Source organism: Symphalangus syndactylus, chromosome 1 (assembly GCF_028878055.3).
Source record: "Symphalangus syndactylus isolate Jambi chromosome 1, NHGRI_mSymSyn1-v2.1_pri, whole genome shotgun sequence".
Classification (NCBI taxonomy): Eukaryota; Metazoa; Chordata; class Mammalia; order Primates; family Hylobatidae; genus Symphalangus; species Symphalangus syndactylus.
In genome coordinates, this window is record NC_072423.2 from 22,954,930 (window position 1) to 23,099,108 (window position 144,179).

A 144,179-nucleotide genomic window follows, 5' to 3' on the forward strand; every position below is an offset into this window, starting at 1 on the left:
AGAGATTCTTTTGAAAACTATTACCAAAGAAGGCTAGGCACGATGGCTCAAGCCTGCAATCCTAGCACTTTGGGTGGATCACAAGGTCAAGAGATCGAGACCATCCTGGCCAACATGGTGAAACCCCGTCTCTACTAAAAATACAAAAAATTAGCTGGGCTTGGTGGTGTGCCCCTGTAGTCCCAGCTACTTGGGAGGCTGAGGCAGGAGAATCACTTGAACCCAGGAGGCAGAGGTTGCAATGAGCTGAGATTGTGCCACTGCACTCCAGCCTAGTGACAGAGCAAGACTCCATCTCCAAGAAAAAAGGTAAGAAAACTATTACCAAAGTTGAAACAAAATTTTAAGGTTTAACTCTGAGATTTACTTTTCTTATTCTCCCTGTAATAAATGGTTTTCTATCTAGGCAAACTATAAGGCAAAATTTATATTCTCTAAAAATATGCTAGCTTTGCCATTGGCACCCACCCCCCCATACATAAAACAAGTGAAAATCTTTTCAGTCAGTTCCCCAAAATAACTAGGACTCCAGCCATGCCCCAGAAACAGATTCCAACCTGGCTGCTATTAATAAGTTTTCATCTAAAGATGCTGTGTATTCCTCAGGCTTCTTCAGGTACCCAGAATTGAAGCCTAGCTTTAACTAGCTTAACCAACTACAGACATTTGCTGGCTGGTAGAACTGTGAAACAGGGTGGATCAGGTTTCGTGTGCGTGTGTGTGTGTGTGCGCATGTGCGTATGTGTCAGCGGGTGGAGAAGATGAGATTCATCCCTTGGCATTGTTTCTCAGTATTGGTCTCATCTTCTACTGTATAAGGGAAAGCTTCCTGCACCATGAGAAGAACAGTATATGACTTCAGGAAATACCTAGATTACTTTATGTCATCTAGTAACCTCAAGGAAAGAGGGCTTCAGTCTCATCATGTTGATATGAAGTCCAAGGCCACATTCTCATCCCTTAGACAGAATACTGTGGCTGAACAGGGACAGTGATTGGCCAGGACTGAGCCATGTGACCAGTCGAGGTCCTTTGCAACTGATTAGCAACCTTACCAGATTAGTGCCAAGTGGCACCAAGAGAGGGTTTAAACAGCTGTTCCTCTGCTGTTTGCCAGATAGGATACTGCTCAACTATATCACCTGACAGTTTCCTGATATCCTCCTTTTACCACTTATGGACATGCCCAGCTCCATTGTGGGCATTTGTAAACCCAAAGAAAGAGACCTTGAATATTTGGTCAAGAGAGTGTGGAATGAAGGGGACCCATATCTGTAGCTGGTGGGGGAAGCACTGATGAAGGCCCTGAACTGTACTTGTGGTTAGTAACACTCCTGCTCTATCTGTTTACCTGTTGGCCCATCCTTACTGCATTTTCATTCACTGCACCTGCTAAAGGCTTATTACTCACAACTCAGATGAATCACCCCCACTGCTTCATTACTGCCTTTTTTAATAGACTGAGAAGGGGGTGGCCACCTAACTGGTCAGAAGCAGAAGAGCTGGTTTGGCCTTTTCATCCTAAGCCTGAGGTGTCTTGTCGCAATACTCAGGGGTTTTATGAATGTAGGGCACTTAAAGCCTCTTTGTTCCAGCTTTGAGCCTCACTTTCCAGTTCTTGAGCATCAGAGATGTCACTCAACAAAATGCCCATGAAAATTAATACTTCCCCACTTTTTAAATTTCCTTAAAACATTTTGTATTGAGGCTTTTTTATTATTTTAACTCCTTTTTGTTTAAATGTCCTCTTTTGAACATCATTTTAAACACACAATCTTTTTTTACTTTTTTATTGTATATCTCTGTATACAACCTGATATTTTGATATACATGTACATAGTGAAATGGTTGCTCTAGTGAAGTAAATTAACATATATCCATCATCTCACATAGTTATCCTTTTTGTATGTGTGGCAAGAGCACCTAAAATCTACTATTTTCACAAAAATCTTATATATAATACATTATTATTAACCATCATCCTTGTCTTGTGCGTTAGAGCTCTGGACTCATTCATCCTACATATCTTCAACTTTGGATCCTTTGACCTATATCTCTCTATTTTCTCTCCCTCTCCCTGCATCTCCCCAATCCCTGATAGTTACCATTTTATTCTCTTTCTCTATGTATTTGACTTTTTTAGTTACACATTCAAGAGAGATCTTACAGTACTTTTCTTTTTGTGTATTACATTTCACTTAGCGTAATGTCCTCCAGCTTCATCATGTTGTGACAAATGCCAGGACCTCCTTCTTTATTAATGACAGCCATAAAAAAGAAGGAGATCCTTCATAGATAGATAGATAGATATCATCATATCTTTATCTACTCATCCACAGATGAACACTTCAGTTGTGTCCATATCTTGGCTATTGTAAATAATGCTACAAAGAACATGGAAGTGCAGATATATTTACAAGGTAGTAACTTCATTTCCTTTGGGTACTTACCCAGAAGAGTGATTGCTGTGTCTTACGGTTGTATTATTTTTAATTTCTTTAGGAACCTCCACACTATTTTCCACAATGACTACACCAGTCTACATTCACACCAATAATAAATATAGGGTCTCTAAAGATGCAACCAGTTTCAACTAACTGTAGATATTTTGCCAAAATTAAACATGACCAGGCTGTCACAACTTAGCCATGAGAGCCTCCTAACCTGGCTCCTTCATCCTTTTAGCATCACCAATTTTTCTTACAACAACACAGATTACAAATCCCTTCTAAATTTTTCCTGCCCAATACATGGAAGAGCTATCTTCCAAAAGATCCTCATTCCTTTTAGTGAATAATGCTGTGTGAGACTAAAGTCTAGGTGCTGGAAATCATAAATGATACTGCTGTGGTATTGAGTGGTTGTGATAGTAACAGACCTGGAGAAGGTGCTCAGTACTCACCTTGCACACAGCTTTCAGCAAATTACAAATATTTAGCCCACAAGCAGCTAAAAACTTAATAATAAAAATGATCAACAAAGTGCTGGAATTAACCATAATATACAATTCATTCTTCAGTTAACTGTACATGATTCAAAGGATGGACCTATTTTACATCACACTATAAGGAACACATTAAGGTACTTGTAGGTTTATTTGTCCATTCTATGAGGAAATGCCATATAACAATTAAGCTAAATTTCTATTTGTCAATGTGGTGAAATCTGAAATAAACATTCAAATAACTTAGGCAAAATGCAGAAGAAAAGATACATATAAAATTTTAAAACACAAAATTATATATTTTTCTATAAGTACATGTAGATATATTCTAGAAGTAATGCAGGGAAGGTGAGCCCCATAATTGGGGCTTACCCTGGGAGAGTTCTTGACTTCACCCAGGAAGGAATTCAAGGATGAGCCAGTAGTGTCAGCAAATTTTCTTCAAGTGGCAGTGTACAGTAGCAGCAGAGGTACTGCTGCTTGTGGAGCAGGGCTACCCCATAGGCAGTATACGCAGAGTTAGCCCCTCAGAGGCAGTTCTGCAGTCATTTTACACCCACTTTTAGTTATATGCAAATTAACAGCTGGATTATGCAGAAGTTTCTAGAAAAAGGGTCGTAACTTCTGGATTGTCAGGTTGTTGCTATGGAAAGGGGTGATAACTTCTGGGTGTAGCCATGGCAAGGGTAAACTGATATGGCACACTGGCGGGCATGTCTTATGCAGAGGTTCTTCCAACTCTTCCCTGTTTTAGCTAGTCCTCAATTTGGTCTGATGTCTGAGCCCCACTGCCAGAGTTAAGTCTTGCCTGCTGAGTCATGTCCAGCCTCCTACCTCAGAAGTGTGAAGCATAACTGGTGTTACAAACACCATCTTCAGAACAGCGATTAACTTTCAATATTGAGGAATAGAAAAAGTACAGAATTGGATTTAGCTGTATATGTAACATTTCCTGTCTTTGAAAAGAGAAATTGAAGCAAATATGCAAAATGTAATTATCTGTTGAATCTGCTGATTATACTGTTTTCTATTTGTTTCTGTTTTCCTGAAATATTTATAGCTAAAAATAATTTTAAAATTGTTACCAGGCAGAAGAAAATGTTTTAAATAAACAGCATATAAAAATATTCCAAAAATAATATTCAAGGAGCTGATGTTGTGCAATGTTAAAAGGAACTGAGAAGAGCAATTTTCATTACGCTAAAATACTGTAAATAACATATGTGCACTAATTAGGGATTAGGCAGGAAAAAAAGGACTCACACCAGGTATTGCAACAGAATGAATTTAACATGAGGAATTCATAAACAGGTGTTAGGGAACCCTGAAGCAACAAAACAAAGTAACTGTAGACAAGAATGACCACTCTAAAGGTGAGGGAACAAACTCTAATGTTGGGAATATCAGAGCCTAGAAATTTGGTAGAGGATCTCTATGGATCTGGAACTCAGATTTTGGAGGAAAGGGCACTACATAGTTAATGCTGATGTATCTAAAAGGTCATAATAAGGTTAGGAGGACTAAAACCAAGCTAGAGATTAGAACTACCTACACTTCCAGGAGAGAAGAACCCTTGCTGGAGTAAGGTTAGAGATAGAGATAGGAGCAGGAAGAAAACAAATAGAATATAGCTGGGCACAGTGGCTCATGGCTGTAATCCTAGCATTTTGGGAGGCCGAGGTGGGCAGATCACTTGAGCCCAGAAGTTTGAGACCAGCCTGGGTGACACAGTGAGACCTCATCTCTACAAAAAGTACAAAAATTAGCCAGGCATGGTGGAACACACTTGTAGTCCCAGTTTCTTAAGAGGCTGAGGCAGGAGGATCGCTTAAGCCTGGGAGGTTGAGGCTGCAGTGAGCCAAGATCATGCCACTGCACTCCAGCCTGGGCAACAGAGCAAGACCCTGTCTCAAAAAAAAAAAAAAAAAAGAAAGAAAGAATAAAGTATCTCCTCCTACCTTACAGTATCCCTATACTGCCCTCTGAGATTTTAACAACAGTACTCAGTCGGAACATGAAAAGTGAGAACTGATGGCTTCAAGTTAGTTTTATTATTCAAAATAGTTTGGGAACTTCTTGGGGATTTTCTTAGAGCCATAGCTTGGAATTTGTACTATCCTGAATGGAAACAAACTGAAGAATTTCATTTTCTGAAAATCAACGGTGATAACTCACAAGCATTTTAGGATAAAAAATTGAATGATATAAACTAGAAAATAATGTTCACATGTTCTCTTAAAAAGGTAAATTTAAAAATTTTGCCATCTTAAAAACTCTTTCAGAGAAGAGATGGAGATATAAAAAAATCAAACAAACTGATTACCAAAAAAATACATTATGAAAATGAACAATGGCCACATGTGTGCATACAATCTTTGCTTTAAAATCAATGCATTATTGGAAAGTTCTATAATATTAATTATAAGTCTTTAGAATAAAAAATGTCAGAAAAGCCTGGGCAAAAACCAACAAACAAACAGGAAGTTTACAAAATGTAGGTACAATTTTAGATGAAATTATGTGGAAGGGGATTTTCCAAATTAATGCCAATGCAAACTGAATATTCAAGATAGTCAGAAGTTAAATAGAATTTTAAATGGACTCAACAAAACAAATATACATATTAATGAGCCAAAGAGAATATGTGATCATTTATTTAGATGCACAATAGGCATTTTAAAAAAATCAATTCCCATTAATGTTAAAAAACACATGTATCATGAGTTCATGGATACTTTCAGAACTTAAGAGAACATTTTATATACTCAGCCTGACAGCCAGCATATTTTTTTAATTTAATGGGGAAATATGAGAGGCAGTACCATTAATTCAGAATATAGACAAGAATGCCCACTATCTTTACTACTATTTACCATATTATTAGAGGTATTAGCTGTGCAATCAGAGAAGAGGAAGAAAGTAGAGCCTTAGAAAGGAAGAGATAAAAATCAATTTGAAAATTATGTATTCTATATTTGATATAGTGTGATATAATTAAATATCTGGAAAACACAAAATAATTGATGAAAACACTACACAAGCAATAAAATAATTTTGTAAGATAATAGCTTATAAAACTATAACTACAACAATTAATAACCTTTATATATACAAACAAAAAATTGGAAAATTAAATGTAAGTCATGATAGCAAAAAAATTACTTAGGCATAAGCTTAATAAGAAAAATCTTTGTATTTATTGTCAACTGATTTTTGATAAAGATACAAAGACAATTCAAGGCAGAAAGAATCATCTTTTTGAGAAATGGTTCTGTGAGTGTGAAGAGACAACCTCTGGATTGGGAGAAAATACTTGTAAGTCATATATCTAATTAAAGGTTAGAAGAAACTATCATCAGAGGCTACAGACAGACAGCCTACAGAACGGGAGAAAATTTTTGCAATCTATCGATCTGACAAAGCTCAATATCCACAGCCTACACAGAACTTAAACAAATTTACAAGAAAAAAAAACAACCCCATTAAAAAGTGGGCAAAGGACATGAACAGACACTTCTCAAAAGAAGACACACAGGTGGCCAACAAACATGAAAGAAAGCTCAACATCACTGATCATTAGAGAAATGCAAATCAAAACCACAATGAGATACCACCTCATACCAGTCAGAATGGCTATTATTCAAAAGTCAAAAAACAACAGATGCTGGCAAAGTTGTGGAGAAAAAGGAACACTTATATACCGTTGGAGGGAGTGTAAATTAGTTCAACCATTGTGGAAGACAGTGTGGCAATTCCTCAAAGACCTAGAGGCAGAAATACCATTTGACCCAGCAATCCCATTACTGGGTATATACCCAAAGGAATATAAATCATTCCATTATAAAGATACATGAACATGTATGTTCATTGCTGCACTATTTACAATAGCAAAGACATGAAATCCACCTAAATATCCATCAATGATAAACAGGATAAAGAAAATGTGGTACATATACACCATAGAATACCATGCAGCCATTTAAAGGAACAAGATCATGTCCTTTGCAGGGACGTGGATGTATCTGGAAGCTGTTATCCTCAGCAAACTAATGCAGGAACAGAAAACCAAATACCACATGTTCTCACTTCTAACAGGGAGAAAGAATAGGTAATGGATGCTGGGCTCAGTATCTAGGTTATAGGATGGTCTGTGGGGTAAACCACCATGGCACATGCTTTACCTATGTAACAAACCTGCACATCCTGCACATGTATCCTTGAACTTAAAATAAAAGTTGAAGGGAAAAAAAAGGTTAATATCCAAAATATAAAAACAACAAACAATAGGAAAACAAAAAACCCAATTTTAAAAATGGGCAAGGAATGTGTATAGACATTTCTCAAAAGAAGACATACAAAATGGCCAATAGATACAGTAAAAAATGTTCAACATGACTAATCATTAGGGAAGTATTCTCAGATTTGATACCAAAAGCCTGAACCTTAGAAGATATTAATGGGCTGGGTGCAGTGGCTCACGCCTGTTATCCCAGCACTTTGGGAGGCCGAGGTGGGCGGATCATGAGGTCAGGAGATTGAGACCATCCTGGCCAACATGGTGAAACCCCATTTATACTTAAAAAAAAAAAAAATACAAAAACACAAAAATTATCTGGGCTTGGTGGCACATGCCTGTAATCCCAGCTACTCAGGAGGCTGAGGCAGGAGAATCACTTGAACCAAGGACTCAGAGGTTGCAGTGAGCCAAGTTCACGCCACTGCACTCCAGCCTGGTGACAGAGATTGACCTGTCTCAAAAAAAAGAAAAAAAAGATATTAATGATAAGCTGAACTCCAGTCACCCTATGAAAGATCCCACAAAATTATTGAGATACTAATTCACATCCACTAGGATAGCAAAAATCTAAAAAGAGTAGAATACGTATTAGCTGAGATGTAGAGAATTGGAACCCTCATGCATTGCTGTGGTATTGTAATATGGTACAGTTGATTTGGAAAACAATTTAGTATTTCCTCAAAATGATAAACACAAAGGTACTAGTAATACATGACCCAGCAATTCCATTCCTCGGTATATACCCAAAAGAAATGAAGATATATATCCACACAAAAACTTGTTCCACACAAAATGTTCATAGTAACATTATTCATAAGAGCCAAAAAGTCAAATACAAATATTTGTTAACTAATTAATGAATAAACAAAGTCTAATGTATCCATACAATGGAATGTTACTTAGCCAAAAATGGAATGAAGTATTGATTCATACTACAAATTGAATGTAACTTAAAATTGTTAGGCAAAGTGAAAGAATCATGTTTCAAAAGGCCACATGTTATATGATGCCATTTATATGAAATGTCCAGAATCGGCAAGTTCATAGAGACTGACAATACAATATTAATTTCTACGAGTTGGGGAAGAGAGGAATGGGGAGTGATTGTTAATGAGTATAGGATTTTTTGGGGGGTGTTATAAATGTTCTAAACTTAGACAGTGGATGTGTCTACACAACTCTGTGAATACACTAAAACCAATGAATTGTACTTTAAATATGCAGATTTTATGGTATTAAATTATATCTTTTAAAAATTATTATATGTGTTCTAAAAGACTAATAACAAAATTAAAAGAAACCACAGACTATGAGGAAATGTCCACGCATCATGTATTTGATAAATTAAGGACTTGTAAGCCAGAGTTTATTAAGAACTCTTTTAACTCAATAAAATGAGAAGACAAGACAGACAACCCAAATTAAAAATGAGCAAATGATTTGTATACATTTCACCAGACAAAGTCAAACGAATGGCCAATAAGCACATAAAAAAATGCTCAACCTAATTAGATATTATGGAAATGCAAATTAAAACCACCATGAGACGCCACTTTGTACATACAAAAATGGCTGTAATCATAAAGACACAATCCTGGATGTTGGTGAGGATTTGAAGACATTAGTTTTAAACATTCCTGGTGGGAATATGAAATGTCATGTTGGAAAACAGTTTGACAGTTTCTTACAAAGCTAACTATTGATTTGTCATATGGCCCAGCAATTTCTTGCCTAGGAATCTCCCCAACAGAAATGAAAACATATGTGAACACAAAGATCTTTATTTACATGTTCAGAGCAACATTATTCCTAACAGCCAAGAAGTGGGAACAATCCAAATGTCCCTCAACTGGTGAACCTATAAATAAAATAGGTCTTTTCCATGCAATGGAATAGTGTTCGGCAATAAAAAATTAAGTATCAATACGTACTACAACAGATGAACCTCAAGAACATCATGCTAAGTGCAAGATGCCAGACACAAAATACTACATGTAGTATGATTCCATTTATATAAGATGTAGAAAGAAAAACTTATAAAGACAGAAAACAACTCAGTGGTGCCTAGGATTGGGAATATTAATAGGCATGAGGAAACTTCTTAGGGTCATGGAAATATTCTAAAACTGGATTGTGGTGATGCATAACTCTAGAAATTTACTAAAAGTTAATGAATTATAAACTTACGGTGTGTACATTTTATGGCATGCAAATTGTAGTTTGACAAAGCTGTTAAAAAATAAGCCAGTTATGTGATCTTGTTAAAAACTGGAGGAAAAAAGTGAAACAAGCCAATAATTAAGAGCATTAGGAATAGATTCAGAGCTTTACAAAAAAGCATCTTCAGAAAATATCATTTGGTAATGCTCCTACCTTACTCAAAAAAAAACCCAGAAAAATGTAAATGGAGAAAAAAAAGGGAAACTTTTCTAAAAGTTATTCCAAATATTTACCTTATAAAGTCTAAAAAGGTGATAGAGGAGGAATACTGATCAACTACATCATTTATCTTCTCAAATACCACATTTATTACACAATATCAAAATGCTTATGCATCTAACAATGGATAATGTTAGAATGGAAGATGAAAATACGGGCATCCTCTCCATCTGGTATATTGTTTTATTTTGTCCTGGCATTGGAGGTTTAATTAATGTTTTGCTACTGTATTCCTAAATTCTCTTTCCTATGTGCGATTTGCCACAATATCTGTTGGGGAATAGTAACATGAGCTGAGTAAACTATTGTTTTATTTTACTTGTGTATTATAACATGTCAAAATACTAGAATTAGAGAGACCCCCCAAAATTACTAGTTCATACTGTTTACTGGAGAGACTTTCTCTCCTTTCGTGTGCACAAAACTACAAGATACGATTTACTTTCAAAGGAAACCAAGGGGAGATTATCAGTGAGGTTTGGTTTGACTCACCTTACGCATGGCACAAAGAAAAGGACATTTCACTTTCAAGGATGGTTATAAACACACACATTATTGGAGTCATTAAATCATTGATTTGATGGCCAAGACTGGAAATGCAAGTGAGACAACATTTAAAAGAATGGACGATTTTCATAATCATATGAGTAACACTGGCAGTTGTTTTTCACTAAAAGCAGCAATGCCATGGCAACGATCAACTTAAGGAGAAGAAAATCTGCCGAAGAAGAGGATGCTGTTGGATTCATTGTGCCTGATGAAGAACAGGAAGGGATGATTGCAGTGAACATTTTCATGACCTGGGGCGGATGTGACAGTAAAGCCTATGCCGGTGGCAGCTGCAGCCTCGGTGCCTTCCTCAGTCACCGCCACAAAGGAACTGTGCAGGAACTTCTGGGCGTGCAACCCGGAGCCTGACGACATTCCCGAGTAGTCGGCTTTGTGCTCACTGAAGGCATCGCCCATCCCCATGGCAGCCAGGACCGCCTCTAGGTCATAACTGTCCTCCACCTCAAACCGGGGCAAGTGCAGATTCACCCTTCTTTCTTCCATATGCCCTGGACTAGTCCACTCTACCAATTTCTCAGGACTTATTTTATCTATTATCTATTTTCAAAAAAAGAAGAGTAGAATGGTATGATTATCAATAAAAATCTAAAACAGTGTAACACTGATTTGCACCAGTCAGAAGTTATTAATTTTAGTAATATTAAAGTGGAAATTTTATTTCACTAGACTGTTGTCTTTATACTGCAGGCGGTTGTCTTATATTTCTCCATTTAAATTATCTGTGTACATGTGGAAATCCAATAGCATTGAATACATTTTTAAAGATTAAAAATAAGTCATTTCTTATTTTATCAACCTAGTATATATTTCATTTTAACTACCTCTCCTAGTCTTTGAATGCATATATATTTACATAGTTGCAATCACAGTGAATGTCCATTTTATTTGATAAAAAGTAAACTTTTTCACACTACTGCATATCTCTCCTATCTTCAAACAGCTAGATAATATTCTTATGAAGTTGATAAATTTTTCCCAATATTTAGCTATTCATTCACTTTACAAACATTTAGTCTGTATCAGGCATTGTGATAGATTTGATAGTTACTAAAGATACAAAAATAATAATTATGATGAATTTCAAACTGGGCATTCCAGTGTATTTAATACCAAAATAACTGATTTGACTCAGAAAGGCAATTTTTTTCTTCTGCATTATTTCTTTGGAGTAATTCCCACAACTGGGCTTTTTGAATCAGAAATACTCCTAAAGCTCTCAGACATATTGCCATTTTGCTGTCCCAAAATATTTTCCAACTTAAAATGCTACTAGCAACATTTCACAGAAGTAGCACAGCACCTGGTAGTATAAGAAGATAGCAGTTATCATTTGTTGAGTGCTTTCTATGTCCTGGACCCCTTCTAAGCTATGTTTCTCTAATCATTCCAACACTGCTGCACATTAAGCACCATGGAGCCGTCTTCAGAGATGGGAGACTATTGAAGTTCAAGGAAGTTAAGAAGCTTCAAGGGTCAAAAAGCCACTAGAGAAACAGGATTTGAAACAAAACTCTCCTGATTTTCAAAATACAGGACATTAGTCACAATTTATTTATTTATTTATTTATTTATTTATTTATTTTTGAGACGGAGTCTCGCTCTGTTGCCCAGGCTGGAGTGCAGTGGCGCGATCTTGGCTCACTGCAAGCTCCGCCTCCCAGGTTCAAGCTATTCTCCCACCTCAGCCTCCTGAGTAGCTGGGACTACAAGCGGCCGCCACCTCACCCAGCTAATTTTTTGTATTTTTAGTAGAGACAGGGTTTCACCATGTTAGCCAGGATGGTCTCGATCTCCTGACCTCGTGATCCGCCCACCTCGGCCTCCCAAAGTGGTGGGATTACAGGCGTGAGCCACCGCACCTGGACCTCACATAATTTTTTTAACCACAAAATGGGTGAGACTAAATCAATGGTGTAAGGGTGTAAGAAAGAAATTCAAAAGCTCCAAGAGCCTACTGAACACTGTGCAGAATTGGTTGTATATATGCATATGTGATTTTTTTTTCCAGGAAAGGGGTCCGTAAATATCAACTGTTTCTCAGAATGGTGGGTGATCTTTAAGACTCCCATATAATCTTAAATGTTCATTTTAGTTCATCCCAAACATTCTAGGATTAGTTGTTCTCAATAAACCTGACCCATACTATTTAATGCTCCCCAGTACACATCCATCTGTAGCTGCTGGAGAGTGAGAAACACTTTCTATTTGACACCGCTGGCCAACAGCTCCTACTCAGAAGCCCTGAGACAAAAAGCCTTAGGAAATGAAAGCAAGAATAAGGAGATGTAAGCGTTTACCTTCTCCAGGCCATCGATGTCGTTGGGCAGAAGCACAAACATGCTTAGGTCATTGTTTTTATATGGAATCCCTAGAATTTTGGCCTGCAAGTCCTCCAGGAAAGTGAAGCTAAAGGAATGGCTCTGTGTCATCATCTGTACAGATTTACTTGTGCTCTGCAACAAATTAACAGAGCACACAATATCAAAGGACATAAGACCAAAGGCATTAAGGCAACCAAGTTAGTTCATCAAAATAATTAGCTCAATCTAAAATAAAACCCAATATCAGAGTCTCAGAATGAGCATTTACTATCTACCAGTATGCATTTGCTCAAATATAACTTTAGTTTTTTTGGGGGGGTGGGGGATGGAGTCTCACTCTGTTGCCAGGCTGGAGTGCAGTGGCGTGATCTTGGCTCACTGCAACCTCCGCCTCCTGGGTTCAAGCAATTGTCCTGCCTCAGCCTCCCAAGTAGCTGGGACTACCTGCGTGCACCACCATACCCAGCTAATTTTTATATTTTTAGTAGATACGGTGTTTCACCATGTTGGCAAGGATAGTCTTGATCCCTTGATCTCGTGATCCACCCACCTCGGCCTCCCAAAGTGCTGGGATTACAGGTGTCAGCCACCACGCCCAGCCATGAATTTAGACTTTACATTCCATGTGTAAGCACATCACGAAAATAAATTAAGGGCCATACCTTATTCATCCAAAATTTCTCTTCCTTAGTATTTTCTTTCTTAAACTCCCTGTCCCATTGCCCTTTAAAATAAACCGTGTTCACCAGCACCAGCTTGGTAGAGCTACTAATAGAGCCATCTGGGAACAAGTCCTTGATTTTTTCTGCAAATGAAGAAACAGAAAAAGGTTGGCCCATCTTCCAAATGGCAAGTAATATGTATGACAGATATGATGCAGATGGACTTGACTGATCATTAAAAACCCAGCCAGGTCAGCACCTGAGGGCCTTGCTGACAAAGGGTTCGCTGGCAGAATTGACGGGGAGGTTCTCATTTTGCCCATTGCCTATTTATCCCACTGGATAAATTGAGGTTCATGGTTAAGAGTCCGGACTCTGGGGTCAGATGCCTCTGTTAGCATCCAGTTTGCCTCTTATCAGCTGAGGAATCTTGGGCAAGTTATTTAAACTCTCTGTGCCTCAGTTTCCACATCTGTAAAATAGGAATAAAATCTGCCTCATAGGGTTGTTGAAAGGAGCAAATGATTTAACACATGTAAAGTTCTTAGAACACCATCTCGCACATAAGCACTCTGTGTTAGCTATTATGCTTACCATTCAATATAGTTACCACCTGAGATTGAGGGATTACTTATTATATTGGAGAAGGAGTTGATATTTTTGTCTCTGAGTTCAGTCCATCCCACAATAAATTCTAAAAAATTACTGTTCAACCAACTTTTTGAAAGATCCTATTTTTTCTGCTTCTTTCATTTCCTTTCTTCAGACCAAGCATGAGGGCAAAAAAAAACACATTCTGAATAACGAAAGTCTCTCTAATAATTGGTATAAAAATGGAATCTGAAACTCTATCACTAAATTATCAGCTATTGCTCCCCAAGGTGAATTTCCACATTAACATTTCTCTGTAGATTTCTCATACCAGGGGATGAGAAAGGAAGAATGGGATAAGAAACTTGTCAAATCCTCTGCTGTGGGGAGGGCTGTAGGTTGTCATTATCCCTGCACGATGCTCAAGTGAAGATGAAGACTAGGTGGCCCCAGCTGTGGATGGGAACGACAAATCTTGATGGGAGAGCTGCGTGTTTCTCATTTAACACAGACAGAGAAAAACTCAGGAAGAAAGGCTCTGATATAAAGGAAAGAATGAAACCCAAGACAGGCATCATTCCATTTTCAGGACCCCCAATATATGGTGATCCAAGGCTATGTGTAAACAGTTCTCCAGCAAGTGTTTCCATGCATTTGGCTTCATGCAGTCCCCCCGCTGGCTCCCCTTGGCCGCTCCACATTTGCTGAAATTGCTCCACCATCTGCAGTGCCCTCCCTACCTCCTAGGCCTAGGCTTGCCCTTCCAACCCTGCAAAACCTATCTCAAGTCCCTTCCCAAAGCTTTGCACCTCACGCAGTGACAAGTCCAGGGCTTCACTCACAGCAGGTTGTTAAGAAGTATTTTTTGTTTGTTTGTTTGTTTGTTTGTTTTTGTGTTTTTGCAATGAATGACCCACCCATACTCTACCATTTGTTTTGCTTTCAACCCAGGAATTAATCTTCTTTCGACTTTCATCTGCTGCGTTTACAAAATCAACAGGTTCCAGAGATGCATGATAATATTTTTCAACATAATCTAAGTATTTCTTTAGGAGAAACAAGGAAGGAATAAAAAGAGGTTAAAACTCAATTTATCAATTGCCAACATCTCTAAATAAATTTATGTATACATTAGGATAACTAATACAGTAAGAGAAATTTTAAGGCCCTGGGCATCTCACATTGAGTTCCTGCATGCACATTTTTATGCAGCTATTCTGGGGATGAGGCAAAAATCAGGTTCAGATTGCCAGGACTGAAAAGAAGCTCCTTGCAGTTCTGAATGTCTGTAGATCAGGATGGAAAAGTACTGCAGGGATGTGGCCAGAGCCAGGCAGCACGACTTCAGGACCCACAGTCCTACCAGGGCCATTTGGCCATTCCAGAATACCACTCACAGATATGGTAGGCACAGCAAACTTACTTGAAGGAAGAGGTATGTTTTCTCTCCAAACAGCCTGTTGGTTATGTTCAGTTCATAATCATTAGCGAGTTTGCTTATTTCAGTCAAAAACTTTTGGAATTGTTGATGTACTGCTTCTGTGTTCTCAATCTTGAAAATTAAAACAAAATATCAACAGGTTATCTTGGCAGAAGCAATCCTAGATTCTCCCCTAAGAGGACGTGGCTGCTGGGTCTCTCCCTCAGTTTGTCAGCCTCAGGGGTGATCCCTGTGTTTGATGTGGCCCCTGGATATCAGGTGGCCTTTACCCAAGTCATATGATAATGTGAATCATGACCAATCTCAGCTCCGGAGAGAAGCCTTCTCTGCCAGCCCAACACCACAGATCTTGCTTTTATAACTCAAGTTGTGGGGTTTTTTGGTCTCAAATAAAAGTACTCACTAAATGTTCAATAAGCTTGTTTTTAGCTCCCCACAAGATTCTAAGCATCTAAGGAAAGTAAATGATTTCCCCAGACAATTCTCATCTATTGAAGTTTGGAAATTTTTCCAGATAGTGAATAAGAAGAGTGATTCCTAATGGTATGAGTCACTACACATTGGGCTGAAGTGAGATTTTTCCTTGTCTCCAGGGGGAAAAAAAACTTTTCTGAATATTTTATGTAGGGCCCATCAGTTTTCTGATTGAAGGTTTCATATTCTATGTTACCTGAACAGCATATCTAGAATGTCATTATCTCAACATATAAATATAATAAATATTAATTAATATTAATTATATATTATATATAAGATACATATTTCAGCAAAAATAATATATTAAAATAAATATTTTGTATTCTTTTCTCATACTAAGTTCTTGAAATATAATATGTATTTTATACCTGTAGCACATCTCAATTCAAACTAGATATATTTCAAGTGTTCACTAGCCACTTGAGTAGCTACTATACTGGATAGCTTGGGACTAGATAAACTCTCTCCCAGGCAAATTAGGAGGCTTGTATTAAAAAGGCCATTTTTGCATTGTTTGTGGAAGGAAGGAAGGAAGGAAGGAAGGAAGGAAGGAAGGAAGGAAGGAAGAAAGGAAAGAGGGAAGGAAGGAAAGAGGGAAAGAAAGAAGGAAGGAAGGAAGGAAGGAAGGAAGGAAGGAAGGAAGGAAGGAAGGAAGGAAAGAAAGAAAGAAGGAAGGCCTGCCCCATCAACAGAATAAATGAGGAAATAGCTATAAAAATTAATCAAATAGGGCTATAAGTATCCCCTTAAAACAGATGAATCTTATAAACACAATGCTAAGCCAAAAATAATCAAGTTCCAAAGAATAATGACAAAAATATGTGGTATGTAATGAAATAATAAATACGTGGGAATAATGAACACCTAACCCACAATAGTGGGACTTCCTCTCTCAGGAGAGGATGCGGGTGTGCTCAAGGAAGGTGTTATACATCAGCCTAAGGGGCATCAGCTGATTTGGTAATGGTTTATTTCGTACACTGAAAAGAGGGGTTAAAGTGTGTTTATGCATTTTTCCCTATACCTTTTGCACATATGTCTTGAGATTTTATCAGCATTTTTTAAAAGCAAGATTGAGAATACTCTGAATTTAAATAATAATCAAATGGGTACATGCCAAGCCAGTCTCTGGACAAATTATTAAATGAGGATATTGGAGTAGATGACCTCTAAGATGTATTCTAGTCCTAATATCCTTTCAGTCAGTAATTCTATTCTCTTCATACCTCTGTGGCTCCCAGGAAAATTCTGGGGAATGGGCAAAACTGCTAGACAATGTGTACGTGTAAGCTGTGCCTTACACGAAGCTGAAATTCAATTCCCACCCCAGTCATCTAGCCCTTCACATTGGAATAGGGCAGCTATCCAAAAGAATGAGCCATTTTCTAATTTGCACAAAGATTCTACATGGGCTATCATGGCTGAGAAAGAATGTGCTCTGAAGACAACTGCACTCCTCAGTTGAGGGGACGTTGCAGTGGCCATATGACCCAACTTGGTTGCGCAAACCCTGAAAGGAAGCCTGACTCTCCACAGGTGCAAATGAGCCACCCACAGGACCTAGCCTTTTGGGGTTGTGAAATGAGCAGCTCATATTGCTGGGTGATCTGAGCCATGGTTTTATGAGGGTCTGGAATTGCACTATGACTATTGTCAGAGCAGCTGTGCCCTTCCCGAGAGTGCTAACATCTGATCCTAGCCCCGACCTAATGGGCTTATTCCTTTCCCGTGTTTGAGTAGACTCTCCTTTGGGTGGCGAATACAGGAACACTGGAGCTGGAAAAGACCTCAGGAAGTCATTGTGCCTGTACTAATTTTTTAAATACAACATCAGCAGGGGGTTAAAAATATGAGTGGAGTTTAGCAATAATATCACCTACTGCTACTACTGCCGCCACCACTGGCTCAGTTACCAGATGCCTCTGTTGGGCACTTTACAGAGGCTGAAAGAAGATAAATAACTTGCCCAAAGTAGCATCACTCTTAAGCGACTGAGCCAGGACTTGAACCTAAGTCTATTTAACTCCTAAACCCGTCCCCTCTGCTATGGGAACTTTTCCATCTATTAGCCTTTACCAGTTCTATCATAGCGGTATTGTCCATTACACCTAAGGTCTCTTCTCGATACTAAGGGGTTATTATTATTATATAATCCTTACTACATTATTTGTCCACAGTGATTGCTATTGCTTAATAATAAAGCAACAATATTGCTTTCATGCCTTTCTCAGTCCTTTTCCCCAGAGAACCCACACCTAAAATGCAACTCTATTGAAGTTTGTAAAACACATCTCCCCACCTCTTTTCCTTCAGCCTTTATTCTTACCACCTCTTTTTCTTCAGCCTTTATTCTTGAACTCTTCATGTCTTTTTCAGAGTGAAACACCTGGAAGAGATAGAAAATATTACCGTGGTGCTCAGAGAAGAGAAAACCTCACACAGAGTCAGAGGAGAGTGGACGCTTGTGAAAGAAACCTCGGTGGTATACGAGGTGACATTCTCTCCTTGCAAAATCATGAAAAGGTCTGTGTTTACCTCTGATTTTTCTTTTTTTTTTTTGTGATGGAGTTTCGCTCTTTTGCCCAGGCTAGAGTGAAGTGGCATGAACTTGGCTCACTGAAACCTCTGCTCCTGGGTTCAAGTGATTCTTCTGCTTCAGCCTCCCGAGTAGCTGGGATTATAAGCACCTGCCACCACGCCCGGCTAAGCTCATGCCTGTAATCCCAGCACTTTGGGAGGCCAAGGCATGTGGATCACCTGAGGTCAGGAGTTCCAGACTAGCCTGGCCAACATGGTGAATGCCCATCTCTACTAAAAATACTTCTGATTTTTTTCTAAGGAGCTCGTATTGGCTTATGTGTTCCTCTGTTCATCTTGGATGTGTCATTTTTACCCTTGTGGGGATTATGTCACTTTTTCCATAAGTACTTTTCATGCTCTGTCTTAATTATGAGTGCAATGGCTTTGGACAAGGTTACTCAACCAGTCCCTTCTCAAAAAAATTTCAAGCATCTGGGAGCAGTTGGGGAGATGGTATTTGGAAAGGGAAGAGGGCTTTCCTGATAGATCTGAAATTGCTCCCTGTCTTGAAAGTCTTTGTTTCCTGGTCCACAGGTCAAGATGAGCATATTTTTAAGACAATGCAAGAGGGCTGACCAACCCCCCAAATGAATTTGTGCATAGAAAACAAGGAAGCCCCCGACTACACCCAACCTCCTCCAACTGGGAAGCGGTGGCTCCTCGGGTCCCCAGGAGGAGCATGCCAATGGCAGTCAAGATGCCCACAGGGGAAAAGAAGATGTTGCCATCATTTGTTTTCTTCAGCTCTTTGAAAAGATCAAACCCAAGTCGAGTGCTGATGGCGCCGAGTGAATCCATGATGATTTTAGCAAGATCTAGAACAGCAAGAACAACAATCAAAGCTGAACATTTGAATTACTCTGTGTCAGGGGAACCCTTCCTGCTTCTATTCCTCTTTTTGCATCGATCCGGAATATAGTGATTTCCACCCTCTTGGTGAAAGGTCGCTGCTGCCTGCTTCTCACATCCTCTCTTGGCCTTCTCTTGCCGGGAGACATCAATCAGTCCACTGGAGTCTTCCAGCATCCGGTGGTGCTCAGTTCTTATTTCCCAGGGGAGCAGAGTTAATGTTTTAATAGCTTTATTCTCTTGTTCTCTGTCTGAACCTGCCTGCCTCTGCCTCCGCACAGCCTCCTCTTCATGGAAGCTTCCCCACGTACACCCAGCCCTTGTCCAGGCAACACCAGTTTGTCCAGATGTGGGGCCCAAGCTAAGGCAGGTGGGTAGGCACAAGAATCTCCATGGGCCTCAAGTTCAAGCAGTGCTCTCAGATCCAACCTTAGCAATAATAAAGCCAAGACTTGAATCCTTATCTGATACTATTTCTCAATTGATTCAGAATTCAGCCCAGAGAGTGACAGGATTGATTACATCTCTTAAACCCCTTTCCCTAACTGCATAAAAACTTGACTCTGGGTTGAATTTTTTTGAAGCAGAAACCACATATCTCTGGTCATGAATTATTAGGTGGAGATAAAAGGATTTTCTTTTTTTATGCTTTTCTGTATTGTTTTAGGCTTGTACATGAGCTTGCATTACTTTTGTCCTTTCACAAAAATAATTTTTAAACAACAATTAATATTTGCCAAAAATAAATAGGTAGAACTGTTTTTATGTTTGCTTCATTATCAACTACTTTATAACTAGTAAGTAAAGGCTTTAGGAGGAATCCTAAAACAAGAATAAGACTAATGAAAAATAAAGTTTTTTAAAGCCCAATACTTTTGGGGCCTTTTGCCTTCAAGGGCTCATCCCTGCTAACGCATCCCACATCTGATATCAAAGCTTCCATTTCAACCTCAGGTTCCCTTGTAGAGATCCTTTACAGGTTAACTCAGAAATAACATGGATTAATTTACTGTCAAAGAAGTTACACTGTCATGGCCATTAGGAACTAAATTAAATAAAACTACCTCCAGAAAGTCTATGCACAATAAAAGTAATTCTTTCAAACAACAAACATCATCATTCTCAAAATACAGAGGTCTTAAATTGGAGTCAAAATAAGAACTTACCTCGGGTTTTTGGAGAGATGGTGGTGGCTGGGCAAGGAACTAGGAAGCATAAGTCAATTATGTAGCTGGGATTCTTAATTTATAGTTCTCCACATCTGCTTCAGCAGTGGTTTTCCACCTTGTGTGCACCTTAAAATCTCCTCGGAACTTTAAAAAAAATCTATGCCCAAGCCCCACCCCAGACGAACTGAGTCAGCATCTCTCAGGTGGAAACCAGGCATCAGAATTTTTATCACCCCAGGTGATTACAATGTGCAGCCAACGCTGGGAACCAAAGGTATATAGCCTGATGAAGACATACATTAAATGCATACTTTACTTACTACAGATGGACAGAGCTGTGTCCTGACAAGTCATTCTCTGTAACAGAGTTATTTTTGCAGTTGCATTATTTAGGAGTGCCAAATGCCAGGAAGAAAATGAAAGAAAACTATCTTGCTACAAAAGAACAAGAAAAAGGAACAAGAAAAGTTTGGGTAGGCAGCCACACACAAGCGAGCATGCGCGTGTACGCACACACACACACACGCACACACCTATTATTCTCAAGTATTCCATCCATTAATTGTAAAATATCTCATTTTAATTCATTCAATAAACATTTATCAAGTCTATTATGTACTAGGTACTGCGTCTAATGCCAATAACTCATAAGCACTCAATACCCTCCTGATTTCAGGAGAACAACACCACCAAAAAAACTCAATAGGAAATTACACCCCCCAGATTCCAGTTTTTCCTGCCAACCCTGGAGCATTTCTACTGGCCCTACCAGTTCATTAAAAGAAACAGTGCTTGGATTAGTCTTAGCTTTAATCTTCAGTAAAGGGCGTGGAGATTTGCCATCGTTGCTGGGCAGCAGCTCCTAGAAGGGCGTCTTAGCTCTTCCTTCTGCCTAGAGGAATACCTCCCTAGATACACAGGCTCGAAGGGCATATGGGTCATGTGTGTTCCAATCTCCATACTCACAATTTACTTTTTTCAAAATATTTTGATTGTTACTCTTTAAGCAAACTCAAAGCCACATTTAATTGATTTGCTTTTTAATAGGCACGGAGAATCTTGCAAATTGAGAAAGGTTTAGAAAGAATTAACACTTAGTTAACCCTGGATGCCAGTGAAATGGAAATTTTTTTTTTTTAAATGGCATAAAATCTCTGAGTCGGCCATAATGCTTTATGTTTTAATATCCATATCAGTTTATATCTTCTTATTTCTTTCTCTGTGGCCCCTAGACTTCCTATTCTATTACCCAGCTATTTCCACAGGCCTTCTGCTTTTTGCTAAAGCTTTTTCTCTACCACCTGCTTTCAACGGGAAACCTGGCATGTCCTGAGGACTACTACATCCAATAGTCTTTTCTGGGAACAGCCACTCATATCTTGGGAAAGCAAAGTCACCATTCCTATTCTCCCTCGCACTCCCTCTTCTTCCAAGTCTTTCTTCCTTCAGTCACCTTCAATGCTCCCCTTTGGAAACTTAGACCATCATGCTGTGCTGCTCTGTCTCCAACCACGGGCCCCTACGGGACTCTGCATATGGTCTTCCTGTCCACCCCGGCTGCTACCGCCACCCTGTACAACTTCACCATTCCTGTTGGCAGCGCCTCTCACTTCTCGGACCTTCACCTTCCCTCTCTTATAGTAGCCCACTCACACCAGGAACTGCTCTTGTTTAACACTCAAGCACCTCCATCTGGTGACAGATTTTCATCCTTATTCTCTCTAAACCTAATTTTCAATGCCTTCCCAACCTCTTATCACAGGACTCCTCCCTGTTCTGTTTTATCCGTCTCTTCTTTCTAGGATCAAAACTGCCCCAGAGGTGGAATATACGTTGATGATTAAGAACCATTTAAAAAATGATTTCTATGCTAACAGGTGAGGAGAAGAAATAGTTATCCCCTGAAGCAGAGTACTGATAGGTTCCCAATCCTGTTCCATAGCTCACAGTTTTGTTCCAACCTCTGTGTATCTGTTACTGATACTGACTTGTAATATTTTTCTTCTCCAAGCATATAATCTTGTAGTGGATGCTGTCGATGTTCCCACCAGATTTCCTTAAGCTACCAGCACGCCTGTTACCCAGTTGTTGTTTTCCCTTATAATTCACAGATGCCCTTTTCCCAGCTAAAGGAGAGCTGCCTACGTGGGAAGCCAGGTACCACTCCATCCCCTGCGCCAGGGCACACCTCCAGCATGACTCACTGGCATAAGGGCATAAAAAGACAGCCCCTGGCTGGGCGCAGTGGCTCACGTCTGTAATCCCAGCACTTAAGGAGGCCAAGGCGGGTGGATCACCTAAGGTCAAGAGTTCGAGACCAGCCTGACCAACATGGTGAAACCTTATCTCTACTAAAAATACAAAAATTAGCCAGGCGTGGTGGCACATGTCTGTAATCCCAGTTACTCAGGAGGGTGAGGCAAGAGAATCGCTTGAACCCAGGAGGTGGGGTTTGGAGTGAGCTGAGATCACGCCATTGCACTCCAACCTGGGCAACAAGAGTGAAACTCCACCTCAAAAAAAAAAAAAAAAAAAGTCGCCTGGGTAAGACTAACTTTATAGTGCCACTTCTCCACTAAATTTATAGTGCCACTTCCCCTCCAGACCTCCCCCACGAGATTAGACTGAAGCCAGTCTCTAGCAGAAACCACATGATTAATTAACATTTCCCCTTGCCTTGTTCTGCTTCTTTCAAACAAGCACGCTCCCCATCACACTCTTCACAAAAATTACCTGAAAAATCCCTGTCTTTGGCTCTGCGCCTGCGGTGCTTCACCTATGACAAAAGTGTTTTGAGATCTATCCAAAGCCTTCGTTATTTTTGCTTTCCAAAAATTTATTTGCAACCTTGCATATATTCTCTTTAGATAAAATTTTTAGTTAGTTTATCAAGACCTATGAAAAACACTTTTTGGGCTTAGATCAGGACTCTTTAGAATTAATATGTTAAGTGGGAAAATTTTTCATCTTTACATAATGAGCAAGTAGTATGATCATCTTACATGTCCTTCAATAGTTAATAGAAAGAAATCACGGGGAGAGTGACCAAGGAGAGAGAGACAACCAGTTTTCTCTTTGTGATGAGAAACAAAACAAGTATGCTCACCGCCACTGCTTCCACTCAGAATTGAACCAGAGACCCTGGCAAGTGTAATAAAGCAATTAATTAACTGATTAATTGGATAATTATTTAGAAGGTAAGATAATTTAAAAACAAAAATAGAATCATTCACAGAGGAATTGAGGCAAATGTTATGAGAATTAAAAAGTGAGTTTAGCAAGATTGCTGAATACAAGGTCAATATAAAAACTCAAGTGTTTTTAATATACTAGCAACACACAGTTAGAAACATTTTAAATATATAATTTAAAAGAGCATAAAAAACTTATGTGAGGCTGGGCGTGGTGGCTTATACCTGTAATCCAGCACTTTGGGAGGCCGAGGCAGGCAGATCACCTGGGGTCAGGAGTTAGAGACCAGTCTGGCCAACATAGCAAAACTCCGTCTCTACTGAAAATACAAAAATTAGCTGGATGTGATGGCATGCACCTGTAATCCCAGCTACTCGGGAGGCTGAGGCAGGAGAATTGCACGAACCAAAGAGGCGGAGGTTGCAGTGAGCCGAGATAGCACCATTGCACTCCAGCCAGGGCGACAGAGCCAGACTCCATCTCAAAAATAATACTAATAATAAGCTATGTGAGGTAATACTATGTTAATTAGCTAGATTTGGTCATTATGCAATGTTCTATACTTCAAAACACCTTGTATGTGATAAATACATATAATTGTATGTCAATTTTTTTAAATAATGAAAAAAGCATCACATAACTAGTAAATATGAAAGATGTTTAAGACTCCATATAGAAAAAGATTAAACATAATTTAGAGAAATTAAGAAGACTGAGTAAATAGAGAGGTATATTTTATTTGTGATTTAACAGACTCAATATTGTAAGGATGCCAATTTTCTCAAAATTAATCACTGCAATCTCAATCAAAATCTCAGGAACTTCATTTTCCAAAAAATTGGCCAGCTGATTCCAAATTTATATGAAATAGCCAAGGGCTAACAACAGCCATGACACTGCTGAAAGAGAAGGAGGAAGAGGTAATACCTGCTCTGTCAGATAGCAAGATTTATTATTAATTGTCAGCATGGTTTTTGGCAAAGGATAGATCAGAACAGAAGCCCAGAAAATTACTGATGCATGTGTGCACCTTGATTTTGTTCAAGTTTGTTGCAGAGCAGTGGAGAAAGAATGGTCTCTTCAATAAATTATGTTGAGTTCTTTGGATAATTACATGGGGGAGAAAGGAATCTTAACTACTACGTCACACCATATACAGATTTCCATTCTAAATGGATCACGGAGCTAATTGAACCACAAAAAAGCATTTACAATAATAGTAAAAATTAACAAACTGGACAACACAAAATTTAAAAGCTTTTATTAATCAAAAAACACTGTCAAAGTTGGATATATATATATATATCCAAAGTTGGATATATATATATAGATACACCCCGTGACCTAATAATTTCACCTCAGATATTTATCCAATATAAATATGTGCTTATGGGCACCAAGAGACATGTGCCCATAGCAACATTCATAATAGCCAAATACTGGAAACCCAAACGTACATTAACAGCATAACACGTAAACAATGATATGTTCACACAACGAAATCCTATACAGCAACAACAATGAGTGAACTAAAGGTACAGGCAAAAAAAAAAAAAACAAGATAAATGTCTCAAACAATATTTTGAACAAAGGAGCCAAGTGTAAAAGAATGCATACTGTATGATTCTTTTTATATAAAGTACAAAAGCAGACAAAACTAAACTTCAGTTGACCCCTGAACAACACGGGGTTAGCAATGCCAACCCCCCTTGCAGTTGAAAATCCAGGTATAATTTTTTTATTTTTATAATTTTCTTTTTAGAGATGTGGTCTCACTATGTTGTCCAGGTTGGATTCTGGATTTGGGCACCTGGCTTCCAGCAATCCTTCCACCTCAGCCTCCTGAATAGCTGGGACTATGTGCATGCATCACCGTGCCCAGCTTGTGTGTGTGTATATATATATACATACACACACACAATAATACTTTAATAAATAATATTTTAATAATATATATTTTTATTTTATTTATTTATATTATTAAAATAATATATATTTTATATATTAAATAAATATTTTAATAAAGCTATTAAATATTCACAATACTGTTTTAATAAAGCTATTAAATGTTTGTCCTTGATTACAAGAATCACGTTGGTGATATACAAAACTTGTAGAAAACAAAGGAAGCATAAAGAGGGCGAAAAATCACCCCTAGTTTACAACCAAAGACAAAGATTACCAATGTATAATTTTTCACTCCACAAAAACTTAACTACCGATAGCCTACTGTTGAACAGAAAACTTACCGATAACATAGTCTATTAACTCATATTTTGTATCTTCTATGTATTACATACCATATTCTTACAACAAAGTAAGCTAGAGAAAAGGGAATGTTATTAAGAAAATAAAAAAAAGAGAAAATATATTTACTATTCATTAAGTGGAAGTGGATCATCAATAAAGTCCATTCCCGTCATCTTCACATTGAGTAGGCTGAGGCAGAGGAGAAAGAAGAGCAGTTGGCCTGGCTGTTTCAAGAGTGGCAGAGGCAGAAGGAGTGGAGAAGGCAGAATGGGAGACAGCAGATGCATAGACTTGGTGCAACTTTATAGAAATACATCATCACGAGGTCAGGAGATCGAGACCACAGTGAAACCCCGTCTCTACTAAAAATACAAAGAAATACATCATCATTTCTGACTTTCTTTTTCACTTCTCTAGAGACGTTTCCACATGGTACCAATCCTGCTTCCATAATTTGCTTTAGCTTCAGTGCCTGTGTCGTCAAAGGGTCCATGTCAAAAAAGAATTTAAAAGCAGCCTTGAGTAATCAGAACCTTTCTGCCGGATTGTCTAATGTCAATTTGTTTTCTGACTTTTATGTCTTCTTTCTCACCATCTGGAGCTGGTTCAGAAGCACTCATCTCCATAAAATTGTCTTCTGTTAATTCCTGTGGTGTGGAATCTATTTACTCTTGAATTTCCCCAAGATCCATATCTTGAAATCCTTCATCCCCTACCTTTTTTGTGTGTGTGTGTCATATCCACAATCTTTTTCATAGTTTCCTTGATTGGTTCTGTCGTAAATCCTTTGAAGTCATGCACAACATCTGGACGCAGTTTTCTCCAGCAGGAATTTATTGTTTCAGGCTTGACAGCTGTCATGGCTTTTTCTATAATAATGATGGCATCTTCAGTGGTATAATCCTTCCAGATTTCCAGAGCGTTCTTTCTACTGGGGTTCTCTTCTATAGCGTTGGCAATACTTTCCATAGAGTACTGTGCGTGATCATTTAGAGGCTGAATTAGAGACACTGTGTTTCAAGGCAAGGAGATAACTTCAACGTCTTTGATGTTGAGCTAATGGGGATCTAGGTGACCAGGGGCATAGTTCAATAGCAAAAGAATTTTAAAAGTCAGTCCCTTTCTGGCAAAGCACTTCCTGATTTCAGGGGCAAAGCATTGATGAATCAATCCAGAAAAAGAATTCTCATATTCCAGGCCTTCTTTTTGTACAACCAAAAGACTGGCAGCTGATATTTGTCTTTTCCTTTCAAGTGTTGGGGGTTAGTGCTATCAATAAAGACAATTTTTATTATAAACCCAACTGTATTTGTACAAAACAGTAGCATTAGCTTATCCCTTCCTGCCTTAGGTCCTGATGCCTGCTTCTCTTTCTTACTAATACATGTTATTTATGGTCTTTTTTTCCAGAATAGGGCACTTTGATATGCTTCAAAAACATGGTCAAGTAGATATCCTTCCTCCTCAATTATTTTATTAATGGCATCTGGGAATTTGCTGCCTCTTGGTCATAAAAAATGTTATCTTGACATTTTTAAGCCAAATCTTTTTCTAAAATAATCAAACCATCCTTTACTGACATTAAATTCTCCAACTTTAGATCCTGCACCTTCCTCTTGCTTTAAGTTGTCATACAATGACTTTGGTTTTTCTCTAATCATATTAGAGTCTATAGGTATGCCTTTCTTATAGTAATTCTGCCCCCATATAAAAGCTGCATTTTCAATATAAAATGAAAACCTGTTCTCAAAAAGTGTAAAATTTTCATATCTCCTGGTGTAGCTGCAAAGACAGCTTTACGCATTTCCTTTTCTTTTTTTACAATGGTCCTGATACTGGGTTCATCTATCTTGAAATGGTGGGAAAATGCAACTGCAGACCTCAATCTATGGTAGATATCAAGGAATTCAACTTTCTCTTGTAATGTTTTTGCTTTTCTCTGTTTCTTGGGCACACTTTCAGCATCACTGGTGGCACTTCGTACAGGTCCCATGATGTTATTCAAGCTGTATGGTATTGCACTAAACATGATGAAAAATACACAAGAACTGTGAAAGATCACTTTTTATTGTGATACACAACTTACTGGACAGATGAGCTGCTCATGCAGAGATCATTGTCCTCACACTGTGCTTCAAACAGATACTTGCAACACTTGAGCTCACTGTAATAGCAATAGGAATTGGCTACAAAATTATTACAGTAATACACTATGTACTACAGTTAATTTATGCAATTATGACTTAACACTGCATCTTTACTTCTGTTCACATTTCTCTTAACTGCAAATAGCACCATGTATGACCATCTGTAAGTGTTTGTGCACATAAGTTTTGACACATTTTAATTTTTTATAATGGATTTGTACATATTTTATGGGAGTAAATTATAAAATAGGCTAGTACCTACATATACTTTATGCCTTCGTGACGTACCTAACTTTTTCTTAATATTTTTGATATTTCTAGACTACAGCAATTTGAAAAATCTGTGATTTGAAAAACCTGCAAGTTTTTTCAAATTGTTCCAAATCTCCAAAATATTTTCCAGTATATTTATTGAGAAAACTCTGAGTACAAGCGGATCCATGCAGCTCAGACCTGTGTTGTTTGAGGGTCAAACCTATAGTGCTGCAAGTTAGCATATTGGTTACATATTGAAGAGGATGAAGAAAGTCATAACTAAAAAGGGATGTGGGGGAATTTTGGAGCAATGGTAATGTTCTATTCTTTTAATCTGGGTGGTGGTTCCATGGTTGCTCACTTTACAATAATTCATTGAGCTATATGTATACATTTTAATATTTCCATATTTGTGTTATTCATCACAAGAAAAATAAATTTGTTCAATTTATTTATAGATATTTTATCATTTTGATATTCTTGTGAATACAGTCTTTGGGTTTTCCATTCATTCATTCATTCAGTCAGTGAGTCAACAAGTATTTCCTGAGCATCTACTATTTGCCAGATATTGCTTTAGGTACTGAGGTAAAGCAATGAGTAAGATGTAGATTAAAAGGTCCATTCTCTCATTAAATTCACATTCTTTTGGGGTGACACAAACAATAAATAAACAAAAACAAGATAATCTCAAATAGAATTAAGTGCTATGAACTGAATAAGGCATTGTGTTGGTGAATAGTTATTATTGGTGTATAAGAAAAAAAATTTGGATATCTAACAAACCATCTTGAAGAATATTCTTTTATGGTAAATTATAAGCTTATTCGCTTAAATTTTGTAGAAAGATGATCATAAAATCTCTGCATAATGGTTTGGCCTCTTTTTGCCAATATTTATTCCTCTGATGGAACTATTCTTCAGTATAACGGAGGATACCTACTTTCAAATCTCTCTACAAAACTCAGGTGAACAAGCATAGCAGTTGACACCATTTTAAAACTGCACTTCACTGTATCGACAGAAGAGGGCACTCTTGCACCAAGAAAACAGTATGGCACCCACCTCACCTTCATAAAGTTGCCTGTCCTTTTTAGTCCCAAAATCCTGCACATTTAAGTATGAACAAAAAAAACTACCCAACAAATATGTAAAATTACTATACAAAGGAAACAGTGAAAATTAAAACTTTTAGCTCATGGAGATACTACCCAAGAAATCAATCATGAGGGAGAATAAAGCTGCAGTGTAACACTAGCTTATGAACTAAATATTGTTTGGAAAGAGATTGTGAACGTGAAGAATGTTTCAAGTCATAATTTTAAAAACTCAAAGTATATATGAATAACAAAACAACCACAGAAAGAAAGTACTGTAATGAGATATGTCTGAATTAAATAGAAATGATAGAAATAACAAAATCATCTCAGAAATGTCGACTACCAGTTGCCTAAAGAAGAAAGTACAATAAAGAACATACAGAGGAGAAATAAAAATAGCCTAGAGAACAAAAACAAAATAAAGAAGAGTAAAAGCATAAAAGAATGAAATAAAGACAGGCAAAGAAATCTAAAATATGTGTAACCATAGTCTCTGAAGTACAGAAATAAAACAGTGGAGTAGAAATTGTATTTAAAGCTATAATCCAAGAAAACATTTCAAAAATAAAATAAATGCCAAATCTGTATATTGAAATGGCCTACAATGTACCTAGGAAAACTGACCCTGAAAGATAAAGTCTAAAACATATTCTGGAAAATCAGTCTTAACATCTGTAGAGAAGAGAAAAAGAGGGAGAGAGAAGAGAGAAAGAGAATGAGAGAGAATCAAGTCAATATAAAGAAAGCAAGTTAACATCAGACTTCTTGAGAACAACATAAAGACCAGTGGAACAATAAAGAGATTCCAAGCCCAAACCAAGAATTTTATATACCAAAAAGTACTCTTTCATGAATGGTCTTTCAAGACCATAAAGAAACTATGTTAAACAGTCAAGAACTTAGAGAATATTGTACTTGTTAGCCCTTCTTGAGAAATCTACCAGAGGATGAGCTTCATCCAGTAACCAAAAAAAAAAAAAAAAAAGATTGAAGAAACTTTAGCAAAAGACTGATAGCATAAATATATTTTATTATAGCTCTAAGACTAAAGCAAACATGTGAATAAGAGTAGGAAAGTAATATATAAATATTCTATGTTTTATATGGGCTCCCAAAGTAAAAAAATGACCAAAAATGAGAGGAAATGCTAGAAAGAAATTAGAAGGTAGAATATAAATCTGTTGATTATTACTCAGGCAGTAGATGGGTGTCAAAAGATACCCCTTAAAAATGATAAAAGCCTAAGTAAATAAAAGAGTACCTACCGTGAGGCCATTAGGTCATAATAGAGTATAAAAATAATGTCCAGAACAAAAATACAAACTGTCCTAAATATCACAAGGAAAAATTAAAAAGAGAAAAAATAGTAAAATCGCAAGACAATATGATTCTAAAGTTCATATGGAAAAATAAACAACAAGAATAAATAGGAAACCATTGCAAAGGAAAAGTAACAAAGCTCCATAATTAAAACACTGATGTTGGTACATGAATAAACAGACCAAAGGAAGAGGCTAGTAAATCCATCAACAGACCTAACCACATATGCAAATTGAGTATAGGATAAATGTGGCAACTCAAATCCCAAAGGGAAAGATAGATGTTGTTGTCGTTGTTGTTTAAGATGGAGTTTTACTCTTGTCACCCAGGCTGGAGTGCAATAGCGTGATCTCGGCTCACTGCAACCTCCGCCTCCTGGGTTCAAGTGATTCTCCTGTTTCAGTCTCCCGAGTAGCTGGGAAACAGGCACCTGCCACTATGCCCAGCTAATTTTTGTGTTTTTAGTAGAAATGGGGTTTCACCACGTTGGCCAGGCTGGTCTCTAACTCCTGACCTCAAGTAATCTGCCTGCCTCAGCCTCCCAAAGTGCCGGGATTACAGGCGTGAGCCACCGCACCTGACCGATAATTTTTTTTAATGGAGCTTATCACCCCCAAGACTAGGGAGTGTCTCCTTCAAGAACTAACCCAAGAAGATTAATTCACAATCCTGGCTGGAGATAAGAGATAGATGTTTTAGTAAGTAGTATTGGACCAACTGAATAGCCATTTGAAAAAAGATTAAAATAGTATTCATATTTATCTCATGCCAAGTAAGCTTCAATTGAATCAGAGATCTAAATTTTTAAAATGAAACTCTACAGGTAATTGAAAAAAGTATGGGTAAATACCTTAAAACCTGGAAGTGGGGAAAACCTGATTTTAAAAATTTAGAAGCAATAGAAGAAAAGATTGGTATATTCAGCTTACAAAAAAATTTTAAAGCCGAGTTAATAAGCAAAGTCAAAGAGAACTGACAAACCGAGGAAAGGTTTATGCTAATTCTAATACAAAGGGTTAATCTTCCTAACACATAAAAATCTCTTAAAAATCAAGAAGAAATGCACCTACATAAATGTCAAAAAAAAAAGAACAGACATGACACAGGGAAAGATATATAAATGACTGAACATGTGATTGCATGCTCATAAATTCACTCAAAACAGAGAAATTTAAATTAAATATATACTACTATAGTATTTTTTAATCTATCAGTTTGGCAGACACCCAAAGCCTTTATGACATTCTGTGGGTGTGGATGTGAAGAAATAGGCAGATACATATTATTGCTAATAGGAGTGCTATGGTGTAATCCTCATAACCAGAATTTAGCAATAGCTAAGAAAATTACATATGCAATTGTACTTTAGCTCAGCAATGCAACTCCTAAGAATTTACCCTAAAGGTATACCTCCATAAATACAAAATAGCATATATCCCTCCCTTGTTCCTAAATTGTTGATTAGTGTCATTATTCTTTTTGTCATAACTCTAATTTTTTTAAGCTTTTGTCTTTCCCTTTTTACATTTCTGCGTTTGTCTTTATTATTTTTACCTTTATTTAGGTTTGTGAAGCATGTTGTTCTTTTTTCAAAATTCTGGGGAAAAAACAATTTATGTATTTTAATTATTTTCTGTTTTCTAATAAATGAAATAAAAGTTTAATTTTTTCTCTGTGTAATTTTTTCTACTTAAATTATTGATCACTAGAAAAGGTGTGTTAAAGTTATTCACTATTTTTGTAGATGTTTCAATTTCTTCTTTTACTTATATCTCCTAGTATTTTCGAATTATGCTATTAGGTGATATTATTTTTTAGTTTTAACACATGGCATCTTTTATCAAACTGAAATATTTATCTTTGTTCTTAGTACTGTTTTGGACTTTGGGTAGAATTTTTTCGATGTTACTTTTGTTATTTCTGCTTTTCTCTTTTTAATACTTCTCTAGTGTCTCCTTTTCTCTATCATTATTTTAATCCTCTTTCTACTGTTTTAGAATTGTGTCCTATAAATTGTCTATAAGTAGATCTTTGTCTTTTTAATGCAGTCTTTCTTTAAACTGGCCAATTTAAGACATCCACATTTCTTGAGACTAGTCATATTTGGACTTACTTGCTGTCTTGTTTTATGCTTTGTACACGCTATGCTTTCTTGCTTTCTTTTTTTTTTACATTCCTTTGATTTGTTTTTCAAGCATTTTTCATTCTTTTTCCCTCTACTCTTTTGGAGACTGTGCATTCTATTTCAATCTTCAGCTGCTTATAGTTTAGTTTAACACAAATATTGTACATAATTTTTAAATTAATGTCCAGGGTTAGACTATTTTCCCCATCACCCCCTGAAAAGAACAAGAACCCCAGAGGTTTTATTTCCTTCCTTCCATTCTCTCTATAATTCCCTTTGCACTCCTCAAGCCTACTGTCTTCTACCTCTCAATGTGAGATCATCTAAGTTTTAATTCTTAAGTTATTATTTCTAATTTAATCTTCAATCATGTTTTACTCTCTTTTTTGCATCACTGCTACTCATATTCCATACTTTTTGCCAATTCATTTTAAAAAAATTTTTTGGAGCAGAACTTCTGGTCATTCCTTTAGGTTAAAGTTTTCAGATAGTAAACTTAGAGTGCTTGCTCATGCATCTTGCCCTCACACTTGAATAAAACTTTTTATGGGTAAATATTTCAGTTGACAGTATTTTTTGCTCCCAGAACTTCAAAATATTGTTCTGTGTCTTCTTGTAGGACAAAGAGAAGCTAAACTCTATATGATTCTCATTCCAGTTTATAAATTTGACCTTTTAACACAAAAGCCTTTTAGAATATATTATTTTTGAATTTATCTTCTTTAATTTTGGACAGTGTGGAAGTGTGGGTTCTGAATGGGTCCTTTCAAAATGAGAATGCATGACTGTTTTCAATTCTCTACGTTTTTTTCTTATTTCTTTGAGTATTTCTATTCTTCAGTTATCTCTCTGTTCTTTTTTCCTGAAATGCCCCTTAATGAATGTTGAAACCCTTTAAACGACCTTACATGATTTTAACATTTTAAGTACTTTTTTTTTTTTTTTTTTTGAGACACAGTCTCACTCTGTCACCCTGGCTGGAGTGCAGTGGTGCAATCTCGGCTCATTGCGATCTCCACCTCCCAGGTTCAAGTGATTCTCATGCCTCAGCCTCCCAAGCAGCTGAGATTACAGGCATGCCACCACGCCCAGCTAATTTTTGTATTTTTAGTAGAGACAAGGTTTCACCATGTTGCCCAGACTGCTCTCGAACTCCTGGCCTCAGGCAATCCACCTGCCTCGACCTCCCAAAGTACATGAACCACCACACCTGGCCAACATTTTTAAGTACTTTTGATCCCTTTATCCTTTTATTTTACATTTTGTACAATTCCACGGCTCTATCTACCAGCTAACTCTTCAGCCATTTTAATTCTATTATTCAATCTACTTAATTGCAATAATCAAATTTATTTCCAGAAACTCTAAATGAATATTTTTTAATAATTCTCTGTTCTTGTTTTATGGATGCTATCAAGTATATTACTTATGTATTTTTAAAAATCTCGTTTGACCTGTCAACTCTGTTGAGGCTGATACCCTTTTTTCATGTGATTATTTTCTACAGTCATGTGGTAGATCTGAGTTGTAGGTTTCTCTTTGTATTTGAGATTCTTCATTAGACTATGAATACTGCTTTGGGGTTTACCACAACTTGCCTTGGCAATTTCAGGGTGGTAGGGCCTGGATGTGCTTTGGGGCAAGTGTGTTAGTGGCTTACAAACCTTGTTGGGAACTTCTACTTCTTGACACTTTCATTGAGTAGTGGTGATACATCTTCTGTATAACATCCAGCCAGACAGCCTGGTTAAAAATCCTAGTTCAATCATTTGCTATCTGAGGGATGTTATGCAAATTACTTAATCTCTTTGTCCCTCGGTTTCCTCATTTGTTAAGGGCGGATAAGAATAATAATCCACCTCTTAGGATGAGTGAGAGTGTTAAGTGGGCACATAAAGGTCTTCGACCAAAGCTGGCACACAATAAGCACAAGAAGTATTAGTGTTATTACTGTCCCAGTTCAGATATTTCATGGTTGCAGTCTTATTCTGGATATTGAAACTCATTCCATGCCTGAACCCAACATTGTAAAAAAAAAAAAAAACCAGTGCTAAGGGGAAAAACAATTTATTAGGTATAGTGAGAATTCTAAATGAGGAATTTCTCTTCTTCCATTGATTATCAATTGAGGTCTTAGTTTTACTGAAGGAATTTTTTTACTGGCTGATACGGTTTGGCTCTGTATCCCCACTCAAATTTCACCTTGAATTATAATAATCCCCAGGTGTCATGGGAGGGACCTGGTGGGAAGTAACTGAATCATAGGAGCAGATCTTTCCTGTGATGTTCTCATGATAGTGAACAAGTCTCATGAGATCTGATGGCTTTATAAAGGGGAGTTCCCCTGCACATACTCTCTTGCCCACCGCCATGTAAGACATGAGTTTGCTCCTCCTTTGCCTTCCTTTCTACCTCCTTCGACATGATTGTGAGGCCTCCCCAGCCATGTGGAATTGTGAGTCCATTAAACTTCTTTTTCTTTATAAATTACCCAGTCTTGGGTATGTCTTTATTAGCAGTATGAAATGGATTAATCCACTAGCTTTTTGAGTCTTTGACTGCATTGGATGCCACTCAAAACAACATGCATTTAATTTTAATTCCTGTGATGTTTGCAGCATGGTGTCAGGAGCTAAAGATAAAATGTATCTGCACTTGTATACACCGAAATAGATCTGAGAATGGTTTTCTGTTCCACGCGTACACAAAAGCCAACCTGCCTAGATATGAAATTCATTAATCAAATATTTTCCCTCAGACTTGTGCACTAAGTTTCACTATCTTCAGAAATTTTGTACAAAACAAAATTTGATGCTCATCTGATTTTTTTTATCCTTTATACATTATAACTATTTCTTTTTTTGCCCAAATGCTGACAGGATTACTTTCTTAATCTTTTAAAGTTTCTTAGCATGTCTGTTTTTGCTCTGCAGGGGAAGGGGGAATCATTCAGTATGATCCTGTGACTATCCGAATTAAAAAGGTTTTCTTCCATCATGTCTTGGATTGTTGACTTTATGCCAATTAGTCTTCTTTTTTCCTGAGAAGCACCATAGTTGTTGGGTTTACTTTCTATTCTCTCTTTATATCTACCAACTTCTCTCTTATTATTTCCTATACATTCTAAGAGACACACTCAAATACACCCTATTCATCACTAACTAAAGTTTCCAGCATGTCAGTTTTGCTTCTTTATTGCCTTTAAAGTCTATTTAAATTCTTCTATGGCATCTATTGCATTTTTTTGTTCCCTAGTGGTCTGTTTTTATCTCATTTAGCTTTTTCACATCTTATCAGAGTTTATCTTCATGGCATTGCACTCCAGTTCCATAGATTTTGTGTCTCCTTAAATCCTATTAATTATGCCCAAAAGTTTTCTAAAAGCTTCTTCCTGTTCTTGATGTAAATCATTTTATGAAGTCAGTCTCTCTCTCTCTCTCTCTCTCATTTATAACATGATATATCTCTTCTTATTTGGCACTTATTTTTTTCATACCTTATACTTTTGTTTCTACTTATTTAATCTTGAACATGGAATGATCTGTTCAGGACCTATGTGTGTCAACAAGAGGTGTGCAAGTTTCTCAGCCCCACTGTTGTGCACTAGATTGCTTTTTAAATCCTTTTCACCTATCTGTAGCTAAAACTTTGTTGGGGCACATGAAGGAAAACAGTATTTAAATGGGAAATTTATTACATTAGAATATGAGCATTTATAAATTAAATATTAAGTATATATTATACTTAATATAAATACTATGAATATATTATTATTTAATATGCTTAATAAGTATATTAATATGCTTAATATACTTAAGTATGCACATTTGGGGATATTTGCTGTTTTCATTGGGTAAAAAAAGGATTTGGATTCTTTTCATTGAGTAAGAAGAAAATAAAATGGATTTGGGAAACTAAGAATGCAAGATGAGTGGTGTGGATAAAGAACACATCTGGAATTGGCATTCAACTGTGGAGCAAAGAAATCCATCAAGACAACTGCACAAGCTTCCTCACCCTGTTGCTTCAATTGGATCTCCACCTCGGGTTAATGACAGTGTAATTTTTAAAAATACCAGCATGCAAAAGCTGTAAACAGCAATTAGGAATGAAGCAACACATGTTCTGGCTTGTCCCAGCTCAAGGAAAAAAACTGCAGAAGAGTTTGAGGAATATGCACTAGACAATGTATGAAGTTATAAGGAGGACTTGAATTGAAACGCAATTGAACATACAGATTCTGTATGTATTAGGGAGCCTGTTGAGTACTATATGTCAATGTTTCTCTTACCAGAATATTTACAGTCAGCATAAGTGAAACAATTGTTTTTGAATCTACATTACCTCATCTTATTACCTCATATAGCAATGTTGGCATACCTGTCAACATTGCTATATGGAGGAAACCTTAAACTAAGGAAGTGGGGAGCTCGTTCTCTTGTTGATTTAAAATCATGCTCTGGTTGGCTTTCCAGCAATTATATCGGCCTACTGACTTGTATGTTCTTTCTACCCCTGGGCACCATATTGCTGGGTCAATCTTGCTGGTGCAAGAAAAATGAAGAATCAAGATCTCGCTGTTTGGAGCATAATTTCCAGTGTCTGAAAGGCTTCCATCTGGTGTAGTTCTGCTGGGCTCAGGTAAATATTCTCCTCTTTGTATAGCCTGGGTCTGGGACACTTTAAACAGACAGTGTAGATAAAATATCCAAGAACACTGCCACCAAGGCTCTTCCTGTCCTTGGCTTCACCAAAAGTATTTTATTTCTGATGACTAAACTGCCTAGGATGGAAGGAACAAATGCCTGTCCTCACCTTCTTCCAAGTCATAATTGAGAAGTCATTCAGTCTTCAAATGGCTGCAGAAAAAAAGAAACTAACTAATAAGAAAGACAGAGGGTGAAGGACAGCAGCAAGTACAAAGTAAAGAGATAGACGTCCAAAATTCAAGTTGAGAGAGAGTGTGTGTTTCTGAACTCAGAGGAAGGCAGCAATAGGAGAAAACAGGCAGACTGACTCACTGGCAATGAGATGCAGGTGACCCCTCAATGATGCCTCACTGCCCAGCCTCGTGAACTTGTAGTCAGCAGGGACCAGGCACAGTGGCTCAAGCCTGTAATCTCAGCACTTTGGGAGGCCAAGGCAGGTGGATCACTTGAGGTCAGGAGTTCAAGACCAGCCTGGCCAACATGGTGAAACCCCATCTCTACTAAAAATACAAAAATTAGCTGGGCATAGTGGGAGGTGCCTGTAATCCCAGCTACTCAGGAGGCTGAGGCTTGAGAATCGCTTGAACCCAGGAGGCAGAGGTTGCAGTGAGCCAAGATTTCACCACTGCACTCCAGCCTGGGCAACAATGCAAGACTCCATCTCAAAGAAAAAAAAAAAGAAAAACTTGTAGTCGGCAGAAATTTCTTCTATATTCTGATGATCAGCTGGCTATCACTCCGGTTTCAGCATTGTCAGTTTTCTTCTTTTTTATATACCTTCATATGTAATTATGATGGAAAGCTGGGAGAAACTATTACTGGGGCAAGATGTATTTTTCCTGTGTAACTGAGATGAATTGTTAGTTTCATAGATTATGTATTTTTATATTTTTGGATGACAGTTTGAAGTTAAATTTATATCCCTAAAAAAATCATTTGGCAACATATCGTATATATTTTAACTAATAACAAAAGTGGTTTATTCATTCAGAAGAAACTTGTTAATAAATCAAAGGTTAGTAAAGAATGTTTACTGATTTACATAAAGATTTAAGATTCTTAATTTTCCTCATTAGTGTAAATAGATACATTCTCCCTCTCATGCTTCAAAATCTGAGAAATCCCGATGTAAATGAAAAAAAAAAAATGTGTTTACCAAGTAAAAGAATAAGAACAAAAGAAATGCCGGGCAATGCAGGCCTATATACAGGTCATGGTTTCCAGCTCAGTGTCTGGCAGTGATGCCAAGTCAGACATGGAAACAGCCCCCAAAACGTCAACCCCAAAAGGAACCACAGGGGACATGAAGTTTTTGGTTATCTGAGATTAATTTGACCCATGGGACATGCATTCTGGAAAAGGCACTGCCTCAAACTGCCTCACGTTATCAACGACAAATTGTTTTAGGTCGTAAGTGAGCTTCAACAATGAGGTTGTATGGAGAATGTGGAACTTGTCTCTCAGAGCACAAAGAAATCACTGGGGTAGGTGAGAAAAGGGAGAGGAGGCTAGCATGGGAGCAGGTGTGGTTCACCTGCCTTCTCCAGCAAAAAACTGCTGCGGTCACACTGAACGACTTGGTGGCAGCTGGGAGAAGGAGAGCCACAAGGTGGGCCAAGGAAACTGAGCCACAAGCAAGACCTGAAACCCACCTCGATAGGAAAGAGACTGACTCCAAAGAGATGTGAGTCGGACATTCAGCTAAGACAGAAATTAGGAACCCAGATTACCACACCAGAGAACAGAGGCCCTGAGTCCGTGAGTAGGAAAACTCAGGGGTCAGGCCTTCAGTAGACTAGAGCTTGAGATGAGCCAAATGGCCTTCTTGACAAGGGTTTCAGGTTTTGTTTTGGCTTTTGGGGTTTTTTTGTTTGTTTGTTTGTTTTTTGAGGCAGGGTCTTGCTCTGTCACCCAGGCTGGAATGCAGTGGCGCCATCTCAGCTTACTGCAGCCTCCACCCTCTGGGTTCAAGTGACCTTCCCACCTCAGCCTCCTGAGTAGCCGGGACTACAGGTGCATGCCACCACGCCCGGCTAATTTCTGTATTTTTTGTAGAGTCAGGGTCTCAATATGTTGCCCAGGCTGATCTCGAACTCCTGGACTCAAGTGATCCACCTGACTCGGCCTCCCAAGAAGTGCTGGGATTACAGGCATGAGCCATCATGCCCAGCCAACAAGCATTTCTATGGACACCATGCCCAGGCTCAAGCCTGTTCTCACCATATGGACTGGCATGAGACCTCTCAGAAGACACAAAAGTCCATGTGGCCAGAAAGCAGAGAGAGGGGCACACGGAGGCCAGCCGTCCACAATGCCAGCAGCACTCCTCTCCACACCTGCCTGTGCTGGGTGCATAAGAGGAACTAGCCATAGGTGGGAATTCTTGGAGCTAGGGGGAGGAGAGACAGAGGAAAGTGTTTGATGATAATGTTGGGGGACTCAATAAGGAAAACTGAGATAAACCTCCTCTAAATCCACTAGCCACTTTCCTGGGGCAGTGTCAAAATCACAAGACAAATATCATTCCTCTGCTCTGTGCAAAATGAGTGCTGGTTGGGGCATTCATACGTCTTTGAGCTACCACTTAAATACACCCAAGCCCTACCTTCTCCTGGGTGAAAAGACCTCACGGGACATCTTCCATGCAGTAGCTGTCAAAGGAAGAAACAGGGCATCTTGCCCAGTGATGACCACAATCATAACTACCCCAGAAACAGAGCTGAGTTTCCAAACACGTTCCAGTCAGATATGTTCTCTTGCCGCCCATGTTAAAGTGGCCATCTCTTAGAAATGGTCTAATGACCTGAACTTTTAGGATTCCTTCAAAAGGAGGTAGGTACTGTTCTGAATTGTGTTGACCTTCAGGTCACAGAGGGTGAATTTTCATGCTTGAAAGTTTAGGGTAGAGAACAACAGCCCTTCAATACTAACAGATTCAGATGAAAATAAGCTACAGGGTGACAGAAAGATCAAGATAAGCATACGCTGATGGCTAGAGGATGAAGGGAATGCTTTAGATATTACCAAAAACTCAAATGCCCATCGTATGCCAGGGGAAGATTGTAATTGATATTTTCCTCCAGCTCCAAAGTACTAGACAGTGCTCGCCTTTTAAGGAGAGCAGACTCTGCCATAAAAGAGAATGGTTTGGGTTTTGTTGTGTCTAATGAAAAAGAGAAAAGGGTGGTTGGCATTAAACTCCACCCAAGATGGTAATGACCTTTCCGAGACAACAGCCCCAGTGGCTGCAGCTGCCTGGGTGCCATTTTCATTCACCTCCACAAAGGTTTTGTGGATAATTTTTGACAAGTACAAATTGGGACTTGGAGAGATTCCAGTAAGATCAGCCCTCGTTTCATCAAAGATATCTGTAATGCCCATGTGTTGTAAAATGGAATTGAGATCATAGCTGTCTTCCAGGGTGAACTGGGGGAAGGACAGGACCACTGATTCTTCTGACATGTTTTCTGAGCTGCTCCAAGCCTCTATTTTTTCATAGGTGATTTTTCTTTCAAGCTACAAGAGGAAGGAAATAATATTTAGCATCAGATTATGGGACCGCAAAGAATGCCCCCAGTAACTTCAAGGTGCCTGAGTCCATTTCAGTGGGCAGTGACGACCTTCAAGCCCTTTCCCTAAGCTAGAGAATAGTCTGATTTCATCTAAAACTTCGAGCAAATATCTTTCCTCTTTAGAAGAAGTTAGGGGGCAACTCAGGTTCCAGTGTGTTCTGGTGTTTGACAGACAAGTGTTCAAAGCACAGCAAAGCTCAGTCAATTAGTTGGGTGCTGTGGCCAAGCCCTAATTTTCTGAAGTTAAATTTCCTCTTCCATAAAACAGATAATATAATTAAGTTCTTGCAAGCATTAATAAAATCATGTATATAAAGTACTTAACACAGTGATAGCACATAGAAAATTCTGAATAATGGTTGTTATTGATGTTGTAACTACTATATCTGCTATATTAGTATTTCTCTCTCATTTTCTCTCTCCTTCTGTCCTTATCTCTTTACCTCCTTGGACAATCTGTAGCTGAGCTTCTCCAGCCTTTATTAATTCCTACCTCGCAAGCAATCAATTCTGTTGTCACCCTCTACACTTCTTTCAAGGTACATATTCCCCAAAACAGGATTCAGTTAATTCTTTAATTAACTGAGCTATAGAAAAATGGTATGAGTAAGAGGCCGGAAGTCAGGATATTCAGAGAAAAGGAAAAACTTAAAAACTTCTCAAGTTACTCAGAACCCAGATTCCTTGATTTGCTGAAACAGTGGCAGAGAGCTATGAGATTAAAGAAGAAACTCTAATCCCAATATTTTTGGCATTTGTTGTTAAATTCTAAACAAATGAGGAATAAATATCTAATCTAATTCTGATTCTTATACATTCCTTAATGTCTCTGACAGCTGAGGTACTGTATTTCCTCGAGATGGTAGATAGTAGACAGTGTTGTTCTCTAAAGATCTATCATTAAATATTTTGTAGAGATGCGGAAATGAAGATTTACCTCTTCCAGACCCTTCAGGTTATCTTTAGATTGAGATGGCAGCAGCACGAACATGCTGAGCTTCCCCTTGGTGTACCTCATTTCCAGGATCTGTGCCTTCACCTCCTCTATGAAGCCAATTCTGTAGAGGCCTTTTTGCGTCATCATCTTCACACTCTTGTTTTCATTCTGTAGTAGTCAAGATAGGAGGTCACAGGATGGCTATGGGAAGCTCCCAAATTCATATGGCCCCAGCTTCACTGAGGACAGGGGTTCCTAAAGATGAGAAGGTTCTGCAGGAGAAGTCCTGAGCCACACCAGGGATCCAGCCTACAAGAGTCTGCCCACTCATCAGTGGCCCTTACTTTGCCAACACTTTATCTTTCCGTGTCTTTTTTTGTTGTGGCATGACGGGGATGGGGGCCGGGTGTTTGCTTGTTTGTTTCTGAGACAGGGTCTTGCTCTGTCACCTAGGCTGGAGTGCAATGGTGCCATCACAGCTCACTGCAGCCTCACCCTCCCGGGCTCAGGCAATGCTCCCACCTCAGCTTCCTGAGTAGCTGGGGCCACAAGCATGGACCACCACACCTGGTCTCCCTGTGTTGCCCAGGCCAGTCTCAAACTCCTAGTCTCAAGTGATCCTCCCTCCTCAGCCTCCAAAAATGCTAGGTAAGCCACCTCATCTGGCCCTTTCCATGTTTTTTAATCAGTTCTTCAGCTCCCAAGATGACCATTGGTAAACTTACTATCAAAGCATCTCCACTGTTAAGTCAGCAGAAACACGCCCTGCCAAGCTGTCCCACCATAAGGCCTACCCCAGCCCAGCCTCTTGGCCTCACACCACCCCATGCCAGCTGGCCTGGATGACCCCACCACAGCACCAAGGGCAGACATCGTTAAGTGAGAATCATCTCCATATTAAATAACAACACCTGCTCCTTCAGAGGGAAGGCACAACCCCAGGCACCTTAAATCTCATAATAACCTCAAGGTGGTGGGTGAGGGGTCATCAACCTGCAGATGGGGATATTCGGTGCTTGAGAGAAAAATGCATCTCCAGTAATAAGCTAGCTGGCCAACAAGTGGATGGCTGGGACCCAACCCTTTCCGTTTCCTCCCATTCTAAATCTACTAGCTTAGAACACAAGTTTCTGGGGCAAACGATCACAGATTGAATCCTAATGAATGAATCTGGCTAACTAACTTAGCCTTTCCATTTTTTGCCTCACATCCTAAGTAGAAATCATAATGACACCCATCTCATAATGCTCTTTGGGGGAACAAATCAAATAACAAATGGAAAAATACTCACGCAGGAAGCACTTGGCACAAAAATACTCAGTGAAATTCAGGTACTGGTTCTTATCAACGAAAAATGTTCTTATTGTAAATGTAAGCTGTAACTTTTTGAGTATACATATTGCAAATCATTCCTAGTGGAAATTATGAGTTGGCCAGCTAGAAAACCATGAGTTCTGATACAGTACCGCATTTAGACAGAAAGGTGCATCCACTGTGTTTTCATGGTCAAAATATGTTTCCCATTTGGCCTTGAAGTAAACAGCATTCACCAGTACCAGCACAGTGTCAGCATTAATAGCGTCCTCGCTGAAGAGTTCCTTGATTTTACCTAAAAGAAGATCCCAGAGAATATCCTGAGTATGAATTGTATCAAAAGCATTTGTGTAGATAATTTTTTTTTTTTGAGAGTTTCACTTTTGTCTCCCAGGCTGGAGTGCAATGGCGTGATCCTTGCTCACTGCAACCTCTGCCTTCTGGGTTCAAGTGATTCTCCTGCCTCAGCCTCCAGAGTAGCTGGGATTACAGGTACCCGCCACCATGCCTGGCTAATTTTTTTATTTTTAGTAGAGACAGGGTTTTGCCATGTTGGCCAGACTGGTCTTGAACTCCTGACCTCAGGTGATCTGCCCACCTCGGCCTCCCAAAGTGCTGGGATTACAGGCGTGAGCCACCGTGCCAGGCCAATAATTCTTTTTAATGCAGCTTATCACCCCCAAGACTAGGGAGCGTCTCATTCAAGAACTAATCCAAGAAGATTAATTCACAGTCCCGGCTGGAGGTAAGAGAGGGGGTGATGGGGCAGGGGAGAAACTCTCTCACTCCACCTCGCAGGGTGTCCAATCACAGCACTGTAACAGAAGGAATCTCCTTTGATTCCCTGTATTGCTTGTGTTTGCAACTTGTCAATAGACATCTTATACTATGGTTTATCTTTCAAATTATATAGTTAGTCATCTGACAATATGATAAGCTCCCCTGAGAACAAAGAACTACAATATAAACTTCCTGTCTCAAGCACTCAACATAGCGTAAGATATATGCTTACATATAAACAAAAATACACATAAATATGCTAGACCATGATATAAAACCTATTTTATAGATACTTTTATATGCTCTTTCTCATTCCATCCCACCTTAATCAATTAATTGATCCATCCCACGATAAGGAGGTATTGTTATCCCTTCTTCATAGAAGAATCAATTGCATCCAGGGAGAGCTGAAGTCACACAGCCAAGAAGCAGTAAGACTGGCGGGAATGGGTCCTCAGGCCTTCCACCTTTGGGCTCAGCTCTGGGGCTCCTTCCACAATAACACAGCCCTAAGCCCCACTTGAAAAGCCCCAGGCTAGAAGGCAATATCCTATCTTTGGGTTACACCCTTTTCTACCTTGAACTACCAGATCACCAGTTACTTGAATGTTTGCAGATGTCTTAAGAAGAAAAGATCTTCCATCTCAAGAAGAGCTCTGCTTAAATCCCATAATAATAGATTAGGTTGACATCATCTACAAAAATACTCTGGAGGAGTTAGGTTAACTCACTAAGGGGAAAGTACATATCCAGGCCTTAATATGAACTTCGTTAAGGAATTGCTTTCCTTCTGACATCTGAGTAGAGCCTTGAAAGAATGGTCATTTTTGTGGCCTATGAAAGAAGGAAGAAGCAATAATTTTGGAATTTAGAGACTTCTCCCAAGGAAAGGCAGGCAGGCGCATCCCATCCCTAAGACAGTGTGAGAAAAAGAGGAGACAGGGAGAGAAAGTCACGAAATGGAAGGGAGGAACCAAAAGTGTCGCTCTGGTACCAAGGACAGCCTAAAGTAAGTCAACTATCATTTCCCAGCCTCCAGCCACTTAAAATGTACGCAAATGCCTGAGGTCATGGTCTCACTCTGAAGGCAGGAGACGTAATGCACTACCTGTGCTCTCTCACGCACTCCAAACTTTTCACTGTACACGAACATCCTCGCCAGCCCCACACAATAATCAAAAAGGGGCCTAGTCTGTGTCCAGCAGCCTGACCTGACCCTTCGATTCACTAACTTTGGTCCTAGAGGGAAGAGTTTATTCTGTTTTTCAAATTCACACAGGCACCGGCAGAAGGGAGCATTCTCTAAGCCCCACCTAGATCAGCACTAACGAGGCTGGTGTCCTCCTTTCCCGCCCAGAGCCAGCAAGACCAGAGACCAAAACTGCAATAATAAATAACAGCAATATCTAAGCAGTTTAACTGTTTGATGCTGTTCAGACCATGCTTTTTTGTTTTGTTTTTTTAAATTTCAACTTTTATTTTAGATACAGGGAGTACATGCGCAGGTTTGTTACATGGCATGTTGCTCACAGACAGTCGACATAGTACCCAATAGGTAGTTTTTCAACCCATTCCTCTCTCCCTCCTTGCCCCCAGTTAGTATCTGGAGGGTGCATTGTTCCTTGCCATATTTATGCCTGTGTGTCCTCAATGTTTAGCTCCCACTTATAAGTGAGAACAATGTTTGCATTCCTGTTCCTGTGTTAATTCATAGGATTATGGCCTCCATTTCCATCATGTTACTGCAAAGGACATGATTTCATTCTTTTTTATGGCTGTGTAGTATTCCATGATGTATATGTACCACATTTTCTTTATCCAACCCACTATTGATGGACACTTAGGTTAATTCCATGTGTTTGCTATTGTGAATAGTGTGGTGATGAACATGAGTGCATATGTCTTTTTGGTAGAATGATCTCTATTTCTTCGGATATATACCCAGTATCGGGATTGCTGGGTCGAATGATAGCTCTGTTTTAACTTCTTTGAGAAATTTCCAAACCGCTTTCCACAATGGCCAATTTACATTCCCACCAATAGTGTATAAGTGTTCCCCTTTATCTGAAGCCTTGACAGAATCTGTCATTTTTTAACTTTTTAATAATAGTCATTCTGACTGGTGTGAGATGGTATCTCATTCTGCAAACCAAGCTTTGAACACAGTCCATATATGTGAACTTCTGGCCCCCAGTAGACCAGCAATCTGCAAAGCTAAGCAGACCAATTTTCTTTAAAATGGAAACCAATACCAGCTCCCATGCTTTTGGGCTTTCTTACCTTCAGATTGACATTCAACCCAGAAGTTAATCTCTTGTCTGGATTTTTCAGGGTTTTTTTGGAAATCAACACTTTCAATCGTCGTGTGGTAAAATTGAATCACACCATCTGAGTATTCCTGTTCCATTGGAATAAAAGGGAAATCGTGCAATAAAGTCAGGCAGTGATGCTCGTAGTTAGGTGTGAGGCTCTCCTGAGAAGTGTCCCAAGAAAGATGAGCCTGGTCATTTCGCATTGCAGGGAGAGGCCTGACAGTTTATAGCCATCCCCAGTCTTAAACTAGCCAGAGACATTTCGGTTTTTGTAGTGACAAATGAGGTTATCGAACATTATTCGTGAACAGTCTATAGTTACAATGGGACAAGCCTTTCCTACTGGATATCCTTTTATTTCAACAACCCATCTGTGGAGCCATCCCAAGGTAAATACCAAGTAACTTGAGAGACTTGGCTGGAAAATGCTTCTGTTTTTAAGAATTAAACTCCCACTTAATGGTTGCAGAGTTTCTGTTTAGAGTGATGAAAAAAAAGTTTTAGAAATAGATAAGGTGATGGTTACACAACGTTGTGAATGTAAGTAATGCTACTGAAATATACACATAAACATGGTTAAAATGGTAAATTTTATATGTATTTTACTACAATTTAAGAAAAAATCAGTCATGTAATATACCAAACCCATTGGTTTGTGTACTTTTAACAGGTGAATTGTTTAATATATGAATTTATAGCTCATAAAAAGGCTAGTTTTAAAAAATCCAGCGTGAAAAATCTTACTTTCATTGCAAGGGAACACACTTATTTTGGCCAAAGGAGGCCACCCGACCCCTGGCTGGTCCCACGCTAACCAGCCATGTCATGTCTTTGCCATTGGTCATATACCCCACATTTATTGTTTAGCACGTGGCTCCTTCCAGTGATTCGAAAGGAAACTGAAGCCCAGATGGAGACACAGCTTGCTCTAGGTACAAAGCTGTTTAGCCACAGAGACAAGTCCTGTGCCTTTCAGCTCCAAACACCAAAATGCAGTCTCCTCCTGCTACCCCACTCTCAAAACAGCATAGTGAACACAATTGCATTGCAGGGGTAGCCTGATCCTGGCACAAAAGGAGATTCCACAGAAATGTCTTGGGGGCACCTAACAGATAAGGGAGAGAGAAGTGCAGCAACCAGGCACCTTGACTGGGGAAGACAGTCAGGAGAGGATGCCATTACCAAGCCCACACGTGCTCCAAAGTCTCCATTACTCACACAACCCTTTTCCACCCACTCTATTCCACCCACAATGGGCCCCGTAAACTGCTCACATTGAACACTTGGAAGAGAAGAAAAGTGTGGGACTGAAAGAGGGAGGTCCCGGACACCTCACCAGTCCACAGCGCATCATCCTGTCAAAGAGGTTTGTGTTCTAGATGGCAGGTAAGTAACCCAGCTACTCCCTGATTTTTAAATAGTACACTACCTGGTAGCTTTAGTCACCATTCGTGTGCAACTCACCTGACGGATTGGGAATTCCTGCTCTTCATAAAGCCTGTTGGCAATACTCAGTGTGTAATCAGTCTTGATCCTGTCTAATTTGGAGAGAAGCTGCCCAAAGTAGCAGCTGACCAGTCCGCTCTCATTGTTTAAGGACTCAGCCTAAGGAAAGAAGAAACAAAATGTGACCTTCACTGTGTCTATCGGAAGAGCTAAACACAACTAAAGGATACATGTTTTGTACGGAAGCAAGATGGAGCTTCTTAGTAAGATGTCAGTTGTCTCTGTTACCATGCGGGGGGAAGTGAGCTGGGAAGAACAGAGGAATAGAGGGTGAGAAGTGGTCCCAGTGGAAGATTATGGCTCCCGCATCTATATCAAGATCATCCAGGACAAATATGTCTGGGGAACTCAGCAACGCTCACTATATTTCAGACTCACACACCCTGATTTTCTTCATACTTAAAAGAGGCCAGGCGCGGTGGCTCATGCCTGTAATCCCAGCTACTCTGGAGGCTGAGGCAGGAGAATCGCTTGAACCCAGGAGGCAGAGGTTGCAGTGAGCCGAGATCGGCCCACTGCACTACAGCCTGGCGACACAGTGAAACTCCATCTCAGAAAAAAAGTAAGAAATAAAGAGAGAGAGAGAGAGAAAGAGAGAGAGAGAAAGACGAAAGAAGAAAGAAAGAAAGAAAGAAAGAAAGAAAGAAAGAAAGAAAGAAAGAAAGAAAGAAAGAAGAAGGAAGGAAGGAAGGAAGGAAGGAAGGAAGGAAGGAAGGAAGGAAGGAAGAAAGAAAGAAAGAAAGAAAGAAAGAAAGAAAGAAAGAAAGAAAGAAAGAAAGAAAGAAAGAAAAAGAAAGAAAGAAAGAAAGAGAAAATCATCTCTCCACCCTCCTCTTAAACTTTCTAAGCTAGGGGGATGCATACCCTGGAGAATATCTTTCCTCCTCCTGGCATGAGGCAACCAATAAAAGTTTTGTCTGTCAGCACAGATTTCAGCACGAAATGGAACAAGCAGAGGTGGAGGGAGACAGTAAGAATTCCACAGCTGACCCTACCCCTTACCACCTTTATCTTTGACCATGCTCTATGTTGGGGCTCTGTGGCCTGTAGAAGCAGATGAGTGACAGAGTGATGATCTAGGTTTCTTTCTCATAAGCAGAAGATACCAGATCCTACTCTTTAGGAAACTAGCTCATAGCCAAGGACATCTGAGATCCATACTCAGAAAGGAATCACAGATCACATGAGGTTATTGCTGTTGATGGTATCCAGAGTCTAATATTTGGGGATAAGCAACTATCACCAAATATCCTACAGCCAGAATAAGTAGTTTGTAAAAAAGAAGGGCAAGAGTTTCTTATGGTGGTGACTCACCTGCTGATCCAGAGACTCTGTCATTTTTTTCTGCCCCTCCAGAGAGCTGTCACCTAGCACTTTTTGTTTGTTGCTTTTCAGACAAGGGTCAGGTTCTTTGCTTTCATTCTGGGAAAATTCGTTGAAGTGTAGTATCTGCGTGATAATGGGATGGGGTCTTTCAGATAGTATGAACACAGGGAAGCCTGAATAACTTCAGAAACGTTTTCATAATGAGACAAAGACAATGATTACATAGTCAAACAAAACAATCAACAACAGTTTAAAGGAAAGTGGGTGCTTCTGTCCTTGGGTTGGGAGGTGGAATGGAGGAGAAGAACCAACTGCTACCCTGGGAGAGCATTTATGAATCAATATAACCAAACTAAAAGAATATAGAGGTATCCACAAGCTAAATGTAGCTATGGAGCATTTCATAGATACCCAATCTGAATTGACTGTAAGTGCAAAATACACACCAGATCTTGAAAATAGTATAAAAAATAAAATAAAATAGCTCATTAAAATTTTTATATTGATGATATGTGGATATGATATTTTGCATATACTAGGTTAAAAAATTATTATTAAAATTAGTCCCACCTGTTTCTTTTTACTTTTGTAATACAGTTACTAAAAATTTTTAAATTACTATGTGGTTCTCATTATGTTTGTGTCAGACAGTGCTGATCTAGAGTTTCACATGAATCAAGGGAGTGAGGACAGCAAAAGACAAGTTATCCAGAGCCTGGTAGAAAGGTAGGAGACAGGTGTCATATCCTGCACTACTCAGACCCATTTGGTCAGCAGGTGCCCCCAACTGCCTAAGAAAGAACATCTGAATTCTGCCCTGCAAGATGCAAACCACACTCTAAAGCTAAGTTTTGCTAATGGAATAAGAAAATAATACACCAAATCTTAAGAGATGAATAAAGCAGAATGACCCCAGAAACACATTCTGTCTTAATCCATAAATTCTACTGCTCCATATTCAGGGGAAGCAGCCTGATTTGTGCATAACCCCTGCACTATGTGCTATGTCCAAGGAAGTATAAGGCCAACCATGGGAACTTGTAGTTTATTTGGGGATTTATTCTTATCACCTTCATTTATTTATTCCAGAAATGTTTATCAGGTGCCTACTGTAAGCCAAGCACTGTTCTAGGACAAAAATCCCTGCCCTCTAGGAGATTATATTCTAGTGGAGGAGGCATACAAAAATCAAGACACATAGTAATTAATTTCTGTATGCAGTATGTTAGACAGTGGAAAATGCCACATGAAAAAAAGGTATCCCTTATGGGTTGGAGGTCAGGATGCAGCACTAGATTAGGAGGTCAAAGTAGGCCCCGTATAGGAGATAAACACTGATCAAAGTCTTGAAGAAGAAAATGAGCTGAGGTCACTTACCAGGGGAAAGAGCCATCAGGCAAAGGGACCCAGAGCAAAGGCCCCAAGATAGGATGGGCATGGCTTACCCAAGGAAGCCAGGAGGCCGGTGTGACAGGTACAGTGAGGAGGGATGAAAGTGAGAGATGGAGTCACAGGGCTTAGCTGGGATTCAGATCTCCAGATCCTTGTGGGCCATTGTAAAGACTTGAACTGCTATCATGAGTGAAATGAGAAATCCAGGTTTTTGAACAGATGAGAAATAGAATCTGGCTCAGGTTTTAAAGGGTCTCTTGGGCTGCTGTGCAAAGGATAGATTGCCAGTGAGAGCAGGAAAGCCCATCAGGAAGTTGCTGCAGTATCCAGGTGAGAAAAGATGGTGGTGGTTCAGACCTCAAGGAGACTGGGAGAAGTGCCTGGATTATGGATATCTTTCAAAAGAAAAGCCAACGGAATTTTCGAACAAACGTGGTGTAAAGTGAAAGAGAAAGAGTCCAGGAGGACACCAAGCTGTCTAGCCACTGGAACCATATATGGTACTTAATGAATATTTATTTAATGAAATGAGTGAGAGAGAAGACATATACACATACTAAAAATCCCTAGCAATATTGGTATTAGTGATCATAGAGTAAAAGAGTGACAGACATGCATACAGAGATAAAGATAGAGATGAATGAGAAAAGCTGCCAGACGTGAAGTTGGGGAGCACCCTAAAGAAGGTAGAAGTGGCCGGGCGCAGTGGCTCATGCCTGTAATCTCAGCACTTTGGGAGGCTGAGACGGGTGGATCACAAGGTCATGAGATCGAGACCATCCTGGCTAACACCGTGAAACCCCGTCTCTACTAAAAATACAAAAAATTAGCCGGGAGTGGTGGCGGGCGCCTGTAGTCCCAGCTACTCGGGAGGCTGAGGCAGGAGAATGGCATGAACCTGGGAGGCGGAGCTTGCAGTGAGCCGAGATAGCGCCACTGCATTCCAGCCTGGAAGATAGAGCAAGACTCCTTCTCACAAAAAAAAAAAAAAAATTGGTAGAAGTTTAAGTGAGACTTTAAGAATGATAGGAACGAAGAGGAAGTAAGGTGGGGAAAATACAAATAAAGACTCAGAGACAGGGATGGGTTCTGACCAAGCCCAGGGTGCAATAAGCCCCTTGGCTTGCCTGAGTGGGATTAGCATCTGACTTTGAGTGTGGACCCTGAGTTTAGGACCCTGTGTAGCACCCTAGTGGACACGTACCTCATCAATCTGACGTGCACTGTCATTTCTAGCACCCAAGCGGACCATACCAAGGGCAGCTGAGAGGCTCAGGGGAGAGAAAAATATGTTTTTATGACGATCATCTTTGCTTATTTCTTGAAAAAGATCAAAGCAAAATTTGGTATTTGCTGCAACAAGAGAGTCCATTGTAAAACTTATAACAATCTAAAACCAAAAAAAAGGAGAAGGAGAAAATGGTGATTGGAAGAAAATAAGTGAACAAACAATTTTATTTTACATACCTGAAATACAATCATGCACAATTATTCAGTATGCTATTAAGAACTGGAAAACTAAGGTCATTATCATCCCTGTGTATAAATATTGGTGTTGATATTGATATTGATAGACAGAGATCTATTTTCATTTAGTAGTGTCAATTCGTTTCCTGGGTCTGCCATAAGAAATTACCACAGACTGAGTGGTTTAAATAGCAGGAGTTTATTCTCCCATGGTTCTGGGGGACAGACATCCAAAATCAAGATGTCAGAAGATTTGGTTCATTTCAAGACTCTCAGGAAAAATCTGTTTCATGCCTCTCTCTCAGCTTCTGGTGGTTGCCAGCAAACTGACATTCCTTGACCTGTAGACAAATCACTCAAGTCTCTGCTTCCATCTTCACATTCTTCTCTTTATCGTCCATGTATGTATCCAAATTTCCCTCTTCTTTTAAAGACAGGGAAGGAGACCAGGATAAGTATAGACATAGGTGGGTTTGGAGATTTGGTATTAAAAGTTGAGAGACCTCCCAACAGAAGGCTTCTATATACTCTGAGAAGTAGGCCATGAGATCATCTACTAAGTGTTAAGGTCGAGGGAAAAAAGAAGGTAGGAAAGAGGGGAAAGTGGAGGTTTGATTTTTTTTAATGTTTAATAAAGATTAGCCTAGCAGTAGTAATGTCTTCCTCTTCAACTAGCTTGTGGCTAACACTCAATTAATTTGACTCAAGAAATCAGAAATGGGATATTTTTATACCAATGTAAATAAAGGCAAAAGTGCTGTTATGATGTAAAAAAAAAAAAAAAAAAGACAGCAGTCATTGAATTAGAGCCCATCCTAAGCCAGTACAACCTCATCTTAATTTGACCACATCTGCAAAGACCCTATTTCCAAACAAGGTCATATTCACAGGTAGAAGGATTAGGACTTAAACTATATTTTTAGGAGACATAATCCTACCCACTTTGTGGTAGAACTCCCTTTATTCATGTAAAATGAAGCCAAAGGCTAACATTCTTTATTACCAAGTTAGCAGCCAAGCAAACATCATCCCATCTCATTCTTCTCCACAGGTTGTGGCTGGTTCTGCTGACACCTTTTGCCTGTACTCTCCCCTCATTGCTCTGTGACTGAGGATATGCCCAGCAAATTCCCATGGGTCATGTCCCTTGTTAACATTCTCACCGCCTTTTGACTCGTCCCACATGCAAACTACAGAACTTGAGGCACTTTAGTCAGTCATTCATATTGTTCAAGAGACAATAAATCTTGAATGATGCTGGGGGTTTTGATGTCACCAGGTGTACTAGTCCATTTTCACACTACTACAAAGAAATACTAGAGACTGTGTCATTTATAAAGGAAACAGTTTTAATTGACTCACAGTTCTGCATGGCTGGGGAAGCCTCAGGAAACTTACAATCATGGCGGAAGGAGAAGGAGAAGCAAGGACTTTCTTCATTAGGCGGCAGGAGAGACAGCGAGAAAAGGAGGAACTGCCAAACACTTATAAAACCATCAGATCTCGTGAAAATTCACTCACTATCACGAGGACAGCATGGGGTAACTGCCCCCATGATCCAATCACCTCCCACCAGGTCCCTCCCTCAACACGTGGGGATTATGGGGATTACAGTGTGAGATGAGATTTGAGTAGGGACACAGAGCCAAACCATATCACCGGGTTCAATGTCCTCTTTTGACAGTGTAGAACCACAGATAATATAGAACCAAAGTAAGACAGTGACTTCCTAAGAACAGGTATCTTGCCTTCCCCACCCAATCTATTCCAGATTATCAAGAGAATATGTAGATCTCACCACTGACCTATGCCTCTCAAATGAAATGCCTTTTCTTTCGTCTCTTTGCCTATGGATATTGTGTATTTCCAAGATAGAAATGTAAATCCCCAACTGATGATAGGCGATCAAACACATGCCTGCTATGTGTGGGTACTTTCCCCCCTTATTCAGCTTATAGTCCATTTTATTCTTACATTTTCTTTCTGTCAAGTCTGTACCTAACTCACAGTTCTCATCTTGCATCTGGAAACTGGGTTTGAGACATACTTTGTATTTTCAAACTAATTTCAGGGTAATCATAGATCACCAGAGTGTTTTCAGGAGCATTATGCCTTAATTGGTGGGTGTTTTTGAGTAATGGATGTCCTGGATGTATCTGGAAATTCAATAATGCCTCACATCTCAGAAAGCTTCCCTTGCATATGTTGGTAAACATCTTGATGTCCAACAGATTTTCTCTACACATAGCTCACATTACCCATCTAGTAACAAGTCTACTAACAAAGAAAAGAAAACCAACAAATTAAAGATGGTCTAAGTTGGGAGGATTTCACAGGCTTTCGATTAATGATAAAATTTTGTGTGAAATGTAGTCTAATATTTTTTAAAATCTTTGTTGTATAACTTAGGTTGATGTTTGATCAAAATTTTCAGCATCAAAGGAGGAGAACGTAAAGGGCATTCTGGCAATTTGGTCATCACTATTAAAAGAAGACTAGAGCCTGACTATATTGAAGGAAAAGAAGGGGTTGGATAGAAAGGCTGAATTATCCCAACCTGGCCCTTCAAATGTTCCAGTTAATCACTTGGCTTCACCCCTTCTGCCTTCTAGCATGAGCACTCCCAGAACTGAATGATCAGAGTCTTGCCTGCTTTAGAAAGGACATGACTACTCATGCAGGCCAACTCCCTACTTCTCAAGATTAAAAAAAAACTGAGGCCAAATGAGGTGAAGTGACTTGCAACAATCATGCAGCTGTCCAGAAGCAAAGCAAGGCTAAGACCTCCTCATGCCTAGGGCTGCTTCGTCCTAGATCACACAGTTTTTCACATTCCGTTCCATTCTAATTCTGGCACTACACTTATTCACTCTGTGGGCTACAGAACACTCTAAAACTCTCTCTGCCTGTTTCTGCATCAAGCTTCTATAAACTTTGTGAACTACTTTCCAGGAGTACTGTGATGCTCTCATCCCAGCAACAATTCCCTTTTCTGAGTGTTACCTGGTTCTAAGCTTTCATTACAGTTGTGTGCAGCTTTAATGCTGCCTCACCTTCCAAGGGAGTTGAGAGAACAATAGTAACAGAAAACAACGAAAAAAAACAGCTGGACAGTTGCTGCTAAAGTTTTGTTACTGTATGTAAGTGCTTATAATAGAAAGATCTTTCCTGGCTTTACATACAAGTCTAAAACATGGCAAATAATGAATATTTAACAACTTGATTAAAATGTCATCTGCTAACCACCTTCTGAAGGGTTGTTTGGTTATTTTGGGGGGTGGGGGTGAGTGAGTTTTTTTAATTAGAAACTGCCTAAATATGACACCAACCTAATTATGAAGTTCTCCCACTGGGTTAGTCACTATATATAAAAGATGAACTGAACAAGACACAATCTCTGCCTTTGATAAATCTATGACCTAACAGAGCAGATAATGCATTTGCAGATTCAGGAGTACAGTTTAAGAAGCATAGAAGAGTAAGATATTAATTTACAGAATGAAATAGAAAAGGGAAAGGAGTATTTTGTAGGAAGCACTCATTAAGATTTGATTATTCTAATAACACAGATTCAAATAGGCAATTTTAAAATATAACACTTTAAAAATACTTTAAAGCTTTTTATCATTGCTTTTATTTATTAAAAATAAGCTTAGACTGTTAGTAAAAATCATGTGATGTTATGTTGTTGCAATTAAAAAGAAAAGAAAAAGAAATTTAACGTTAGTTGTCTTGTCCTCATCAAAAAACCCTTTGAAACCAGCCTAACTGTTCCATAGAAGTGAATTTGTGGTCTTTATGAATAAACATAGAAATTGACCCTTCTGGTCTTAAAGCTTGAAACTTACATTTGTCTTATCTGAATTCCTTCCTCAGGAAACCCATTCGCAGACCTCCCAGAGAGTATCAAGCAACTGAAATTCACATCATGGCATGCAGAAAAAGAGATGGCAGAATCCACACTCATCTTGATTATTTTCTTTCCCCTCCCTAATTCTTATTTTCCCATATGTAGCTACATTTCTTCCCCACTATATAAACCTCCCATTTTAGTAAGTTGAGGGAGAGTGATTTGAGATTTATCCCCATCCCTTTGGCTAACATCATCTGATTAAAGCCTTCTTCCCTGGCAACACTTGTCTCAGTGATTGCCTCTCTGTGTGGTGAGCAATAGGACATAGACCAAATCCCTGGCATTTCAATAATGCCTTTTACATGGACACTAATTTGAAAACAGTAATGACTAAATCACAAATTCCAAATCAATTGGATTCAAAATAGGACCAATCTAGCAAGAAATAGAAAAGGCAGAGATCTAAATATTATAATACAAAAATGTAATTGTAAGAGAGATTTCTTAAAGGTATGTAGCAAAATCACCTTAAGAATTTTTTTTAAATATGTACAAATATGTTCATAGCAACAATTTCATAACAGCCAAAACTTAGGAACAACGCAAATGTCCATCATCAGCAGAATAAACACATAGCATGGATCTCACATCACATCATAACATAATGTTGAGTAAAAGAAATCATACATGCAGCCCGGCCAACATGGTGAAACCCCGTTTCTACTAAAAATACAAAATTAGCTGCGCATGGTGGCGTGCACCTCTAATCCCAGCTACTTGGGAGGCTGAGGCAGGAGAATCGCTTGAACCTGGGAGGCAGAGGTTGCAGTGAACTGAAATCGTGCCATTGCACTCCAGCCTGGGCAACAAGAGTGAAATTCCATCTCAAAAAAGAAAAAAAAGAAATTACACATGAAAACTTTATCTTTTTTTGGTTTTTTTTGTTTGTTTGAGACGGAGTCTCGCTCTGTCGCCCAAGGTGGAGTGCAGTGGTATGATCTCGGCTCACTGCAAGCTCCGCTTCCCAGGTTCACGCCATTCTCCTGTCTCAGCCTCCCGAGTAGCTGGGACTACAGGCACCCGCCACCACGCCCGGCTAATTTTTTGTATTTTTAGTAGAGACAGGGTTTTACCGTGTTAGCCAGGATGGTCTCGATCTCCTGACCTCGTGATCTGCCCACCTCAGCCTCCTAAAGTGCTGGGATTACAGGCATGAGCCACCACGCCCAGCCAAAAACTTTCATACTGTATGATTCCATTTACATAAAGTTCCAAAACTGGCAAAAATAATCTGCAGTTTTAGAGGTCAAGAGAGTGGCTACCCTTAGGAATGGGTGGGGAGAACTGTGGTTAGCCATAGGTAGGGACAGCAGCAAACTAGTAAACTGTCTCCCAAAACACAAAAGTCAACAAAAATCCATGATTCACAATGTTTGCTGATTTCTATGGTGTAAATACCCCCATTAAGGTTAATTTCAAACTGCCAACAAGACACCATTGTATCCAGAGTTGGGAAAAGATGCACAGAATCAGCTCTTGTGAGCTGGTATGAGCCAGCCTCAGGACACCACGTAAACTAGTCATGAAGGAGACTTCTAGGAAGCTGGTACTGGTTCCTTTTTTGATTGGAGTGTTGGTTACATATTAAGCTTACACTTATTTCTTATGCACTTATGTATTAATGTGTGTGTGGGTGTTCATATAGGTATATATGTATAAAGTTTAATTTTAAAATGTATTGTAGATGTATTACTAAACATGGCATTTAATTTTAAGACATTGCAAGTTAGTGCCTAACAAAATAGCTAAGAATACTGTATATGGAAAATTGAAGGGAAATTTTTCAAAATGAAATTTTGGCTCCAGATGCATTTAGGGAATGCTCCCCAAGCATTCACAGGCCGTACTTGGTGTTTACTCTGGAAAATATCCACCACACAAAGAAGTTATTGTTTGATTGAGTCTAAAGGCAATTGCTCACACAGGCTGCCTCTTAGTAACCTACAACTTGAAAAACTTGTATGCAATTTACTTCAGTCATCATTATTTTCAAACAGACTTGAAATAACCTTTTAAAATAGTAAGGTCCTGCAAAGTTCATTCAGCTTAAGTAATTGGTGCTAACTCTATCCACAATGACATACTACTAATAGCTACTGTTCAATTTGAGCTTGTGATATGTCTGGCATTTCACAAATATTGTCTCTATTTTTCAAAAAATCCTGCAAGTTAGAAACAACTTTCATTGTACATCCAACCACTACGTGGCACAAGTGGTGTGTAAATCAGTTCTTTCAGTCTGATTTCAAGGCTACCCTCTTTCCTCCTATACCAGGCCACCCTCTGGAGCAGGTAACACTTGTGCTCACAAAGGCCATGTCCTGAGTGACCACCATGTGGCTCTATGGGATGCAGAGGCCACCAGCAGGTCCATGTCTTGTTTGTGTCTCTTACCAAGACCACTGGTTGTAGAAAGGACCTCCTAGCACTGAGAGTCCATCTCAGGACGGCCATGAACTCCCTCTCTGGGAGGCACATCTCAAGCTCCAGTTTGTCCTCCAAAGATTCCTACAATCTCTATGGAGGTTGCTTCTCTAGACTGAAAATTTACTCAAAAAAATCCTTCTCAAATTGCATTGAAATCTGTGCAAATGTATCATAAATATAGATTGAGATTTCAAGATTGCAAACAACCTTAGCCTAATTGGGAGTGCTTTACATGATAGCTCCCATGTACTATCCGCAATGTCACCTCCTACTGACCATAGCTATATAGGAAAGAGATGATAAGCAGATCTTAGTCAGAAGAAAAAGAAAAAATGTCATTTTATATCAATACAAATACTATCATATTTTTGCCTATAATATTTTCCAAGTAGGTGATTCACAATTTAACCTCTAATGAAGTAGAAGAAGGAATTTTATTCTCAAGGTCTAATTTGTTATACAGATGGCAGAACAATAGTAATGAGGAATTCTGCCCTCACTATACTGAAAAATAAATTGCCTTTATTTTTCCGTGTGCTTTCCAATCTCTCAATCACTGCACTCATGTGTGTGTACGTGTCTGTTTATATGAACATTTTATGTTCACTTGTTTTCACTTCAAATTGCATCTTAAGTGTTTATCCTCACTAATACTGTCTTCATACTTGTTCTTTTAATGGCCTTATAATATCTCATTATATTGACATATCTAAATGTCTAAACTAACATCATATTGCTAGATATTTAAATTAGCTTCCCAGTTTTTATTAATATGAATAATTCTACAATAAACATTGTCATAAATATAGCTTTTATTTCTCTTCATATTATTTCTTCAGAGTATCTTCTTCAACATGGGATTTCTAGGTCTAATATTATAAAGATTTTTAACTTTCATACTGTCAACAAAAAGTTACAGATGAAACAGCTATGTCATAATCACCTTTTTCAGATATTATTGCCATTCTTAATAACTTAAAAAATAAAAAGAAAATTGTATTATTTTTAAATGTACATGGCATTGATACTTGCTAACATTTGAACGTTTCTCCATGTGTTCTTTTCTCTTTATAAATTCTCACATATTAACTGTCTCTTGTTCATTTGTCAATTATCTATTGAGGTCTTGACCATTTATTTATTGATCATTATGAACTCTTCATATTATATAAACATTTTGTGTTTTTCAAACTTGTTCTTTAAAAAAAATTTCCCCTAGCTGTTTTATCTTCCTTTATTTATCTTCTTTGTTGTTATTATAGAATCGTTTTTACTCTTATTTACTGAAAATTGTCAATATTTTCTGGCACTCTATCACTTCAAAACCTTGAAAGTAATGTATTTTCAACTTAATTTTAAAACTTCATCTACTTTCAATTTTTTACAAGAAAGAAAATCTTTCCTGTAAGATTTTAACTTATGTTGTTAGCTTTGAAGATACATTTTTAAATATTGATTATCTGAAATGTGTAACATTTTTAATTTTTTAAAGGTTTTTTTTCCATTTTTATGTTGTTTGAGGTATCAACAAATGATCTATTTTGCTTGTTTTCTTTCCTTCTGGCTTTATTACACACATAAAACCTTCTTCCACTTTCCTCCAACCTCTCCCTCTAAAGAGTTAATTAGTCACCACTGTATACAATAACCATACAGCATTCGTTTCCCTTAACTCCTCTATCACACTGTAAGGTAATTATTTTTTATACTTCTGTCTTTACTTCCAAATCACAATTGTCTTGAAGGTGGGTTCAGTGTTTTTAATTCATCCTTGTACCCATCAGTGAAGAACACAATGGCAGCACATGAGAGCCCTTCATAAGATTTATGGATTGATTTGTTATCATCTGCCCATTTTTCATTGTAGATAATCCTAATGTTTGAAATGTTAGAAGATTATTTAGCATTTCATATTAACTTTATATATTCTGCAGGCAGCTGTAATTAACAGAGATTCTGCATAAGAGAATCAGCTTTTTATTAATTTTTTACTGTGTAAGAAAAAGTTCATTTACTACAATATAAGAAAACATTCATTTACTATATAAGAAAAAGTTCATTTATTATAATTTTCCCTTATAGTAAAAATGTAAAGGTTTAGACAAAATAGACGTTCTAACAACCCAAAATATTCTGAGTAAAACTGGTTTTTCCTATATATAGTAGGAATAAAAATATTTATACTCCAAAAATATTTCATGTCTTATAATTTATATAATTCCCACAAAGCTACTAACAACTCAAGAATGAAATTCAGACTTTACACAAATAGATGCTATTCTGCTGGAACAAATATTCAAACCAATAATAACCAATGTCTAAAAACAAAGAAATACTTGTGAACAATACCATCGAAAGTATTTTCCAACTTACGGTGCAAAAAAAAAAATCTAAACTCACATTGTTTAAAATATAGATATTCTAAATATTATACCATCTTATGGTTCAGAAATAATTCATTAAAAGATAAAATACAATATGTCAAGTATGCAAAAGTTTAAAAAGTTATTCAAACATCTACATTTTTAAAAAATCAATCATATACATCAGGCATCTGAACAGGTGGTTGGGGCTGAGCGAGGCGACAAGTATTGTTAATATCTCCCGGTGATGACTGCCACATCTGCAGAAAATCCAAAACATCATAAAACTAACTCTCTTTTTTTAAGTATTTGACTTAATAAAAACAAGTATATCCTTCTATTTCAATCACATCTCCTTTGGGATTCTATCCTTTAAAATGGTTTTCCAATTCTGTGTTCATTGTTAAAAATTATATCAGGCAATTCGAGCATTTACCTTCTTGCCTTCAGAGTTGCTGCTAACAGCTGGTCAGGTAAGCTTCCATCCACACCCTGTCAGGAATGGAAATATATCAACTTTGCCCCTCCCTCTGTGGCACTTTTCCAATGCCATTTTGGAATCCAGAGTAAAATCATCATTGATAGATTAAAGGGAAAAGAAAAGAGTGGCATACACTTTTTAAAGCAAATGCTATGCTTTCAACTACATTGAATATTTATCTTAATATGCTTATATTTTCTTTGCTCTTTCCAATTTATAGAGCCCTCAAAACAATACTTGGCTCACACTTTTCAATTCAAATTTCTATACTAGAAGACCATGAAGCAGAAATGTATTTTACTCCATATACACATTGTCTTGGATGGTCTCTTATATTTGAATTTTTGCATTATTCTAAAATCTTTCTAAGTTATTACACAGGATTTGCAAAATGTGCTCTAAGCTACTTCAAAGTTTTTGTTTTCCTGCAGTAGGTGTGTGGTAGGGATGAGAATTATTATTTGATTATTGACACACATATTTTACAACTGAAAACATAAAACTTTTTAAACTTAGCCAAAGCATGTTCTGATGTTACTTTTGGTTCTAGCACTCTACAATCCTGTTATGTTGCTGACTGTAAACATGAGGGTCAGTGGATAGGGCAAAAAGTGTGGAGCAAATAGGAGAAAGCTAGGAAGAGTCAAACTCCAGGAACTGACATGTCTTAAGGACAAATGAGGACTCCTCTCTGACCTGGTTCTCCTACTGAGCCCTTTATCTTCCTTTTCTAACTTGTTGTCAGACAACAATATTACCTGAACCACGACCCTACAAATATATCAGGCATAGGGAAATTCAAAAGAAAACTTTTTAAAATAGAGAGATGGCCTTTATGGAAAATATAAACTACTTATGTAGCTAGTGTATAAATAAAACAAGTTTTATAAGATATTGACCAGTGGAAATTAGTGACTAAGCATCCAGAGTTTTTCTGAATTCTCAATAGTAAGCATAGAAAAGAAATGTGCTGTTAGTTTTCTTTACTCCATGATCATTTGAAAATAATTATTTTTTTTCTAAATTCTTCCACAAAATTCTAAAAACCAGTCTAGTCATTGGTTATGATTTGCAAGAGTTTGGAAAATTTTAACACGTGAATTATTTAATATTTTATGTCATTGATTACTACTTCATGTTGCCCATCATAGCCTTTCCAAAAGGGTATACCATTCACATTTAGAACAGGACGAGTTCTTGCCTGGCTTCCTGAAAGTAGGTGTCACATCTGTTACTGTTGGGGGATAATATTCAAATTTCACTGGGCTTCTGGATACCTGAGAAGAATATAAACCTGTTTGAATGTCTTTAATCCAGGTTTACATTTGTTTATCTTCTTAAATAATTCAACAAAGATCTAACTACAGATGACTGTGCCCTACAAGCCTAAAAATTTGGTGTGGTGCGATTGCTCAATGAGCGATGTTGAAATCTGACACTAAATGTAGCTAAACATTAAGGTAGCTTGATAAATCACTAACAAGGGGATGAGAATTTCTTGAGCACTTACTAAATGCCAAGCTGCATTTGGTACTTTACACATGTAATATATCATTGAATGACTGAAGAAAGGGAGCCTCTCTAGTATCAGTGACTTCAAGTGCCAGAGAATTACATTAGGCTTTGAAAGAATTTTGGAGGTCAACTAGCCTGACAGTGCTATTCAAGGCAAGCTAAAAAAAAAAAAAAAAAAAAAAAAAAAGTTCTATGTCAACAGGCTGTAAAAATAATGTTTACTTCATCAAGTATAGAGCTAGATGATTCCTCCTAGGTATGTTACAACTCAGCATGAATTATGAGCCAATCAATAAATCTTTCAGCAATTAGCCTTTTCTGCCTAGAATTAAAAATTTAAGGATGCCAGAATGATTCAACAGTCAAAGTCTTTGCCAGTTTATGATGCAAAATGATATGATTAATCTTCCCGTACTGATAAAGGCAGTATTTTTGAAATATTACAAAGAGGCTCTTTGTCATTTAATTTTACAACCCAATATTGAGAAAAGAAAACATGTTTATAGGAAAAATGTCAGCATAGACACTTTCAACCTAATGAAAAAAATGCAGCTTTTATCTAAAGCAGACAGTTTTCCTTATGTTTATCTTGTATCCTCGAAATGTAAGAGTCTTATGACACATAAAAAGAGGAAAAAATCTATTAAAATAACAATAAAGACTAAAACACAAACTCATTTCAAAACTTGCAATCACTCTTAAGATATCAATTGCTCCTCTCATAAAAGCCCTTAGTTCTTTCAACTTCAAAACTGACATCTCCAGGATTGAAAAAATGTCAACTGTCCACCCCAATATGACAGAGACACAGAGATCAAAGACAGGCAAAGCTGTGAGACAGCAAAGAACACATAGAAAAAGCAGTAAACTTGCAATCAGAAGAAGCAGGCCCTGGGCTGAATCTTACTAGCCTGAGACCTCAGGCAACTACATCATGAAAATTTCAATTTTCTCGCCCATAAAAAAAAAGAATAATAATATGGTTTTCCAAGCTCTTACGTGTTTACAACTATTCATGTTTTTGATATGATTACATATAATTAGTATTGCACAAAGCTTTTTTTTTTATTTCTTAGCCAAATCTTTATAACATTATCTATTTCTTCCAAAACTGTAAATGAGGACTTCATCCTTCAAATCATGGCTTACAAACTACAGCCTGCGGGCCAAATCCAGCCCTCTGCCTGTTTTTTTAAATAAAGTTTTATTGGAACGAAACATTTCCATTCATTTATTACTGTCTATGGCTGCTTTTGCTCTACAATGACAGAGTTGAACAGCGGTAGTGGAGAAGAAATCACATGGCCTGCAACGCTGCAAATATTTACTATCTATCCCCTTACTGAAAAGTTTGCTGATCCCCGCTTTAAATGATGAAATACCATGGTTTTTAAAAGCTTTGAAGTTTTTATCTCCTTAGATATATAACCTCTATTTACATAGAATAAATATCGTAATATGCTAACAAGAAACATATTTTCTTAAATCTATAAATGTACATTTTGCCCGGGCGCAGTGGCTCACACCTGTAAACCCAACACATTAGGAGGCTGACACCAGCAGATCACTTGAGGTCAGGAGTTCAAGACCAGCCTGGCCAACATGGCAAAACCTCGTCTCTACTAAAAATACAAAAATTAGCCTGGTGCCTTGGTGCACGCCTGTAATCCCAGCTTCAGGAGGCTGTAATCCCTGCCTCAGGAGGCTGAGGCAGGAGAATCACTTGAACTGGGGAGATGGAGGTTGCAGTAAGCCAAGATCATGCCACTGCACTCCAGCCTGGGCAACAGAGTGAACTCTGTCTCAATAAATAAATAAATAAATAAATAAATAAAATGTATGTTTTGATTAGATCTTAACCCCAAGCAAAACCCTAATGCCCTTCAGTATTATAGTAAAATAACAGCCTAGACATTCATTTGTTGAACAATTATTTATCAAGTGCCTACAATGTGTCAGGCACTGAGTATACATCAACTCAATGAACTTTAAATTAAAGTGATTATCTCTACATTATCACTCCTTTAGAACGAAGCATTCCACCATGAGGGTATCTCCTTTCAAAGGGATCAGTGGGAAAGGCACAGGTTAGGGTTAGAGCCTTTAATAAAGGGGACTGCCATTGTCCCTGCACTCATGATGCCTCATGCAATAGGAGCTTACAGTCCAACTAGATGACCTGCATTTAGATACAATAAACATTTTTCAAGGACCTAATATGTAACAGGCCCTTACATACCCATTATCTCGTTCATTCCTAATAAGTCAGGAGGAGAGACATTATTATCCCAATATGATGAATAAGAAAACAAGGAGTTGGAGGAGGCCTTAATTTGCTCATAATCATAATGCTAGAAAGTAGCAGAATAATCTAAATAAAGAAAATGTGGTACATACACAGCATGGAATACTATGCAGTCATTAAAAAGAACAAGATCATGTCCTTTGCAGCAACATGGATGGAGCTGGAGGCTATTATCCTAAGGGAACTAACACAAGAACAGAAAAACAAATACCACATGTTCTAACTTGTAAGTGGGAGCTAAACATTGAGAACATATGGACAAGAAAAAGGAATAACAGATACTGGGACCTACTTGAGGGTGAAGGATGGGAGAAGGGTAAGAATCGAAAAACTACCTATTGGGTACTGTGCTTATTACCTGGGTGACAAAATAATCTGTATGCCAAACCCCACTGGCATGCAATTTACCTATATAACAAACCTGCACACGTACACCCGGCCCTAAAATAAAAGTTTAAAAAAAAAAGTAGCAGAATAACTTTAGCACCTCCCTGACTCTCTGATCCCAAGAATGAAGATCTGCAACACATACAGCTTCACTACCAGGACAACTAGCCCCCAGAGGCATCTCTACCAACAATAGCTTGTCCACCTCCCGGCACATACCTAGAAGCCAGTGAGAACCATCCCCAGCTAAGGTCTGTGCTCTGATGAAGTCCATTCAAAAATCAATCGAGCAGAGGAGGAACCAGGCAAGTCCTACAGCCTATGAAAACCTATAAGGAGAGGCATTGAGCAAGCTATTCTGTCACTTTAAATACAGGTTTGTGAATCAGGACAATTAACATATAAGGGGGAAAACAAGACATGCATTTATGGCCATCAATTCAATGAATTTTAAGTTAAAGTGATTATCTCTACATTATCACTCCTTTAGAGCAAACCGTTCCACCATGAGGGCCTCTCCTTTCGAGGGGAACAGTGGGAAAAACACAGGTTAGGGGTTAAAGCCTTAGTAAAAGGAAACGTCATATCTCTGTCCCTTATTCTCCCTAAAAAACTTACAGAGCCCTCCAGTCACTGTGTAACACGAGTTCATAATTTATAACAGAATACACAAAATCCAAGCGGAATATTTTTCATCACCTATCCCAATGCACACCATCAAATGAATTGAGTAGTGACAGAACTGTGAGGTTCTCAGTCAAGTGTGAAGCTAGACTTTTCAGATATTATCAACTGTTATTAGCTACTCTATCATGACTGCAACTCCACAGCTGTCTAGGATATTTTCCTGAGCATCTTCACCAGTTATTATTTTTTCTTCTGGCATCTCAGACTGTACCTAGCAAATGAACAAAAGGTGTCTCTCCCCTCTTCCCTTCTGTCTCTGTTCTTTCTCTTCATCTCTCTCTTCCTCATCTCCTCCATCCCCATTCGCCTCTGTCCCACCCCATCCCATTTCCGTGTCTCTTTCTCCCTCTCCTTCTCTCAGTACAAATACCTCAGAAGACTTCATTCACCTGCAAAACTCACTAGATATTACCTATCATCATAGAACAACATCAGCTCTTTTTCAAAACGTGGTTCATATTTGGTTAAGAAAAATAACGCATCCTTGGAGGTTTTTTTGAGATATTTTGAGGGCGTTTAGTTCAATTTGCAGTATTAAAGCAAAGCCAGGCCCTTGGATTTCCACAAAAAGGCTCCTCCTCTTGAGGCTCCTGTCACAAAGTGTAACTTTAGGACAGTACACTCGAGATCTACAAAAACTCATCCTGCATCATGACTGAGTGAGGATCATAACTTGGGGAGCAGGCACTGTCTGCAATTATATTAAAAATGAAGACCCTACCCCACTACATGAGAAAGCCCTATGGTGCTGTGGGTGTTAAAGTTGTGAACGCCCAACCTGTAAACCAGGTAATAACAGAATCTGAGGGAACGAGTGGCATGCAACTTGCAAACATGAAATTGGGTTCCCATGAACCAGCTTTAACAATAATCATATAACTGAGAATATAATTGTCAAAGCAATACAAGTTTTGAATTAAGGAGATGGTAGAAAATTTGGGGTAGTCGACTGCAAATGAATTTTAAATAATACATGTCATTTGAGAAAATGTTTCAATATTAAACATACTGAAAACATAAAGAAAAGTAAAGATAATTTGTAAGCCCATCAAAATCCACAATTTCCTTTTCTCCATACACACTTTATACATAGCAGAGCTCATACTAATTTGTAATTTTGTGTCCTTTTAACATTTAATACTTAAACCTAGATATTTCTTCATATTTTAAAATTCCGATCATAAGAATTATTTTAGTGACTATGTTAATGACATCCATTCTCCTATTAAACATTTAAGTGATTTCTAATTTATATACACAGTTTTATTAAAAATATCTGGTTTTAACACGTTTATCTGATTATCAGATGATCTCCTGAGCATAGAATATCAAGGTGTTGAATTACTGGATAAAAATGCATTAACATTTTTAAGTTTGAATGCATCATGTTGAATTTTACTCCAGAGAAATCCCACCAGCTGTGGGATTTTAACAGTTTGTCTGAATCTCAGATTACTTCCTTAGCATAGAATGTCTAGGTCTTGAATTACTGGAGAAAATGCATGAGCATTTTTAAGCTGCAATGCATTGTGTCGAATTGTACTTCAGGAAGATCCCATCAGCAGTGGGATTTTAAAAGTTTATCTGAATCTCAGATGATTTCCTTAGCATAGAATATCTAGGTGTTGAATTACGGGATAAAAATGCGTGAACATTTTTAAGCTGGAATGCGTTGTGTTGAATTGTACTCCAGGGAGATCCCATCAGCAATGCATGGAATGTACTGCCTTTGCACTCTTTTGTTTTTCATCCCATTTTCCTCTCCTAAAATCTAGTAACCAACCTCCACTCTCTTCAGGAGAGGAAAGAAAAAGATCAGCCTTTTGTACAACTCCTCTAACATAAATCACTCATTTGCACAATCAGACAAGTGACTGTTTAGACATTCTACAATTCTTTTGAGCCAGGTTTTAAGCATCCTTCAAGCTAGTCTCTCACCATGGAGTGGAAACAGGGTGTAACCACCTAATTTTCTGAGTATTCTTAGGGGAACACCAAAGACAAATTGGAGCCTACCTTTCTTCTGTTATTTTCCCTGTGACTCTAGCACCCAATTGCAATTTTCTATGTCCATGTACTAAGTGTCTCCAGTGGCACCCAGCAATGACTTCTATAGGACACACCATTGAAAAACTTAAAAAGAAGACCACCCTCAAAAACTTAATTTATTTGGTAAAAGTTGTGCATAAAATGGAAGCTAAAAGAAGCAACATACATGTAAATAATGCCCAGCCGGTTCTCCCTTCTATCAGGAGGGTTTCTGGGAGAGTAATGGCCCCATATCATACCTCCCAGTGTGCTTGGGGAATATAACTCATTTTAGACAAACCCCACCATGCCAGACATTGGTGTGCACGCCCACAAAGAATGACAAGATTTTGCTGTTGCTTTTGTTTTGTTTTGTTTTGTTTTGTTTTGTTTTGTTTTGTTTTGAAAGCGGGCAGGGTGGGGTGGGGGGCACCTGATGAGTGGAGGGAATAGATTGATAAATTGAGAGAACAGACATTAATTCCTTGACCCAGACCCAGGAAACAATCCTCTCACATCCCTATCTCATGTATCTAAAACCCTTCTCTTCCTACTTCTGGAGAAATGGGGATAAAATCACTGGGACATGCAGCACCTCCTGGTGCTCATCCAACTTTGCTGGAAAAGTATGGAAATTTTGTGCATTTTGCTTCTGTTTTTTCAGGGGACATGAGGAAGTGGAATAGACTTATTTTCTTTAGCACACTTTTAGAATTACTGAAAAGTTGGACAGGAATATAGAGACCATGCTTTCTTTTTTCACACCTCCTATCCATTCTGACTGAGCCTTTGGGAGGGCCTTGGCTATGGTTGCCGATGATAGCTATTGGAGACCTCGAGAAGAGTCATGGTCATAAAGAGAAAACAGCATTGGAGAGAGGAAATAACCCTGGTCAGGGAGCAACCTTCATTCTCTTGGTGGTCTCAGCCATCCCAGGTGAATCCCCATCGTTTAAATACTGGCCAGAAACCAAGGGGAAATTTTCAAGGAGAATTCACTACAGGCATGGCTACCACTCCCAGCCACCATTTTTAAAAGACCAATATTATTAGTTGTTAGGGAAATGCAAAATAAAACTACAGTGAGATACTGCTTTATACACACTGGGATGGTTATAATTTAAAAACAGACAACAAGTCTTGGTAAAGATGTGGAAAAATTGGAACCATCATATATAGCTGGTGGAAATGTAAAATGATGCAGACACTTTAGAAAACAAAATGATGCAGCCACTTTGGAAAACAGTCTGGCAGTTCCTGAAAATGCTAAACATTGAGTTACTATATGATCCAGCAATTCCACTCATAGGTATAAACCTAAGAGAAATGAAAACCTATGTCCACACAAAAGCTTGTACACAAATGTTCATAGCAATATTAATCATACTAGCCAAAAAGAAAAAACAACTCAAATGTCTGTCAACTGTCAAATGGATAAACAAAATGTAGTATATTCACACAATGGAATATTATTTGGCCTTTAAAAATATGAAGTATTAATACATGCTACAACATAGATGAACCTTGAAAACATTATGCTAAGTGAAAGAAGCAAGTCACAAAAGACCACATATTTTACAATCTCATTTACATGATTATCCAGAATAGGCAAATCCATAGAGAGAGAAAGTAGATTATTGTGGTTGCCAGGACTAGAGGGAAGGGTAACGAGGACTGCTAATATATAGAGTTCTGTTTAGAGATGATGAAAATGTTCTAAAATTTATTGTGGTTATGGCTGTACAACTCTGTAAATTTATTCAAAGTCACTGAGTTATACACTTTAAAAGGGTGAATTTTATTGCATGTGAATTATATTTTAATAAAGTAGTTTTCCAAGAAAAGTGCTAGACATGTTGCTTTCAACAGATCAAGGCTTCCAGCAGAAGTCCTGGTGCCTAAAGTTCTTCCATACTTTCATATCTTATTTCCATATTATTTTTACACTCAGTTATCATTCAACAAATAATCATTGAGCACCTATTAAATACTATGGTAGATGCATCTAGAAGTGAATAAGACAGATCTAAAATTAACATCTGGTGGAATTTCTCCTATATATTAGAAAAGCCTCAACCACAGCCTTCATCCCACCACAGTCTCATACCTGTCCCACCTACTCTCAACTGATCCAAATGTACTCCCTCAGGCTCTAAACCTCATCTCTAAGTGCAAAGACTTAATGCTATTTTTGAATAATAGTAATTAAATGGTTTCTGAACATTAGTCATTAAGTGTAAATTAATAAATGTGACAACCTTTATGAGTTTTTTCAAACCATGCACACGAGGGATTCCATATAGTAAGATTTCGTTCAGATAGTGTTAAAACTCGGGCTTGATTGTTTGTAGTTGCCTCCCTAGAAAGTCAGAGTTCTACTGATTTGTTTTCATCTCCGAAGCTTCCAATAACAATTTATTGGGCACGAAAGAATATTCATATAATTTATCCACACTCCTAACAAATGTAGAAATACGGGTGTAGAATTAAATCAAATATCTTTCAAGCATAAAACTGTTCCAACTCTATCATTACCCTTGGTATGTCATCAGTCTAGGAACATGCCTTTGTGCTTTTCTATCATTCTCCTCTGGCCACACCTGAATACACTCTTTCATTTACTCGATTTACCAAAACAGAAAACACAATGCACAAGGTGTACTAGGTGCAGTGCAAGAAACTAGGAACACACAAGTTAGAAGAACACAGTAGCTTCCTTGGAGGAACATGTAGCTTATTAGGAGAGACACTTCTTTACAGGGCCCTAGCTGTCTCCAAACAAACCATCACTGGCAATCAGTCCATGATGTAGATATGTACTAGTTGATTCTGATAAACATAGATTTTCATGTGATAAATTTAATCTTTTCTTGATAACGTAATTATCTTATATTTACAAAGTTGTTCCACTTCCAGAGAGCAGATAGTTATTCATCTTCAGTTTCTTCTAGGTTTTATTTTTAACTTTTTATTTTTAATCTACCAAGAATTTATTTTGGTCTATGATGTGAGGTAGGGATTTAAATAAATTGTTTTCCCTAAATACCCAGCCAATGTTCCCAGCACTATATGAATTACCAACTCCTCCTTTGATTGGCATTGCTTCTCTTACCATCCAATTAGTTTGTATATATGATAAAGTTAAAACATTTGTAAAATAATACTATTATTATTTGTAAAACAAATTATTGTGATAGGTGAATGAAATAATTTATGTATATAAAATACATGATGTAGTACCTAGCACACGAATGCTCTCAACAAAGAAATTAGTTATTTTAGACCAATGGAGATCATTGTTCTGTCCAATCTAACCAATCTTCATTAGGTGAAATGGATGGGGAGTGGAAAGAGAGGAATTTTTAGTCAATCTGTTCTTCTCTCATGAGAACAGAAAAAAGGAAGTCCTCTTCTCTCTATAAGAAAGACAATTTCTTCTAATATCAATTCTTATAAATTTGCCAAAAATGGCAAAAAGTGGAATCACCTTGTTTTATTTTGCATTTTTTGATTAGTTATAAGTTAAGCATCTAATCATATTCATTGGCATTTGTAGGTTATTTTTTTTCTGTGTCTTTGTGTCCATTAATAATTTCTAAAATTGAGTAATTCATATTTTCTTATTGATTCATACATCCTCTTTTGTTGTTATAAATATTAACTGTACCTATTGTAAATGTTCTTCCATTTTTGTCATTTGACATTTAAATATAGTTATTTATTTCAAAACATATGATTTTAATTTTTATTAAATCAAGTCTGTCTTTTTCTTTATGACTTTTTTGAAAGAACTGTTTCTTTTTTATTTTTGCTTGTAATAAATTTCAAATGTGTAGAATGTTGTGGGAATACTTACAAGAACTATATATATCATCTATCCAGATTTACCAATTATTAACATTTTGTCTCACTTGTTTTACAATTATCTCTATATATATGATATTTATATGTTCTGAATACATATAAATATTATACATAGAGAGAAAATAGTTCTGAATACACATATAAACACACATATATAGCAACTTATTCGTCAATATTTCTGAATACATATATATACACACATCTATGTAACTTATTCATCAATAGTTGTGAATACATATATATATGCATGTGTATGTGTGTGTGTATATTTATATATGTATTCAGAACTATTGATGAATAAGTTGCATACATCATGTCCTATTAGCTCTAAATATTTTGTCATGCATTTCCTAAGGAAAACAGCATGCTTTTACCTAACTATAGCACAAGTACTGAAATCTGGAAATGTAACATAATCCACAGTCCGTAGTTCATATTCCAATGTCACCAGTTATCCCAAAAATGTCTTTTATGTCCAGTTTTCTCAGTCCAGGATCCAACCCAGGATTGCACATTGCATTTAGTTGTCATATCTTTTTTGTCTTCTAATCTAGGAAAGTTCCTCTGCCTTTCTTTGACTTTCATGGAATTAACATTTTGACAGGTAATGGCCAGTTATTTTATAAAATGTCCCTCAGTTTGGGGTATTATTTTTAAGTTTCCTCATGATTAGATTCGAGTTACACATTTTTGGCAAGCACAATGCCTAAGCTATCTTGGGGCATCACCTCAGGAGGCACATCATCTTCCTTTTTTCCATGCTACCTTTGATCATTCTACTTTTGATCATTTGGTTGGGTGATGTCCTGTAGATTTCTCCATTGTAAAGTTATTACTGCCCCTTTTATTGGATAAATACAAAGGAGGGAGATATTTTGAGACTGTAACTATGCTTGCCCTCATCAAACATTTTCAAATTTTAGCATCCACTAACGATTTTTGCTTGAATCAATGACTACTATAATGTTTTAAAAGTTATTTTCTAACCAGTATTCTCTCTATATTTATTAGTTGGTAACCTGGAAAATTGTTCTGAAAAATCCATAAACCGTTAGCAATATTCTGACTGAGCATAGTTTGTCTATATTTTGCTTTCCATCTCTCATCTAAAATATTTTAAGAAAAATATTCTTTCTTTGAGACATTTACTCTGCTCATGGTAAATCTAAGGGTGTTCTACACACATACGTGCCTGTGATCTGCACTCTTTTGTTGGTCATAAGGTGTTGTGAGTGAGACCATGTTCTGCAGTTTCAATTTCCAAATAGGTTCGATCACAGGCAAACAGCTTCCTCCACCACCCAATCATTATATCAGAAGCCACAAAGACAAAAGTGTTATTGCAAAGTGTCACCACTACTGGAAAAGCAACTCATAAAACAAGTACTGATGACTACAGAGAAACTGTATTAGAATGGAAATGAGTACAAATTGCCAGGGATTCTGCTTGATCCGGTTTCTCCTAAACATCTATTCTTTCTACCGGGAAAAAAGAAAAAAAGTTTGTGAATTTCAGGTTATTTCCATGTTCCACTAGATTAAAACCTCAGAAATCAAGTCTGCAATCTGTATCAGCAGAGTCTAGCTTTTCTGTGCTGGCCAATATCATGCCGGTTCATGAAAAGTTCATAAAACAATTGTATGAGTACTAAGTAATTCAGATTCAGAAAATCTGGTCCTTTTGTATGACAAATAATACAATAAGGCAGCAAGGACATAGCTGACAAATTCAGGGCCCTTTAACTTTAGCAACTCCCCAAAAGTACCCACAGATAATTGTTAGGTGTTTTTTTGTTTTGTTTTGTTTTTGTTTTTTTTTAATGTGTTGTCTTCTTATAAAACGGACTATCAATTGCTACCAGTCTTACAATTGCTTTTGATGAGTGCGTTCTTTATTTTTAGATTCGAAGACTATCAGTGAAGCCACATTAATCTAAAAATATTGGTGAGGAATTTTTCAACAAGGCCTGTGAGTTGAGTGACAGGGATCAATTTTTTAAATCATGCCATAAAACAAGCCAGAATCAAGTCTAGAACAAGTAAGACTGGAAGCAGTAGGATGTGTCATTGTGATTTCAGACTCTGCCCAGAACAGTGTCTCTGCATCCCAAAACTACCTCACAAAACAGATTTGTTCTCTGGAGATGATATACATTCTTGAAGAATTCAACCTATTCCCATTTAGTCAGTAATTCTCTTTATCTATGCCTATATCTCAGCCCCAAAACTTAAAAAAGTTTACATCTAGGAAAATATGAGGGATGGAAAAAAATCTCCCCTGCTCCAAATATGTTTATTTCCCACATGCACATATGGATTTCTGTAATTCTAAGCTTGTAGATGTATTCCTTTGGCGATGAAAGTTCAAGAGGTGGGAGGGTACACATAAACGGAGGTGGGAAAATGCCAGAGTTACAAATATTATATTATAGGTAGTGTTGTGCAAACTAATCTCTAAAATCCTGGCTCTGGGTCAGCAGTGAAAGAGATCAGCACCTATTCATTACAGCCAGGAGGGAATCTGGATTAACATGTTTTCAAAAGGATTAAAACTATGCCTCTGTTTCATTATCTGCAAAATTAAGGGGTTGAATAAATGAAACTCTAAGACTGCTCTCAGCTCTGCTCTTCTACAATTTCAGACTCTGCATTAGGTGTAATTGGGTGCCATATTTGTTCACATAAGAATTGTATGGGAGGACAGTGGACTAACTGGTAATCATATCAAACTGTCAAGGTTGAAAGATCTGATTAAATATCATACTCAGGATTCAACCTTCTTACACATTCCCAACCACCAGAACATAAGTTCGATTCATTCATTAAGAAACATGAGGCCGGGCGCGGATGGCTCATGCCTGTAATCCCAACATTTTGGGAGGCCGAGGTGGGCGGATCACGAGATCAGGGGTTCCAGACCAGCCTGGCCAACATGGTGAAACCCCGTCTCTACTAAAAATACAAGAATTAGCCGGGCATGGTGGTGGGCGCCTGTAATCCCAGCTACTCAGGAGGATGAGGCAGGAGAATCCCTCGAACCCGGGAGGTGGAGTGGCTGTGAGCTGAGATCGCACCACTGCACTCCAGCCTGGACGACAGAGCGAGATTCTGTCTCAAAAAAAAAAGAAAGAAAAAGAAAAAGAAACATGAACTGAGTACTTACTAGGTACCAAAGATTTACATAATAAAAAGCTTCTATTACCTGCTAGGTCAACTTTTTCAGGCTCAGAAAGGTATAGGGACCCACTACAAACATATTCTGGTCTAAAAACAAGAATGGCAATGGGATTTGCTTCTGCTACTGTTGTTGTTTTCCTTACTTTTCAATTATATTCATCAAACATCACTCAGAAGCCAGAATTAGTACCACCTGATCTGTGGACACACCCTGAGAGGTTAGCAACCCCTCAGCAAACTCCTACTGAACTTCAAGAATCATTTGCATCTACCATAGAAACAATCTCTTTAATCTCAAGCAACCTGCTCTTGAAGATGAGTCAGAGCAAGTAAGACAAAACAGTAGAGTAGGTAAAATCTGCCCAAAACTTTCATCTCCTCCTCCAAAATCCCCACTGCTCCTATAGACATACAGTCCAGGGCTACATCACATAATACCCACTTCCTTAATCAGCATTCTCTTGCTGTACCCCAAACCCCCAACATTCAGGCCCCAACCAGAAACTGACCTTTGCATCACTCCCACAGAAGTGGAAGCTGTCAGCTAGCTGGTGTGATAAACTAGTGATAAGTGAAAACTTACTATAACCTATGTGGCCTTCTCTAGATGTCCCTGGCCTTGATGGACAACCATTAAAATATCAATGGGGAGTATTTTCAACCATGTGAAAGAGGACGTCAGGGTCTTAGCAACTGTAAGCAGAAGGCTGGAGATAAGCAACCCCTGAGTCTCTTGAACTAAGATGTATGATTGTGTCCTATATCTGTGTAGGGTGTCTACCACTGAAAGGATGCCTTCAGTCTTCCCTAGTAGAAAATGAGGTACAAGGAGGCAAAAGTATGAGCTAGAGTCCAAGTGACCTTGAAATCCATCTGATAGGTTTGTATTAATACAATGATACTATTCCCAAGATCTTGGAAATTCCCAATGATCCTATTTCCCAAGATCTTGGAAATAACTATTTAAATCAGTGGGAATTATGTGATTACATGGTTACCTTATTATGGGAAGTAACAGTCATCCCTAAACCATACTGGCTAGAGGGGCTCAAGCCATGATCTCACAATGCCCTGGGTGGCACAGTTTGGATTAAAATTTTCCTTGACCATATTTACATAACAGCACTTCCCCAAATCACAGAAATGAAATGTTAATAAATAGAATTATTTCATTGAAATAATGTCTTAAGCCTTTGGCATTTGTTGCAAGTTATCTATATTAGGACTAGGTATAAGATGATATTTAATTTAGGAGAATGGAAAAAGAAGTAACAAATATTTGTTGAATATTTACTATTGCCAGGCACTAAACTAGGTATTTTATTAGTTTATGTCACTTAACCCTCAGTAGGAGACAGGGAATATTATCTCAATTTTACAGATTAGGAAGTGGAAACTCAGAGAGGTGAAGTGACTTGCTGAGGTCTCTGAACTCTAAATAGGGTAACTCAAACCTATATCTTTCCTACTCTTAAATCTTTACTGCCTCAAAAACTGTTTGCCTGTATTTACATCCAAAGAACAATGCTATTTGAGTTTGATAGTAAAAATTGCTCGGTGGTCCATCCCTGAATGTTTGAGAAACATAGACGTGGCCCAGGTCTTTGACGTTTCTTGTGCCTCCCTGTGAAGTTGGCACAAATTAGTAATCCAAATGTTGACTACAATTTAAGAAAGGCCACAGCAACTCAAGCTTAATGATCTCAGGATCTATAAAGAAAGAGAAAATTAAATGACCCAAGGGAACTCTTCATCCATTTTTGTGCATGGATTCATAATTATCGACAATTGCTCATTGAACTCTCTTGAGCATCTGGGGTTTGGCAAACTCCTGCACATTTGAGCAAGCAGGCTACACTCTTTAGGCTACAATGTTGTAATGAAAGATCTAGGTCTATTGGGCCTTAAGGAACTCTATGATTTCAAAGAATTGCTGTTTTTTCGAGCCATGCAGCATATACTTGAGGATGAATTATATTTCTTAGAGCAAAAATAATTATGTGGAAGTGCCTGGCACTTAGTAGCTGATCAGTAAGTGTTTATTAAATATGAAACTGAGTTTCTGAATGGTTCAAAGTCGGCCATCTTGGTTAGGTTTTCCCAATCCGTTCTCCCCCTCTCTAACCTTCCCCTCCCATTTAAAGATATGGTTGTAATTACTGCCTTTCTGTGACATACTTCACTTAATTATGCACTTATCACCTATAAATCCTTGCAGGAGGGCCTGAGTGTGTGAGCACCATGTATTACACCATCTGTGGGCATCTGATAAGTACTCATGGCCTGATTATGTTGTCTAGTATAACTTGACACCGGGCATTGAGGCAACTCTGAAAGTAAGACATCTCTTGAAGGCAGCAGTGGGACAGCCGCCTGACTTTCATCTATTGTTTTGATTGATTCTAACAAGTTGTTTAAAGAAGTATCATTCTACGACAAGAAGTAGAAGCAAGCCCTGAATCCAATGGAAGGAAGTTCTTCCTCTGCTTCAAAAGCTGAGATATGGAAGTTTGGGGGGAAAATGGGTCTAGACCTGGGCATCGTGTGGCATTCCTTAGAAAAATGGCTGCAAGTGTGTATACATTGACAAACATCAGCACCAAAATGGCAGTGTAACTGTAAAGAGTCCAGGCCTACGGTGGTGTGGTCTTTTTGTAACTGAGAATACTAATCAGAGCAAAGACATCTCCCACCCTATCCTCAAAACACTATCCTTGTGCCAGCAATACTGACTTCAGCGTTAGGTCACCAAAGAGCTTTGCTTCAGTGGACAGGGATGCCCTACCACTGAAGAGCAACCTGGCTGGGACATTACATACCCAGGTCACCCAGATCATTTAGCAACGAATGAAGTCATGTACCTTGTGCCTGTGTTTGAACAGGGACAGCGACCACGGCAATAGAATGAGACCCCTCCACAGACTTAGATAGCTTTTTTTCCCCAATATTATAGTATTCTAGTAATCACAATGATTCCTGGGAGCAAGTATGCATCCTGTAGGTTTTTTAATTGTCATGGGAAGGAGTTTCTGAAAAAGGGAAGAAAAATATTACATAACAAGTAAGATGACTAATAAGAGTTCTTTAATTTGAACAGAGTGGAAAAAAGGAACCTAATCTTGTGCCCCAATCAATAAACAAAACATCAGTTTTTAAATTATAAACTATTTTATTTTTAATTGGCATAATTATGTTTCACTGGTTTAAACATCTCTTCCCACCCCAAACTATACACACAGGTACACACACACACACATACACAGCACTCCACCAGATTATGCAGTAAAGTTATGAAAGAATATTTCAATACATGATTTTAAATGAAGTGCTGACATCTGAGCCAGTAGAAAACTGTCAACACATCAAACCTAGAACATCCAAACTGAATTCAATCTATTTCCTCCAAGCTGGCTTTCATCTGTGAAAGTTGTCAGAATCAAAATGGAGTCACCTGTACCAATCCCTGACAAAACGCAGCCTGGGAAAGCCATGAAGATGGGTTCTCACACACATATGCCTGATAACAAGAACTATCACCAAAGACTCTGCAAAACCACAACTGTGCATACAGGCCATCAAAACCTTAGAAAATACTTTGTTGGGGGCATCTGTCCAGCAACCACCTGTCCAACCTTGGACTGATGCCATCCTTGCTATTGATTCTTGTAGCCAAAGACAATGGATTCAAGGCAACTTACATAATCCTCTCTGTTTTGCCTTCAAAAACTTCCCCTTGCCTGAACCTCTTTGAATACATGTATAATTTACTAAGACACATGTATTCCCATTGCAATGCTACTCCTGAATAAATATTTTTTATTTAGAGAATTTTCCTCTCTGTTTGTTATTTAGTTTGACATAATAGTGTCCAGAAGCAGGATAGAGTGAGCTCGCCTCAGATGGATCAATGGCCCCTGGAACTGAGTGTGGTCCCAGCAGAGCCCTTTGCACTGTCTACTTCCAGGAGTCGTCACCTTTTCTACCCTGATGAATCTCCTCTCTGATTCTTACACTCCCTCCTTTTGATGAGCTCTTTTGACTTTATTTGGGATCTTCTCTTTTGGTATAAGACTGCCTTAAATGAAGGACCCTGCATCCCTCTTGAGACTATAAAGTCTTTTTTGGCAAGCGCTTTCTGATGTAAAGATGAGTGTCCTTTTGGAGAGTACTCTAGCTTCTACCAAATTTACATTCCGTTTGTGAGGACCTCATTTTTTCTGGTGAATTCAGATTGGGATCTTTTTATATGCCTAATTTAAGTTATTTTTGTTTGATCTGCTTGCCTGGCCTAAAATTTTTGTGAGCACTCTTTGATTTCATCTTGGTTTGGCTACACATGTCTGTAAATTATCTGGCTATTTTACTATTTTCCCCCTACTTCATTTCTGAACATATCCTAAGAGTAAAAATGAACATTCCATATGGTAGGCACAAGATGGCCAAAATTAAAAGACACTAGGGCAGTATCCACCATCTAAAACATTAGTCCAAACCCCTGACATGGCCTGATAGGATTTACAGGATTTCTTTGTTTATTTATTTTTTGCTCTCAAAGATTAAGAAATGAAACGAGATTCTGAAATCTTGAGGCATGCTAACCTTTCTGTGACTCCACCCAGCTATCTATTCAAAATTTATGGTCCATTCTCATATACATTTTTAATCAATGGACAAATTACACCAAGGATAATTTGTGGCTATTAAACAGATCATTCAAACTCCCTAAACTTATTTTTCTTAGAAGTTTCCTAGCTAATTCTTGATTACTGTATTTAGTCCATTTTCATGGTGCTAATAAAGACATACACAAGACTGGGTAATTTATAAAGAAAAAGAGGTTTAATAGACTTAAAGTTCCATGTGGCTGGGAAGGCCTCACAATCATGGTGGAAGGCAAGAAGGAGCAAGTCACCTCTTATATGGCAACAGGCAAAGAGTGAGCTTGTGCAGGGAAACTCCCCTGTATAAAACCATCAGATCTCATGAGACTTATTCACTATCATGAGAATGGCATGAGAAAGACCTGCCCCCATGATTCAATTACCTCTGACCAGATCCCTCCCACAACACATGGGAATTCAAGATGATATTTGAGTGGGGACACAGCCAAACCATATCAATTACCTATTGATGTTGATTCTACTTGAATAATTTTAATTCTATGTTTGTGAATTGCCTTTCTTAAAAACTTTCCCAGTTTGTTAAAGGAGTTCACACAGAATGGGAAACTGTGCCCACTCCCTATCTAATTAATTTAGCAAACCAACTTGCCTACACTCTTGAGGACGTTACTACAAAGAAAACCACTAAAATCTTTAAACTTCAATTACAACAGATGGAAGCTCCCAGTATAAAAACTAGTATAAAAATGCAGCTCACTGGAAAAAAAAATATTGCCACAAAAGAAAAAGGCCCATGCAATCTTTCTCTCAACTTCCACTTCCCCCACCAAAAGACCATTCTCAATGACAGCCTCTTAAGGAGTCATCCCTTTTAATGTAAATTTGGATTTGACTGCCTAATAATCACTTAGAGTAATGAAACTGTTATTTGAAGGATTGATAGTCTGAAAGGAAAGAACTAGATAAATGTTCTTATAAAAGGCTTCCAGGTCAAACAGGTCAATGTCTTGAGCTCAGAGCTATAATATATCTCTGTCCAGCATAAAACTTACTTGGTCTGCCATAAAAAAATGAAAATAAATTTTTCTAAAATGCTTCCCTGCCTGCGTTGACTAGTCAAGCAAACCAGACTAGCAAGCAAAGGAAAATTTGTTACTAAAATTTAAGACCACTTGGAGATGGTATTGCACAATTCAACCAATTCTAACTATAGTCATATACTACATAACAACATTTCAGTCATCAACCAACCACATACAGGACTGAGGTTTCATATGATTATAATACATATTTTTACTGCACCTTTTCTATGCTTAGATATGTTTAGATACACAAAAACCTGCCATTGTGTTACAATTGCCTACAATATTCAGTACCGTTACATGCGGCACAGGTTTGTAGCAACAGGCAATATGATATGGCCTAGGTGTGTAGTGGCTATTGCCATCTAGGTTCATGTAAATACACTCTATGATGTTCCTACAATGAGAAAATCATCTAATGACAAATTTGTCAGAATGTATCCTCATCATTAAACAACATATGACTGTAAAATGTAAACATTGAAAGAATTAATCTCTCAACTCACTTAAAATTGAAAAAAGACAGGAAAACATGGTAAAATACTTTTTTACACCAAACTGTTTTATCCCAAGTATGGTCCACAGCCTTCATAAAATTATCAGGCAAATAAAAATCATAAAGCTAAGCTATCAAGCAGGATAGATTTGTCCCATTTGTCAGAAACACAATTTGGATAAAAACATAAAACAGTTAATGTCATGAGTTTATTTTACTATATTTTACTGTCTCGTGACTAAATATAGTAAAAGGTAGGGGAGGTGGGCACCATGACTCACATCTGTAATCCCAACTACTCAGGATGCTGAAGTGGGAGGATCAGTAGAGTCCAGTAATTCAAGGCTGCAGTGAACTATGATCACACTACTGCACTCCAGCCTGGGCAACAGAGCAAGACCCTATCTCTAAAAATAAGTAAATAAGTACTAGTAAATAAATAAATAAAAAGGAAGCTGGGGAATCTGCTTCTGTATTTATGTTGTTTGTGTGTTTTCATGTTGTGTGTATGTAATAGCTTTCAACCAAAATTCATGAAAGAGCTCTAGTTAATCAATTAACTTAAAGGGAAAAAAATAACTGTTTAAATCAAATATGTTATCAAAAATACAGGAACTAACTCAAATGTTTTTAAGTTCCCATCATTTTTAAATTATTGATAATATAAAAATAGAAATGTCTTCAGAATTATCAGCATACATTTTGCCTGGGTTTCTTGGTCACATGGGATTATATTTGTCTCCCCAAGATGTTTTAAAGTCATGAAAGTATAAATCCAGCTTAAAAACAAAATGATTTTTGTGTAAGTCTTTGATGAATAAGACTAGTTTAATATTGTTAATTTAATGAAAATAGCTGTCCCTTCTGAATTATTGGCAAAATACACACATATTTACTTTAAAGTTCTTACTTGGGTGATAAATGCCTGATATTTACAGGCTATAAAAGCAGTTAACAAAGAAATCACTTGAAATAATGACTAGACCTGTTGAATATTGCAGTTTTCATAACTAATCGAGGTATAATTATGTAAAAAAAGTAAATTTGGTAAATATAAGTTGTATAAATATTTATAAATAAACTTTTCATGTAATTTGAAATGTTAAAGTAACACTATGTTGAATTAAGTAATAGATACTCGTTAAGTGTCTCGGTCTTTTCCAATATGAAAAATAAATTGCTGAACACAAGTACAAGTTTGTTCTTGACTTAAATTTTATATAACAACTAAATATATTTGACTCTATTAATAAAATTGTTAACTATTAAAAATTGTTCTATGAGAAGCTATGTTTCTAAAAATTACAAAATATGTATTTATAAGCTGTTCGTATAAGAATAAGAGTTCAAAACTGCTCACTTCTAAGGTTTCACTAGAAATTAAGGTTACTATAAGTAAAATTCCTAATTAGTATATATAATTCTGTACACAAAGTGTACCAGAAAACTAAGATGTATTTTTGATGGGAAAAATTATAAGAAAGACATAGAAAATGAGTTCTTTATTGTCTAAGTCAGAGGTCATTTAATGGTTGTTTCAAAATTCAGACTTAGAAGGGAAATAGAAACAAAATAGAAACCAGTAAGCATGTGAGAAAGAAAGAAAATTATAGGTATAAAAATACATTTTTGGTAAGGAAGATTAAAAACCAAAGAACTTTTCAAAATGGGAAGGGGGACAGGCACAGTAGCTCATGCCTGTAATCTAGCACTTTGGGAGGCCAAGGCTGGTAGATCACCTGAGGTCAGGAGTTCAAGACCAGCCTAGCCAACATGGCAAAACCCTGTCTCTACTAAAAATACAAAAATCAGCTAGCCATGGTGGCACATGCTTGTAATCCCAGCTACTGGGGTGGCTGAGACAGGAGAATCACTCAAACCCAGGAGGCTGAGGGTGCAGTGAGCCAAGATCACACCACTGCACTCAAGCCTGGGTGACAGAGCAAGACTCCATCTCAAAAAAAAAAAAAAAAATGGAAAGGGAAAGGGAAAGAGAAGAAAAGAAAGTAAATTTTTTGTCCTAAAATAAAATGACTGGTAAAAGGAAGTATAGCACAAAACTACAAAACTAAAGGTCCAAGCATGTTGTAGAAGTTCTGAGTGCATTGCAAATGTTATATAAATAATAAATTTAGAAAAGAAATTTTGGCCAGGCACAGTGGCTCATGCTGGTAATCCTAACAATTTTAGGAGGCTGAAGCGGGTGGATCACTTGAGGTCAGGAGTTCAAGATCTGCCTGGCCAACGTGGTGAAACCCCATCTCTATCAAAAATGCAAAAATTAGCCGAGCATGGTGGCGTGCACCTGTAATCCCAGCTACTCAGGAGGCTGAGGCAGGAGAATCGCTTGACTCCAGGAGGCAGAGGTTGCAGTGAGCTGAGATCATGCCACTGTACTCCAGCCTGGGCAACAGAGCGAAACTGTCTCAGAAAAAAAAAAAGGAAAGAAAAGAAAAGAAAGAAATTTTGTGTGTAATCAATTTGGCTGTAATTAAAAGGAATTATTTAGAAGTTTTTCCAAAAATCGAGCGTTAATATACTAATACAAAACTAGAATATTTTCATCCCCTATGTTGGAATAACAAAATTTACTTAAAGTGTTGATCTTTTCTAGCAAAAAAAAAAAAAAAAAGTTTTTCTTTTAATTCTGAATTTTTTTCAACCATTTTCTGAACTGCAACTTCTTATTGTTTTACAGTTTTTATTTCTGCCATATTTCTTCCTGAGATCCATTTAATTTCCCTATTTAAGGTTGAGAATCCTGTCTTCTTCACTTAGAATGGCAATTTTATTTCTCAAGGTAGAATTTTCCTCTTGAAGCTTTTCAGATTCATCATCTTGGAAGTTCAACTTCTGCCGTATCCACAGCTCCTGATTTGCAAGTCACGCATCACTGCCTCCTGCTGTTTCTGTCCTTGAGAAAGCACAGCTTTTTGCTTGGCTGGGATGGTAATTCTCTCCTTCAACCTTCTCATCAGTTCCTATAACTTTTTTTTCCATTTATTAATCTGCTGCTGTGACCTGATGGGGAAATGTTGGTCCTGAAGGCTTAGAAAAGCAGTGTTTTCTTCCAGTATAACTTGATTCTGTACTCTTAGTTTTTCTTGATCTGTCTGAACTGTGCTTGCATCCAGGCAATTTCAGGTGCCTTTACTTTTTCTAAAAGCCATATGTTCCCCTGTTCAATGTACTGGCTTTCTTGTTTATTTCTTCTGTCATATGGTGTACATTCATAATTTGGGCACAGACTCTTCCTGTGCTTGACTGAATTCAAATACCTTTTCATCAGGTTTGACTTCCAGATTATCTAAACAAGCTTCCCATATGCAGAAGCAATCACAATGAAGGAGGTTTGTTTCTTTACCTTTTAGTAATTGGCCTGGGAAACAAATATTTTGTCATTTCTTGTGCTTCATGTTTTCTTCATTAGTTTACTACTTAGGAAAACCGAACTTTGAAAGGGTTAAGGATTTTTCTTCTTACAACCATGTGACTGTCTATGTTTGCTTCTAAAGTCTTTTGAATATCAGTTTGTTTAAATGAATGACTATTATTTCACAGTGACATGTTATCCCATTTTGATAAAGTGTTTTGAACCTTTTGACATTTTTGGCAGGCTTCCCCACAATCAAGTTCTAAATTAAATCTTTTTTTAATCTCAAACTAACTTTAGGATGTTCCAGAGGACCCTGGAACATCTCAAAGTTTTATGTTAATGACATATTAAACTAAATTAGGCTGAATTAATATGTTGAATTATATGGGAAACATTATCAAATGATATCTGATGCTAGATTTTTATCTCAGTTACATTTATGAGTATGTTATTGATATGAATGTTCCAAAGTTATACAAAATTCCTTAAAATCTAATATGTCATCAGTTCTAATTCTGGCTATCTTGTTGTATGCCACAAAAAAAAACAAATTTTCTCAGCAATTTCCAGATTTTTAACCATGGTTATTCTAAGTTTTTGTCATCCACAGTTATTGTTTTAATTCTTCTCTAAAGGCATCTGCAGTCAGATTCATGGCACAGATTCTAACCAGTACTCTTGAATCCAGATTTCTAATAATGTTTAGATGATGGACTGAATAAAAATTTTCCTTCACTTTAAAGGAGAAACTGTTGAATTTGTGAAACTGCTAATCAAGATCAAGCAAAACAAAAATTTAATTACATGAAATTGAATAACTGATAAAGATTATGTTTTATGGCTTTTATTTGAAAACTATTGGTTCTTTATTTAAATGTTTTTTTCCCAGATTTAAAGAAATTTTCTCTTTAACATTTTTCTCTTTATCTACAGCTTGCAGCTTGGTAAAATATACTCTTGTGAACAAAAGTGGAAACATTTACTTTTTTTTGCTGATTGATCCCTCCAAAATTTGGAAACTATTTGTGAATATTCTTATTTTTCTAGCAATAAGAATCTCCTCTTTTTATAACAGGATACGATTGCAAGTATTGGTTATATTACCAGGGTTTTGACTTAGATTTTAGTTTTAAGTTGTTTATACGTCCTGCAGACAAAGTCTGAAGTCTGCCTTGGTTCGGCTTTCTAGCCTCAAGGGGCTTTTTAATCTGAAATTACCATGTGGTCAATCATTACTCTTGTCACACTATGTAAATGATCAGGTAAAATTTGATAAAAACTAAACTTATTTTACAAACAAATTAGTCTTACTTTGATTATCTCTGATAAAAATCAGGATTACTATAGAGAGAAAAACTATATTTCTCTATAGCTATAATATGCTTTTCATTAGATTGTAGCCCTATACACTGTTTTTGAGTTCTGGTTATCTACCTGTAGACTGAACTAGGTTCTGAATTATCTTACTTTCCTCCAATATCTAGCTACAATGCTCCAACTAAGAACAATAATTGTTCTGTTCCTGAAGCCCTATAGCTGAAATTAAATGAATTTTAAGGGACAAGTCTCATGCCTGATGTATGGGTCACACCAAAAGTTCACTAGACCACCTGATTCCATTACTGGAGGTGTTCAGACTCCAAACCAGGATGAGGTATAGGCAGTTGACTGCTGTGGATAGCTTTTCTCACAGTGACAGAACAAAACTCCCAGCATAATGAGATTCTTGCCCCTCTTAATTTTCCCTTGCTTGTGCCTACCTTTTTTTTGAGCAAGACAATGCTAAGTACAATCCTAGCAGACTAATGCTGGCCCGGTGCTTTGAGATGATAGCCAAGGCCTATGGAATAGACAAAAATTGAACTTGACAATGGACTCCAGGTCGACTTAGTCAAGAGCCACTCCTTCCAAACCTCCCTTGTTGCTCAAATGTTGCTAAAAGAATTTTGACCCAGCCTCCTAGTCACCAGTCACTTCTCTCCAACAGAGGATCAGATCAGCAACCTGGGACAGGTCCACACTGACACTGAGGGATAACCAAAACTTATCAAGATGACTGATGGCTGATGCTTTCAGAGAAAAATCTTGAACAGAAGGGGGAAATGTGAATGTTGTCAGAATCAAATGGAGTCATTTATGTCAAGCCCTGAAAAAATGGAGCCAGAGAAGGCAAGAAGGGATTTTTTTCACACGCATATGCCTGATAACAAGAACTATCATGAAAGACTCTGCAAAAACCATAACTTTGCACAAAGGACATCACAACCTCACACACAAAAAAATTCCTTATACAAGGACATCTGTCCACCAACTGCCTGTTTAACATTGGACTGATGCCACCCTTGTTATTGATTCTTGTAGCCAAGGATAATTAATTCAAAACAACTTATGTAATCCTCCTTATTTTACCTTTAAAAATTTCTCCTTGCCTCAACCTCTTTGAATACACGCATAGTTAATTTACTATGATACACATATTCCCATTGCAATGCTACTGCCAAATAAATATTTTCTTTTAGAGAGTTTCCCTCTCTATGTGTTACTTAGTTTGACACATTCTATTTGTCTTGTAGAATGGCCTCACCATCTGTTTATTCTCTTCAGCTTGAAATGTTAGTTGTTGATTTCTCCTGTTTACCAACCCCTACCCTCAATTGGGCTTCAAGATGCTTAGCTTCTACCTATCAAACTTCTCTACATTTTCTCTTCTGTGATCTGGTTTATCTACCACTGTCCTGGTTTATGCCTTCATTACTTTTATTCTGTATCACAGTCAACAGCCTCTGATCAGCTTTTCTTTCTCCTACTGAGTCCCCCTATTTCACTCAATCGGTCTCCCCCTTGCAAAAGGACACCTGCTCACTCCCTAGCCAGCATGAAGGACAATCTCCTGACGGTGGATGTCCAGCCTCTCCACACCCTGCATCTGTGACTCATTCTCCACTGACACATGCATTTCAGCCACACAGCCTCTCTAGACTCCCAAACACACCTTGCCCTTTCACTGTTCTTGCTTTTCCTTTCCTAGAAATAGCTTCCACCGCACCCTTATCCTGCCTGAGAAATCGTCATCATCCTCTAGGGCTGGGCAGAAGCATGGCTCCTGCCACCATTGTCCCATCCTGGTAACACTTGTTCTCTGTGTGCTCCACAATTAAGGCATTACCAAGCCTGCACTGGGCGTGAGGCCATGCCCTGCTTATAGGGAGTAGGCCCGACCGAAAGGAAAAGGTTACTCATGGCACCCGTCTCTGAGGAAGAGCAAGAGCCTCACACTTGAAAACAGAGCTAAGGGTGAAGGCACTGGTTTGGACTACAGAAGTTTCCCAGGGGCGAAGGGACAGATCCCTGATGAGCACGTTTCACACGGGGTACCTGTTCTAGAGATAGGCAGGGAGCCAAAAAGCAGGCACCGAGATAGGGCATCCATGACAATGAGCCAGCCCCATGGCGCTGAGTTTCCCAACTCAGGATCATTGGAAACTGCCTCAGAATCACCCGTGATGCTTCTTTCAAAATACTCATTCTCGAGCCTACCTTAGATAATAAGTCAGAACCTATAGAGATAGTACCTTGGAATCTGTATTTTAACAAAATTCTCAGGAGATGCTGAGACATATGAAACTTTTAGGACTCCTAGAATGAGGGATGAGGCATCTCGTGACAAGAAACACAAGGCAAAGTTACCAACTCCCAGCCTTCAGGGCTGGATTCCACCCAGAAGACCTAGTTCCCTAACATGAAAGAGGCTCATGATTTTCATCAGTTAATTGTAGTAATGCACCAAATGGTACTGGAATTTAGGAAACCAAGCTAGGAGGGCAGTCCATTGGTGTATCAGACTGAAAGGGACAGAAGGGGTGGAGTTGAGGCAGAAGCAAAGAACAATTAGCAAAAGTTCAAGAAACAAAGTGAGGATCAAAGTACCAGTCCCTACCTTACAGCGTTTTTGTGCTACACATAAACGTGGTTGTGTGTATCAAGCATCTAGCCCATGGCTGGTACAGAGTAGATCCACAACAGATCTCAGCTGCCCTGGGATTCATTCCACTGATTTTTCCTTTTATATGCACTTTGCAGAGCCATTGTTGAAGGTTTTATGGAAGCTAAACTAGGATGGTCCCTGTCTCCCAGCCCCACACACCTGGTGCTCACAGAGCCACATCAGGTGAGTTGGGGCTGAGTCCCGGGTCTTACCTGTGGACGGATGCTCATGCAGGTAGAGGTGCTTTTGGGCAGTGTCTTGCTTGCTCCTACTCACCAAGACCCAGTACCACCAGCCTCTATGAGCCACGTATTTCAGTGTCCCCACTCTGAACTGTGGGTGGTAAATCATAGTCATACCGGGTGCAACATGAGTTCTAGAAAGACGGAAAGTAAAGTTTCAATTAAGCAAGATGAATAGATTCCAAAGATCTGCTGTTCGACACTGTACCTATAGCTGATAATACATTGTTGTACACTGAAAATTAGTTAGCAAGTTACACCTCATATTAACCGCACTTACCATAAACAAATTTTTTAAGCTTGGGGAGGTGGCCTAGAATGAAACGTTAAGGAATGTTGCAGAGTGTCTTGGTGGCAAGGAGAAGAAAGCACTTCAACAACCTCCCCACAGCGGCAGGGGCAGGTCTCAGGCAGGGCGGGAGTTCACAGATCTTAAAGAAAAGCTGTAGCAACTGACGGTTCCAGACCCTGGGCGGCACTGTTATAACATGACGGACAGCGCCATCTAGTGGAAGACGGACTGAACAGAAGTGACCGATTCTCAATGGTTGATAACATTGCTTTTGAGGTGGAAGGCACCTTAACAGTTAATATTTTACAGAGGAAACATGGAGACTAAGTTTTATTTCCTCACAGATTAAGCTAGTTCTCAAGTGACAGTGCTGTTTCCTTCTCGGCACTGACATCCACCCAGACATAGAAGCAAACTCTCTATGGTGTCAGGGTCGAGACAACAACCAGAAACAACCTCACACCTAGCAAAAATAACACCTCGCCTGAGGCCAGTGGAGATAAAGGAAACCTGAAAAGCTCTTTTCTGGAGAGCATTTTTACTATTCCGCCCTGTTATATAGAGAGCGCCACCACATAATTAGTCTTCCACACCAGGACAATTCTGAAAGGGAAAAGGGCATCAAAAATAATTACAGTTACAGAGATAGAGATAGAGATAGAAATGGAGATAGAGATAGAGATAAAGTTACATAGATAGATGAAATCTGAATTGACAACTGCTTTTATTTCACTGGTGGACCTCTAAAATCATTCTATACAAAAAAAAAAGTTTTCAAAAATAAAATTCTCTTTTTTTTTTTTTTTGAGGCAGAGTCTTGCTCTGTTGCCCAGGCTGGAGTGCAGTGGTGAAATCTCAGTTCACTGGAACCTCCACCTCCCGGGTTCAAGCGATTCTCCTGCCTCAGCCTCCCGAGTAGCTGGGATTACGGGTGTGCGCCACAACGCCTGGCTAATTTTTGTGTTGTTAGTACAGACGTGGTTTCTCCATGTTGGCCAGGCTGGTCTCAAACTCCTGACCTCAGGTTATCCGCCCACCCAGGCCTCCCAAAGTGCTGGGATTACAGGCGTGAGCCACTGCACCTGGCCCTAATTAAATTCTCTTTTAAAATAGCATGTGTCTGGCCAGACGCGCTGGTTCAAGCCTGTAATCCCAGCACTTTGGGAGCCTGAGGCTGGTGGATCACCTGAGGTCAGCAGTTCGAGACCAGCCTGGCCAACATGTTGAAATCCTGTCTCTACTAAAAATACAAAAATTAGCCGGACATGGTGGCGTGCACCTGTAATCCCAGCTACTCGGCAGGCTGAGACAGGAGAATCGTCTGAACCCGGGAGAAGAAGGTTGCAGTGAGCCAAAATCACCCACTGCTCTCCAGCTCCATCTCAAAAAATAATAATTAATTAAAAATAAAATAGCATGTACCCGTACACACTAAGCAAAATGTGAAAAAACTTTTTAAGTTTGTTATCTCAGTATTAAAAAAAACAAACATACACAAAATCATTATTCTTGTATAATCTCAGGTATTTTAGAAATCCTGGTCTCTAAAGCTGTCACTACTATTTTTCCAAAGAATTTAGTTTTTCAATGTGCTGTATTATTTTTAATTCTTTTATAAAATTTCCAGAAATCTTCTTCAAAGTGCATTTTATGATTAATGAATGTTAGAAGATAGTCTTTCAGTAGATGCTGAGACACCTGCTAAGCTCAGAGCAAATTCTACATGGGGGATATTGTTGATTAAAACTTTCCCATAATTTAATTCTTAAATAATCCAGCTCAAATATTGTCACAGCTACAGTTTCTTCGCCTCTATTCAGAGAAAATGTTTTCAACAAGCCGGAACTTGTCAAATAAGTTATCTATTTATTATTATTTTGAACATTTCACCAAATTTGGAAAGTGCAAAATTGAGGACCTTCGTTCCATTCTGTACTGGTAAAAAAAATATACATATATATATGAAGTTGTCTAATTAAAAGTACAAATCCTATCAAAAGATCCCTCCCACGAGTTGAAATATTCCAAAATGCAATTATAGAATTTCAAAATTAAACATCACACACATTTGAACTCTTATTCTTAAATTTGTTCAGCTCCCTCTTTCTTTTTTTGGTGATTAATTTATATGGCGTCCTGTCTGCAGGCTTTGTTTTTGATACTTTTAATTAGCTAAAAGCTGAGGTTTTCTTATGCTCTGTTTTATAAATGCTTTGTGTAGACACTTCTAACTGATTTTACGGGGGAAATGCAATGAAAAGGTAAATGATTTGTTTACTAAAAACAACAACAAAACTTTAAAACTAATATGGGACATGATTTGATTCATAATATAGTTTTTCAAAGATTCCAACACTTCTAAAATCCAACTGATGAAGGCTTCACAAAAAACCTGCAATTATTCTGTACATACATTTAAAAACTTGTACAGAGGACACCAGAGATTGGTAAGAGATGGAGGGAAGATAGAAAGAGATTTGTTGAAAAATACAAAATTACAGTGTTCTATAGCACTGTGGGATGACTTTAGTTAATAATAACATATTATATACCTTCTAATAGCTAGGTGTATATTGAATGTTCCCAACACAAAGCAATGATAAATACTTGAGATGGTGGATATGCTAATTACCCTGATCTGATTACTACACATAATATGTATCAAAACATCACGCTATACCCCATAAATATATACAATTGTTATATGTCAATGTAAAAAATTAAAGGAAAAGCAATTTTTAAAATAAATGTTTATACATTTTTACAACTGTAACTTCTAGTTTTGTAAAATAACAGTGTATTTGGACACAATTATGAATTTTATGAGCCCTACAACCAATTCCAAGTTTATTGCTGACTTGGGGGATTTTTTTAATTTAGAAAAGAAAATGTGTTCATTATAACAGTGACATTATTTTCCTTTTGTAGAGAAACAAATGATGAAAAATAAATGCATATTTTTTAAAAGTTAAAAAAAACTGACATTTCCAAATTTTCTATTTATGTTATCACTATAGAAATAAGTATTATCTTCAATTATGAACCTTTTACTAAATTTACAATTAAATGCATAATATTGTCAGATGTTTCTCATTTAATAGACAAATATTTCAAAAGTTTTGTGAATCCCACAAAAGAAAATTGGAACCATTATTTAAATTAACATAAATAATTTTCTATTGGCAACAGCTCATGGCACTGACATAAAACTGACCTCATTTAACTGTTGGGGGCATTCTTGTAAGATGGAACTCACACATCTATAGCTATTGCTTCACTTGTCCTGTGTAAACTTGGAATTAGAATGAGTTAATTTGGACAATAGTCACATGATCTGAATGAAACATCACACTTCCCAGAGGGCTGCATGGAAGGCCTTTGCAGCCAGATGTGCTAAATTGTAACATTTGGCAGAGACCCTGGTGCTTCTCCAGCAGGTTACCATTTCATGTGGTCAGTGATGGCAGTGCAGCCCGTGGTTAATGGGAAATTTTAATCCAAGTTACATCATCAACAGGAAAAAAGCAAATTCAGCACCCTTGGTTTTTCATTAAATATGCTCTTTTTTTTTTTTTTAAGCTCAATGTTGTCAACAGGGTTTACTGCAAAATTAAAAGTTGTTACCAAATAAATAAGCAGCTGCAGATTTACCCCCATGCTCTAACTGATAAAACCACAAGTGCCTTCAGACTATTCTGTATATGCTCACAGAACCCCTCAGCCTGCATTACCTGGTGTTTCACAATCACGCAAGCTGTAATTTCAGACATTTCCTATTGACCTCACCACCTGGCAGCCCTGGAGCTTTGTGAACCTCAAAGGCCAAGGCCTGGGTCTTTGAGGCAGCAGCCTCATGGAGCAGCAGCAGCCAATATTTCTTCCACACTCAGAGATCCTAAGTCAATGTCTAGATGTACTTTATTTTACTATCTTACATAGTATATTGAACGAATGGTATTAGTTTTGTTGTATCCGGAAAGGCTCCAAGAAAATAAATAATGAATAAATCAATCAAACAGTGGTTTGCGTGTGCTGTTTTTTTTTCTTTTTTTTTTATTAATGGGCCATCTTTTAGGTTTGACCCCGTGTTTAAATGAAAATTCTGTTTCACACTGTTAGAGAAGACAATGGCAAAACTAGAAGTACAAGTTGCGAGGGAGGGGTTGAGCGAACTCATCCAGGATTGTCTTAAATATTAGGCAAATGTTAAATATATTTCACCTAAAATTATTTTAAATCTGGGGTAAATGCTAATAGACCTTCTGAAAACAGATGTAACATGAGTACTGTCTCTACGCTTATAAAGAGCAATCTCCAATCCCTTCCTAAATTACCTCCACACCACCATTTGCATGCCAAAAGCTCAGGTGAATCTCAGCTGCAGCAGGAGAGGGGCTGACTGAGCTTTGGACAAGGCGCTCTCCTCCCCTGTGGAGGAAGATAGAAGTGGCCTCGTTCTTCCCCTTCCTTTACAGAGAAGAGGGTAGGCTACTCGCCAAAGGTTACTTACTTAAACTTAAACTAGTAGGAAACTGAGGTGTACAAAGGTAAGAGGAAGCAAATCAAATTTTTCTTCAGTTTCAGAGTGGGCTTCCTTTATGTTGGCATTCTTTAATCTTTGGAGATGACTTTCCACCTCATACGTGGGTGCCTTGGATAACAGGTTTCCAGGATTTGTTCCCTTAAGTTTTTGTTCCCTTGTCATAGCGTTACTCATCAGGAATTTGCAATTGAAATGGGCTGAATTCCTTCTGTGGATAATATTAACGTGCTAATAGAGCAAGAAAACCCTGCAGACCTGCCTCCAAAATCATTCTTGCTCAGGTCAGTGAAAATGCAATAGGAACTTTTCAGTCTGTAACGGAGCTGGGTTTTCTGCAGCACTGGGCTCTTGGCTCTCTAAATCATTCCTTTCTTAAACTCGTCCTGTCTGTCTGTGGCTCCTCTTCCTTGGCAGGCCACACATCCTGGCTTCCCTGGGTTCTGCCCTCAGCCCACTCTCTTCTCCTGATGCTCGCTCCCAGCCATGGTTTTGGACTCCACCATAAGCTGATTCATCTCTCGCCTCTAGAAACACTAGTATCCTTTCCTGTCTTGCTGAATGTCCCATTGGCATCTCAAAATCAACATAGCTAAAACTAAAAGCATGTTAAAAATGAAAACAAACAAAAAATCCTACTCCCCATCCTCCCCCTTTTTTTTTTTTTTTTTTTTTGCTGTTAGAAAAAAATGCAACCCCACCTTTCTTGGGACAAAAATTTCATAGAAGACAAAAATGGCAACAGACCTCTAGATAAAAGCATTAGCAGAATTCCAGTCAGAATACTGCATTCCCTTAATGCTCAATTTAAAATGAAACCTAAAGCAACAGAATACATTGAGTATAATGTTTCTTAAGGGAATTTATTAGCAGATCTATACCATTAAAAATATTAGCAAGAAGCTATGTTTCCATTGAATTACTTAGTATGTTCCTATAGTGCAGCCAAAAGAGATGCACGCACATCAATGGCTATCATCAAAATGTTAATATGAACGCACCTGCATACTTCTCTCCCTTTATCCTTCCTTCTGCCCCTCTGCTGCCAACCTGGTAAACAAGTTGTAATATACACTGCTCAGAGGCAGTTTAGCAATTCCATGTCCAAGATGCACATTTTCTGTCAATTATAACAAAAAGATATTTAGAAACCAGCTAATTCGCTAACTCTTTTTATTCTACATTTCCAACTCAGGACACCTATGAAACTTAAATGTTGCAAAATAATAAACTTTGTCCATAATAAACACAGGGACTTTTCTAAAAATGCTCCTAGAGACCTAAGGTTATCATCTCAAACCATCTTCTAGATCTGGAGATGCCAGCAGATAGCACTGCCCTTCAAGACTGAGTCCTGTTCACAGTCACCCTGCACTTCCCATGTCCAAGATAGTTCCATTAAGTTGTATAAGCCTGAAAATGAAGAACCATCACAATCCCCCTGTGGTCCTTCTCCCACACATCCCTACCCAATAAATCACCACGCCCATTTGCATCTACATTGGGTAAATGGCTCTCCAGAGTGCATATCCTGATCTCCTCTTCCCATCCCCACCACCACTGCTGAAGCTGGGGTCTCACACACTCTCACCTGGGTTACTTCAACTCCCTCCTCACCCGTCTTCATTCTTTCAGGCTTCATCAGGCACTGGCCAGGTACACCTTTCAAAAATGCAAATCTGAGCTCTCCTATGCCCTCGTTTCAACTACTGAGACTCTAAGGAGGCTCCATGTCTGTGTCAGTCTGTGGATTCTGAAACTTGGCCATCATGAGATAAGTATAGAAATGGAGATTATGAATATAGAAACTGTTAGGACAATTTCACCAAGTAATTTTATGTATGTCAAAACTAATCATGAAAAGCGAGGGCTTCTGTTTTGGGTGTCTTCATTTTTTTATTTTACTTTCCTTGGAGCTCATATTTATTTTGTTTTACTTAAGTATTGGTCTATGATGAATTGGTAATATAAAGGGGGAAACTGTTCCTTCACCATAGGTAGCTTGAGAGGCACCTCTGTGAATTCTCCTCCTCCTCCTGATCGTCCTTGGGATGAATTTCAACTTCCTAGAGTGTTGGGGTGTCATGCACAGTCCTGCCTACACTCACCACCCACCGGGACCCCACAGCCACTTCCTTTCTCCTGAGTCCTTCCTATGCGTGGGACACTATCCCCCTGGGCTTTCTTTTCCTAACTAATTCCTGCTGGTCCTTTCAGACTCAGCTCAGACTGAGCCGGGGGTCCTCCCTCTTGCTCCAGCGCCCCTCGAATAACCCATCACAGCTGTGCTCGCGGCTCACTTTCTCTTACACGGCTATGAGCTCTGTGTCTTATTCCTACCTCTTCCCTCACACTTTGGCCAATAAATTTTTATCCAAAGAATTAACGAAAAGATAAGTTATTAGATTGACGAAAATTTCCTTGATAACCTTGTGGACAAGATGGAGACAGCAAATGACCGTCTATTTAGGTCGTTTCAGACAGCTGTCTATTGGATGCTCAATACAATGTCATTAAACGAAAAAAATAAATTTATGACTGGGAATGATGTGCTTAAAATGATTGAATACAGAGTGCAAATCTTCTTTAATGCTTACTATACCTCCATTATCAGTGCCTGTGATGAATTTTGGTAACGAAGAGAACAATATCCAAATGGTCTCCTGTTCGCCAGCTCAGGCAGGCCAACTCTGAGGCCAGCGACATTGCAATGACACCTGCCCAACGATGGGAAAACCTGTTCTCTATGTGGAAAGCCATTGACCTAATTACCCAATCCATGAAGTTCCTGCTTTCCCCTAAGTCAGCAAGAAGAAGAATTAAGGGCAAGAGAAAACTGCTCATCCTAACTTCCCAGCCCCGCCCTCTAGCGGCTGACTAAATTTAGCAATCGACCCCAGCTCTTGACAAAGGAAATAAAGCTTGTTTATTTGGGTGCTGTGCACAAGTGTCCATCTCTCCAGTACCCAGGCTTTGGTTCTTAGGCATCCAGCTCCCTTTATCCAGGCGTCCTCCCTAAGGAAAGATGGAACTAGAGATGGCAACAACTCCTTTTGGACCCCAGGTTGACTCCAGTCAGGTCTCAGCATGTCATCACGGCTATCAGACTGCTCCTTGCGATAAATCAGCTGATACCAGCACCCCTCACTCATGCTCTCCCCCAGGGTATGTCCATCTTCCTAAGCAGAGCCTACTTCTCATCAGCTTATTTGCTCCTAAAATCTGTATACTCCTAATTGCCCTAATTTTACAGTGGATCATTGTCTTAGCAAGGTACCATATTGAACTGATGATGATGATGTCATTAATGGTAATGATAGTAGTACTGAAGTTGTAACGATGCTCTTTTTTCTCCTGCAAATTTTTCTGAGTACTGAACAGGGCCACTGCTAGCCTATACCCTATTTTTTGTGAATGCAAAAGAGGTGACCCTTTCTCAGACAGGCACAGCCCCACACCCTGGAGCCCTGCTATGCAAGTGGACTACAAGCTTGACCTCGGCTGCCTCTAACCATCTCTGTAGGATATCCTTGTGCAGGGATCTACCTACACACCTGTATGCAATGGTGCTCATGTGGGCAACAGCCTGAATAAACAGTAAAAGACTAGGTAGCCTGCAAGAAAGAGGCAGGTCTGTGTTTATATTTGGGCAGGGGAAAAGCAGCTATATGGTGTGGAAGAGAAGTTGGTTGTATTGTCTTGACATTTCCTACCTCCCTCAGTAACTTTCTGGGATCGCTAGAAAGAAAAAGTCATTTCACCACTAATGTGTGGTCCTAGAATTGATATAACAAGTGAGTCTTTGCCTCACTTGTTCTCATTTTCCTGCCAAAGTTGTGTGGGGGGCATATCAATCATGCCCCTTCACCTTTGGGAGGACAACCTTTGTTCCTAGTGTCAGAGAGGAGTGTCAGACCCTTGATCAAGCTTTTAGAGATGGAAATGGCAGCCATCTCCACATAGATGGATGGGTGAGGGATGGCTCAGGATAGAGGATTTGTCTGGGCCCTGTGAACTATTAGCTTCAAGAGGAATCTCAGAAATCACTGAGATAAAGACTCTCCCTCCCTCATATACAGGTAGAACCTGGGCCACTGATAGGAGTGGTTTGGTTGCTGGAATCCAGGGCTTCCTCCCACACCAGGGTTCTTTCCACAGCATCCACATGGCAACCGGAAAAATCTTGATTTTTCTTACTGAGTCTATTTCCCAGTTAAGTTGACTTTTCCCAAAACTCACTCTACTAAACAATTGTCCTCCAAGATGCAGGGTGACTACCAGGTTTAGAGGTCATATAAATGGTTTAGAGGTCATATAAATTTAAGAAACCAGGCCGGGCATGGTAGCTCACGCCCGTAATGCCAGCACTTTGGGAGGCAAAGGCGGGCGGATCACGAGGCAGGAGATCAAGACCATCCTGGCTAACACGGTGAAACCCTGCCTCTACTAAAAATATAAAAATTAGCCTGGTGTGGTGGCGGGCACCTGTAGTCCCAGCTACTCGGGAGGCTGAGGCAGGAGAATGGCGTGAACCCAGGAGGCAGAGCTTGCAGTGAGCCGAGATCACACCACTGCACTCCAGCCTGGGTGACAGAGTGAGACTCTGTCTCTAAAAATAAAATAAAATAAAATAAATAAGAAACCAGACACTGTACCTTCCTCCAGATATTCAGAAAACACGTCAACTGCGTCAACTTCTTTTTTTTTTTTTTTGAGATGGAGTCTTGCTCTGTTGCCCAGGCTGCAGTGCAATGGTGTGATCTCCACTCACTGCAACCTCTGCCTCCCTGGTTCAAGTGATTCTCCTGCCTCAGCCTCCCAGCTAATTTTTGTATTTTTAGTAGAAACAGGGTTTCACCATGTTGGCCAGGCTGGACTCGAACTCCTGACCTCAGGTGACCCACCTGCCTCAGCCTCCCAAAGTGCTGGGATTACAGGTGTGAGCCACTGTGCCTGGCCACATCAACTTCTTGAAAGCTTGAAGAGTACTACAGAATCTGTTTAATTTTGTTCAAAACAGCTTTTTCAAGATTTTTCAACCATGGACTCCTATTTCGTAGAAGCTTCTCATACCCTACACAACTACTGTTCCTCCAGACACACTTTCAGAAACACAAGACAATCTTGTTTTATGTCATCAGAGAAACCCTCATTAGATGCAAGGGGCAACCAACACAAACACATAGATCACCTATCCATTCAAACTCTATTTTCCATCCGTTGAAAATGTGCCTTGGTATTTATTTTTCTATGTGTCCCAGGAGACGTGAGAAGTGCAAAGCAGCCTGTGATAGAGACAGGGAGGGCTGTCATTTCAGGCCACGTGCAACTGGCAAGACTCCTCAAATGCAGTCGGAAGTTCCAGGGACACGTCTGTATCTATCTCATCTCTAATGGAGAATAATGCCATTTCCTTTGTCTGTTCCAGAACTTGGGAAAGGAATAGTCGTTTTCTGTTAGTGAAACAGTTTGATCTCTTTTCTCGAAAAGCTTTCACAAACTCAAGCAGCTGTTACTGTCTGGCAGAGGATGGTGATAAGGACAAAAGAACAGGGAAACGCCCATCGCCTAAATCTTCCATGACTGCAGAGTGGGGTTGAGAGTAAGAATGTTGTGCTAGTGGTTTCTAGTCCAAGAGCTAAAACTTAGAAGGGAAGTCTTTTTTATCTGATATAAATCACAAATGCCATACAGTTGACTGAATAGGACTCCTGAGAAAGAAACAGAATTTTCCAAAAATTACATTTAACCAGACATATTTGAAAAGTAAATATTTATGGAATGTTTACTTATTATGTAAACATTTAACTTTGATTTTTATCTACATTCGTTTGTCTTCTATTCAACATAACATTTCATTTTTAACATAGAGGAAAATCTGCCCTTGAAGATTTTTGTTTTTTTTTTTCCTATGAATCATCAATTTATTGATGCAAAGCAACCAATACTAAAGAGGCTAAAGGGACTTTAGGTCTCTTTCTTTTTTCATTTGTAAAAATGTATGGGCACACATGAAATTTTGTTCCATGTGTAAAATGTGTAGTGATCAAGTCAGGGTATGTGGCTATCCATCACCCAAGTACAATACATTTTTGTTAAGTACAGTCACCCTACTCTGAAATCAAACATTGACTCTATTCCTTCTATCTCACTATATGTTTGTACCCTTTAAGCCACTTTTCTTCATCTTCCCCTTCTCCCCCAGCTCACCCCTCCCAGTCTCTGATCTCTATCTTTCCACACTCTACCTCCATGTGATCAAATATTGTAGCTCTCCCATGTAAGTGAGAACATTTGATATTTCTCTTTTTATGTGGGTTATTTCACCTAAGATAATTAATCTGTCTTATTTTACTTCAGATAATGACCTTCAGTTCCATCCATGTTGCTGCAAATGACATGATTTAATTCTTTTTTATGGCCAAATACAAGTAAGTTTTGTAATATAATCAAATCATAGTAATTAAAAAGTATAGACTGTGGAGTCAGAGAGCTGGGGTTTAAGTCCTAACCATATAACTCAGTAGCCGTCTGTGCTCAGCAAGCTTTTTTGTTTCGCATGTCTGAACTTTAGCACCTTTCACCTCAAATGGTGCCCCATAGGGTTGCTGTGGAAGCTGAATTATAACATATGTCATGTCTAGCAAAGTGGCTGGCTCACAATAATTACTCCAAGAATGGCAGTGGTGATGGAAGGAGTCATAGTTGGAAAAAGTAATCACTCATAATTATTATACAATCATAATGAAAGATAGAGAGGCGCTGGGAAAAACACTTTGGAAAACTGCTTGACATTCTCTACCAAAGCTATTTGCAAATAAATGTCACCAATCCCATTCCTAGGTAAATGAGTATATGTACATACATACGCTACTATATATATATATATGTAACAATCAGGAATGCACACATATTTCATCAAAAAACATGTACTAGAATATTCATAATGGTACTATTTGTAATAGCCCAAACCTGGAAATACCCAAATGTCCATCAAGAGTAGAATGAATAAATTGTGATATATTCACAACATATCAATCACAAAGATTTTAGAAATCTTAAAGAGATAGTGGCTCACGCCTGTAATCCCAGCACTTTGGGAGGCCAAGGCGGGCAGATCACCTGAGGTCGGGATTTTGAGACCAGCCTAGCCAACATGGTGAAACCCCGTCTCTACTAAAAATACAAAACAATAGCCAGGTGGGGTGGCACATGCCTGTAGTCCCAGCTACTCAGGAGGCTGAGGCAGGAGAATCACTTGAACCGGGGGGAGGGAATTGTAGTGAGCCAAGATTGCACCACTGCACTCCAGGCTGGGCAACAGAGAGAGAGACTGCCTCAAAGAAAAATAATAATAATAATAATAATTACAGATGATTAAGTATAGAGGTGTCCATGGTAATATTATTTATAACAGAAAAACTAGAAACTAGCTAAATATTCATCAGTAAAGAAATAACTAAATATATGTTTTCATAGTCATAATGTTCACAAATCCAAGCCCTGCTATTTACCCATTTGGATGCATTATCCAATTCTTCTGAGCCCATATTTCCTCGTAAAATACATAGGCATAGCCCTTAACTCCAGGGTCACTGTGAGAATAAGCAAAGGCAGTAATTGGGCCCCTTACTGGTGGACTGTCTCTGACTCTAGGGATGTTTTAGTTGACAAGGAAAGGATGGCCAGGATAAGACAAATATTTTGGAACTCCTAAATACAGAAGGTCTGGAAGAGAGGAATTCTTTCAGGTTCATTCAGTGACCGCCTGTCAGGGATTGCTGTCAGTTGGAAGAGGGCATGGAGCACAGAGGTTAGGAAGTCCAGCTCTGGAGTCAGTCTTCATGAGTTCAAATATAGCCACCAACATGCATTAGCTCTGTGACCTTGAGTTGGTTGTCTATCCATTCGCTGTCTCAGCATTCTCATTTATAAGATAGGATCATGGTTTCCTCCTGAAAGGTTTGTGGAGAGGACAAAATGAGATAATATACCTGTGACCAGTTTGCTAGTGAGCTGGGCTGGGCAGGGTGCTTGCAGAATGCACTGAATTCTTCCTTTCCAAACCGACCCTCTTGCATCTTCCTCCTCATCCTAGACAAAACCCGCCAGACTATCCACTAGATGACAGTCCCCAGTTGTGATAATGACAATGTCCCCTAGGGGGCAGAATTTCCCATGGTTGAAAAATCACTGAATTAGACTGTCCCAGCTAAGATGACCAACATTTTCAGTGTTTTCCAAATGCCAGGAGACACTTTAAGCTCCCTGCATTCTGGTTTAAAGAGGCACTAACCTCTCCCCTCCTCTAAAAACTCACTAATGCTTTTCACAGTCATCTCACATTTTGTATTTCATAGCCTGGGTAAGAGGGATGATGAACTAAGAGGGCAAAATCTAGCTCTGACCACCCCCAGCAATCCTGCACAAATAATCTTTTAAGGATGTGGGGGCATTTGTCAGCTTTTGTACTCATCATTTGTTGAAAGAGGAGACACGTTTAGTTCAAGCACACAATAGGGACAGAAAAGAGGCTATGTTGAATATTAGGTTCAGGGACACCATAACTAATTTAAAACAAACGTGCATGGCATTGAGAAAAACTCTTCATAAGAAGAAACAATGTTTTAGGCACATACAGTGTACCTAGTAAAATGACTTTTGAGGGTGGGTTTAGAGTGAAAAGGGCTGGGAAGATCTCTATGTCCTGCCACAAGGTCTCTGATTCCATTATAGACGTTTATGCAGTTGAGAGTCATTCTAGCACCGCCCTGGTCTTTTACTCCCTAGGATGAAAGGAGTGTGGGAGGAAGAAGTGAGAGCTGGTGGCTAGGAAGAAAGGAAAACAAGGGAAAAGAGGAAGTGATTATTCTTATTTCTTTTTAGTCTGCCTCAATCTTCTAAAGAGCATTTTACATACAGGGATGCTTTGGGGGGTTTGGGGGTTTTTTTGTTTTGTTTTTGTTGTTGTTGTTTTTTTGTTTTTATGTTTTGAGTTGGTTTTTTTGCTTTGTTTTGCTTTGTTTTTGTTTTTGTTTTTTGAGATGGAGTCTTGCTCTGTCGCCAGGCTAGAGTGCAGTGGCATGATCTCGGCTCACTGCAACCTCCGCCTCCCAGGTTCAAGCGATTCTCCTGCCTCAGCCTCCCAAGTAGCTGGGACTACAGGTGCGTGCCACCACGCCCAGCCAATTTTTGTATTTTTAGTGGAGACGGGGTTTCACTATGTTGGCCAGGATGGTCTCGATCTCTTGACCTTGTGATCTGCCTGCCTCAGGGATGCTTTTGTGAATGCATGGCTTGGTTCTATTTCAAAATAGTCTAACTTAATGGGGAAAAAAAAAAACAAGACATGTAGTTCAATAATATTTTATTGTCAATAGCATAGGAGAAATTCAATATTGAATCTCAGAACAAGAAGAACCTATTTACAATGCATGGCAAGGAAGAGATGGGAGAAGGAATGTCACAAAATCTTTGGTAAATATATATATTTTTTATAGAGAAGTAATCCATGAACCTGCAACATGGATAGCTTATCCAACCAACTTCATGAATTACTATTAATATAAGTTACATGCTTGCAATCTAAAATAACTAAACCCATAGACTGAAAAACTATGTGTCAAGGTAATGTGAGCACTTTAATCGCTTTACTTATATTTCTAAAGGCAGTAGTTTCCTCTCCTTTTCCCACTATCACATTAGACGAAAAGACAAGTTCCTTCAACACAAATTCTGATATTGGCTATTGTGAGAATCCCTGTGTGAGTCAGTTAGAAGCCCCTGCCACCAGTCTAGTGCCAACCAAATGACCAGGTGGGACAGCTATCAAAAATGAAAGTGAATTTATATTAAGATCTGAACTTCTTCTTGGGGTCTTACATTTCAGCTACTAGTGGTCTATAATTCCTTATCCAACATTCCACAATCTGAAAAGCTCCGCGAACAAAGTGTTTTTGTAAGTTGGCGGCATACGCATTTGGCAGCAAAATTTGATCCCTGATGGGCTACTTAGTCTTTATATGTCCATTTTGTCTGAATATTCTACATTTTGTTGCAGCATATTAAGGTGTTGATTTATAGGGTGCTGCCCCAGATCTGATCCATGAAGTTCTATAACATACAGTGTGTGTAAAATATTATCTTTTGAAAATCCCCAAAATTCAGAATTTGAATAAACATCTGCCTGCCAGGGTTTAACATAAGGACTTCTGGACCTATAGTAGCCTGAGCATGTGCCCAAGTTTCACTGGAGCCAGGGCAGTTTCGTGGGTCCCACGCACCACACTTTCTTCAGTCTTTCAGGGAAGCAAGAATGTCTGGAACATTCTCTATCCCAAAGAAGGAAGGCATAGTGCTGGGAAGAAGAGCTTCCAGTCTTCCTTAGAGGAGTTATCTTTGTGGAAGACTGAATTTCTGCCAACTACCCCGGACAATTTGACAAATAATGAATAAATATTTTTCCTCTAAGATGATTCCTTTTCATTAAAAGCATATGTCATTGTCTTATGGGAAAAAAGGAAACAAAAGATAGAATTGGAAAAAAAAAAAAAGGTCTATCTGTTTGAAGGCTACATATGACAAGTACTGGCGGCTTCCTGATCCAGCAATGTTAGCAATTTATTGTATCTAGAAAATGAATCTCTGGATGCAGAGTTTACAGAAATCGGCATCCACAGAAAAGTCAGGGGGGACTTAACATGGGCTATGCCACTTAAGGAGAACAGAATTTGCCAAAGAAAATGATGTTTCGAGTTTTGTTGTGCCTGATGATGTAAATAAAGGGATGGTCAGCATTCAATTCATCCTTGTGCTGCAGGATCCGTGCTCCTGGCACCTCTATGGAATCCCCACCATCTTCAGTTATTTCTAAGCACACTTTGTGGATAACATTTGATAGGGCCACTCCCTTGGTCTCTGACATTCCAGAGAAATCAGATGTGTCTTCACTGAAGATATGTTTCAGCCCTAGATTTTCCAGACTAGCCTTGGGATCAACCGTCTTTTCCACCTTAAATTTTGGAATGGAGAGTTTGACCTTGGCATTGGCCATGGTGCTGGGATTAGTCCACTGCGACAGCGACTCTGAGTTGAGTTGTTTTTCAATCTGAAGGACAAAAATGAAAAGAAATTATTTTTATTTATTTCCAGTTGTAAAAGACCTGGCTTGATTGAAAACATAAGGTGTTATTATAAGCCCAGTTTCAAAGCAGTCTGAGTGGAACATCAAAGATGGCCCAGAAGTTTTTAGTATATGACTCAGGAGACCCAGCAGCCACCCAGCTGTGTCCTCCTCCTCCCCAGCCTATAACAGTGTTCCCTTTGCACTGAAATTTATGAGGACAGGGTTCTGTTTTTTCATTTTAAGTTAGACAGTAGTTTTTTGTTTGTTTGTTTGTTTGTTTGTTTGGGTTTTTTTAGACAATCTTGTTCTGTCACCCGGGCTGGAGTGTAATGGTGTGATCTTGGCTCATTGCAACCTCCGCCTCCTGGGTTCAAGCAATTCTCATGCCACAGCCTCTCAAGTAGCTGGGATTACAGGCACACTCCACCATGCCCAGCTAAATTTTCTTTTGTATTTGTAGTAGAGACAGGGTTTCATCATGTTGGCCAAGCTGGTCTCAAACTCCTGGCTTCAAGTGATGTGCCAGCCTCAGCCTCCCAAAGGGCTGGGATTAAAGGTGTGAGCCACCGCACCCAACCTTAAGTTCGAGAGTAGATTTATAGAAACAAATGCCTGGATTGTGATGTTGCATAGTGAAATGAATATAAAATTAGAAAGCCTTTTACACATATTTCTTGAATGCTTATTGTAATTTCTCTACGAGGAAATCCAGAATATTCATGTACTAAGAATGGCATCAGATTTAAAAAATTAAATTAAAGCTAAAGTTACTTTTTTTTTTTTTTAATGGGAATTTGAACTAACTCTGAGCCCTGCCCATAGACCAGTTACCTACCCCTCTGTGCCTCAGCTCCCTCACTGGTAAACAAGAGTGTGGTAACGGTCTCTAACTCATCAGACTGCTGTAAGAATCAAATGAGATAATGTACATAGACAACTTAGCACAGTCCCTAGAACACTGTAAGTGCCAAATAAATGTTGGCTATTGTTAATATTAAGGAGGAAAGGCCCCAGAAGGAACCACGGGCCCTTGGAGGTGACTGAGCCCGTGGCAATAAGGGAGGGCTGCCGGCCCAGCTCTCACGGCCCACACAGCCCTGTTGGCACAACTCTTTGCCAAGGCAGGAGGTGCCTTTGTGGAGAGCAACTGCCTTCTCCTTACCTTCTCCAAGCCTGTGGACTCGTCCTCCACATCCTTGGGTAGCAGGATGAACATGCTGAGATGCTTATTTTGAAAAGGAAGCTCTATGATCTTACAGTTGATACTGTCAATGTTTCCCATACAGAACGTGGCCTCCATGTTCATCATCTGCACTGGTTTGGTGTCTGTCTGTAAAAGGGAAAATTTGGACTGCTTACTTTTCAATTTACACATGCATAAATATATATATATATACACACACACACACATATACCCACATGTATATATACAGACACACATACATATATACCTACACCTATATATATATACAGACATACATACATATATACATACACCTATATATACACATATACATATATATGCATACATACATATACACACTTATGTACATATACATATACACACACCTATATATACACACACTTATATATACATACTACATATATACCCCATACATATATACACACATGCACATATATACACACATATATATGCAAACACATAAATATATATGTACACATATATACACAAATTCGCTCTTGACACAGTGTCAGATTATTATGGCTTATAATTCATCATCCACTGAGATCCAAACTGTATTGCACCCAAACCAGAGACTGCCCTGTGAAGAGTTTGTGTTCCTTTGAAAAGTTATTCACATACTTTATAATCTATATGTTACACATTGCAGGAAGTATATATAATACTGTATTTGCATAGATCAAACCTTAAAAATAAGACCGTATGGCTGTAAATATAGGCAACATTTGTTATTCTTTTTTTTTTTTTTTTTTTTTTTGAGACAGTCTCGCTCTGTCGCCCAGGCTGGAGTGCAGTGGCGCAATCTCGGCTCACTGCAAGCTCTGCCTCCCGGGTTCATGCCATTCTCCTGCCCCAGCCTCTCCGAGTAGCTGGGACCACAGGCGCCCGCCACCACACTCAGCTAATTTTTTTGTATTTTTAGTAGAGACGGGGTTTCACCATGGTCTCGATCTCCTGATCTCGTGATCCGCCTGCCTCGGCCTCCCAAAGTGCTGGGATTACATGCGTGAACCACTGCGCCCGGCCACATTTGTTATTCTTTACAGATGCCTATGAGATCTTTAAACTATTCCTGGTGGAGCTGACTTGAAAGTAAATTCTCCTGCAAACCCACATAACCATTTATATAGCTTTTCCTAATAAAATACCTGATTTCAAAAATTGGCTGGGTGTGGTGCCTCACGCCTGTAATCCTGCACCTTGGGAGACCACTTGAGGTCAGGAGTTCGAGACCAGCCTGGCCAACATGGTGAAACATTGTCTCTACTAAAAAATACAAAAGTCAGCCAGACGTGGTGGCACACACCTGTAATCTCAGCTACTTGGGAAACTGAAGGAGGAGAATTGCTTGAACCTGGGAACCAGAAGTTGGTGTGAGCCAAGATCACACCACTGCACTCACTCCAGCCCAGGCAACGGAGCGAGACTCCATCTCAAAACAAAACAGAACAATAACAACAACAAACTTAGCACATAGCAGAACAAAACAATATTTGTTGTGACCTCTCTGTTTGTCTTTGGTTTGAATTGCCCACTCCCCATTGTACTGCCACCTACTCAGATCCAAGCTAATGAACAAAGTCTGAATTGAAGATAAGAACCTTGGTTTTTAGTCCCAAATGTGACATAAACAGATTCTGTGGCCTTGAGCAAATCACTCAATCTCTCCAGGCCTCAGTATTCTTGTCAGTAGAATGAAGAAATTGTAAATTCAGAATAATGGTTACCACTGGGGAGGAAGAAAGAGGAACAGGACAGTAGAGTGAGCAGTGAAGGGACACATACAAAGCAATGCAACTGTTGTTATATTTTTTCTTTAAAATATCTGAAATAATTAAGGCAAAATATTAAGTTCAAAAAGATGACTGATCAGTATATGGGTGTTTGTTTTATTATTCTCTATCATTTTCTGAATGCTTGGAGTATTGCATAATTTTTAAAAAGGAAAATGTTCTTTAAAATTATCTCTAAGTCTTTTTAAAATTATCTGTAAGTCCCTTTGAGCTCCACTGTATGCCCTCTTCTTTTTTTTTTTTTTTTTTTTTTTTTTTTTTTTTTTTTTTTTTTTTTTCAGAAACGTTGTGTTCAATGGTAAAGCTTAGCACAACCCAGCACCAGGAATGGTGTGGAGTCACAGCAGCAGGGACAGGCAGGTGACCCCCACAGAGCTTCACATGGCGAAGAGGATAAGGAAGGCGACCATCAAACAGAAAAGCCCCATCGCCTCAGATAGGGCAAAGCCCAGAATGGCATAGAAGAAGAGCTGCTGCTTGAGAGATGGGTTCCTGGCATAGCCAATGATCAAGCTGCCAAACACTGTTCCAACGCTAGCCCCTGAACCAGCCACACCAACTGTGTCTGCCCCAGCAACAATAAACTTGGCTGCTGTGTCAATGTCCCAAGAGACAACCCTGGTCTAGAACTCCCATCTGGCCACCTAAAGTGGGGAGCTGCTGTAGGGAGGCTGTTTAGATGAATTCTCTGGGCTATTCAAGAAGGAGGCAGACACAGGCCTGATTAGACCCCTAGTACAACAGCAGATCAGAGCTGGAGAAATAAGTAATGCCCCGGTGGTCTGCATTTTTTCAGTCTCCCAACTTTAGCCCTTGGTCTCACCCTCCTGCTCTTCTTAAAGGGAGCCCATGGAAGGGTCTGATCGTTCAGGTCTTTATCTCCAAGCACTGCCCAGGCCTTTTCTTCTCTTTGCTCCTATTAACACCTGGCCTCCTGTCTCTGCTCCAGAGATGACTGATTTCCTGAAGGAAAATCAATTCACGCTAAGATGTAAAAGACTAACAGTAACGTAGTATAACCTATTGACATATACCTCCCATGGGATATTTGCCTGTTAACTAAATCTCTTTGGGGAGAAATTTCAAGCTTCATATCAAGCCTGCAAGGATAATACTCCAGTAAACTTGCATTTGGTATCTTCAAATACTAAGCTGAACCTTCCCCAATACCTCTCTCCAGCAGAGCTAAACCTTATTTATTTTACTTTTGTATATACCTCTATGTTAACACTTGCCACAGTGTTAGAAACATTATCTAGTGATTGTCTTTCCACTTCCCACCCCAACTAGAATACAGTCAAGGAAGAAACTAAGTCTTATTTTCTACCCCAGCTTGTAGTTGCTCACTGAATATTTGGCTGATAAATAATGGAAGACCTCAACTCTATGTGTAACCAAAAACAGAATTATATTAAAACATACTACTTTGGAGGTTAACAGATAATTCTTCCTTTTATTTCTACTAAAGAGGATATTGTCTTAAAATATATTCCTCCCAAAGAAATTTGTCTAAAAATCTCCAATAGGTTAGACTGCTCATAGTTTCTGAATGTGCACATAGTTGTGGCCTCCAAAAACTGTCATCAATTTCACGTATCGGCACTGACTATGGGTACTTTATTTTCTGAAACACATGTTGAGACATATCTTCTGAAAAGAGGACCAAATAAAGACTATCTACCCCAGAAAATATAATACAACATATATACTAATATAGATATATATGGATAGATATCTTTATCAGAATAAGTACTATACTAAACTTTTAATAATGTAACTTCACCAATTTAGTCTAACCCTTACCGGAGACACCATGGGGCATGAGAAAAGGTTTAGTAATGTCACTCAAAAAGTTCTAGGGCTGACAAAGCAATTCAAAGAAAACAAAGGAGAAGTAATAGCATCTGCATTCAAAAGAAGGGTGCAGCCTCAGGCAACTGTGAATAGAGTTTTATTGCTTTATCAAGTGAAACTCTGAGAGATCAATGACATTTCAAACTCTTATTAATTCTGTTCATAAAGGCTGAGTTTCCAGGATCTTATATAACCTAGTTTTATGATTTAATAGCAAGAATAAAGGAATAGCACACATTCTTCCTCCCTTCTCAAAAAACACACATTAATACTTTCTTAATGAAAAAAGTACGACCCTTAGTGTGGTTGACACAAGAGTCCACATTCTACTCATTGACTATTGCAACATTTTCATGGTGTTCCTTCCAGGCTGGCTCTGGGATCTTGAAGAGAGGCACCATTGGCAACCTGTTTCAGATTTCACTTAAACAGAGTTAGGAACCCTTTGCCAGCCCTTGCTAGGGAGGAGAGCCAATCACTGATCAAAGGAGCCAGAGGGGTCACTCCATGACAGTAAAGGCTGTGTGGATGCCATCAGGGCCAGTGGGGCCAATACCCCTCCCTAACTCACAGTAGAGGCTGGGTAAAGTCACATTCCACTTCCACTCCAGATAAAAGACAACACTGAGAAGGTCAAAGAGCCATGCTTAAAACTCAAGGAACTGTGTGTGCAAAACACAAGAGTGTGAAGAGCCTAAGCTATGCCTCTAGAACCTCAGACAGACCTCTTGGGTGCAGTGTCAATCCTGTCTCTGCAGTCAGCTTTGAGAAGACCACTGCAGTTGGGAAGCTAAGCTCAGGAAGGTAGGAGGGCCTCCTACCCATCCCTCAGCACCCATGGATATTTTGAGTCGGTGAGAAGCAGTAACAGTCATCATTGTCTTCTCCCAGTGAAAATGCCCATTGGGTCTTGCATAGGAAACCATGGTAGTCCCAAAGTCCAGTCAGGTTTTGTCTGCTATTGATTGTTTAAACAAACTGACCCTTAGGGACTGACCATTCATTCAACAAATTTGCTGAGCACCTACTGATGTGTTAGAGACTTGGCCAGAAATTGTAGACACTGAGGTGAATAACACATTGTCCCTACCTTAAAAATCCCATGCACTAGTAGGGGATCTATGTAAGTAAACAGATTTCACTGTGGAAAGCACATTCTGGCAGGGGACAGGGGAGAGTATGAAAAAAATTCCATGGGAATAAAGAAAGAAAGAGTAATGGAACCCATCCAGCTAACCCAGGCGTAGATTGTATCTTGCAGGGCTTTTCCTCATGGATGCTAGCATTAAGAAGGTGCTACTATATTTGGCAAAAACAAGATATTGATGCTAGGTACTCCAAGTACTGGGAGAAGCAGGAAAACTAGAACTGATGCATAGGAGCTGCAGGTAACTAAGCTACCTTCAAGTACTGTACTAACTGAAGTGCTGCCTCCAGTCTAACACAAGGCAGATCCCACCCACGGAGACCCCATCACATCATCATATAGATCTCTGGGTTTTCCAATAAAATGGGTAAAATTTCCAGTCTCAGTTCCTTGGTCTCATTTACAAAAGAGGTACTTAACCCATTTCTTTTTTTTTTTTTTTTTTTTTTTGAGATGGAGTCTCACTCTGTCACCCAGGCTGGAGTGCAGTGGCACAATCTCAGCTCACTGCAACCTCTGCCTCCTGGGTTCAAGCCATTCTCCTGTCTCAGCCTCCTGAGCAGCTGGGATTACAGGCACCATGCCTGGCTAATTTTTGTATTTTTAGTAGAGATGGGGTTTTACCATGTTGGTCAGGCTGGTCTCAAACTCCTGACCTTGTGATCTGCCTGCCTTGACTTCCCAAAGTGCTGGGATTACGGGCATGAGCCACTGCGCCCACCTTCTATTAATTATTTTAACATATTTACTTCAACAGTATCAATGAGACTGGCCTGCAAAACAGGTTCTTAATTCTTCCCATAATGACTTCCAGTGATGCCAATGAGTAAGCTATACTTTGTTTTTTCACAGCCAACAAGTGCCTCAAAGCATCTGGTTTTGTTTGTTTGTTTGCTTGTTTTTCTTGAGATGGAGTTTCACTCTTGTTGCCCAGCTGGAGTGCAGTGGTGCAGTCTCAGCTGACTGCAACCTCTGCCTCCCAGGGTCAAGTGATTCTCCTACCTCAGCCTCCCATGTAGCTGAGATTACAGGCACCCATGACCATGCCCAGCTAATTTTTGTATTTTTAGTAGAGACAGGGTTTCACCATGTTGGCCAGGCTGGTCTCCAACTCCTGACCTCAGGTGATCTGCCCGCCTCGGCCTCCCAAAGTCATGGGATTACAGGCGTGAGCCACCACGCCCAGCCATCAAAGCATCTTATAAATTATAAATTAAAATCCCAGAACAATATACTTCACTATCAACAGATAAGGAAATGAGATGCTAGAGAAGTTAATCAATCAGGAACAAGATTCCTAGATGTCAAGGTTTCATGATAATCCAAAGTCCTCTGATAATAGAGTTTGGTCTTTTCCTTTTCTGCTAAAGTTCTCAGATGTTTGTAGCTATTTTTCAGCCAGTGACTTAGCTTTCCTCGCTGGGTTAAAAATTATATAAAGTTTCACTCAGCTCAGATCCTTGAAGACATTCTGGAAAAGAGGAGGGAGGGCCTCTGGATTCTGGCTCTTTTTGTACCACTTACCTTCCAGCTGTTCATCTCAGGAAAGGCACTTTGCCAGCCGTGCCCTCAGGTTCCTCATTGGAATGGATTTATGCCCCACTCTGTCCCTATCATTTTTCACATCTATAATTGGGCTCCTTTTATTGCTACATGCTTCCCCACATACCTTGTTGACTCTGAAAGGACATTCTTTTGTTTCTGATTCAGGAAATTTCTTCATCCACTTGCCAACAAAGTAGGCGGCATTAACCACAAGGATTTTGGTCTGGTCGTTCACACTGTTGTCAGCTAAAATGTTCTCAAAGTGGCCTGCAACAATTTTAGGAAAACACAAGTAGCAGAATTATTCTTCCAAACTACATCTGAAATTCACATGCATATTCGCTGAGTATTTACCACTTCGTGGAGTCACACCATGTAAGGCCTGGTAGTTCCAACCATCAAATTTCAGAAGGACTCCTTTCTCTCCTTCTACCTTGACACAACCAGATCTACCAAAGAGGTCAGGAGAGGAGAATGAAGGAGAGGGGAAGAAAAGAAGAGAAATAAAAAGGAAAGCACAGCTACCATTCTGAATGCCTATTCTGTGTCAGGCAGTATACAAGCTATTTGATACACATGATATATATTTCTTCCTACTTTACGAATGAGGAAGCTGAGACTCAGTGATGATAAGTCATTTTCCAAGGATGATATATAAACAAGGGTGGATTCAGGATTCAAAGCCAGCTCTTTCTGACTCCAAAGCCTGTGCTCTTGAATGAAAACACGTGATCACTTTCCTTATGGCAGAATTTCACATATATTATCTCAGTCTTTTCACAATGGTCCTATAAGGCAAAGATCATTATCTCCATTTTACAGTGCACTAAACTGAGGCTCAGAGAGGCCAAGGAGCTGTTCTAGTTTCCTCAGCTGGAAAGCATGTCTGAAGGTTCTCGCCTTCACCCCACAGCTCTCCATCCACTCCCTCAATTGCACTCCTTGCAGGCAGGCTGATTGCCTCAAGGTCAACTGTAATCACCATGGGGCTCAATCACAATTGTAGTTATTATAAAGCTAAATCCCAACAGCCAAAACAATTCAAGGGGAGTGATCCCTTAATAAAAAGAACTCCTCACATTTGAATAGCCCACAGGTTTTTTATAAAGGGTTTTCATTTACCTAATCTCCAATTTTCAGACCAATGTTCAGGGCCCACTTCACAGGCCTGTGACCCCTGTGTAGGACCCTGCACTTGGTTTAATGTTCAGATGTCACCACCTGAAAATTCTTAATAAATGTTTAAACAAGAGGCCCAGCATTTTTACTTTTGCCCTGGACCATGCAAATTATGTAACTGGTCCTGCCAACACTATCTAATATGTTGAATATATAATATGTTATTGAAGAAACCTGAAGAACAAAGAAGTGTGGGAGCCAGTAAACGACAGAGCTTCAACTTCAATCCTGAGCCTCCCATTTCAAATTCAGAAGTCTTTTCATGGCTGGATGCGGTGGCTGACACCTGTAATCCCAGCACTTTGGGAGGCTGAGGCAGGCGGATCACCTGAGGTCAGGAGTTTGGGACCAGCCTGGCCAACATGGTGAAACCCTGTATCTACTAAAAATACAAAGATTAGCTGGGCGTAGTGGCACACACCTGTAGTCCCAGCTACTTGGGAGGCTGAGACAGGAGAACCCCTTGAACCTGGGAGGTGGAGATTACAGTAAGCCAAGATCGTGCCGCTGCACTCCAGCCTGGGCGACAGAGCAGCATTCTGTCTCAAAAAAAAAGAGAAAGAAAGAATGGCATTCACAGCAACCTAGATGGAGCTGAAGACCATTATTCTTTTTTTTTTTTTTTTTTTTTTTTTTTGTGGGAGACACAGTTTCTCTCTTCTCACCCAGGCTGGAGTGCAATGGCGCAATCTCAGCTCATTGCAACCTCCGCCTCCCAGGTTCAAGTGATTATCCTGCCTCAGCCTCCCAAGTAGCTGGGACTACAGGTGCGTGACACCATGCCCAGCTGATTTTTGTGTTTTTAGTAGAGACTGGGTTTCACCATGTTGGCCAAACTGGTCCTGAGCTCCTGACCTCAGGTGATCCACCTGCCTTGGCCTCCCAAAGTGCTGGGATTATGGCATGAGCCACCATGCCTAGTCTGAAGACCATTATTCTAAGTGAAGTAACTTAGGAATGGAAAACCAAACATTGTATGTTCTCACTTATAAGTGGGAGCTAAGCTATGAGGATGCAAAGGCATAATAATGACATAATGAACTTTGTGGGGTGGGGGAAGAGTGGAAGGAGGTGAGGGATAGAAGACTACACATTGCATACAGTGTTGACTGCTTGGGTGATGGGTACACCAAAATCTCAGAAGTAACCACTAAAGAGCTTATCCATGTAACCAAAAACCACCTGTTCCCCAAAACCTTTGAAATAAAACACAATATAATACAATTTTAAAAATTAAATCAGGTAATATGTGCCCCATTTTACAGTTCAGTAAATTGAAGCTTTGTGTCCAAATATCAGTTAGTAAGTATCAGTGTCTGGATTTGAACCTAGGTGCTGAATGACTCCAGAGACCCTGTTCTTTCCATGTTCTCATCCTGCAGCTACTGTCCTGTTAGAACTTGCTCAGTCAGTAGAGAGAGAGAGCAGCTGGGGGAGCTAGTCATTCTCGCAGGAAGTGGGTCTCCCTTGCCCCGGAAGTGTGTCTCCCTTGCCCCGGAAGTGTATCCCTCCCTAGACAGCAGCGACTTCGTAGGCTTTATTCTTTCACGACTAGATTCGGCCTCCCAACGGGTCCCTCCAGATGCAATTATAAATATATCCACTGGGGAAGGGGACAAAGTCACTGATTTGCCCTCAAAATCATCATAACCCTAATTCTTTTCCAGCAAGGAAGACGACTCACCGGCAATTTTAAAGGAGGGACGAGGAGTTCCACGAGGGAGACGCCTGGGGGAAGCACTGAGCCGGAGAAAGAACCGGTTAGGAGCTTCTTGGGACCCCGGGGCTATCAGAGGAACGACCAGCATGGGGAGCTGCGGCACCGAGGACAAGCTGACACTACGGTTTGGTTTGGTGTTCTTTTTTCTCTTTTTTTTTTTTAAGACAGAGTCTCGCTCTGTCTCCCAGGCTGGAGTGCAGTGGTGTGATCTCTGCTCACTGCAAGCTCCGCCTCCCGGGTTCACGCCATTCTCCTGTCTCAGCCTCCCGAGTAGCTGGGACTACAGGCGCCCGCCACCTCGCCCGGCTAATTTTTTGTATTTTTAGTAGAGACGGGGTTTCACCGTGTCAGCCAGGATGGTCTCGATCTCCTGACCTCGTGATCCACCCACCTCAGCCTTCCAAAGTGCTGGGATTACAGACGTGAGCCACCGCGTCCGGCCGGTTTTTCTTATACGTATGTTGCCTATGTCCCTTTTTCCTTAACAAATTTGTAAAATTTGTTACCTGAAAGGGGCCTCGGGGATCATGAAGCCTATAATCCAGTCCCTCTATTTCCAGACTGAAAAATGGCCTCATGATTGGCTCAAAGTCATACTTTGTTAGAGGCACAGCTAGGATTCCACTAGGGCCTGTGACAGCTCGTCAGAGAGCAAGACAAAGTAGACTAACACTGAAGCACCAACAGTTTCTACCAAGTGATGAGATGATACAAGAATTGCCCAGAAATCCAAGTTGTTTACATGGCTTGAAGGGAAAGAATTTAGCTTGTGTGGTAAAAATATCCAGAGAATCCTCCAGATGTTTTTTTATCCTTGGAGCAAGCATTTATGAGATGGAAGGCCCTGTTTACTTGGTGATTGATAGCAGAACAATTAAAGGGTACTTGCCATCTGTGAGATCCTTAATTGAGTTGTTGATCTGACCTTTCGTTTCTTCCAGTTTATCTTTGAAGTCAACAGTTTCCAATTCCTTTGCATAGGGTCTCTTCGTAGAGCTGATGAACTCCTGAAAAACATGCAGTTCATAAAATCAGACTCTGTAGTTAAGCTATTGCATTGTTGTTCTCTTCTAACAAAAGGATTATTTAATATCAGCTGCTATATGTACACTTTCAAAATTGGTAACACCGTATGAATTGAAACCTCATGTAGAAGTCAGTGAATTTCTTTGTATTGAATGTTCCATTCTTTTCAATTATAAGATAATTTCAATTATTAAATGCATCTATCAATTTAATATCAGCTTTGGGGAAAACAAAAGAGATAGTATGTTAAATATACCCAATTCTCTTATGGGTTCTAATTTCAGAAACATGAAAATGTTGTATATCTACAGATACATATATATTAGAATATAGGAAATGTATAGAAAAGAGAATTATGAGCAGAAAACGCTTGTCCTTGCTGAACTAAATATCCTGTAGACTCTTGCTACTCAAACTGTGATCCAAGGTGGTGTATAGCATCACCTGAGACCTTGTAAGAAATGAAGAATCTCAGACCCCACCCCAGACATACTGAATCAGAATGCATTTTAACAAAATTTCCTGGTGTGCCATCTGCAAATTAAGGTTGGAAATACACTGCAGTAGAGAACATAGCAGGAGTTCTTACTCTAATGTTTATTTAAAATGTGCAACCCTAAACCCCATTCCCACCTTGACAATCAAGAACTACCTGGGTGTTAAAAGGGCCTGAAGAACTTGCCCTTTTAACACCCAGATAGTTCCAATGCAAGAGATCCTCCACAGACCAAACTTGTTTGGACCTTTAACTGGTAAATTTGCAGATGCTGTGCACCTAGCAGAAGCAATGGAAAGCAGTCTTTTAAAAAATCTTTTGTAATGAGCCGAGATCATGCCACTGCACCCCAGCCTGGGCAACAGAGCAAGACTCCATCTCAAAGGAAAAAAAAAAAAAACTTCACAACTCCTAGTCTGGTTAAGATCGTTCCAGATGTTGCGTGGAAGGTCAGCCAAACGAAATATAACTTGATTCAGTGTCATGTCAGTTCACTTCCAAGCACAGGGCTTCTTGAATTTCTTCAGAGCAGCTTCAGCCTTAGCCAATTAACTTAGCTTCAGTTAATTGCAAATCAACCTTGGGACTCACTGTCACCATTGACTAAGAGAAGCAATCTCACCTGAAAACATTAGAAAGCCTCAGCCAGATGAAGGAGGGCCTCCATTGTCCTCACTGCCAGCAATAAAAATGTGTTCATTGTCTCTTTCATGATCATTTGGGGAGCTCCTAGAAATTTTGTATACTCAGGCTTCAACTCACATCTCAGTTTTTTTTTTTAATTCTTCAGATGATTGTTGGAAGAAAAATGGTTGTGTATATGTAACTTTAAGCAACAAAAGTATACCCACAATATCTAGTAACCCATGTCCTCAAAAGATCTTAACCACAAAAATACCTACTGCAGAAAGTTGCAAAATCATGGTAAAATATTTAAAAACTGGTAGTCTAGCTTTTAGATTTGGAAAGCTTGAAATTCTGACCATCAAAACAGAAACTAAATCAACTCTATGTTACTGAAGTACAGAGGGAACCTTCATGTAGTCTAGAATATTGTCTGTGTGTTTCAAATACAGATTTTTAAAATATTACAACAATTGGTACCATAGTGTTGTTTGTATGATTCCTTAGAGCAATGGCTAAACTTAAATAACCAGAGCTGTCTGTGGAGATCCCCATCTGACCAGCCCAGCCAACAAAACTAATTTGTGACTGATGAAAATTGTGAATTCATAGTTATTATTTTTCTTACTGATTTTGAGAAACATCAGAAGAATTTTGTGTGCATAAAAAAATGAGGTGGAGAGCTTAAAACATTGTCCCAGGCCACATGCCCTGCTCTTTAAGGAGAAAGAAGTTTAAATCATGAGCTGTCTTACACTTTGTAAGACAGCTCATTATCTATGGAGCTACATTTATTAGAGAGTTAATTACTCTGTTCTCCATTCTCTCAGAGGAAGCTAAAAGAAAGGGTAAGATTTATTTGAAAGGGAAAAGGAAAGCCCATAAGCTTCTCTATATTTTGAGTTAGAAGATGTGACTGCAATTGATTCCCACTATACTCAACCTCTCCACTAGGATTTATTTATTTAAAGCCTCAAATCACAAGTGAACATCCTAGAAATGAGTTTCACTGAAAAAAAGTTGTAGGTCTAACAGCATGAAAATGCCACTCCTTGTAAAAAGTTAAGTCTTGCCACTTGCTTTAAACAACTTACTGTAGAAAGATTCAGAGATTTGTCTACGTAGAGCCGCTTGATTAGTTTCAGTGAGTAAAAGGAACTAAGTTTGTTTACATCAGATGTTACTGTTTGAAATCCAAAGGGCACATCTTTGACATTTTCAAAATGAAGAACCTGTTAAGAGAAAAATCCATTACCCAAAAAGCATTGCCTCTGAATGGTGCTGCACTGAAGTGGACACGTGATAATGACCAACGTCCTTGGGCATACAGAATCCTCCTGCCTAGTTCCCGTAAAGTAAGGCTGCTCAACCTCAGCGCTATTGACATTCAGGCTGGATGAGTCTTTGTGGGGCTGTCCTGGGCACTGCAGGATGCTTAGCAGCATCCCTGACCTACTGGATGCCAGTGGCATCCTCCCACTATTTGTGAGAACCCAAAATGTCTCCAGACATTGCCAGATTATCCCAGAGTGGGAAGGGGAGGACAGATTGTCCCCATGGAGAAACACTACCATAAAGGTACTCTTCCAAATCAGCCATCGAGAACATTTGTCCTTTCTTCAAAGTGATGCCCTTAATACTCACACAGAAGGATTTCCAAACTTGGAGAACGATGAAGCCAGGTTATAATTTCTATCCAATTCAGAGACCAGAGAAAGAGATTAATCAGAGATGCCATCATCAGGCAGGAATCAGATTTCAGGACAAGTGCCTCTAGCCAGAGTCTATCTAGTCCGTCTGGGTGCTTTAGCAAATGCCAGGTAAATAGATGTGTCATTTCTGATGGGCAGCTACAATAAATGGTGGGCTGCCCTGGGTGGGCTAGAGGCTAGAGTCAGACGGCCCTGCCTATGAATCCCAGCCTTCACCAACCCTTCTCCAACTCTTCAGAGCCCCCTTTCCTCTCTGTAAAATGGGCTGAAAATGCCTGCTTTCCTGAGTTGTTATGAGGATTACTTATATGTAAAACACGTAAAATATTATACGGATTCAAACTGTTAATTATTCTTGTAATAATATTGTAAGCCATTTAAAACCAGGATACTATCATTTGGAGCGCTTAAATCATTATATTTTGTTCCTTTTTTGGTGTTGTTCCAATAGTCCAGCATCTTTTCTGCCTTGCAACACTGCAACATGTAATGTCAGCATAAGATGATACCCTCCTCGCTCCATAACTCATAATGGCCGTGCTGTGGTTCCACAACCCAGATAATGAATGTCGCCAAACCGACACATTGTGCCGGTGAATTACATAGCCTCAGCATTGCAGGGTCAAATGCTGGTCCCAGACAGTGCATAACTCTCATGCCTAAAGATGGATGAAGGAGACCAGAAAATTTAAGAGCCCAGGTAACTACTGCTGGGGAACCAGTTGCATATACTGAGAAGATCTTGAGGAATTATTGAGGAACAGACCCACTACCCGGAAGTTCTCTTTCTCTGGCCTTTCTCTAATGGTAGATGAGAAATGAGGAATGGGAGATTGGGTAGGGATAGTGGAGTTGCTCATTCAGAGATGAGGCTCGATGAGAAGATACATCTCCTCTTCGCAGGAGTGAAGCTGCTTCAAGTCCCAAGTGTAAATTCTTCATCCTGACCTAAATAACTCTTATGGGCCATACTTTCTGGGCACATATGAATACAAGAAGGTGTTGCCTTTTTTTTTTTGTACAATCATATTCTTTTTTTTTTATTATTATACTTTAGGTTTTAGGGTACATGTGCACAATGTGCAGGTTTGTTACATATGTATCCATGTGCCATGTTGTTTTGCTGCACCCATTAACTCATCATTTAGCATTAGGTATATCTCCTAATGCTGTCCCTCCCCCCTCCCCCCCACCCCACAACAGTCCCCGGAGTGTGATGTGTTGCCTTTTTAAATGCTTATGAGCTAATGGAAAAGAAATTCTATTGAACCTAGAATGATTAGCATAAGAGTAATAATGAAATAGAATAACATTCACCTATTATCTAAAAATACATGAGGACTTAAAATGGAACAATCAGGAGAATCATCTCATTTGAAGGTCTAAGAACTTTACAAAGCTAGATAATCAACCATAGCCAGAAAGAAACCCTAAAACGATACAGATGCTCCTTGATTTATGATGAGGTTACATCTCAATAAACCCACTGTAAATTAAAAATATTATAAGTCAGAATGAAAAAGCTGTGATTACCCAGCAGACCTCCAGGTTCTCCATCACAGCCTGGTGCCTGTCCCAAATGTGAGTTGCATTACCTGCAAGCGAGCTTTCACGTTTAAAAATAGATTAAGATGCCTGTAATCCCAGCACTTTGGGAGGCCGAGGCAGGCGGATCACCTGAGGTCAGGAGTTCGAGACCAGCCTGGCCACATGGTGAAACCCTGTCTCTACTAAAAATACAAAAATTAGTCCGGCATTGTGGCATGCGCCTGTCGTCCCAGCTACTCAGAAGGCTGAGGAACCACAATCGCTTGAACCTGGAGGCTGCAGTGAGCCAAGATCGCACCACTGCCCTCCAGCCTGGGTGACAGAGTGGGACCCTGTCTCAAAAAAAAAAAAAAAAAAAAGATTAAGAGAGTCCTAGAATGGCACAATTCTGAATCTTGACCAATTCTGGCCACAAAGTCTACATTCCTTTATTCCGTAGGCACTGCGTATGGGTTCTAATAACTGTATTCCCACTTAAAGTAGAAGCAAGGTTTTGGGGCTTACCTGTCCAATTTCATTTGCAGTGTCACCTTTAGCACCCACTTGAGCAAGTGACAGAGAGGTGGAGAGACAGATTGGAGAGAAGAGGACATTGCCCAGTGGCTCCTTTTCACATAGTTGTTTGAACAGATCAACAGCAAAAGCCGAATTTGCTAGCTGCAGGGCATCCATTGTGGGCCTGGAAGCAAGGACAAGGGAGCGGTTAGTTTCTAAAGCATCTTTAACGTCTTCTCAACTGCATTCTGCCAACACTGTAAGAATTCTATTTAAACAAAGTAATTGATCTCAGAAGAAACAAGGAACTTCCTGTAAATTCAAAAGTAAGATCAGTTGTGAAGAAACTGCCAGGCAAATGTCCGAAGGCATGTGAGGTCCTCTGTGTGTCCAGACTCTGCAGTCTTGGGCCTGCTCAGCCACAGTGGCCGTTGTCGGGAGCCCAGTGGTCACACCTCTTCTCCCGCATATGTCAGAAAAGTTGACAGCACTAATCAACATCACTTGGTTTTATTTATCACATATTGTTTCCATTAGGATTTCAGTTAAACTACAAAGTTAAAATTTTTATAAAACAAAAACAGTCGAACTGCAGCAGTTTCGCATGGTTCAGCTTAATATTTAGTAAGTGTTATGAGTTGAATTGTGTCCCGCAAAAAGATGTTAAGTCCTAATCCCCATTACCTGTGAATGTGACCTTATGTGGAAACAGGGTATTTCCTATTTCTTAACTAATATATAATTAGTTAAGATGAAGTCACATTGGAGTTAGGTGAGCCCTAATCCAATATGACTGGTGTCCTTAAAGGAATAAGAGAAGAGACACAGAAACAGACATACACAGAGGGAAGATGTGAAGACACAAATGTCTTCACCTGTGTGAAGGACATGCCGTATGGCAATGGAGGCAGAGATTGGAGGGATGCTTCCACAAGCCAAAGAATGCTAAGAACTGCTGGCAACACCAGAAACCAAGAGAAAGTCGTGGAACATTCTCCCCTACAGCGTTCAGAGACAGCATGACCCTGCCGACGTCGTCATTTCAGAGTACTGGCCTCCAAGCCTGTGGATGAATAAAGCTTCTGTTGCTTTAAGCTGCCTGGTTTGTGGTGCTTTGTGATAGAAGTGCTAGAAAACCCTTAAAGTAAGTAATGCCTTTGCAGGACACCCAGCACATAACAATACTTAATAAACAGCAGCGGTTATTGTTTGTGTTCATCATATGCATCTGTGTGTAAGACACTACCCAGAGTGTTACAAGGATCAGTGGACCTCCTCCTTCTCTAAGCTCGTAGTCGCTTTGGGCAGATATGTAGACAAATAACTAGAATACAGAGCTGCCCAAGACATGTGAGTGGTATAATAAGTAGTATGGGAGTTAAAGAAAAGAGGGAACAGTTTCAAAATATGTAGCCTGTTAAAGTGGGTATAGCAGCAACTAGGCATCTTGTCACATCTCAGAGCTCTTTAATTCTAACACAGCAATTTCCAAAGTGTTGTGCCTTGACTCCTGGCAGTCCCTAACACCCTTTCAGGAGGTCCATGAGGTTAAAACTGTTCTCATAATAATACTAAGACATCATCATTCTCAATCTCTAATAGGCAGTGGAGTTTTCTAGAGGCTATACGACGTCCCTTCTGTTAAGCCAAATAATAAGGAGATGTGCAAAAATGAAAAACAATATCACTCTTCTCATTATATTTTTTCACTTTAGAAAACTTTTTTAAAAATATATATATTCATATTAGTATTTAATGGTTATATTACTTTAATAAATTAGTAAATGAACATTTCAAAATGTGTCTGGTTTTAATTTCTAGTTTGATAAATAGTGATAGATATAATCTACATTTTTTTAAAGAAACAGTTCTTTGGGGTCCTCATTAATTTTTAAGAGTGTAACAGGGTCCTCAGATTTAAAAAGCTTCACTGTTCTATTTAGTCTAGTAGTTACTGATCGACTCCAAAGACAATTGGATAAATTCAGGCAGTCAGGGCTTCCCTTTCTGGGAGCAGAGCTGAACTACATGGACTCCTGAGACGCTGCCTAAGCCAGGACAGCATGTTTCTAAGGGAAGCGAATTAATATTACTACCCCTGGGTGAGCAGTACAGGGATTAAACTCGAAGTGTTCCCCCAAAGCCTCGAGCACACACACACACACACAAGGGCCGAATGTGACATTGAAGGTCTTCAGGTAGGACATGCACCCCGGCATCAGAAAGTAAGCTCCACTGCTTAAGATAGAGGACTGCCTTTGGCCATTACCCAAACGTGTGTCAAGAGTCAAAGGCATGATGAATAGGATTGCAATTTGCACCTTATACCTGGACACAAATTCAGAATGCAGAGACGAGAATAAGATGGAGGAGAGGACTCCTGGTCTTTAAACATTTCTTCAGAATTCTCCCTCTTACGGGATATATGGCTTGTGTGTAGGATGGACTCAAATCGATTATATCTCAGAGTCTGAAAAAGCAAGTTGATTATCCAAAAATAATGTTTTGTTGACTCTGTTCATGCTCACTGGTCATCTCCACGGGCTTCCTCCTTCTCCGTATGTCCCTGATAAATCCAGCCATGCACTCAGGCCAGTTCCCATTGCAAATATACGATGAGGCCCCCTGAAGTCAGGTGGGCCTCTTACTTTTCTTTAAAGCCCACCACCTTACTCCTTCTCCCCTCAGGGCAGGGGCAGGGGCAAGGGCCGACAGGTGACATCACACCCCAGGGAAAGGTGACTGGCATTAGGTGTATACTGAGGTCAGCAGAGTATACTGAGGCAAAAATGAAAGCCTGTGGAGTGTTTCACCCAATGTGCCCGCCACTGGGAAAATACAAAGAAACTCTTCACAAAAGGTTTGGGGAATCTGTGGACAGACTTTCAGAATAGGAAACCTGGCTGCCTTCCGCAGCACATTTAATATTAATAAAGCCATGTTCATCTACAAGTAAAACTCAACATGTATAAGAAGTAATAAGTTATTTCTTCACCAAATAGGGAAGCCTAAACCCAGATCCCTGCAAGCTTCTTAACACTTCCACCAGTTGAGAGCTAATTGCACTGATAATAATATGAAAACAAACAAACTGCTTTAACAAACGCAAGTAGTTCCTCCCAGCATGTATTTACTATCCTCCGAGAGAAACTAGAATAATTTTGCATAGTCAATAACAAACTATACTTTTAGTGATTTCCTTTGTATAGAAAAATGGTGTTTAAGATCTTAAATTAATGTGCTGAGGGAGTTTGGCTGCAACACCTATAAATGGATCTTAGAAGTGGATCAAAGGGTGAGATGTTCATTTTACCATTTTATTCCACTAAAGCATTATTCATTCACTCGTCATAACATTTTGAGATACATTTAGTCTAAATGATTGTGGATACAAGATCATTGTGGCTTTTAGTGTAGTTAATTACACAATACCATTAATGCTCTGTTGCAATTCAAGGCTTAGATCCAGGTCCCTGTTGGAGGTGTAAATCGGTGCACACCTGACATCCTAACATCTCCGGGGCTTTCTCTCACCACTGGCAGACCTTCCCTTTGAGTGAGTCCCTTCCTTTGCATGCTAATCCTCAGCGCATGAACGCAAAGAGATCTGCCTTCCTGTTCCTATGCTGACTGGCTCCTTTCTCAGAAAATGCTCCTTCATGTCTGGGAAGGTCATACAGCCCTTAGTATCTGGGGTCCCAGCAGCAACAGCATTGTTTGATGCTGGCTAAAGGAAACAGAAAAGGTCTGTACATGGAAATGGTTGTAGTGGCAAAAAATCACCAAGTAATCAATCAAATATTGCCTGGTAAATCTGATCAGTGGCTCTATGATTAGTCCCAAGTGACCTAAAAACACTATAAAGTTGATCTGGTCTGAGATAGCTCAAAAGATGACTTTGGCCACAGTTGCCACATGACCGTGTTGCAAGACAATCAAAGCATTTAAACAAACCTCAGCAATGTTAGCAATACATGACATGGAAAAAATACAAACTTCCTACACAGACCATTTTGCATGATCAAATGCTGTAAAATTGTAAGTACCAGAGTAGAGATTAGCAATTCCTATGTGGTAAATTTATGTGCCTAATGACTTCTGTTGAAAGTGCTAAAATTGCTACGAATTTTTTTTCATTTTATTGCCTTGTCACAAGGGTCTCCTTCCATTTCTGTGAAAACCCTGTAACCATTTTAACAAGGAGAACTTCGTTTATAGTTGCAGTGTAGAAAAAGTCTTTCAGCACTTAAAAGTTTAAAAGGAACTTTATTTTAACCATAGAAAAGTGAGATAGATGGAAGTTCAAGTAGTAATACAAATGCAGTTTTAAGAACTTATTTCCGGCCGGGCGTAGTGGCTCACGCTTGTAATCCCAGCACTTTGGGAGGCCGAGGCGGGCGGATCACGAGGTCAGGAGATCGAGACCAGGTGAAAGCCCGTCTCTACTAAAAATACAAAAAAATTAGCCGGGCGTGGTGGCGGGCGCCTGTAGTCCCAGCTACTCAGAGAGGCTGAGGCAGGAGAATGGCGTGAACCCGGGAGGCGGAGCTTGCAGTGAGCCGAGATTGCGCCACTGCACTCCAGCCTGGGCGACAGAGCGAGACTCCGTCTCAAAAAAAAAAAAAAAAAAAAAAAAGAACTTATTTCCAAGTACCTTGCTTTCGCAATCTGTGCTAAATTATAAACCTTGAAAGTGGGACAAGATCTTGGAGAGGATCTAGGCTGGCCACACCTCTTCATTTTACAGATGAGGAAAATGAGGCAGACAAAGATGAAGTGAGTCTCCCAGGCCACCCACGCAGGGAGTGAGAGTGGCAAAACCAGACCTAGAATTCATCGCTTCTAGCTCCCAGCCTGGCACTTCCCCGCCACACCTGATCACCTGATTTCTTGGTAATTGCATCTTTGCTGGCATCTGTTCTCTCAGAAGTCTCTCGAGTTCCAAAAATCCTACATGTCCTGAAGTCTCCCCTTGAAGATATCAACATATCCTGCATGGTTTGTTTAATCGACACAAAACTTCTTCCCTATGATTTTCCTACTTGAAGAAGCCCTTGTTCCCTTTCTGCCACTTATGTTGTAAACTCTTGGTATGATGTTGCTTTCATCTAATAAGTATTAACTGAGTACCTAATGTGTGTCAGGGTAGGCATTAAGAAAACAAAGGTGAACATGACATAGCCCCTGCCTCCAAGGAGCTGTCAGTTAGTGGCATGATGAATGTTTTAAGTGTTTTGATGAGCACACAAGTCACTATGGGATCCCCAGCAGTGACAGACCCCCCCATACTAGAAACCTCAGTGACACCTCCTCAGAGACAGTGACAACTGAGTAAGTCACACTAAAGGTGAGTCCTACAGGATAAGTAGGAGTTACCATTCCAAAAATGCGGGACAGGGAGAACTGACTCAATTCAGAGACTGCAAGTGGCCCCAGTGAATGGAGACACATGTACTGGGCTGGGGGTAGGGGCTGTGCCCACTTCTCTAGACTTATAGCTTGTCACTGGTCTTTGTATGAAGATTTCCTAAGTTTTTTATGCATCTGAGCCAATGGTCCTCAAATTTTTTGTCTTTAGACCATTTAGGTGAGAAAAAAGTCCTGCGGATAGGATTACTATATATCCCACTTTTCCTGGGACAATCCTGGTTTATGTCTGCTGTCTTGACATTAATAACAGTGCCCTGTTTACTCTCAGACATATCCTGATTTGAACAATGTATGTTCATTTTACTTATAGACCATCAACCACACTCTTCAACCACACGTCACGGGTGTGCATATTTAAACAGAGCTATGAGCATAGTTTTTTCATTCCTGAAAACCTTAACTTTTGGCCAGTCACAGTGGCTCACACCTGTAATCCCAGCACTTTGGGAGGCCGAGGCGGGCAGATCACTTGAGGTCAAGAGTTCAAGACCAGCCTGGCCAACATAGTGAAATCCTGTGTCAACTAAAAATACAGAAATTAGCCGGGCATGGTGGCACATGCCTGTCATCCCAGCTACTTGGGAGGCTGAGGCAGAAAAATCACTTGAACCTGGGAGGCTGAGGTTGCAGTGAGCCAAGATCGTGCCACTGCACTCCAGCCTGGGTGACAGAGCAAGACTCCATCCCAAGAAAAAAAAAAAAAAAAAACTACCTTTTCATTGTGTCAGAGTGTTGTAGATATCATTTAGCCTAGCCTGCTTCATTTTAAAGATGGAGAGACATGGTAAAAAACATCTCTCAAGTGTTTGGTATAACCAGTCCTTAGGGAATGCCATGAGAAACCTTGCCTATTATAATACCAGTAATGGAATGCCAAAAAACACAACCTCCGTTGTCCACATTCTAAGTCTTTGAGGAGCAAAGGACGTACAGGATTAAGAAAATAGGATATTTTGAAGTTTCTGCAATGTGAAAGACTATGAGGACTAAACGAAGTGATTAAGTGAATCAATGTATATGAAAAGTGCTTTGTGGGCAAGAAAGTACAATACAGCTATTAGTAATGAGATGAATTGCTTTAATTTCCCATGGCAGGGGGGCGTCTGCTTTGCTCTGAAGCATCATAGCTGCTCCTGTCTCTTTAGAAGCCTGATCTTGACCACTGACCCGGCCCACTGTTGCCAAGCAGTAAACTTACAGCCAGACTCAGCCACACCAGAATGGTCCAAATCGCTGAGACTGCATAGCCCCAAAGTCAATCCACAACCCAGAGGGATTGAAGTGGCACAATTCAAGGCGTTAGGAAGCAAAGATATAAACCTGCTGACTCATTTCCTTTGGAGACTCCTTTCCTCAGACAGGCTTCATCTCCACCCAGAAAGGAACTCGTCAAACACTTACACTAACTGGCAGGGACTGAGGTTTGAAACCCATTATTGAAAACCTCCCGGGAGATGTAGGAGATGAAAAAGATGGTAACAGAACACATGGTGGTGTGGAAACAGCCTGAGCTGCAAGTTTGAAGGCCTGATTCGATCTCAGCGGTGCTACTTACAGGCTGTGTGACTTTGGACACCACATCACCTCTGTGAGTTCTGCTCCTCATCTACAGAATGAGGGGGCTGGGCTGAAATATGCCTAAGAAACCCCAGCTCTGAGGATCTGGTTACGAGTCTCTGGAATAGCCTGGCATGTTGGTTTTTAGTATGATATGCTTAAATGAAGCCATAAGAAAAAGCTTACAGCATATGAGTAAGAAACTACAAGCAGCCATTATAATTTATAAGTCCAAGAATATGCATCTGAAATGTGTAACTTGTTTAAAGTTATGCTGAAGCCCAGAAAACTGGAGGGAGAATAATTTCGGCTTAGAAGAATGCAGTTGCAAGTAGATGAACAGTGATCTGATGCTTAAAAATGCCAAAAAGAAGGGCAGTCCATATGCCTAAATCTCAGCCTTACAACGTCAGCCAGGGAGAAGAGCCAGCCAGATACACCAATACTTCTCAACTTTCCCCAGTTTGCGGGTACCACACCCTTTCTGAAACTAGCATTGCAAAACTCATTCTGAGTTCCAAGGTAGGCCTGAAAATGTCCTCAGAAGTATTTTCTACTCCATGAATCACAGTTGCACCCCTCTACCACCAAAACCTCCGAGCCATGTGACTTCTTCATATTCTTACCTTGTATGGTTAAGTGATTTTACTCCCTCTGTGGTGTTCCTGGTGCCCAAAAGGTTGGGAGCTGGAAATACTGCCAACATGGGGGATGAGAGGCGACAGTACTCAACCCGACAGCCCGTCTTTGAAAACAGCCCCAAAATGGACATAAGTCCATTTTGTTCACCGTCTCAAATCAGCTCAAATAACGATTTTTATGAATTTCCCTGAAAAAGGAAGTCACCAGCCCTGCTACCCCACCTTGCTTACCTGGAGTCACAGTTATCCTGGAAAACGCGTGGAAAAGGAACAGGCAAGCGAGGAGCACAAAGACCTGGATGTGGAGGCGACCGTGTCTGAGCAGAAGCAGCGGTGGCTCACCTGGGCAGCACCGCCACGCCCACTGTGCCAGCCCAGCTCCACGCCCCGCGCCGCCCCGCCTCGGCGGCACTCCTCTCCTACTCAAGCCTTTTGGCAGCTTGTCCACAATTGAAAGAAATGATTCAGGCTGAAGTTGCTGTTGTCTGCACAGCTTCCAAAAGGCCTCCAACATGTTTGGGCAGGAAGGGGCTGTGAGTTACATGCGTACCTACAGACATGCGTACGGCAATCCCCTCAGCCCACGCAGGACCACGCTTATCTAGAATTCCCTATTGTACATTTACTCTGATCTCCATTCTTTCTGTGTGAACTGCAGCAGCTCATTCTGCTAGATGCCAAAAGAGGTAGCTGCCCATTAAACAGAAAGGCGATCAAAAAAGAAGGAATGGATGTATGTATAAACACAGTGTGCCTACCTAAAAATTAGGTACTATTAGCAAAATATTTACTACCAAATTGGTAGGAGATATTGTTTAATGGGTGGCACAGGAAGTTTCTTTTTAAAATCCTGTGATTAGGATTACTCAGGCCTGGCACGGTGGCTCACATCTGTAATCCCAGCATTTGGGGACGTTAATGTGAGCAGATTGCTTGAGCCCAGGAGTTTGAGACCAAGCTGGGCAACACAGTGAGACCCCATCTCTACAAAAAATGTAAAACAATAGCCTAGTGTGGTGGTGCATGCCTGTGGTCCCAGTTACTTGGAAAGCTGAGATGGGAGGATTGCTTGAGCCTGGGAGGTCAAAGCTGCAGTGAGCCGTGAGCTAACCACTGTACTTCAGCCTGGGTAACAGAGCAAAAGAAACAAAAAGAAAAAGGAGTACGCAGCTCTGCTCTGAAATCTCTGCGTGGAGACTGCTCTTGTCCTCCTGTCTTCCCACAGCTTCTTCATTTGGCGAGACCTACTCCCTTCCAGCCGAATCAGTCTCAGGAAAGGACCTGAAAGGGAACTGGTTGCTTCTCTGCTGTGCTTATCTAGAATTCCCGATTGTACATTTACTACATTGTTTCATAATAATCTCTTACGTTCTCCTATATGTGACTACAACAGTGTTAAAGGTAAGTGCCAAGCTTCATTCATTTTTATAACACCAACGCTTGATACAGACCTGATGTACAGTATGCAGTCAATAAGTGCTTGTTGACTAATGAATAAGAGCAACTCGCTATATTAACTTACTAAACTAAGAGTGATAACAGCTTCCCCTCCCCCATGTCCTGGGTATTTTAATGTTAACCAGAATCAAAGTCATAAACTAAGTGAACTCCAAAAACAGAATTTCAGGCATCAGTGGAGCAAGTGGAGGGAAGATCATAGGTGAGAAGGTGTGGAAGGATGCTTCTTAAAAATTCTATTATCCAGCTGTAGGAGGGAAAATGAGAATTTGGGAGTAGAGTCATAAATTTGCAAACTAAATCTAACCACTCATTGCTTGAGAAATCCTGAGCAAATTGCTTAATCTCTTCAGCTTCAGATTTCTCATCTGTAAAATGAGATCTATATATAGTTCTCATTTGTCAATAAGATCTATAAAATGAGATATAGACAGAGATGGATGAAGAGACAATTTTTACATAGTTTCTGGCACATAGCATGTGCTTCCTAATGATGGCAATTGGTACCACCTTGCCCATTGGTTAGGCAGGCTCGGGTAATAGTGGACAAAAGACTGGAGCATGTTATTGACATTGAATTCACCACATTTATTGAACACCTGCTTCGTGCTTGCTACTGTGGTCTACAGATTTCAAGCGACTTGCACTTAAATGGTAGAGCTTCTCTATTCTCCTTTTTGAAGTTTTAATTCCTTCTAAAACACTCCTGTTCAGTGCTTGCTCAGCCGGGGCAGAAACATTTCCAATGACAGGAATTCAACAATACCCAAGGAAGTTCAAGTAAAGCGAAATGCCTTCGGGTGATTCTAACTGTGTGAAAGAGGCACCATTCGATTGGGGCTATAAGACATGTTCCCTCTCCCCAAAGGGTACAGTAGGAAGATAAGAAACACAGGAAAGTATCTGGAGGCATGTAATAAGGGACATAAGAGAGGTGCAAAGGACAAAAGGAGTTCAGAGATGAGTGTGACCTTTTCAGTCTGGCTATGACTGGGGAAGGATCATGGAGGCAGCATCATTGGACATCAGGAGACCATTTAAGCCTGAGAATGGAGATCCAGAGCTGGGACAATACAAGGTATATTGGACAGATATGTTAACAAAAGATTAAATAGAACATTTCCTGTCAAAAGCTTTCACTTGTTGAAGTATCTCTGGAGGTCAGACCCTGTACCTGAATGTTCTCATCCTCTCATTGAACCCAAGTAAGGCAAGGACTCACAAGTCTCAGGTGTAACATCATTGACAAAACACACTGTTGATTTAGGCAAAACAGTAAAAAAAAAAAAAAAAAAAAAAAAAAAAAAAAGTGGTTCCCATTCAGTGGAAAGAGTATTAAAACTGTGATTCTATTTGACTGAGAAGACCCGTTTCTCAGTAATATTCTTTTCCATGGCAGCCAAAATTTTAAGTTCTTTAGAATTCTACCTAAAAAGACACTAGAAAACAGAAAAGTGGGAGAGGATGGAGTTATACAAGTAGTTCACATTTTTTAAATTACAGAATTTCAAACTAGTTTCTGGAGAACATGCCTGCTGATTACTTTTAGGAAAGAGTGGCCTCAAGAATGCCTTCTGCATTCAACAGGTTTCTACTCTGCTTCTCTGCTTTAACTGGACATTTTGATTGGAGTCTGTGATTGACTGAATAAGCATTTGTTGAGTGTGTCAGACCCTGGGCAAGACCCAGAATAAGACCTAACTGTGGATCTCAAGCTGACTACAGTTTAGCTTTGCATTTCTATAAGTCAGATACCTACACTAATTGTTATACTGTAAAAATAAATAAATAAATACATACATCCTGAAGGAAATGCCTGGAAAGAACAAAGTTGTCATGTCAATTATGTTAACCTGTGGACTTAGAAGCATCAGACTTTTAAGAAAAAAGGTTCTACTCATACTAATAACTCAGAGAGCAACAATATCAAAATAACAATATGGTGTTATTATCCTGTTATAATCTTCAATCTCTTGCCTCATGAAAAGCTTTTTATGTGGGCCCATGAATAGTGAACTCTAGAGTATTTTTGATCTCCCTTCTTCTTGATGAACTTTGAATCTATAAGAAGCAGATATAAAGCCAGACTTTATAGTTTTCTATATGATATACTATACAATTCACTTATTATGTTTACTGTTGATGGCCTCCTTCAGCTGAAATCTAAGCAGATTTTTTTGGTCTGTCTTTTTCACTGATGTAGTCCAAGAACTTAGAACAGTATCTGGCACATAGTGGGTACTTAGCACATAGTGGGTAGAGAATGAATGAGTGGGAAATAACCCTACCTGACAGGAATTCAACTAAGGATGAATTCAACCCAAAATTTAAAGTCAGTTTGACATTTCCTTAAATACCTTTCCTCCAGTTCTCTTTGTATATACTGAAGATCAGTGCATCTGATTCATCCCAAACACTTTATATTTGTAAAATAAATGATTCTTTTTTTTTTTTTTTTTTTTTTGAGACGGAGTCTTGCTCTATCACCCAGGCTGGAGTGCAGTGGCCCGATCTCGGCTCACTGCAAGCTCCGCCTCCCGGGTTCAAGCAATTCTCCTGCCTCAGCCTCCTGAGTAGCTGGGATTACAGATGACTGCAACCACGCCCGGCTAATTTTTGTATTTTTAGTAGAGACGGGGTTTCACCATGTTGGCCAGGATGATCTTGATCTCCTGACCTTGTGATCCACCTGCCTCAGACTCCCGAAGTGCTGGGATTACAGGCGTAAGCCACCGCACCCAGCCAAATAAATGATTTTTTTTTTAATTTAGTGACAAAGAATACACCTGTTTGTAGGAAAAAGCATTTGCTCTATAATTTCAAAAATAATCCATAATGCTTTCCCCTGTCTTTATTTACCACAAAAACCATTTTATTGGCTATATATTTAAAAGAGTAGATTTTTTGGAGGGGAGATACATAGCTCAAAGAATGAATTATTCATTCATTCATTATACAATTTTATGAAGCAATAACTTCCTCTAGTTCAACACAAGTAGTCATTGGACAAATATTTAATAACCTAGGAGACTGTTTTGTTGGTGCTTTTTCTTACCTATAGGTTGAAGCTTTGCAAATATTATACTTGATTACTCAGCATCCAGGCTGAGGGATGATTCGACACACCCAGCCCCTCCCAGGAACAAATGAAAGGAGCTTTGTTCTAGCATGTGCCTCTTGCTTTCTTTCTCTTTCTCTTTCTCTCTCTCTCTCTCTCTGTCTCTCTCTGTCTCGCTCTCGCTCTCACTCAATCTCTCTCTCTTTTCCTAAGAGAAGTTTCAGCCACAAATTCTCAGCATTCTCCCCAGAATCCTATAAATCATCAAGTGATTATTTTCTTCACTGTTAAGGTGATTCCCACTAATTCACATGATGCCTCTCCCATACAATAGTGGAATGACATTAGCCTCCCACATTTCCAGCCATTCACAGTTCACGATAAAGGGTCCTAACTAGTCACTGAGGACTATCGTGTCCTTTTCACTTGTGGAGAAACTGAATCAGGGAAGATAAAGTGACTGCTTTAAAGTTTCTGACTGAGATAGAAAAAAAACTATTTTAAAAGCCCCAGATTTATAATTCTTTATCCTAACTAGTCTATTTTGAGGATTTATTTTATACTTTTTGTCTTTTCAACTTCTGGCGTTTGTCTAGAAGAAATTTTATATTAAATGATAAACTGTTACAGAAAACAGGCTACGTGAAATTTTCTAAGAAGCAAACAAGAGAAAAAAAAGACCACAGTGAAAAAAAATAGAGTTAAACAGGACCCCAAAGTTAAACCAAAACCAGATAGAAGTGGCACAATTCGCCTCTAAAATGCTTCATTAACCAGGCTCACACCTGTAATTCTAACACTTTGGAAGGCCAAAACGGGAGGATCACTTGTGTTCAGAGTCTGAGACCAGCCTGGGCAACATAGCAACACACAGTCTCTATTAAAAATATATATGAATAAATAAAATGCTTAATACTATGTGTAAAGGCATATCTGAGCAAAAAATTGAGTGACAAATCCCTTAGGCCACTACACTCCAGCCTAGGTGACAAGAGCGAAATTCCATCTCAAAAAAATATTATATACTGTCTTCAAGTCCTCTAAATATCTAATTTGCTAATACAAAATTAAGCAACCCTTAAGTGCTTTATAACAAGAAGCAGAAGCTCCTAATTTCTACTGGCTTACTGCGACCTCCACCTCCCAGGTTCAAGGGATTCTCCTGCCTCAGTCTCCCAAGTAGCTGGGACTACAGGCATATGCCACCATGCCCAGCTAATTTTTGTATTTTTAGTTGAGACAGGGTTTTGCCATGTTAGCCAGGCTGGTCTCAAACTCCTGACCTCAGGTGATCCGCCCAGCTAGGGCTCCCAAAGTGCTGGGATTGCAGGTGTGAGACACCTCACCTGGCCTAAACAATTTTAATAATACTTATTTCTGGCTGGCAAAATTAAAGATTATTTTTCTGTATCTTTGGTGTATCTTGCAAATTTTCAACAATCACCATATATCATTTCTTATGATTAAAAAGTTGCATTTCTTAAGCAGTGGAAATTCCAGAGCATCTTTGTGAGGCATAGGACCTCTCAGCTGCACAACAGAAGCTGACGTCGTCCTGAGATGAGCAACCAGCCCTTGGCACACCACCCCTACCACCACCCACACCCCAGGTGAGCCAGGTTAAGGAGAGCCCAAGCCCGGGGCTCTGGGGTGCCCAGGACCACCTCTGAGAGTATCAGCCCCCCCCAGGGGAGAGCTGCTCAAATGGGAACATGCCTGACCTCTTTCTCCCTCCTCCTCCCTTCTCCTCCTCTGTAGCATCAGCCAATGCGCTGACTCAGTTGCAGGCCATAATCTCTGCCTTGATAGGTGATGCAACTGAAAAGTGCCAAGGAGAAGCGCAGCTCTTTGCTAAAGGAAGCTTGCTTCTACTAAGTCCAAACCTTGTTTCCAAATGGTGAAGAACATACACCCACAGCGCCTTGTGTGAGCATTTTTTAAAGTCATATGAGGAAGACGTTTTATACATGCTTTGCAATAACACTTTATGTAAGATCTATTTTCATCCCAATTTATAAATGAAAAGGAAAAACATGCAGATGCCTCGGGCTATTGAGTAACTTCCCCCAGGTCACAACGTTAGTGAATGGTAGAACCCGATTTAAATCCAGGCAGCATTCTTAACAAACATACTATATCCACGTGTTAAACGTTACATTCTTGACCCTAATCTGAGATTAAATAAGCCTATTCCTGTATCAAATATAAAAAATACAGCCGGGTGCAGTGGCTCATGCCTGTAATCCCAGCACTTTGGGAGGCTGAGGAGGGCGGATTGCTTGAGGTCAAGAGTTCGAGACCACCCTGGCCAACATGGTGAAACCCTGTTTCTACTAAAAATACAAAACTTAACTGGGCATGGTGGTGGGCGCCTGTAATCCCAGCTACTTGGGAGGCTGAGGCAGGAGAATCGTTTGAACCTGGGAAGAGGTGAGATTGCAGTGTATCAAGATAACACTACTGCACTCCAGCCTGGGCAACAGAGTGAGACTCTGTCTCTAAAAAAAAAAATATATATATATATATATACATATATATATACACACATATAATATATAAATTATAAAATGTATAAATATATATTTTTATATATTTTATAAAATATAAATATATAATATATATTTAATATATAAAATTTATGTATTTATATTATATAAAATATATAAATATATATGTTTATATATAATAGCAGTTATAAAATATATATATTTATAATTGTTATTATATAGAAATATATTGATATGAAATACTTTTTCCTCTAATAACACTTAGTTCTATGTGATGTCAGGATCCAATTCAAGAAGAGAGAGAATGCAGGAATTTACAGGCCTCAGAAACACAAAGTCAGCTGGCTTTACTTGGAAAGGGAGGAATTTTGTTTTAATTTTTTATTTTTTATTTTTCTGGGTAATTGTAAGTGTACATATTTATGGAATACACGAGATATTTTATTACAGGCATGCGATGTGTGATAATCACATCATGGAGAATGGAGTATCCATCCCCTCAAGCATTTATTCTCTGTGTTACAAATAATCCAATTATACTCTTTTTGTCATTTTTAAATGTACAATTAAATTATTATTGACTATAGTCACCCTGTTGTGTTATCAAATACTAGATCTTATTCATTCTTTCTAGTTATTTCTTGTACCCATTAGCCATCCCCATCTCCTCCACACCCCATGGGAAGGGAGGACATTCTCATGAAGTCTTCGAAGGTCATTTGGCAGGGGCGGGGGAGATGTATAAATCAGCCTGTACCAGGTATGTAAAGCACTGCACTAGACTCTGCAGATGAGAACTCTGTCCTGGTCTCTGCCTCCTAAAATGGGATTTAAGAGTGAGTCCTTCTATCCAGCAACTTCAATTTCTCCCAGACCTGGAGGACTCTGAGATTCACTTGTAGCTCCAAGAGTGCCCCCCATAGAAACTTGAGAACAGACACTTCTTCATGAGTCCCATTCTGGACTTCTGTCTCTTCACTCACTCCCACATATGAGGGGACTTAAAAAATTCATGGAAATTTTGAATTATAAAGAGAAAAATTAAAAATATAAACTCTACTTCTCAACGTAAGCTGCATCAAGTTCAAGACACTTTTCTAGGTGATGATATCAGCCATGTAGTCCATCTCTGAAGAAAGGAGAGCCCTGGGAATTCATGTCAATGCAGTCCCTTTTTCATTATCGCTGAAGAAAAATGTCTGCCCTTTAAAGATTTTTTTTTTTTTTTTTTTTTACAATTAGGAAACAAAAAGAAGTCAGAAGGAGCCAAATTAGGACTGTAAGGCGGATGCCTAATGATTTCCCATCGAAACTCTCGCACATGTCCCCTCATCCGATGAGAGGAACAAACTGGAGCATTGTCATGGTAGAGAAGGGCTCTCTAGTGAAGCCTTCTCTGGTGTTTAAATAACATTTTGGCTGATTTTTTCAGAATGCTCTCAAAATAAGCAGATGTAATTGTTCCTTGGCTCTCCAGAAAGTCAACAAGCAAAATGCATTCAGTATCCCAGAAAACCATCGCGATAACCTTTGCTCCTGACCAGGCCCCCTTCTGTCTCTTGGTAGCCATTGCTGTGATGGTGCTTTGCATTCAGGGTCATACTGGTAAAGCCATGTTGCACTTCCTGTAACAGTTCTTCAAAGAATGCTTCAGGATCTTGATCCCACTTGTTTAAAACTTCACTTGAAAGCTCTCCTCTTGTCTGCAGCTGATCTGGCTGTAACAGATTTGGCACCCATCAAGTAGAAAGTTTGCTCAGCTTTAATTTTTCAACCAGAATTGTGTATGCTGAAGCACCTGAGATGTCTACAGTGTTAGCTATTGTTTGTGCTGTTAATCATTAGTCCTCTTCAATTACGGCACAAACAAGATGAATTTTTTTCTTCACGATCTTCAATATCCTCTCATCCCTACTTAAAATGAGTTACCTATTTGTAAACTGCTGATTTCTTTAGGGCATTGTCTCCATAAAATTTTCACAGAGCATCAGTGATTTCACCATTCTTGCACTCAAGCTTCACCATAAATTTGATGTTTGTTCTTGTTCCAATTTTAGCAGAATTCATATTGCTTTGATAGGGGCTCTTTTCAAACTGATGTCTTATCTTTCTTAGCACCTCAAACTAGATCCTGTTTAGACATGTTGTAACTAGTTAGTATGAGCTTATTTTGATACGAAAAAATTGAAATCCATGCATTGTTTTTTCATGATACACATTTTTTATGAACTTTTTGAAGACCATCTTATATTATTTGCATTCGTGCCTGGTTCCTCTCTAGACCCTGAGCCATGGGGAGGCCCGGGACCACAGTTTATCTGTACATCCCTACTTCCTCTCCTAGAATTCACAAACTTCTTTTCAGACTACACATTAAATAAACTTGTCCTAGCCTAGTAGTAGAAACCAGTCAAGTACCTCTCACAGTGTCATAGTGCAGACAGTGATTGTTAGGACAGGAAGTGGTGTCCATGAAAGATGGTGTTGCTATTTTAATATCTTGAAATATAAAGAAAGAATTAAACATTATAGCAAGTAAATCAAAGGTTTAGTTTTTTATCCAACTAGATAAAGATCCTTATGCTAGTGGTCCTTCAACCTCACTGCACATCAGAATCAAGAAGGAATAATGTGTGTGGAGGACAGGTGAAGAAGTACAATCAAATTTCACATTTCCAGACCCAAATCCTCAGAGACCTGGGATTTAGAGGTCTAGGGTGAGACCCAGGAACATGAATCCCTTTGGGTGGTTCAGAACTGGTTGTTTACAGACCACACTTTGAGAATCACAAGCTTCCGGCAGGTTCTGCACTGACCACAGGTGGTCCAATGGTCAGCACTGATTCTAGCATGAGACTGGTTGGTTCCCACTCTGCCATTAATGACACCATGGCCTTGAACAAATTAGTACATTTCACTTTGCCTCAGTCCTTTTGTCTGTAAAGTGGAGGTGACATTAGCAATTCCTCATAGGGTTATAACAAGGACAAAATGAGATAATACATGCAAAAGGCTTAGAATATTGCCTGCCACCAGTAAATGTGCAAGAAATGTTAACTATCATGATTTCTGTACTCTAAAGACTGTAGTGAAGTTACAAACCTCAGAGAGATTGGTTTTACCTCAACAGTAGGGATAGACAGAAAATTTTTTGTCTGTATTTGTATTAATATATTTCAAGATTTTTTAATTGGAAGAAAAACTGATAGTCTTTAAAGCTTGAGAAGAATTAAGAATCATTAACCATATTACATTCACACACACACACACAATTTATGTGAAGTTTTCACTTTCTACCTTTGGGTTATGGTGTCTTATAACGTGAAAAACAAGAATAAAATGAAATTTACTCATTGTGAGAAAGGAGACTAAGATTTCAAAGAGTGGAGTATACATTTAATACTTCATATTAAATAAATATCGTTAATATGATCAACAACACATCATAATTATGGTGCTTTGCAGCTTATTAGTTGTTATTGTTTACCCAGCCTTTTCTTCAAAGCAATTATATATGTATTATCTCTTTCAAACCTCACAATAAATCAATCAGGTATGTATTATGATCTCCATTTTACAAATGAGAAAAGTGATATTAGAAATTTAAGTAATTACTAGTAAGAAGTAAAGTCAAAGTCACACTCAGAACTCAGTGAAACTGTACAAATACCATACTGCCTTCCATTGTCTAAAAAAAAAAAAGAATGGAGGCCGGGTGTGGTGGCTAATGCCTGTAATCCCAGCTCTTTGGGAAGCCGAGGCAGGCGAATCACTTGAGATCCAGAGTTTGAGATGAGCCTGGGCAACATGGTGAAACCCCATCTCTACTAAAAATACAAAACTTAGCTGGGCATTGTGGCATGCACCTGTAATCCCAGCTACTCAGGAGGCTGAGGCAGGAGAATCACTTGAACCTCAGAGGCAGAGGCTGCAGTGAGCTGAGATCACATCACTGCACTCCAGCCTTGGCAACAGAGCAAGACCTTGTCTCAAAAAAAAAAAAAAAGGAAAAAAATGAATGAACCAAATGTAATTCTCTCAAGATTTATTATCAGTTTCCTTTTCAAAGGAGGTTTTGAAGGGGAAGCCCAAAGACTCAGCACAAAGCCAGACCACCATGTAGACTCACTTGGTCCACAATGTGCTCACCCCCCTGAGGAGAGCATGATTGGTGTCCATAGTAGATGCCTCCCTGGGGTCCCTCATCATAGAGCATACCCCTAACTGAATTACTGAATTATATGCATCACTTGCCAGGATGGCAAAAATGGTTCGTTTTCTCTTCTTGTGTCAAATAATATGTCCTTGATATTAGTCAGAAACCTACTTTTCTTAAGCTCTTGTATTCCAGGAGTTGATGAGCAAACCAGTGTTTCCCTACTGTCATCAGTCATGACACGAAGATATCATTAGCCAGGGAGGAAAGAGCCGGAGGAAAGTGGGGCACATCTGAGTGGATTCACAGCAGGAGGAGGCTGTGTAAGAGGGACAGGACCTCTCCCCTTCCACTTTCCCTGTCCAAACAATTACAAGAATGTCTCTAAGTAGCTGAGCAACCATAGAATCAATGCTAGCTTGAAGTTAAGGAAGGAGAAAAACTAAAAAGAAATGCAATTCCTTTAAATTTAAAAAAAAAGTCAATTAATAGGTTATTGGCACATGAGTTAAGAATTAAATAGAGAGGAGAGACATAAGGTGCAAACTAAACAGAGAGATTTCTCGCCCAGTAATGGGAAATCTGACACCTCATGCCAGAAAATGAGCACAAAGAGTAACGTGGCATTTGAGTCATGAACTAAAAGTCTACAGTACATGGAAGGTGTTAGCTGTTCTTTTCAAGGAGGAGATAAATTGCCAAGTCATCATAAAGCTCACCAAATTGATTTTAGGCTAGGAGATGCTGTTAGGTAACAAATAAGAAAAATCTAGGCCAGGCATAGTGGCTCACACCTGTAATCCCAGCATTTTGAGAGGCAGAGGTGGGAGAAATACTTTAGACCAGGGGTTCAAGACCAGCCTGAACAACATAATGAGACCCCATCTTTACAAAAAATTTAAAAATTAGCTGGGTGTAGTGCCACATGCCTGTAATCCTAGCACTTTGGGAGGCCAAGGTGGGAGGATCACTTGAGCCCAGGAGGTTACAGTGAGCCATGATCGTGCCTTTTCCTCCAGCCTGGGTGACAGTGCAAGACCTTGTCTCTAAAAACAAAGAAACAAAAATGAATGTCAGAAAGAGGTTTCCAGGTTTCTTCCTTTTGGAAACACCTTCTATTGATTGACTTTCCCCACACTGGCACCACCCACAGTGGGTTTGGTGCTGATGATGAAAGCTTACTTGAGGACCAGGTGATTATGGGCTGTTAGGGCAATTGTTCTGGGTGGAGAACACAAGTTTTGTATGTTCCAGCTCCAAGATGTTGAAATTATTTTAACTTCAACATCTCTACAGTGGAAAAGTCAAGTACCAGCCCAGATGTTCAGAAGACTGAGTCCCAAGAATTATATGATCTCTTGTTTGATTCAGGCTCACAATTACCTGGGGTCCTTCAGCACAGACTATGTTCCAAGCTTAGTATAAATATTAATATTATCTTTGCTGTACATAAGAGGTAATCAGTGTAAACTAAATTGTTTCTAACCCAGAGGAAAAAAAAAAAACAACTGTCACCTTCCAACTGCCTGCTGTACAGTAATTGAGAAGTCTGAATCTAGTGAGGAGGTTCCTGTCCATGTCACAGGACAGAGATATACAGTTGCAAATTGTGTATGGTGAACTAACAAATATCCACTCATCACCTGCCACAGGTCAGGCACTACAGCATCAAATACTTCATTGATAATGCCCATGCCACAGCGTGACTTCAAGTTCCACACACTGCACAACTCCTGGCATCAGAATGGAGTCAGAGATCCCCAGTTCCCTTTTCTCTGGCTCTGCCTGGACCTCCCTTCCTCAGGATGAAATTAAAAATCAAGCCACATGTAAATTACAATCTCATCTCTCATGGTGACACCCTCTTAGCTTGGGGCAGGTGGCTCTCATCCCTTCTTTAACTCTCCTTTTTCTTATCTTTAAAATGAAGTTAATAACACCTACTTCTTTGGGGAGATGGGAGAAATAATTAGCCCTGAAATGCTTTGAAGATGAAAAGAGCCACATTACTCTTTGTGCTCATTTTCTGGCATAAGACGCCTAATTTCCCATTAGCATTGGCATGTTCTTCAGGAAAACCAAGGATGAGACTCTACTAAAAGAGTTTGCATGATTAATTGTTGGCAAATGGACCAGCATCATCACATCGTATTTGCATTCTTCTACTATCTTAAAGAACACAACCATCCAGGCACAGTGGCTCACGCCTATAATCCCAGCACTTTGGGAGGCCGAGGTAGATGGATCACTTGAGGTCAGGAGTTCAAGACCAGCCTGGCCAACATGGTGAATCCCGTCTCCACTAAAAATACAAAAATTAGCTGGGCATGGAGGTGCGCACCTGTAGTCTCAGCTAGTTGGGAGGCTGAGGCAGGAGAATCACTTGAACCTGGGAAGCAGAGATTGCAGTGAGCCGAGGTCACGCCACTACACTCCAGCCTGGACGACAGAGCCAGACTCCATGTCAAAAAAAAAGAACACCATCTCCTAATCAACTTATTGTTTTGAAAACCAATGCAAAAGAGAAAGAGCCCAACATTTGTTTTACTTTTCCTCTACAAATCTTAAATAACTAAATAGTAGATAAGGAGACGTTTTCTCTCTGTAGATATATTTCAGCTAATAAATACAGAAGAAATGATAGGAATACAACCCCTAATGAATTCATATATTTTAGGCTATGATTATCAATTGCTGATACCATCTCAAAAACAGACACAGTCAGATGTTGTCGATTTTTTGGTGGAAGCTCACAGCATCGTCTTTGAAGTAGTCTAAGCAAAACAAATTGAACCCGAATATGATCAAGTTTCTAGATCTGACTACGAATTTCAGAAAATAAAAAGAACATTTTTAAAAAGTATATTTAAACTATACTACAAGATTCAGTAAAAAAAAAAAAAAAGAAAATTCAGATTATAGGAAACTTTATAAGCATACAACCTGTTTTCTTCAACAATTAAACTTCAAGAACAAAAAAGAGTTCAAAGGGGAACCTATAAATTCAAGTAAATTATGAGACATATCAAATGATCACAACTATTTGGATCTTGCTTCACACTAGCCATAAAACAAATTAATGAGAAGACCAAGGAGATTTGTTGATGATACTAAGAAGCTGATATAATTTTTTTCAAGTGTAATAATGATATCAGAGTTATGATTTCTTAATATTCTCCTTGATTTAAGATAACTACTAATATTTTTTACAGATAAAGTGAGGGTTCATAAAGTATTCTCTGTGTCTGAAATGTTTCATAACAAAAGTTTAAAAAAGAAAAAAGAGACCAGGCATGGTGGCTCATGCCTGTCATCCCAGCAGTTTGGGAGGCTGAGGTAGGCAGATCGTTTGAGCCCAGAGTTTGAGACCAGCCTGGGCAACATGGCAAAACCCTGTCTCTACAAAAACACAAAAGTTAGCAGGGTATGGTGGCGTCTGCCTGTGGGGAAATCCCAATTACTCGGGAGACTGAGATGGGAGAGTCACTTGAGCCCAGGAGACTGAGGCTACAGTGCTCCATGATCACGCCACTGCATCCTAGACTAAGCAGCAGAGCAAGATCCTGTCTCAAGAGAGAGAGAGAGAGAGAAGAAATCGCGATTTTTAAAAAAAGGAAGATGTAAACAGCCTCTGGATACAAGAAAGGGAAGAGATTTCTAGATAAAATGGATTTTTTTTTTCTAGGCAGGTCATTTTACCAATTAAGGAAAGGCTTCAGGGTGAGGGGACCAGCAAGACCAGAACTAGACAGAGGGCAAGGGGGAAGAAGAAAACCAACCTGCAAGAGAAATGGTTTGAAGCAGTCAGGAAAGAGTGTTAGTTTTTTATTAGACACCACTCGTAGGTCAAGTGTTGGATAGAGGTTGAGCGTACAGGTTCTGGACTCAGGTTTAATACTTGGCTTCACACTTCCTAGCTATGTGAACCTGGGCCAATTGCTTTCCTCTCTGTGCCTTCTTTCTTCATTTTTAATACAGGAATGATAGTAGTACCTACCTCATAGGGTAGTTATGAGAATGAAATAATACAAACAAAGTGCTCAAACTTAGTTTAGCATATTGTAAGTGCATGATAAAA

The 144,179-nt window shown here is 39.2% G+C and overlaps 4 protein-coding genes and 1 long non-coding RNA gene across 10 annotated transcripts; 1 reads left to right on the plus strand and 4 right to left on the minus strand.

The window, feature by feature from the left end:
- Positions 1-8,556: 8,556 nt before the first annotated feature.
- Positions 8,557-20,445, minus strand: SERPINB13 (serpin family B member 13). 6 transcript variants are annotated; one of them, XM_055292084.2, is made up of 8 exons: positions 20,338-20,445; positions 18,956-19,137; positions 18,069-18,128; positions 15,248-15,376; positions 14,753-14,870; positions 13,234-13,376; positions 12,548-12,703; positions 8,557-10,787 (listed from the first exon to the last, which is right to left on the minus strand). In XM_055292084.2, exons 2-8 carry the CDS (start codon positions 19,118-19,120, stop codon positions 10,383-10,385), a joined length of 1,176 nt encoding a protein of 391 aa, XP_055148059.2. In that variant the 5' UTR covers positions 19,121-19,137; positions 20,338-20,445; the 3' UTR covers positions 8,557-10,382. The 6 variants fall into 6 exon arrangements, with proteins under 6 accessions (XP_055148059.2, XP_055148049.2, XP_055148067.2 ...); XM_055292074.2 differs by having other exon boundaries at positions 18,042-18,128; XM_055292092.2 differs by lacking the exon at positions 20,338-20,445 and having other exon boundaries at positions 10,383-10,787; positions 18,072-18,128; positions 18,956-19,120.
- A 19,346-nt stretch (positions 20,446-39,791) lies between these two features.
- On the minus strand, positions 39,792-89,306 carry SERPINB12 (serpin family B member 12). Its single transcript, XM_055292132.2, has 9 exons — positions 89,275-89,306; positions 88,965-89,128; positions 51,782-51,967; positions 49,174-49,308; positions 47,818-47,958; positions 46,322-46,439; positions 43,414-43,556; positions 41,948-42,115; positions 39,792-40,954 (listed from the first exon to the last, which is right to left on the minus strand). The coding sequence occupies exons 2-9, from the start codon at positions 88,980-88,982 to the stop codon at positions 40,550-40,552; spliced, it is 1,314 nt and encodes a 437-aa protein (XP_055148107.2). The 5' UTR covers positions 88,983-89,128; positions 89,275-89,306; the 3' UTR covers positions 39,792-40,549.
- A 13,870-nt stretch (positions 89,307-103,176) lies between these two features.
- On the minus strand, positions 103,177-121,478 carry SERPINB5 (serpin family B member 5). Its single transcript, XM_055292142.2, has 6 exons — positions 121,304-121,478; positions 118,634-118,771; positions 116,283-116,400; positions 112,619-112,761; positions 106,114-106,281; positions 103,177-104,933 (listed from the first exon to the last, which is right to left on the minus strand). The coding sequence occupies exons 1-6, from the start codon at positions 121,469-121,471 to the stop codon at positions 104,541-104,543; spliced, it is 1,128 nt and encodes a 375-aa protein (XP_055148117.1). The 5' UTR covers positions 121,472-121,478; the 3' UTR covers positions 103,177-104,540.
- LOC129489488 (ATP synthase F(0) complex subunit C1, mitochondrial-like) lies at positions 108,319-108,764 on the minus strand. Its single transcript, XM_055292157.2, is given in 1 exon segment — positions 108,319-108,764. A coding segment is annotated over 1 exon segment (411 nt). The 5' UTR covers positions 108,737-108,764; the 3' UTR covers positions 108,319-108,325.
- LOC134731977 (uncharacterized) lies at positions 115,211-122,388 on the plus strand. Its single transcript, XR_010114738.1, has 2 exons — positions 115,211-115,517; positions 121,324-122,388. It is a non-coding gene; the product is annotated as an uncharacterized lncRNA (long non-coding RNA).
- The last annotated feature ends 21,791 nt before the right edge of the window (positions 122,389-144,179 follow it).

Coding starts and splice junctions, on each gene's coding strand:
- SERPINB13 (XM_055292074.2), bottom strand. CDS start 19,120: ATGGATTCACTCGGCGCCATCAGCACTCGACTTGGGTTTGATCTTTTC. Junction 18,129..18,955: donor CCGCTTCCCAGTTGGAGGAG/GTTGGGTGTAGT, acceptor TATCTCTTCCAG/GTGTTTCACTCTGAAAAAGA. Junction 12,704..13,233: donor AGAAATTTTGGATGAATAAG/GTATGGCCCTTA, acceptor AATTTGTTGCAG/AGCACAAGTAAATCTGTACA.
- SERPINB12 (XM_055292132.2), bottom strand. Junction 43,557..46,321: donor GGTTGAATGTCAATCTGAAG/GTAAGAAAGCCC, acceptor ATCTTCTTTTAG/GTAAAATCAAGGAACTCTTC. Junction 42,116..43,413: donor CACCTTTCTGTCTAAATGCG/GTACTGTATCAG, acceptor TGACTACTACAG/AATGAAAACAAGAGTGTGAA.
- SERPINB5 (XM_055292142.2), bottom strand. CDS start 121,471: ATGGATGCCCTGCAGCTAGCAAATTCGGCTTTTGCTGTTGATCTGTTC. Junction 118,772..121,303: donor CTGCAAATGAAATTGGACAG/GTAAGCCCCAAA, acceptor TTCTCTTAACAG/GTTCTTCATTTTGAAAATGT. Junction 104,934..106,113: donor AGTCCACAGGCTTGGAGAAG/GTAAGGAGAAGG, acceptor TTTGTCCTTCAG/ATTGAAAAACAACTCAACTC.